The sequence below is a fragment of the Pempheris klunzingeri genome, chromosome 15 (assembly GCF_042242105.1).
Source record: "Pempheris klunzingeri isolate RE-2024b chromosome 15, fPemKlu1.hap1, whole genome shotgun sequence".
Taxonomy (NCBI): domain Eukaryota; kingdom Metazoa; phylum Chordata; class Actinopteri; order Acropomatiformes; family Pempheridae; genus Pempheris; species Pempheris klunzingeri.
Window position 1 is genome coordinate 10,225,852 of NC_092026.1, and position 143,513 is coordinate 10,369,364.

The following is a 143,513-nucleotide window of genomic DNA, read 5'->3' on the forward strand; positions in this document are numbered from 1 at the left end:
GGTGTAAAGAAAACGACAGGCAGGTGTCTTCTATGAGAGCCTGCAGGAAGCTGCATCTTGCCAGAATCTCTCTCTCTCGCTCTGCTTTCTTTTCATCTCTCTCTCGCTCTCCCTCTGCCACACTTGGAAGTGTGGGAAAGGCTCCTGGCTGTGATGTGCTTTCCACACGCCAGCTAAATAACGCTTTTTTTTTTTCAAACGCCTCCCAAGCTGAAGAAAGCTGCATGATGATGTGCTTATGGGTCATATTTATAGTAAGTGTGGCGGCACATTGGGCAGAGAGGGGTAAAGATACCACTGCAATCTGAAAGCATTGCCAAGGACCAATTACGCTGGAGGAGAGAGCTTCGCCTGATTTATTGTTAATCTTCAATGCTGGTTTTACTGAATTTAAAGCAACATGCAACGAATAAAACAATGCTGGCTGTATTCAGTCTGTTCCCTGAAGGATGGGTGGGTGAGATCCCTAATAGCTATAGTGACAACAAAATGTATATTCTCAGCAAGATCATGTCAGGCAGGTTTGGGACAAATGATGGGCATCCATTAAGCGGATATGATGAATGGCGTTTGTTGCTGGCGTCACCGGCGCAGCTCCCATAGTGCACCACCTCTTAGGGACATTTCTGCTGAGTAAGAGAGTTTACAGAGTCAGAATCCCTTCAATGCTGCTGCAAACCTGGGACTCAATTCAATCAACGCTGCATTGCACCACTCAGCAGTTCTTCAAAATTGTATTCTACTTCTATTGAGGATGCATTTTGGCTCCTACATTCAAAATCTGTCTTTTTATTATTTAAATTAGTTGAAAGAAACCCTTAACGTTGACAGCTGATGTGTATCATTCTGTCATATTTGACTCACTAAACCGCTAAGTGTTCGTTAATGCTCAGGCCAGGAGCGATTCTCACGTTTCGTCACAATATAAACCACAAATTGATAAACATATGCTATTCCATTTTGGAAAAGCCTTGCTATTTGGCATTTTATAATATGGAGTATGTAAAGTATTAGTTATCCTGTTGTCATATCATGTCTCACTTTCAGTTTTACTTCTGTGAAATGAAGTGATTGAACCAAAGGGACAGTTTGCTCCCATCCTTTCTCTAGCAAATCTTGCAGCTCCCATGTAGAATTGATTTCGTAATCACATCACATAATAGCTGCAGTGATCGAATTTTGACCTTCTTCAATACTATTTTGAAATTGTAAAGAAAGAAACCGGAATGAAACTAAACAGCATTCACTATATTACCAGGATCTATCTAACGGTGCAATTAACTGAATAAAGTACTTATTAGTGTCACTTTATAAACATTTAGTGCAAATGTCCATTCCTAGATCTGTATCTGTTTTAAAATCTTGAAATCCCAGCAGGCACCAAGGTAACAGTAACAGCAAGATGCATTGTAGTTATTTGCTACTTTGCGACTTTGCTAGTCGATAAAATATTATGATCTGAACTTTTAAAATTAAATTAAAGGCCCTATGTATAGATTTGGAAAAATTCAGAAGAATTCTACTGGTAGTATCAAAAACACACTTGACAGACATGCAATGCAGTGATGCAGGTAAATAAAATATAATCAAATGTAATGTTATCAGAATCATTTCAATTTGTAAATGCAATAGCTGTATAAATATTCCACACATATGCTTTTTAAAACTAGCTAAGCACAAAAATCGAATGGCCAAAGCTTGTTTTTCATATTTTTGTATCTATATGAGGAACGACATGCTGACTCAAGTCTCTGACTCGATGCAAAATTTCACTCTTAGCACCTCAAACCACAAGGATGCACTAAAACAGATAAAGAAGTATGAGCAAAAAAATGTTCACCTTACCTTAACCAGACAGTTTTTTATCATAGAGAGTTAACTACTTTTTTAAAAGCATGATACTGGAATTTCTTTCGTCATTTGGTCAGTCATTTGTTCTTGATTCTGGTCATATACACATAAAACAGCATTTCTCGATCAGCAGCAGAAGGCGTTACAAATTTAAAATGGCTTATACTATATAGATCGTTGTATTCGTGGTCTAAAGGGAGTTAGTCTGTAGTACACCTGCGATTATGACACCAGTCATGGCTCTTCAGGAATGAGGAAAACTCTTTCATGTGACATGTTATATAATGCTGAGCTGCCTGTGCCTGAGACCAGGAGATATTAGTCTTAGCCACAAGAGGCCAGAAGGGACCTACGCGCTTTAGTTGATAGTCCACTCCATACTGCGGTTTTCATCAAGATGGAGCAGGACAGATGGAGGTTTCAGTAAGAGAAAAATCCTAGTGTCTCTGCAGACAGAGACAACCAGAACATCCCAGAGGAGTGGCACAGTCTACCCACTAAAGATTGCTTTTATATGGAGATTTTCTTTCCTCAGTTTTCACTTGCTTGCCGTCAAGTAGTGTGATTTTGCAAGCATGTAACCGAACCTTATGACCTTAAAACACAGTGTCCACAGTCCTTTCTAAAGACTGCATGTGCAGCGAGATAGGAAAGGATGCAGTGTTCCCTTTTCCCTCACTGCACCTTTGATCAAACAGGACCAACTCAAACGTCCTTGTATCCCTCCTGTGCTGTTATTAGAATCATTTGTTTCGCCCCCAAAAAAGCAGCTGTCTGTCACCCTCAATCACCTTGCCTGCAACACTGTTTCTTAATTAGCAGAGAGAGGGGAAAAAGAGATTAAGTGGAAAATTCCAAACTGAAGGTTTCTCTGTGCTCTGCAGAGACACGTCTCAGTAAAGAAAATAGGTCTCTGATGTTTGAGACAACAGATCTAATGAAAGATTTTAGCATTAGCTGCATTTTCATCCCCTCAAACTTAAAGAAGATTAAAGTCATACATAACAATGCCCAATGCAAAATGTTCTGTAGTCGGAAAGTCATTTTCATTTTGACCGCTGGACATGTTTTCATAGAAACATCTTGTATGTTGCCATTTCATGGGATGTGGTCTGTGAAATTAAAAATTAATGAAATCATAGATATTATACATCAAATACAGCTAGACTGATGAAACTGAGGCAGTCCCTGGAACACCACTGCTCTCTGGTGGCGCAATGCATTTTCTGCAGCAGAAGGGTACTGCACAAGGTTAAATGTGCTAACTAATCAATAACGTGTTCAGTAATTGATTAACCACTTAATTCATTTAGCAAGTAGAAATTATATTTATATTTCTATAAATTAATAACACAAGCAGAGTCATGGTTTTCATGTTGCCATCTGTAAAGGCTTGAAAGCAGGACTTTCAATTCTAATGGAATACATTGTGGTTTGCTAAAGTAAAGATATATATAGAGCCTATTTCAAAAAACTGTTTGCAACACTTGAAAAATCTTTTTCTGGCTGTCTGTTACTCTGTTACGGTTACTAGCAATGTATGATTAATGCCATTATCAAATATATTTTCACAGTTATTCAGTTGATAGTTTGGCATATAAACATCAGAAAATAGTGATAAATGTCTGTCTATTGTCTAGACCAAGGTGACATTTTTGGTTTGCTCGTTTTGCCCGGCAACAGTCCGAACCTTAAGATATACAATCTATGATTTAAAAAAAGAGAGCAGCAAATCCTCACATCCAAGATGCTTGTCCCACACAACACAGCATTTCTTCCCAAAAAGTGACTCAAATTGATCATGAAAAGCACTCATTGAGTGTCTTCTGGGTTTATTGAGGCACGTCACAACAGATGTTATGCAGCAGTGAGCATGTTTTACCAGTTGTTCTAACACTCATCACACATATTGTGAATCTGCACTGCTTCTTCTACCATACAGCCGTAAGCTTCTTATAACCCTCAGAGAAACCTCGTGGACATCAGCACAAAATGTTGTAGTTTATTTACAGCCCTGTAGCTTGTAAGTCATCATAGTTGATGACAGCACTTATGGTACATACGTGCACTGCATCATGTACTAGTACAACGTAGTGTGGCGTGTGACTCTGTATGAGGCTGCGTGAAGTTACACACACGCCTTTTCTCTGTGTTCCCTAAGGCGAGATTTTCTCGTAAATGTTTTGCCACACCTGGGACACGTGAATGGCCGCTCCCCCGTGTGCACCATCATGTGTTTTTTCAGCTCACTGTTTAATCTAAAGGCTTTGCTGCAAACCTCGCACACGAATGGCCGCAACCTGATGTGTTTGGCTCTGCAGTGAGCCATCAAATGGGATCCCCTCTTGTAACACGCGCCGCAGTCTTCGCACTTGAATGGCCTGTCCTCTGTATGTTGAACCATGTGAAGCTTGAGCTGAGCTGCACTCGGCCAGCCCTTCCCACAGGTGTCACAGAGGTACGGGTCTTGCCCCGTGTGCTTGTACAGATGCCATTTGAGGTATGTCTTTTGATAGAATTTTTTTCCGCATACAGGACACGGGTAACCGCCTGTGTGCCTCACCATGTGTGCTCTCAGGCAGTCTTTGGTACTGAACTGTTTCCCACAGTAGGAGCAAACGCTAGGCTGCCGCTCCCTGTGCTTGCTCTGGTGCAGAACCAGATAAGCGAGAGATTTGAAGCTTTTCCCGCATGTTTCACAAATGCGTGGCGTGACGCTTGCAGTGTGTACTTTTTCGTGATCGTTTAGCAGTCCTGGCTTTGTGTAGCATTTCTTGCAAGCGGCACATTGGTACAGCTTTTTGTTTTGCTGATGTCGAACCAATTCGCACAACCTCACAAAAGTTCTCTTGCACAAAGGACACGGGTATGAGCCTCTAACTTTATGTGCCTTGGAATAATGTCTTTTCATGAGGACAATTTCTGAAAAGTTCTTCTCACACATGGTGCACTTGATAGTGCGAGATTTAGCTTGGGGGCCATCTGCTTGGTTCTCAGCGTGGCTCCTGTTGTCAGCTGACCGGAAGTTACACGCACTGATGACAAAGTGGGTCATATTTGTCCGCTTCTTCTTTCGAGGAGCCCTTTTGGAACATTTGCTCTGATGCTTCTCAAAACTCTTGTAGTAAGTAAAACCCTGGCCACATTCCTGACACATCAGAGGTGATTTACACGCCTGCGAGTTGGCAGGTGCATCTGTGTTTGTTGGGATCTGAGCTACAGCACTTGAAGCAACCGCTTCCTCCTGATTCCTTTTGTCTGCGTTGCTCAATGAGTTGTCCTGCGAATGCTGATTTGAGACCCCACATTTACCCTCCTGGTGTGTCTCGCAGTCCTCATAGCTGTCAAAGTGTTTCCCGCAAAGAGAACAAAGGTAAGGACTCTGTTCAGTGTGGCATCTCATGTGCCTCGTCAAGTCAGTAGAACAGGTGAATATTTTGCCACATACGGAGCATTGTTTGACACGATTGCTTCTTTTACAAGTTTGCTCTTGTGGTGAGTCAGAAGATATTGATTCCTCGGGTACAACACGTGAAGGCCCAGTTTCATTTTCACTGGAGAAAGGCTCTTTGGTCTTATCAGCGGGGTTTGGTTTGGAGTGATGAGCTAAGGTCGTGGGACACTGCGGGTGTGTCTCTGCTTGTCGTTTACCGCTGACCACACAAATCCTCTGGTGTTTGTCAAAGTTCTTTGGGTAAGTGAAAACCTTGCCACAAAGCTGACAAACAAGACTATAGTCATCGTTAGACTGCTCAAAGTTTGGAGGATTATTCAGATTTGATGGGTCATTTGTCGTGACATTTGCCAGTGATGACAGCTCATTCTCACTTCTAGAAGCATTATTTTCCAAACAAGTCTTCGGTTTCAGATTTAAATTCATCATCTCAAAAAAGCTACTTTGGCTTGGAGAATCTGACTGACTCGCTCTGTTTATAAAGCAACCACTTTGGGCAATCTTGTGTTTCTTTAGTGTCCTATGGGAACCAAAATCTTGGCCACAAACATGACATTTGAAGGACTTTGCGGATGTCCTACTGCTTTTCAAGTGGTGAAACAATTTTTTGCGCACGTCGTCATCATCATTAGACTCACTTTCATCAAAAGGTTGAAGTATTACTTCAACAGAGGCTCCTTGGTCCTCCCTCAGACCATCAACATACTGCTGTCTATTTCTTTCTATATTCCTCATTAATTCTGAACTTCTCTCCTTAGAGTTTTCTTCTTCTTTCTTCTTGACAAGTGCGTCTCCTTCATCAGTGCCCACATTTGGTAGGTGATAGGACAGGCTGGACAGGATGCGATCATCACCAGAGGAAGACATATCTAGAAAAGCAAAAACACAAATTAATTTAATTAGCTAAAACTTAACAAAATCAAATAACACAAAGGACAATCTGGAATTATGTGAAAATGAAAAAGTACTACCTTGTGGAACTTTGCGCCCGTGATGTTTGTGATGCTGAATAAGTGTTTCCAGGGGCTCAGGTTGATTCATGAAGTCTACACACTCTTTCAAGATAGAAGGGGAGAGGCTGAGCCAAAGGGAGGTCTTGGGAGGGGACAGAACAGTTAAAATCAATTTAAAGTATTATTATATTCTAACTCCATCCTTACATTTAAACTGATTTGTTGTCATGTATTTTATTAATTCACATGATATTGTAATGGCATCCCTAAAATTGTGTTGTGTACTTTTACAACAGGTAACACTACATTTCCCAGAACGTTTCTCAACATCTCACAGAGAAGGAAAAACTAGTGATACTGGTGATTGTGATGAAATTGTTCTTCCTCTTCCAATAACCACATATGCAGTATATACACATATCAATGTACATACTTGTTCAAGGTTTGGAACAGGCAGCAGCTTCTGCAGATTGAAGAGGAATTTTCTCATTAGAGCCTGAATGGCTGAGTCATATTTAGGGCCAAACACTGTTGGGAAGATTTTCTAAAGAATAAAGAGAAAAGTATTATATATAACGTTTCATGAAATACTGCAAGGCCCCTTTCATGCCACTACAGGTCTTGAGAGTTACACTGACTCTATCGTCCTGTCAAGAACAAAACATTTAACCAACCTGAATACAATCAAACAGCAAATGACGATATAATAATAATGATAAGGAATCAAAAAATATGACCAACTCACCTGGTAAAAGATGTCCCTCTGGCACTGATCATCCACAAGAGTGTGAACAAGCTTCAGGAAGTTCATCAGTGATGCTTTTACCTCAGAGCAGGAAGTCTGAAAAAAAAAAAAGCACATGCAGAGTAAATAAAGACGGCACATAACGCGATGGAGATTTAACAAAAGCACCTACCTCTTTATCCTGGTTTTTAACGTAGGTGTTTATTCTGGCCAGATGAGGCTGGATGGCCTGTGGGCTGGTAAAATCATCATTGCGGCACAACTCTAGCACCACCTGTAGGCATATCAGGAGACAAACCATTTGGAGGAGGCTTTATTTTTCAACCGAGACAATATAAGCTGTAGTAACAGATTCTCTACCAAATCAAAAGATGCTAGTTTGTAATCTTTACTAGTAGGCCAGGACTGCCAGGACCACCAGCACTATTATCAACTAAATATAAGAGGTAAAGAAACCTCTTATGCAGAATGGCAACTATCTCTGTTATAGCATTATATACAGAATTGTATTTCTTTATTATTGTGACGGTTGTGCAGCATTTCATTGTTATAGCCTGTGGAGGTGGAGCTATTGTAGCTATTATTAACTACTTTAATACTGTTTTGTAGTTTCATCAAATATAATTCACCATTTCATGATTTATATTATAGATTTATATTCCCATATTATGCTCATGTTTAGGCCCGACATGGCCGCTGCAGCGGTTTTCAGCTTCTGTCTGGAACGGAAACAATCTGCACACTTCACTCTCGTCTAAACATCTTCTTTGTTACTGGGAGCCAGTCTTAGTGAGGAAGAACAACAAGTGGAGTCAGCAGGTTTTCAGTGGATGGAGACAGTCGGCCTGCTGAGGGGCTGGAGGGGGTCACATGTTCACCAGATAATCTTATGACATCATAAAGTGAGGCAAATCTAAACGGTGTGTTTTCACAAACATTGACTGAAAGACGAAGCAGGAGAAGAAGAGAGAGGATGGTCTTTCCTCATAGTTAGGCAGTCTGTACACACAATAGGGACACGTATTTATGCTGAAAAGACATTAAAAAGTGGATTTTGCATACTATGGGGCCTTTAAACTTATCTTCTTTTCTGCAGAGTAACTAGTAACTGTGATTAAACACAATTACTGGAGTATAAAAGCACAATATTTCCCTTGAACTTGTAGTGGCATAGAAGTGAAAGGAAAATACTCAGACAAAGTACATCAAGTACTGCAGACAAAGTGCCAAAGCTCTACAGCTTGCTGGACCCTTTTTTTGGCAGCATTATAAAATATTAAGACATCTAGTATCTTACTCTCACCTTTGCACGAAGGCCCATGACTAGTTGAACTCCCTCTGTGTAGGTGAGCAGCTCAGGGACTTTTTCCAGCACTGTGGTAACGAAGTCCTCCAGCAGACCATAGTACATGACAGCTCCCTGCCTCACTATCTCCCACAGGGCTGCAGACACAAGCTGCACGGGGGGGACGATGAGCCGGAGAGAGGAAAGGGGGAGGAAACCTGGAGAGACAAGCGTTTTAAAAACTCTGAGGTTACTGTTTTGAAGCGACATGTTTCTTGCAGTGCTCCAATATTCCGCACAGTTCCCGTTAACATTAGCCGATAAGTTACCCTAAAACATCACTTCCTAGTGCTGTCTTTTTAACTTCCGCAAAAGCGGACTGAATGGAGGTTAAATGTGTTTAACTCTCACCAGGGTCCGTTAATATCTTGCTCATTTTGGCGTTGTGGGCATAATTATTTTAGCCCTGAAGGTGGCTGTTAGCTGACATCGTAGCCAAACCGTCCACTGTGGAATATGGAAGCGGAGTCCGACGCATCCGACTTCTCTTTGGGGAGTTTACGCATTACGTCGTTACGCACACGCGTACAGGGCAGAGGCGCGTTTCATTATTATTAGAGGTTGTTTTTCCAGTAACGTACAGTTCTTATAATAATAGTTATGGTAATACTTCCGAAGCACATTCAGTTTTATGACAAAACATAAGCAGTGCATAAACAAGTTTTTAGAATTGAGTCTGTGTTTATGATTTATTTTGTGCGGTATGAGGGGATTTGTTACCAAATTAGTCCACTAGATGGCGCCAGTATAACATGGAATAATAAGTTTGGCAGCTCTGAAGTGGAGTGGCCTCCTCCAGCTGGCACCATAACAATCACAGTGTTTTGTGTGCTTTTGTGAGACTTTTGTGGCACCTAGCTGCACATAATCTAATTAAAGTTTTATTTCTAATGTATAGTGTTGCCTTTAAAAAAAAACCGAAATGTTATTACATGCTGGAGATTATTTTAGTTTTATTGGCACTTCATAATTACATTTTTCCTAATAAAACCAAATTAATACATGCACACTTTGGTCAATTGTGTTCACACATTGTAAACTTCTAACCTCCCCATCTTACGTATAGGCAAAACTTATATCCACTGACCATACGGAAAGACTTAAACAGCTTTTTAAGTTTCATTGTGACCTTTTTCAGACACAATCCCCGTTCTTTATGAGGTACAAATCACACAACATGTGATGCCTGATATGATTTTAGCGTCTCTTAATCTGACATTCAGTACTTGTCAATTTATCCGACTGAGTAGAAAACATATTGAGACAGGGAAAGACAGACAGTGGCAGAGGAGGGGAAAAAAACAGGCAGGAGTGAATTATAACACAGATGAAAAGCAAGCAGTCATCTGTTTACAGTTTTTTGGAACTGTAGTCGCGAGCATCCTACCGCAATCCCTGACAGTCTGTGACAGTACAATATGAGCATTACTGTTGGCTTCAGAGGCTTCAGAGAATTATATTCACAGTGACTATTAATGGCAAGAGGGAATGTTGTCGATGTGCATGACCGTTTTGTAAAAACAAGGAGTTGCATTTCTATCTCAGTTTGACATTTGTCTGTCTCTTGCTCTGTGTTTGGTTTCTTTTCCAAATTATTACATCAGACTTTCACCACTGAAGTGGTGCAGTCTGTGGACTTTACATAATCATGTCACATCACTCTGCTGCCTGTCAGGAGAAGGAAGATGGAGCTTAATGCTGAAGGTGGAGCCAAGAACTATATAAAAAAAGGAAAGTGTGAGGTATCGTTCTCCTCACAGATTATAATTGCATAACTATCATTCACATTTCCCAAAATTAAATAAGAAAAGTGGAAAAGGCAATGAACCACACTTCCACTGTCTAATTAATTCTCATGCAGATTGTGTCAAAGAAATGTGGTGCTGTCTGTCTATGTGTGTGTGTGAGTGTGTGTGTGTGTGTGTGACTATGAGGGAGTAAGACATAATAATGCAGAGAGAGAATGACAGATGGGAACAGACAGAGAGATACAGGGAGAACGGGAACAGCAGATTTGTAGTGACAGGCTGCTCAGTCGGAAGTTGTACGATTGTTTAGCCTTAAAACCTGTATCACATCCATGAAAACCAGCTCAAACCAGAATCCAAAATAGTAAAAAAACATCATTGTTGACTCTCTTTCAAGCAAAGCGTCCCCTTATTTTACATTTTAGTTTACATTTATTCGAGTGCGGCAGAAACAATGCTTTCCCTGCTTTTCAGTGGTACGTAACATTTACTGAGGCTTCATAGCAACAACACTATGAGCCAACGTGTCCATCAGATGTGAGTCAGAGAGGATTGGCAAATACTTCTTAGCAGCTTTGGGTGAGCTTACTGTGTCACTTTAAGTTTATTGTGACAGTTTATGACAAGTCTCAGGTATGTTGTCAACCACAGGAAAGTTTACTAGTTTTTGAAGACCAGGACTGATCCCAGGATTTTATGCTGAATTAGTTTCACACAAAAAAAAAATCTGTGGAAATAAACTTAAAGCCACAACACAACACACAAACTCTCCTATAATTCCTTTAAGGCATAAAGAGTGAGGCAGGTAATGATTTCAGTGGTCAGGACATGGCTGAAAACTATTTGCAAATTGTATCTGACCAGATCTGATTACATTCTTATTCTTAAAATGTGTGTTAAGTTAAGTTTTTGCTTTATTTGATAGTGGACAGTAGAGACAGGATGACGTGCAGCAAATGGCCGGGGTCCGATTCAGACCCAGGCCGCAGTAGTAAGAACTCAGCCTTGAAATGTGGTATACGCTTTATCAGGTGAACTATCAGGGCTGTGCTTGTGTCAAGTTAATCAAAGCTTGAAATTTCAGTGAGAATACAAATAGGTCAACAATTTCATGATGTATTTCTGAAGATGAGAGTTGACGCTAAGAAAAAACACATGCCCAAGTAAAAGAAAGAGAATATATCTTTTGATTATCATATTATTATTATATTGAAGAAGAAGCCTGCTCCTGCGCATAGGACATCAACTGTAGTGAGCTGATTAAACCCTAGTTTTAGTTTTTTTTAAAAAATGATGTTATGCACGTTCATCCCTTCCTCTCTTATGAATTACCCCATGTGATGTGCTGGAGCGCTGATTAGCACTGCCTGACACAGCAGTTGCATAACCACATTGTCCAGCACAGCTATTCTTCCTTACAGTTGACGAATTACCAGTCTTGTAGCTTTAATTATCTGATTCCTTTACGAATGATCTAATAGGAAAGTGATGCCGAAGTGGCCTCGAGCTTAACAAGATGTAGGAATGGATAAGTCAACATACTTTTGAGGCTGATACCAGCATTGAGCCTTGCTACAGCACGCTTTTGGAGTAAATTTTCAGATAATGTAATCTAAGATCATTTTAAGATAATTAAGGTAGGCAGAATAATGTGCAGGGAAGAGAGAAACAGAGAAAGAAAGGTTATCACGCTCTTGTATATGCAGTGAGACAGGAACATATGCTTCTTGAGTGTTTAAAGCCTCCTGCTCTCTTCCTCTTTCTCTCACAAACACACATGCACACTTTGCTGCAGTATTAGCTACCCCATGCCTGGCAAAGACTCCCGCCCCTTTATCCACTAACCTCTGACTCTTTGTTGCAAAATGTTTTTCCTGTATAAAAATAGCTCTTTCTTGCCAGTTCTCTAAACTTTAGGAATGCAAGAGAGTGAAACTTTGCACCAAAAAGAGGCAACTGAGGGCAGTTGCTGCATTGCACCGTGGTGGGAGTAAATCAAGTGCCTCTGTCCCTCATTTCAGAGAGGGCTTTGATGTCACTGAAATAAGCTGCAGCTCATTGAAGGAACATCAAAGATACTCACCCCCAGCCCACGACCGTTCACTGCTCTGCAGGAAACGTGATTTGAAATGCCGTGGGGTCCGTTATCTTTACCGTGATTAACGCCTCATTAACTGCCTATTTATGTTATCAATTACTCCAAAATGTGCTCAGTAACTTCAGGGATCAATCGAGTGGCTTTTTGGAATTGGTGATGTAAAAAAAGAGTAGTTAATGTTTTGCTGTTACTTTAGGCCGAGCTCTCTCATTTCAAGTTTTGAGCTTCCTCATCACTGATTAAGGTCCCTTTGCTATGTTTCTTTTCTTTGATTTTCATTCTCTGAGCTCTTGTCTGTCATTATGCCCAAATTGGAAAGACGTTGGGTTAGGGTTTGTGTTCCCTCAGTTGTCCCTTGCACTTAAAACTGACTTTCTAAATCTAACCTAATCTTTTAGCCTTTGTAATTAGTGTTGCATCAGTGAGAAGTGTTGAATGTCAAATTAGCTGACATACATGTGTATGTGACCTATAATTTTTTTTATAACCTGCGACTGGTTCATACGCTCGCAAGAGCGTTTTGACAAAAAACCTCTTAAAACAGCCAATACAAAATGACACTAATAAACAATAGTAGACACCAGAGTGGCTTTTGTCACAGTGTACCATCTCTTTTGAGTCAAGTGTCTTAAGCATCTGACTGGTATCACTAACATGGTGACATACATGGAAAAATCTCCACAAATGTAAGTCCACATTAAGCGTTGAGGTACCACAGGGCTCCATTTTAGGTCCAGTCCCCTTCCTTGATTACTACTTGCATACAGATCTGCAGTCAATGCTCACAATGACCTGCATAAGGAAATCAGTTTAACCAAACCAGTAACAGTATCTTAAGTACTTTCAGCCTCTTTTAGAGGTGGACATTTTCTAATTTTTGGCTCTTTTCCCTTTTTAGATTTTTTGACTTGATGACTGTTGAACCAAGACTAATTTACAATAATAAAATAATAAATCTGTTGATTAGACCAAAAACACACCATAAAACCCTCTTTTTACAGATATTATGCTTGTGAAACGTATTAGTAGCGGCTTTAGCAAATGTTTTCAACTACAGAACGAGTATGTCATATAATATAAATTGTTTATATAAAAAAAAAAAAACAGTTATTGGAATCCTATTATCAGACGTGCAACTTTTCCTCCGTCCACACTGGCCTATTAGAGGAGCGCATCGTGCAGCCAATCACAAGCCCTCACTGCTCAGCTCCACTAATCGTGGATTAGCCACAATCGACTGCAGTCTACAGCTCTGGGAGGGAGAGGTAGTCACTGCCATTCACTACTCACCCTCAATTTTATTATTAGCTCGCTTGGATCTGGCAGCGGTGCTTTTTCTCAGCAGCAGTCACTTTTGTATTACGCAACCGAGTAGCTGGACGTACTGGGATCTCAGGTAAAGGTGTGGGCGTACAGCAGAGACAAGCGGCTGGTTTTGGGGGGTTTTTTTTGGGTCGATGGAAGCTGCTGCTGTAGGTCAGGTACGACTCAATTGATGTCCCTTTAAATTAAGCCCCACACCGTCGTAACACCGCGCACTGAGGCTCCGTTTCCGCGTCCCCGATGTTCAAGGCGGCCAATTACCCGACGGTGGATCCTGCGCCCACCATCATGCACGGCACTTGGCTTACCACGGGGTGCCGAGAATACACGCCCGTGGCGGTGGAGAAACCTAAGAAAAAGGCGTTCAGCCTGGTCAAAATAATGTCTCTCAGCAACAAGAAAGGGCACGGCCAGCATCCGCACCACAACAACAACATGCCCTTTACGATCCACTGTCACATCGGGAAAGAGATCAAGCACATTTGCAGCAACTGCAGTCGCGGGAACGACACGCAGGACGGTGAGTAGGCTCGTGAGCCTTGTGCGGTTTCGGCCATAGTAGCCCTGCGGTACCGCCATCCAGGATACACTCCTCTTTAGATGGGAGATGGTTGCCATGCCTCTGGGCTCCTATGCGCGTTTGGCGCTCCAGCATTGAATGTGCTTTGCGTCTCCTTCGTGTGTCTGTTTGTGTGATGATGAGATTCTCTTGTTAGGGTCCTAAAGTAGGTCAGTGTATACCTCTAACACCAAACGACAGTGATTCACTGTTGCTGTTGTGGAAACTGCCTCCAACTGGATCAGAACTTCTTTCACAGGGTTGGGCTCCGGCTTGAGTAGCTACTTGTTGGTTTGCTCCACAGAAATCTGTAGAGGAAGTGCTCTTATTATGCTGGGAGCTCAAGCGTTTGCTTCAGTTTACCTATTTAGCCTATGGATGTCAATAAAAAACGGCAGGGAACTGTGCAGGCTGTTTGCACAAAGCCATTTCCAGTTCAGTGTCATTACATCATCACTCAGCCATCTTGGTATGCAAACAAGTGTTTTTAATTAAAAAGCAGCCACACCAGTGTGCTGTGTTGGGTTACAGTAGTGGAGGACGTGGATTCCACAAAACATCATGATGAGATGGAATAGAAAATGTGTCTGATGTTATGAAATGATCACCATTGCCTTAAACGCCACATGTTAATCACTCTTTGGATACTTGGAAGAGGATTTTCTCCTTTCCCCTTTTTCCTTTGCAGATTTAGGTCGTTCCTCCCCCTGCCAGGATTTGGTCAAGATTGTAATTAATTACATCATCGTGCGCTCGAATGGTAGACATCCTGGTTCTGTGTTTACTTTGCATTGAAACTGTTCTGTTAAAAAAAAAAAAGGGATTATCAAATGCAGCAGTACAGACAAACAGAGAAATATTCAGGGGGTTCATCACAGGATGCACCAAAATCACTTTGACTGAATTATTTTCCAGCTTCTTTTGTCAGTGTATTTCAGTCGTGTGTACAACAGAGGATTTGTAGCCTACAGCGCAGTGTTTTTCTTTTATTTAAGTTACTAAAAGTGTCATGAATCTCTCTATCGTACAGTCTGGTTGTTACTTAGCTCTTGGATGTTACTCAGTTTGGATTTGGATCCTTGTCTCCCTCTCTTTATCTAGCTTTTGGACCTCTAATGAAGTCATTTGAATCTCTGCTGGATTCGATTAGCATTGACTGTAGGGCTATTTATAGAGTGGTGTGGTGGCAGGATTGCTAAGATGGTTGGCTCTGAGGCACCAGAGCATTCAAGTGATGGTCCGTGGGACTGATTTCCATTACATTACTGTCACATTATTTATCATGCTGTCGTCCAATAGCCCCAGGGAGGTGACTGGCCTGCAAAGTGATATGTCTGTGTTGGCAAACATCATGAATGTGATGTATTTATTCAAAAATGAGCCACCAGCACATTCCCTGACAGCATGTCATGGGTGATGATCTGATGTAATGTGGTGACACGGACAACTGACACGATACGCCGCGCTAGAGGTCACCTCACACATCCTGACTCTAGTCTGTTACCCAGACCCAGTCGTGAAAGCCCGGCCTTCTCTGTGTCTCTGCTGCTCTGTTCATACTTAAGGGACCACAAGACCGTTTGGTAATTTCTGAATATCTCTCCTACTTTTATAGTCGGGCTTTGGTGTCCGTTCATTCTTCAGAGACTTGAAGCTGCCAAGGTGAGGTCGTCATTGCTCCTGCAAGGCCAGAAATCTTGACATGTGGCAATGTGAGACCAGTGTTGCTGGTGCACGCATAAATGCTGATGCAAGTTTAACAAAAATAAAAGCAGACATGATTTTTATACTGCATGGAAATGAAGGGAAAGGTATAGACGGTAAATTATATTCAAAAATCCCAACCATTTGTATGGTCTCGTGAGCGCTGTTATGATTTTAGATGAGAAAGTTGTTTCCTGTTCTTGCAAGATGGCTGCATTTAGGTGTTTGAGTCGGAGCATGTTATTTCATTTACACTGCTTTTGAAAGACCCCTTAAATGTCACTTAAATGTCTGTGCTAGTTTTCTGGGTAGACAAACAGCTCCGTATCCAAAAGGTGCATCATAGTTGATTATTCTAGCTGTGCTCACAGTTTTCAGATGTGGTCACAAGCTGGTGAGTCTGTTTGAGTCAGAGATTTGTGTTTGAAAAGCACTGACACTAGAACTTCATTGTGTTTTCTGGTCACACGGGCAACTTTTGCCTCAGGTAGTGAGCGCCCTGGTGTCTAGTGGGGCTATTTGTATCCCAGGATTGCAGCATTTTTCTAACATGACATGTATTCACTTTTTCATCTAGTAGTTTGTGTTAGAATAAAATGCAGAACACTCTTTGCTTTTGATGTCCAACGGTACATAGAAGTCTACAGGGTTGGGCCTTGTGAATATTTGATGAGGAGTAGAAAGATTTCCCCTTAATGAGGTGCTTATCAGTCTGTTTAGTGTGTTTTGGCAAGCTAATACCAACCGCTCAGTGTGATGCAGCCTCAAACTGTTTAGACTCGGAGCGTATCCTGCGTAATGCTATCTGATATGCAGGTTTGTTTATCCTCTCTCAACCTCATCCAGTTACTAGGGAATTCAGGAGGCCACTTGGCACCGATTCTTGCTGCTCGGATCAATGTAAGCAAAAGTGTCTGTTGTATTCACTGCTACCTCTCCTGTAAGGTTACCAGAATATCACCTCCTCTGCATCCTCACCTAAACCTTGTTGGTTTTTTTTTTTCTTTTTTGCTCCCTTACAGCTGAGGAAGTAGAGAGGCTGGCCGCCATGCGTTCTGAGTCCTTGGTCTCTGGCACCCACACACCACCTATCCGTCGTCGGAGCAAGTTTGCCACTCTGGGACGCCTCCTCAAGCCCTGGAAATGGAGGAAGAAGAAGAGCGAGAAGTTCAAGCAGACCTCTGCTGGTACATGACTTTTTTTTTTTTCTTCTTAATTATACAGTATGTTGATTTAATAATAACAAACACATGTGCCATGCAGGTGCCACCTACCTCATAAACAACCATGATGCCTGTTATTTTATACCCTGTCTGGTTATGGAAAGTTATTCAGGGTATATCCTTTGGCCAAAAGAAAAATGTATTAAATTTCAGTCTCCAGGGTGATTGAAAATGCGGCAAATTGATTCAGCAAAAGTGCAGCGTCGGAGTTTCATGTTTTGAGGTCTCTTTAGAGTTCCTTTGATCTTGCAGCCCAGTGTTGTCAGGGGCGAGTGAAGGACATGCTCTCTTCAGATGTAGCTTTATTTATTTTCCTTGGCTGACACATCCTGAATTTGCTGTCAGCCTGGTGGACGGGAGGAAGCACTTTGCCAGACTGAGTCTTGCGGGTAGGAAGCAGGATTCTTACTTTAGTAGAAGGTGAGCAATTGCACTGGAGAGAGACCTGGATCCAGCCTGAGCAGGACAGGATGTTCTGATTTAGTAATATTATCAAAATTAGCATTTTCCAGGTGTGAATCTGATGAATGAATCAGTCTCTGTCTGGTCTGATCATGTTTGCTGTGACCGCCTCATTGCTCTCTTACTGCCCATCTTGTCAGTCTCTAATATGATCACAGGGATTATTGTGATGGTTTGTCCTCTCCATCACGTCCCACAAGCACAAACTATGTATTTGACTTTTTGGTTGATATTTCAGCTGGACTATTACTGCAGTTTGTATATCTCCCCCAACATGGTCCCCCCGGCTCTTCAGTAGTCTCTCTGGACTAAATGGTATTTTTAGTAAGACACAAAAGGGCTAATGAAATCTGTTTTTTAGCGCTAGATGCTTGATTTTCTTTTTTTTTATATCATTTACTGTCTTTTGAGTGTGACAGTAATGGATGAAACAATCATGGAGATGTTTTCTGTTCATTGGTACATTCATGTATGTTCTATGATAACAGCACCTGTTGTGCTGAAAGACGATAATCAAGAGCTGAGCAAAGAAGGCTTTTTTTCCGTTATAATGGTGTTAATGCACACTGCAGTTGAGTGAAAAGGCTCTCTTCATCTCTTCATCAACCGCTTGCTTTGTATGCATGATGCTGCTGTCTCCAAATAATTCTGTAGCTGCTATTGTTCTATTCAATTCTTTTTGATAGCAGCATGACGGTGGATTATGACCTACCAGCAAATCTCACTGGAGCGGCCTCTAAGTGGAATTTCTGTGTTGTTTCAAGCTGTAGGTGGTGTGCTATCCAGCTCCAACGCTTAGGCAGGTTCTTTAGCCGCAGTGACGCCACTACAACTGCACACACACTGTCGCATCAATTTCAGCAAGAAGCTTGAAACCCACTTTCAAAGCCCAAAATAAAAATGTGGCCTGCACTAGTGCAGCAGGCAGCAGAAGGGTAGAAGTCACACAAGCATGTGCCAGAGCATTGAATTTAAATGACAGGAAGTAGTTCAAGGACAACACATGCATCATTGCGCTTTAAAGCTGCACTAATAAATACTTTTATGTACACAATGGCTCAAATCACCAACTCCACTGTTCTTTAGAGCATTTCAGCATTTTTAAGCCTATTGTTTGAGGGTTTTTTTTGGCCCACACAAACCTGTTTTGCTTCACTTTTTGTTTTGTTTCTCTCATCGATCTCTATTCCAGCCGTAGCAGGTATCTGTTTTCAGTGAAAAAGCTCGGCAGGAAACGGCTGATAGACAGAGCCTGTGAACATAATGGAGCATTTAGCAGGTGAAGAGGCAGACATTTCCCTCAAACGTTGGTGAAGACCAAAACAGAGCTAGATCAGGGGCTTTCTTCAGGTCAGAGACATGACTGCAGGTGAATGCCAACGTCCCGTGTCTGCTCGATGTGTAAATGGGAACAATTGGCACGGTTAGTCTTTTCAGCTTTATGTCATACATGTATGATGATCATGTTTTTGTAGTTCTGCCACAAAGAGGCCAAAAGATTGAATGCTACTTTAAAGACGCTGTAGAACATCTTTGGATTGTCGAATTTGTTGATTTTGTCTATCTATAGTAAAATAGAGGGTAATGTGTTTACATAATTGAAATTCATCTGCTCAAATCTCCAGTGACCCTGTTGTTAGTCGGCCAAGTATCACATAATATATACGTTTCATTCAGTGGTTTGAAGCATTAGGCCTAAATCTGTTGGTTTGTATAATAAAGTAACAACTGAGTGGAGTGGATTTCGAGCAGGCATGCTCAATGATGCTTTCTAACATAGAGATTAGAGCGAAACTGTGATTTGATAACTAACTACTTGAAGAAAGACGTTCCGTAATAGTTTGCTCATGATCGGACCTTTTCCAAGAAAGTGTAATCATTTACATACTTGTGGTCGTTGTGTTTTGTTGTGATGAGAGCGGTATTTAGAGGAGCAGAATTCAGCTTACCTAATCTATGAAAAACCGTATCGACGTATTGTTGACCTGTAGCCCCACTATTGATTTGTGTTTTTAAAAGGGAACATTGCACACATAGGCCGTTGTGCATTTGCCCTCATTTAATTTGCCAGCGCTAAAGGTAGCAGCCTGTTTGGTACTATCCTTAAAGCCTGGGAAGGGATGACCTCATTTTAACAGAAAACTGCTGCCACATAATTATATTATAGTAATGACCAATACCTGATTTAATTTATTGTACTCGAACTTTATCAGCTGGAAGCTTGGACTTCTTTTTTTTTTTTTAAATCTCCAGAGGGCATTGTTGGTCATTTGTCAACCTGTTACTTAAACAAACAGGGAAAATGTTCTGTACAATAACACTTTACATTCGTCTCATTAGAGACATAGTTCTTAATAAGTATAGAGTCACGAATCCCGCTGCACTGCTATGATCTTGGACTTCCCTGCCCCTACATACTGCCTTCTTCCCTCTGCAGTTGACTGTGATGCCTCACTGTTGATTATGCTTCCTGTGTCAGCAGGGAGCAGACCTGCCACTGGGTATGCAGATGTTGTCGTAGATAATTGGACACTGAGCACAGTAGAGGATTATGAATGTGTTGTGATATTAAGCAGATGAAGGCCAGCTCTGGGGAACTGTACTCTTCACCTCAGGAAGGAAGGAGGGAGGGCGTGACAGTTGGGTGTCTTATCACGCTGTCTTATCGTGCTCGGTACAGTCTCACAGCAAGCTGCTATCACAAAGAGATCTCAGTAGGCAGAGATTCATCAAAAGAACATGAATGTGGCAGTCTGATGTTATCTTAATTTTTATTTTTAATCCAATTAATTAGCAGATATTGTAATGAACAGAAGGCATTTAATGCACTGATGGTGTTAATTTGCATATTTTTAAAAAGAAAATTGTTCTCTCTATGAAAAGGAAAAAAAAACAAATGTTACATTACAAACCTGCTGTATCCTGTCTGTGTGTCAAGGTCTCGTTTAGCCATATCCAAGCTTTTGGCGTGTGAGCCTTAACGCTTGAGCTCCTCATTGATAAAAGACTCCATGGAAGTTTTAATACAGTTTTTGTGAGGCTCAGACTGAGAGAGCTGCCTCGGTAAAAGCTGGCTAGCACTTTGAGCTACTGAGCCTCAGGGTTGGTAGGATGTGTTCTGACTATCTGGGTCACTTCGCAGTGGAATATATTTTCTCTAAAAAAACTAAGTGTAGTGTTCTCAGATCAATATGGGCTGTACTCAGATATGCCAGTTTCATTTAATATGCTCTCAGCTGAGTCTCCCCAATGAGTGTCGAATCTTCTCATCTTGGTATAGATTGAGTGGCGGTGTTGGGCCACTCACCACTCGGGCCATGGTGGACTGTCCGAAATAGAACTGAGTTGATATTCAAGGTGACTTAGAGGACAGCTTCTGCGTTTGATACTCATGCATTGCACTTGCATTGTGTTTTTACGCCTATAGTACCTACAAACTTTCAGCTGACGAATTGTCATTCTGGCATAATCAGGATCAAAGTTAAAGATTTTTTGTGAGAGGCAGTTTTTTGCATGCACTGAATGTCTTTTTTTTTTTTCTTTTTCTTTATTGCCCTCACAGGACCTTCCTGATGAAACGAACATGAAATTCCACTTCTTGCGTGCTATTAACGTAGTCATTAAATATTAAACAAAATGTTGTTGTTGCCAGACCAGAAAGCGTTTTAACTCCTGACTCAATGTTCGCCGATTGCAGCAACTGCCGTGCTCACTTCTGCTCTATCAATTTCTTCTTCTTTTGTTTAATGAGAGCACAAATATCTGTCAAATCTGAGGACATATCCTCGCAATTGCTTTTGAATTAATGGTATTGCGTAACTGTGCACATCCCATGGCATAGCAGTTATGTCATAAAGCTTTGAGTAATTACTTTTCATTTTGGATGAAACTGCAGTATAATCCCTGAACATATTACAGCACTGCCAGTCTAGCGTCAACCTTTAGCCCTGGGTTTTCCCACTCTGGCAAAGAGCTTGTTTTTAAAGAAATTTTGCTGAACATTTTGTCTGTCAACTAAAACGCTGACAAATAATATTTTTCCAAATAATTAAAATGAAGTGTCATTGGCAGATTTGTATGTAATGAAAAGAGATGGTATAGAGACTGAAAATATGAACCTTATTGTAACACGTATTTTCATGTTTGATCAGTGTGCACCCCAAAAAAGGAAAAATCCTCGCATGATAATATTATTAGTCAAAAGCGCAGTTGTCAATTAAAGAGGGTTGTAGGAAGTTTATGAAAATTGACTGCTGAGGTGCACGGAGTCCTAGTTTTGCCCAAATTTACAGTCTCACAGGGTTTTTTGGTTTTTTTTCCGTTGTCCAGGTACTGCTCAACTGCCAGATGTTATTAATAGAAACCTCAAGTTTCTGCACTGTTGTAAATTTTAATGAAGGCTGAGAATGCACAGGTACAGAGAAGTAAAATGTGTGATTTGAGTGGCTCCTGATGCCTGTGGTGCTTTACGGTCACAATCTGATGAACTGGCTGAATTCACTCTGATTCTGTTGATTCAGGATCAAAGCTTTGATAAGTCTGTTTGCTATCTCCTTGATGTATTTGACCTAATGTTAAATTTACTGCCTCTGGGGGCGTTTTTTTGATGGAGCTGCCGGCATTAGCGTTCCAAGTAGCATCTACCAATGGCACAATTTCCTTTCATTTCACACTCTTCAGTTGACTTCATAGGGCTCCAGTGGAGATGATTCTTTGTGTGACACAGTGGTGATATTTTGGTCACGAAGGCTACCCCCCCCCCCCCCCCCTCTCACCCTCCCCACACCACCAAAAAAATGCTTAACTAATTCCTGGCTTGGAGCTAATGTTAAACAGGCATCTCCTCAAAAAACCTTTAAAGTATGGAGTGATATTGAACATCTGGTACCCTGGAGGAACGCATAATGGAGCGTACTGTTTGCTGATAACTTGCTCTGCCGGGGTATTTTCGAACACTGAGGCACAGAGTATCCAAATTTCCGCCCCGGAGGCCTGCCCGTCTGACATTTGTGTGACTCTCATTTGTGTTTTTAATTTTGTACTCCCAGCAGTTGGGTTTTAAATCCACTGTGTTGTGACCATGAGCAGGGAAAAGATGGGTCAAGCTGTCAGTATTTTCATGAATCCACACTGAAGATGTACTGGCATTGGACACACCGCCCTCTGATAGAGCTGGGACAGGACTCCTGGGTCATATGTAAAGCACACATGGCACAGTCTGTGATCTCCCTGTTAAGCAGGAGCTACTGTTCTGACCTGCAGGGAGATTTCTGCACAAATTCCTAATTGGTTTCTATGCAGGGGTGGATTTGAAAATTGCTAACATGATTTTTAACTGCTTTTGTTCAGCCTACTGATAGAAGATGTTAAGTGCCTCAACTTTTAAAGCTAAAAATAGAAGCAAGCAGTAGCTGCAGGACATGCTTTCTTGTGCATAATGCATTACTATGGGAAGTGTTGTGGAATTTCTCCTCTATCCTTTTATCTCTTTTGTTAATCAAGGCCCAGCTCTTAAGCTTAAGAGAAGTCACATTTTCACAGGTTATCTTTGCAATGAAATCCAGGGTTTTAATACGATACGATAATACGATATTCAGCTAAAATTGCTTGGAATGCTTTTATCAGAGAAAAGATCAAAACGTACCATTACACATAAAGACCAATGACATACTTTAGATGCAATGATGTTCAGGTTAAACAAAAAGAAATGCATTTACTTAAAGGATATAAGTTTAGTGATGGGCTATATTTTTCTTGTCAATTTCGATAAAAAGACAAAAAAGCAACAATGAACTGATCCTGGTAATGATTATAGCCTGTCTAGCCAAAGCATGATATATTTTGATATTGCCATATACCTCCATATGTCCAAAAAGAATAGAAAATACATCAGTGAGTAACATGGTTGTACTATGTGACATTTTTCTTCATTACAATGAACAAGGGCACTGTAGTTTATTTTGAGTCAATTGCACACATATCACCCTCCTGTTATGAATAACCCACCTAACATGTATTAATCCGCAGCTAAAAATAGTAATAGCAATTTCAGCAATTTCCCTAGCAATTTCACTATTTACTCACGTTTGAACAACGTTTGCTAAAAGTTACAGGGCCCAGCTTTTTAAGGAAGTAATTTCAAACAATAGTATAGATTTGGGACTTGTTTTTAAAAAGCTCAGGCTCAAACTCATTTGTTCCAACTAAAGCTATGACTGCTACAGACAGATTAGGAAAGCCATTGTTTGGTCTTTTATTTGTTGACAGTAAGAAAATGTAGAATAAAGCTTGCCCTGTTTTTTTTTATTTTGATCAAAAAGTTTTAAGATGGTTCTAACAATCCAAAAAAAAAAAGCCCTGTTATTAAAGTTACCAGACCAACTGGGATGATATGAAATGAAAATGACTATAACATTATTCTCCTTTACCCCCTCAGCTTTGGAGAGGAAGATGTCAATGCGACAGAGCAGAGATGAGTTGATCAAGAGAGGAGTGCTGAAAGAGATCTTTGAAAAAGGTGAGCTGATGTGATACAGTTACAGTCTGATTTGACAGAAATGGAAATGGTTTCGGTTCTAAGTAGAAACTGTAAGAAGGGTGGAAGTGGTGCCTTAAACTGTAAGGTCTGCAGTTATTCATCTCCTCATTAATCAGTAGTCTCTGAAGTGCACTCTTTAAGATTTGGCACGGGGCATCTAGAGATATAATCTTTCATTATAGAAATTTTGTAGGCTTTTATAAACTCTTTGATCTTGATTTGATGTGGCTTAGATACAGCATATGTGAAGCTAGAGAATATATTTGAGCCTGACAGCAGGGTACTCTATGCCTCAGGACATCAAAAACAAAGTTGGTGAAGCTGTGAGAAAGTCCAAGACTCTTGCCAAGATGTGAACAGTGCAAATGAGGAAATGCGCAGCTTTTTTCATATTTTATTTAGGACGTTTTTGAACGGTGTTCAATAAATAAGAATACTTTTTGATGTCAAAGCTAGATAAAAATCTTGCAAACTAAATCGAGCACCGGTGATGAGATATTGGAATCCCATAATGTAAGCCACTTCTCCCTGACTTGGAGCATTATGCGCATGTAACGGCCCCAAGAAAAAAATCATTTGGCTCACCCACAATGACCTGCAACACATAAGGAGAACGATACCCGAAGTCAAATCAACAAACAAAAAGAATTTATTAGCACAAATCACCAAGTTTAACCAAAGCTAAGGGAGTCTGGAGGTCTGGCCAAACCGAACAAACAAATTGGCCAACCACACAATGGGCCTGAGGACAGTGACAAATAAACAATACCATGAAAACTGAACTTCCAGACCTCCATCCTTAAAAGAAACAATCATAAAACTAGAGTCAATAAGAACCAAAAACCCAAGGATCAAGTAGACTGCTTTGTTTGGGCAGAGGCCTCCTCTGGCCTCCAGTAAGTAGTGGAAACCTGAAAGGGACGGAGGAGAAGAGACAGTGGGCGGGGGCGCATAATGGTGCACCTTAAGCATACATACTGTCCAGCTCAGTAACTCCTCTATTTTTGTCCAATAACTGTGCCACTCCTTAGAATGCATATTAATGAGGCCGAGTGTGTTCAATTCTCCTGCCCAGTGACAACCTAGTTTCCACAATCAAAAAAGCTTCTGTGCACAGCTTGATAGATCAGCAGTGGTTATTTTTACATTTACGTCTATGAAAGCGGTATTAATTCATCAGCGCTGACATCCCCTTGATGTATAAGATGCATAACAAAATTGCATGCTCAAAATAGACGTAGATTTGTAGAGGCAAAAATAGAAATGTATTAAAGAGAAAAGAAATCCCATATTTGGCAAAAACTTGTGAACCTTTTATCTGATTGGCTCCTGTATTATAAATGGCCAACATGTTTGACCAGCACTCTGTTAGCTTGGATTTACCCTGAACCCTCACACTAGTCTAGTTTAGAATTAAAGGGTAAATCTGCCATATTAGAGGCTAAATTTAAAGATACTATCAGATCCTATCTACATGGAGATGCTTGAAAATGAGGGCCTTTGAAAGTGTATCTGTAAGATAGTTAGTTTCAAGGACGACTTCAATATCCTGAGATAATAGCAGAAAAAACAGTAAAAAAAAAATCCCCTTGAAAACTTTCTGAATGTTAAACAGTCTAGAGACTAACCTCACACCCTAAATCATACAGGGGTACTTGAGTTTTTTTGTTTAAAAGACTGGTCTGTCAAGATGAAATTTGGGAATAAGGGAGAGCTCCCAATATGAACGCATTGTTTGTCGGAATATGTGAGCAGCACTGTGAATTGCTCTGTCAGCCTTAAAATGTGATCATGCAAAAACCATCAAATGGCTTTGCGCTGTGAAAGAATTAAAAAAGCAAAAGTTCTGTCAAGTCTTGGTCTGGTTTGTGTTGATAAAAGGCTCTTGGGTTGTTAAACAGTCTTAGCATCCTGAATCGTCCCCCATTGTCTTTCATTCTCAAAAATTCACTGAATTCACTTTAAACTTTGTTTGAACAGTCTTCTTGGGAAAGTGTCTTTCTTCAGCAGTCAAACACATTTTGGATGCTTGTCAGAGTGTTATTTTCTTGTGTTTAGCAACCGTTGAGTTTCGATCCTCGATGGATGGCGGCATCTGCACTCAGGAGCCCTCTCTTAAGTCATCTATGGTCCTGTCCAGCAAGAAATCTGTCACTTACCCAGGTGACCTGCAGGATAACCCCGTCAAGCCGCCGCTCTACCACAAGCAGCCTCCTGCTCTCCCTCCAAAGCCTTTCTCTAGGATCCCAAACCATAGCACAGGTCAGTAGTAGTTTATATTACTCTACTCACTTGATTTTCCTCTTTTCCAAACAAATATACAATATTGTTTGTAACCTTATTCTCACTATGCACATTATTGGTATTTATTTCGCTATGGTGTCGCTGTGTATTCTCACAATAAATACAGAGTACTTGTTTTGACAAGTGCGCCATGACTGCTGTTGCTTTAAACCCTACCTGCGTTGCCAAACATGTGCACGGGATTATAGTAGTCTCATTAAATTCTCCTGTGGTTTGGTCAGCTGGGCTCTCTCTGTCATTGTCAATCTGTCAGTCCGAGGGAAGTGGCATTACCCTGGCTTAATTCCCACCACTCTGTACTGACGTCTGTGCTATGTCTGATTGTCCATGAGCTCTGTTTATCTGTCTGCTCCAGCAGAGTGTAGTGGATGCAATATATAAACTCAGTTATAACTAAAGTTATGCACGAGAAATGTTCAGTAATCATTCTCTCTGTCCTGTTATACTTGTTTTGTTTCTCTTCAGATTCTTGCCAGCCAATGAAGTTGCCCTGTATGCCCGGGGGAAAGCACTCCCCACCTCTGCCTCCCAAGAAAGTGATGATTTGTGTGCCTCCAGGGGGGCTGGACTCCTCCAACTCCCCTTCTCCATCGCCCAATCCCCTCAGCGTTCTCTCCCAAAAGTGCGGCCCTTCCCAGGGCATGACCCTCCACCACGGCACCTTGCTGCCCTCTCAGCTTGCCGCTCTGTCCAGTCTGCACCAGAGCCACGGTCACCCGCTCCAGCTTCAGTACGGCAGCTTACATGCGCCCAGCCGCATCATCGAGGAGCTCAATAAAACCCTAGCGCTGTCCATGCAGAGGTTTGAAAGGTCAGTAAGCATCAGTGTTCAGGGCTTTAAATCTGATTGTCCTCCAGTGAAGGAAGGAATGGATTATGGATCTGCCTCTATTTACCTGTCTGTCTGTACATCACACATAATATCTTGGTTTTGACAAAACTTTCGGGAATTAAATGTGTCTTTTTCATGTTATAAAATCTCGCATGAAAGTTATAGCTTAATATTGATATGCCCAAATGGTTGCCAGTGACAACATGTTTGCTTTTATAAAGAATTACTTTCTCCTATTTGAGGTTTTTTGCAATAAAATTCTACTGTTGGTCATATTTGTTGCCAAAACACTGCTAATCTGTGTAATTACAGAAAAAAAGGCATTATAATGAGCACAGAGCGTCCTGTTTATTAGGTCTTGTTTTTGTGGCGACTTGTCCGCTACTCAAATAAAACCGTGGTGTTATTGAGGTCACGTCCTGCCATGTAGTGCTGGTGCACAGGTCTAAATCGGCACACTGCCTCATAGGGCAGCATGGCCTAATTTTAAAGTAAATGTGTGTATGTGTGGGCACAGGCTCATGGAGTAGGCGTCCCTCCAGCAGTTGGCCTGACATAACATGACCAGCTGCTCTTTGCAAGAGATGCGTTTCTTCATGTTTTGAGAAAAGGGACAGGATTGCGGATTGGACATTATATAACCTCTTACATTAGGATCTCTTTTTCACCAAAGCCATTTGGGAGGGATAAGAAAGTAATGGTCCCGACATTGCTCACAATTAGTCTGAAAGCTTGAAAATGGTTACGCAACACTGGCTCATCATAAGAAGCTCCAACTAGACCGTGATTAATCAATCTATCAGATATGTCACCAGTTAGCACTTGCCTTGAAATGATGACTTCTCAAAGTTTATTTCTCTCACGTTGTTTTGAATTATACAAGTTGTATAATCAGTTACTCTTTTCCTCTGCGTCGTTCAGAGGATTGCATGGCATTGCGTAGGACTGCACAGGATTGTAGTTGTGTATTCAGTATCGTTGTACTCCAGTTTCATTCAGCTGGAGTTCTACATCTCTCCTCCCTCTATGCTTTGATTAAAATTCCACTAAGCCACCGTTAGACTATGTGCCAGAAGCCCCTTGTTTGAAATTGCCTCCTTTTTCTGGTTTGAGAAGGTTTATGAGGGTTATTGTTTCAGTAATACTATGCCATAAACAATATTTGCCGACTTTAAAAAGATAATACAGAGTTAGGCTTGAAACATGAGGCTTCCCATATAAACCGGATTTTTGCCTTCACTGTTGGATGGGGTGGGCAGGCTCATCCTCTTAGCAAGGCCAAATGGCATGGCCAAATGGTAAAGCCATAACAATGACCGATTATATTAATGCCAAGATTTGGTCCCTTTCACTCCACTAGCTCTGCATTGCACGGTGGTGGTCAGTGTGTTCCCCTGGACAGGAGAGAAGTGCCGTCTGTGATCATTGACTATGAGGACGACAAGGAGAACATGCCTAACGAGTCTGACTATGAAGATCTGCCCAGCATGTACAAGGACGAGGACGATGATGTGGATGATGACGAGGACGACGACGAAGACGACGACTCCATATTTACAAGTGAGTGGCAGCCGTTGACCGTCTTAAATGTTTAAACTGCACAAATAAACAGAAAATTGCAGATCTGTTTTCAAAGATAAAGACAGGTTATGCAGAATGGGGGGGAAAAAAAACATTGTCTTTGCAGGAAAACTATCTTTGTCTATTTTGTTGGTAAGAGCAGCATGTTTACAGATATGATGACACATTTGCTTGACTAATCCTGATCGACAGTACTGCTGGCTTCACCCCAAGGCTCCTGGAACTCAGATGTAGTTTGACCTTCAGAACGGAGCCAAAATTAGGTTCACAGAGTCATGCACCCATGGAAACGCTTCCTCTCGCAGCCTCTTTGCTTAACTGCTGAACTGGGCAAAGTGGCATGTGTCTTTGACACCGGGTCCTCGTTTTCACATGGGAGCATGTTGGGAGTTTTTAAAGGTTGTGATTGGCCATGTGTGATGGAATTGTTGAGTATGTCTCATCATGATTTTAAGGGGCATTGAAGGTGTGAGTCATAATTAAATGTACAGGAGACTTGATTTAGAAACTTGTTTTTCCAAATCTATGTCTTAGGGTAACTAGTCAAATCACCATAGTTCAGACCAGTATAGCAATAATATTCATGTATTTGGACCTGCTTCAAACATGTTGCAACTATTTAAATCTCAGCATCAAAACCATTAAATAAAAACAACAAAGATTTTACACCTATTTACATTCTTATTTATATTTGAATGTCATATATATTTAACTATTATCTTTGTTTGTGTCGTGCAAATCCCAGCAATAATCTTCATTCTACTGTATCTCTCAGATCATTTTCATTATTGAGGCCCCGGATATATGCTTCATGCCTGCAGCTCCTCTCATGTTTGACCATGGTGTTTGGCTTTAGGTACCCTGGCTCAGAAGGTGCTGAGGAAAGACTCTCTGGCCATCAAGCTGAGTAACCGTCCATCGAAAAGAGAGCTGGAGGAGAAAAACATCCTGCCCATGCAGACAGATGAGGAGAGACTGGAGTCAAGGCAGCTGATAGGCACCAAACTCACAAGGTGCGACATGTTCTACACATGCATTTTTAAACTGGAATACATTTACACACATGCACAATTTATGGGCCAAATATTTTCAGCAAACCTGGTTGCTGTTGCTGTAACTAACTCAACAACAGCTGCTAGGAAACGGCACTGACTCGTCTCAGCCAAGCCGAGCATTTTGTCTTACTTTGGATTGACGATGGCCAAAATCCTGGCTGATAAAACTGTGACTCAGTCCAGAGCCGTTGCAAATGCGAGACTTTTTTCTATTGAAACACTCTTATATCCTTTCATTTCTTCCTTTTCAACATCCGATAAGGATAAACGCTTTATCTCGTTAAAATGAAGCTCTGAAAATGGAGCTGACCTAATTTCAGTGATGCATCACCCCCCCAACTCTTTTTTTTTTTTTTTTTTCTTCTCTTGTCTTCTCTCTAGCGCTCTCTCATTCGCTCTCTCCTCTTTCTTCCTCCTGCCTGACTTCCTCCCTCGCTGACTGAATCACCACGGTGATGCATGTGCCAAACTATCTCCACCCGACTCCTCCACACAGCAGCACCACGCAAGCCATTTCATACCAGCAGTTTACACACACATGCACTGTACGCTAGTGCACTAGTGTACAAATGACAGACATTTGTATACATATGTTGAGATCATAAATGTGAGTTCTAGTAATTGAACAGATCAAACGACATAATGTTTTTTCCCTACTGGATCACAAGCCTCATTTGATTTCACTCTTCTCTTTGAACATGACTTGCCTGTCTGAATGAAGGGGGTATAATGATGTGTTGAGAGGAGAATGCTGCCAAGTGTAAGGGTACAAGTGAAAGCCCGGAAAGACTAATAATATACGAGATGTGGGAAATATGCTTGCAAGGAAGGGATAGAGTGTTATCTAGAGACATTGGCACACAAGTCACTATTCCCTACTGTGATTGGAACACAGCGCCTGTTCCCAGAAGGCCTGCCTGCTTAGTTGTCATGTTCCCAAAAAGCTCTGTCACAGTGTCCTTTGCACAGTGTCATCTGATACACAATTCCTAATTTCATGCCTTTTTATCCCCGAGTATTGTGTCCCGTACTGTTGTTGCTTGTGTCAGGCCAATTTGAATTGATTATGATGATGCTATTCTAGGGCAAGCTGACCTCAACATACTTCTATTGACCTGATTCACTGGGAAAACTCTGGAGACCCTCTATCGCCAGAGTGAAAACCGAAAGGAAGGGAACAGCTTTTACCCTTGAGGAAGTTGATAAAACACAGCTGCATCTTTGACTTATTGTTTGTGATTCTTGCTTGCTTTTAATATGTTTTTATGAATCGCATAGTTTATGTCTTTTAAAGGAATAGTTTGAGATTTGGGGAAATGTGTTTATTTGCTTTGTTGCTGAGACTTAGATGAGAAGATTGATGCCACTCTCGTGTCTCTCAGTTAAATATGAAGCTGTATGTGAGAGACTATTTCTTGGCTGGAATCTTGTCTTCATTGTGAGGTTTCCAAGACACCAGCAGACTCCAAAAAAGCAAACAAATGTATTTCAGAAATGTTTAACTATTCCTTAGAAGTTATTCAATAACCGTCTGACTACTTTAAGCTTTGTTTTGGTCTCCACCAACCACTGGCTCTTCAACTGCAAAATGTTCCACTATATGACCTTTTGCTAGTTGCTAACATTGTCTGTAAGCCACTTGGTGGTGGGCAGTCAGTTTATCAGAGCTTTTTCACTGGAAACGGTGAGGCTGAGGAGAGTAGTGAGAATGACCCAAAACAAGTTGTTGGCTTGAAAATCAAAACAGTGAGCGGAAAGCTGCTCTGTAGCTGCTGAGTTTTATGATTTGTTTGTCATTATGGGTGACGCCTGTCCCATTCTACATAGCAATTAGATCCATTGTTAATATAAAAATATAATATTAGAGCAGCGTTGAACAAATTATTGTTCATACTAGCCACTTCATAAAACCTTGTTTAGCTCCTCATATAATCTCATTATGCTCGTGTCTTTAGTCTTCATATTGCACAGAACAGGCAGACAAGCACTTAATTGATCTTGACGGTGCCCTGAAATAAACCTGGTTGTGATAGAAATTATTTGGGAAGGAACATCCATATGGATGTTTGTTGAGTAGCCTGAGCATATTTATTTACAGTCGCTGCGTTTTAATGCTGTCATGATAGTCTAAGATTCAGTGTCTTCCCTTTTCCCTCTAGTGGGAGAAGAAATGACACAAGATGAGATGAGACAAGCCAGTCTGGGCACAGACCTTCGCATACAATAGCGAACAGGGCGAGCAGTTCCAGATGGCTGTCAGATCCAACGAGATGGGGACAATCATTGATCCAGTGCCTATAGTTAGGTCTACTGCCGCAGGGTCCTGACACAGTGCTATAATAAGAGTCCCCAGTTGAAAGCACTTAGAGTGACCTCTCGGAGATTGCCTTTGGGTTTCTTAGTCATTTCAGCCACTTACAAATTGAGGAAATTGGAAATAATCTGTGCAAAATGTACCTCTTCAGATGCTACAGAGAAGATACTGTGATAGGGACAGCACCTGACTGTCATGTTCCACGTAGCTTTGTGTGTGTGTAGTATGGTCTTTTTTTTTTTCTTTTTTTAAAACAGTTTTAGCTGTCTTGAGTTTTGAAACGTTTCAAGTGGCTGACTGTCATAGGCCCCTTCGCCTTATTCAGCATGAAGGGAGAGCTGAGTCTTCAGTAATAGCTGGCTTTTACAGACCTTCTTCCCTGCATTGCACCAATGTATTATCATGCAGCCATGCAATTGAAAGAGAGGGGTTGGTGATCATGGCTGCCGGAATATTTGGGAAGTGCACCTGTCAAGGTTTCATGGGCCAAAAACTAAAATAAAATGCGAATCTTTTAATTGTGCAAAAACAACATTGAAATCATAAATTAGTTGTACTGGAAGTAAAGAAGCATTGAGTGTATGTATATTCAACTCAGTATGGAGTATTACTCTAAAGCTCAGGGCTGTCGGTTGTAAAAGTACTCGTGCTCTGAGTCAAAATGTCAATAAGACAACCTTGCTGGGAGTTGTTGTCAAAGCAGTGAAAGGAATGCTGGACAAAATGTAGGGAAGAAAAGTCTAAAGTGAGCAGCTTTCTATAATCTGTACACTGTGTATTACCAAAGTGTGGGTGAAATGTTTGCGTAGATTTCACTTTGGAAAATGGCAATTGATGACAAAGTAGGTTTATTTGCATTAGGAACTTTTGCCCTTATTAATTCGGTGTTGCCTTGCTGTCCTTTTGCCTGTGATGATGTGTTGACCATTGGTGCATGTTTCTAAACAGACGCTTGAGCCAGAGACCCACAGCGGAGGAGCTGGAGCAGAGGAACATCCTCAAACGTGAGTGTCTTAAACTCATTTATTTACCATAATCTGTGTGCGAAGAGTTGAACAAAAATGTGACAAAACGTCCTGAGTCCGTATCTGCAGCAGCCTTTTGTGCATGCAGGCTTCATATAGAGCAGCGTGGTGATTTGAGGGACCTAGTTATGTGAAAGCTAGTGGCATACATCTCTCCCTTTATTCCTCCTTGGTATGCTTTTTCATGTGAGGCAGGCAGGCAGCAGGGCTCCCTGAGGAGTCATGTCCAGGGAGACTGCTTTCTTAGCTCAAACACATGCAGTATCAGAGAGAAGCAGTTCTGTTGCCTGGGACTCTGCGGCTCTCACATCAAAGACTGATTTACCCAGCAGTTCCTGCTCTCCTAGAGGCTCCTGCATGATTGGCAGAATGCAGAAGGAAAATACAAAGTCTAAGAATTCACGAGTGACAAGTCATGTCCTCCCCATCACTGAGACGCATACAGTACCAAGGTTAAACAAACCGGGCTTTGTTGTCAGGAGAGATGCAGTCTGGAATCCAAAACTGTAAAGAGACTATAGATACAGTATGTGTTCACAAATGCAGTTTGACTGCTTAAGCTTTGGCAAACAAGAGCAGTGTCCCAGTATGCTTCCTATTTACTTTTGTCTTTTCTTCTAACTTGCTCCTCTGAGCTGAGGGGTTTTTGTCTCTCTGATTGACTTTGAAGATATTGTACAACACGTGGATGGATTTTTGGAAACTGCAAGAACTTAACGTGATCAGCAAATTTCTTAAATAGTTTGATCATTTGATCATAAACATGGACCAAAAACCCTTGGGACAACTTGAAAGGAACAAAGCAATCATTCTCCCCAGATACCCATTCCTAATAGTATTAAACAGCCAATGAACTATTTCCAGCTTTAAGAAACTTGAATCTAATGAGCCAGATTATGCAAATGGGATGTTTGTTCCCCTGTCAGTCATTTCTAAACATTTTGTATACAGTCCAATGTTGGCATGTGCCTGCACTCGCAGTATAACTCTCATCCTCTTACTCTCTACAGCTCGCAATGAGCAAGAGGAAATGGAGGAGAAGAGGGAGATAAAACGAAGGCTAACACGAAAGGTGAGTTCAAAATAGCTCCAAAGGTGCAAACTGGTTCACTAAGCATTATGAGGGGGGTAAATTGTTGGTCAGGATAAACAAACGCTGTCACAGCAGCTCGTCGGCAGTGAGAAATAAGAATCTAGTTTGTTATGGGTCTGTTATTGTACTGTAGTTCTCAGGGCGCCCCCAGGAGACACTGATGCCCTTGTTGCCCTTGGCCCTTCAGCATGTTGGCTGCCAAATGCTTCGACCCCATAGGGAGGTGTTGAGCATGTTCCCATCACTTTCAATTAAATTATAGCACTTTCTGCTCACCTGCAGACATACTGCTCAAAACAAAAATCTCACAGCTGTTGGGGGGGAGTATTGTGTGCATCACATGGCTTTTTGTATACAATATAGAAACCTCACAGCTGCAGCTTTGTGTTTAAAACAACATGCTAATCCTAGGACTATCTCCACATGCTTTTCTTCAGCTGTACACTGTGACACTAACCAGTGGTTCAAAGTAACTAGTCTGTTCCTTGTAACTTCAATAAGGAATTTGTATTCTAAAGAAGATCTGCAGGAACTGAAAAGGAATTTGCTAAATATCCTGAATGCCTGAACAGTGTGATATTGAACTCCTCTCTGATGCACCTGCTTCAGAAATACTTTCTTTCCAAATCTTACTGTAAGGGTTTAAATATACAAGCACCTTTTGAGAGGCTGTTACCTGTGACGACGAGTAATACTTTGCCTAGTTTTCTGTCCTCCAACTCTTTTTTTTGTTTTCTGCTCTTGTTCCAGCTGAGCCAGAGGCCCACTGTAGAGGAACTGAGACAGGCCAAAATTCTCATCCGATTCAGTGACTACGTGGAGGTGTCTGATGCACAGGACTATGACAGACGGGCAGATAAGCCCTGGACCCGGCTCACAGCAGCTGACAAGGCCAGTATCACTTCCACTAATCTTTTAATAATCTCAAGATTCCTCTCTGGTTGCTTTCAAAATTCTTCAAATACCGTCGTGCTCCCCTCTACCCCTCTGTGCCTCGTATGACGCAACCATAGCGCAGGAGAGTAACGGTTCGAGAATGCGTTCGTTTCTTGTTACGACAAGTTCCACCTCAGCTGTTTGGCTCCCCTTTGTGAGTAAACACCCTGGAGCACTCCTGCTGCTCACTGCCCAACGGTCCACGCTTCTGACTTTTAATGAGTTCTTGATTTCGCGGAGCAGCGATGCCGCCTCCCCTACTTTGACGATGTGCGGTTCTGAACACGCCAGGTCACACCTGAGGACCACTCATGTGAAAATCACGGGGATTCGGCGTTTTGATTATGCAACAACTCCCCTTACATAAGAGCATAATGGACAAGCAGTGCCTCGGGACACCTTAGTCACAGCACTGCTCCGCTGACTTTTTTTTTTTTTCCCCGTTTCTACCATCTAGCACGGATTTGAATATTGTTTGTTCTCCTGTCGCAGGCGCATCCTCCCTTAGGCTGTAGACGTCGCCTTTAGTCAAGTTGAATAGCAAAAGCAATGACATCACCTGGCTGTGTTGCTGTCACAGATGACATTTTAAAGAAGGTGTAGGGTTATTAAAAAAAAAAAAAAAAAAGGCACAGCACTCCATTTTATCTCCAGGAACTTAAACTCGTTCCCACTTCTGGAATCTCTTTGCAATCATCCATGCCCTTGGGCAAGACACTCAGTCCTCCACTGCTCCAGTGGCGCTACTTAAAATCCATGATTCACTGGGCTTTGTCCCAAATGTGAATGTGCATAACTAAATGAATCAGAAACGGCTTTGGTTTGCCTTTAAAAACCTTCCAGGAAAGTCTATATGTGTTTCTTATCCATAAAAATTCATGGTATCGCCACTTCATTATAATTAAAACACAAGCCGGCTACCCGAGTAGACTAGCAACACATTGTATATTATTGTTCATGCTCTTAGATGTCTCACGAAGAGGAAATTGAGGGCTCTTGTGATGTGAGAGGAGAATCAGCAGAATCATTCATTGCCTCAAGTTAAGCCTAAATGATGCATGAAGCATGCTAAAAAGGAGGTAGAGGGCTCAGAGGCTGCAATATGTGTACTAAGTCTTTGCATCTTTTCTCAAATTTCCTTCTTGTTTGTCCTCTGCAGGCAGCTATACGGAAGGAACTCAACGATTTCAAGAGCAATGAGATGGAGGTGCACGAGTCAAGTCGCCATTTAACCAGGTAATGTGCAGAATCCAGTCATTCGCATGTGACCGTGCATTCGTCTTTAATATCAGTTTGCGTTCAGCTGGAGCTATTCACATGCTAGAGGCAGTGCAGTGAGCTCTGGCTGCGGTGATGAAATGTGATGAAATGTTTGAAACAATCCTTTTTCTGTTCGTCTTTTAGGTTTCACAGACCATAGTAGACCGCCACTGTCTCGAGCAGTGCCGCACCGGCGCTCTCCTCCACTGAGAACCTTAAGTGCTGGACAGTAAAATGGTGCCCGTTTCTACAATAAGGCCATGTCTTCTGAAATGCCTTCTCAAGACCCACACAACTGAGTCGGTACTACGCTCCAAGATGCAGACACCCACTACTCCATCCACTGTAGTAGCACATAATGACTCCAGTTGATTCACATCGCCCCTCTTTGGAATTTGCTCGACTGTCTCTTTAAACCTCTCTGCTGAGCTCTCAGGCAGGCGCTCAGTTCTGAGGCAATTGGACAGCAGGAGAGTTTTTTTTTGTTTGCAATTGATTGACACTTTCAACATCTACCGAGGGCAACTGTACCTTGGTTTGTCAATAACACCCATGGACTTGTCTCAGTGGACATGTTTTTATCCCTCTTCTTTATTATGCTGCCGCTCCGGACTCCTCTAGCCCTTATGGACAGCTCTGTGCGCGGAGGCAGGGTTGGCTGTTCTGAGCTCACTATATCAGCAGGAGCTCCATCTTTACTGCACCTGCTGGGACTTTGGAAACGGCTCAGACGGGCACACAGGAGCGAGGGAGGGGTCCAACCAACATTAGAATCATGTGCAATTTTTTTTTTTTTTTTTGCCCTTCTGCTTTTCCGAGGCTATAGCACCCCCTAGAGTCCCCTTTGTGTCATTTCTATGTAGTCCAGACTTTTCTTGTTCCCTCATTTGTGCAATTCTCATTGTACCGACAATGTTGACATCTAATTGCTAACTGTGAATTTGAGAGTTTGGACGATACCTCCGCTCTCTCCAAATGTACATTTTGTTTATACTGAGAAAGGAAAGTTACATTTAAAGAAGAATAATGCTTGACCAAGTTTCATTCATGTCACAATCTTATGAATTTAACGTAAAAATTGCAGCTGGCAGATATATTCTGGTTCCAGCATGAGCAACAATTATCCGTTTTGTTATTACTTTATTTTTTTTGTCAGTTTTTGATTGTTTTTGATAGCGGCACTTGGATCATAAATTATTAATTTACATGTTTTTCAGCTCTTTTGAGTGAGTGAGTACCAAGAGCTGGCTCACCCCGTTGTTAGCAGCTTACATTTTTGTGTTTGCACCAGTGTGTTTAATGATGTTTGCTCATAATATGCATTGTATTATACACTTTACTTTTATACTCATGACATTCTAAGCTTTTGACCAAGCAATATCTGTTGTTTGTAGAGAAATGGTTAAACTACAGGTGAATTCCCCACCATTTTTTTTACTGTGCTTATACACTACACCTCACTTCAGGGTTTTAATTTCTTTTATACTTTACTTTAGAAAAGGCTTTAATCAGGAGGACTTTTTCCGCATTTTTCTCGACTGAGCCGACAAAAACATCTGCCTCTCTAACAGCTTACCAACACATTCGGACAAGATTTGACTCAGTCTCAGATCTGTAATTGAACATGATGATGCAACCTCAATTTTGAAACACGAGTACAGGTTTTAGTAAATTCATTGAGTCAGGATTTTTAAATTTTTATTGTCAAAATCCTTTGCACTGTTAAGAGTTTGGCTTTACAGTGGTCACTGTTTTTAAGATCAGGGCCCAAGTGTGTTTAAATATTGTTGAATTTCTGATCTGTGACCATTTTGTTTCTTCACTTCAACGGTCTTGTTACCAGATCACTGATCCTACACCAGTATTCCAATGCTTATAAGCTTTATGTACACAGAATCTTTTTATTATTTTTTACTGTATTACTTTTAAAGTTGCAATATGAAATTCTTGTTTATCAGATGAAGAAAAGTAGTAGAGGTGAAAGGCTGTCGGCCCGCCTACTATAATGCATCTGTCTGCAAAAGAAAATGTGTTCTCCCTTATTTTCAAGGTCTCGATCAGTGATGGATAGATGACCCAATAAAACCTGAGAACCGAGAACATAGAAAATTGTTTTGCACTTTATGGTTTTTATGTGAAATGATAGGGGTTTTGTTAAAATTAAGAGTGTTTTCTCCTCAGAATCAGTACAATCACAAGTCACATTGCTCCTTTTTTTTTTTTTTAAATCTAAATTTCATTGGGTCATCTAATCTCAGAGACCTTGAAACATGAGGTATTTTTGTGTTAGGACCAGTTTCTGAAGGATTCCAGCATCATGCCATTATTAGAATTTTTCCATCCATAGGTCCAGTACAATAGAACATAATAGGAATGAATTTATACAAATGTGCTCCAGTTCTCATTTCAGCTCTAAGAAACAAACCTGAGCCACTGGGCTGAGCATGAGGTTTTTCTACTTTGCTGGAATCAAGGAACATGAATTCAGCAATAATCCGTTTCCTTTTACATGTTGGTGGAGCAACTGGATGAATTTGAAAGTGTTCCTTTTTTTTCATTTTTAAAATCCAGAATATCATGTAAAGGATACATCATGCCAATTAAACTCCATTTCTGAATGCATTTGCATTGTTTGAATTGTCATTTTTGGGATACAGAAAAATCACCACAGTTGATGTAGCCGATAGCAACACATTCGCACGATTTAGACTGTTACTGCAGACTATTACCACTATAGTAGAATCTTTTGCCAATGCCTGTTTTTTCATAGAGGCACTTATGCAGTATTTGCACCCCTTTGTCAGCTGAATCCGAGCTTATCGCCAAAAAGGTATATGCAATCAGCCTTGCTTCACACATTTTGTTGCCCTGTAGATTAAGTACTGCATTCCATATTTTGCGTATTGTCCTGGAAGGCCTGTATTCTTGTAGATAATGGTGTGTTCAGGTGAAACGCATCCAAGCTCATACCGTGAGAGAATTCCTCATGAATGCAATAGTATTGTGAACGCATGCACAAGAGGTGGGGCCTACAGCATTTTCAGCTGAGGGAGAATCAACACCAACTGCAAATAAGCAGCCATTTAAATAATAAAACTCACACTACTGTGTGTATGTGACACTAAAAACTTGTTACTGCTAGTTCCACAGGAGATTGTCTATACCTGCTCCAACAGGAAAAGGAATTTGTTGTCTGAGATACTGCACATATTCTCATCTTTACGAATAAATTCACTGGTTTAAAGTCTGTGTTAAGACAGTAGTCAGGTGTCCATGTGCTCATTGAAACAAGTTTTGCTGAGGAAGAGATATTTTAATGACCAGCATGAACAGGAGGAATGACGACAGTGAGCAAAAACTTGCTTCATGTAGATATTGACCTGTGTATTGTTTTAAGAGGAACCCACCCTTTAATTATAGTCTCAATTCATGCACTTTATTATCAACTCCCGTGTATATGTCGAAAGAGCACTTTCCACAATAAAACGACACTGATAAACTTCTCCTGAACTCATACGCAAAGGCTGAGACTGACCTTGGTCTGAAACTGTAGCATAAAATTTATTTAAGTTTGGCAACAGGTGCAGACTGACAGGGCGATACTCAGCACTACACAGTGTCCTCAGACTGTTTTATTCACCGTATAAATGTGATTAACTGTGATATTAAAAAAAGTTTGGACGTACAATCTGCATTTCTTGTTTTTCTAACCTACCAGAGATGGAATTATAGATGTGTTTTACTGCTGTGTTAACAGATAACAGACTTTTTTTTGTTTCTAGCTTACGGTGAGCCAATAAATCAGTTTGAAGGAAAAATATCTCATGTGGTGGGCCTTACCTTTGCGTTGACATTTAGACCACAAGTTACGACCTTGTTCAACACAATGAAACTTTTAATGTCAGCTATCTTCCAAAAGTTGCATTACCTTGCACTACATCAGCAGCCATAAAAGTCAGTGTGCAAATGCTCTGGAATTCAACTTAGAAATAATAATAATAATAATAGGAACCAAAACGTGCAATGTGACATAGTGTCTTGTAACCTCTTTGGCTTCAGCAAATTTAGAAAGAGGGTGACCTAGAAGAAAAAAAAAAAAGCAAAACCAGCGGCCTTCCTCTGGCTCAGGGTCGCTGTGTCCTCAAAGGGAGAAGGTTTAGGTCAAGCCTTGCGGTTTGCTCCACTAGATGGCGAGAAATACAACAGAATGATATCATGCCGACTGAAGCCGGGCTGTGCGGCCTTGTGAAATGGCGTCCTGATGAGATGGTGCTGAAGTTATTTGCCCAGTCACCACTAGTCCAAAATAAATAGACCTGCAACGAAGCTTTATTTTGGCATGCAGAGGAATGTTATTGAGGGGGGGGGGGGGTAGCCGCACTGTGGGAAACTTCCAGCGAGTGGAGCCCCGATAAATGAACATTTTCTATAGTATTCAACAGTTGCTAACTTTATGCTGTGTGCGCACGAGCTGCACTACACTGAGTGTTATGGTGGTAGCTCACACACAGCCGGTGGTGATAACACCACAGCACATAAGAGGACGTACTTCTGTAGCCGTACACCAAACATTTTATACGAGCTATGTTTACGCCTCTCATCTGTTCACCGCCTCACTTGACTGAAACCGGAGAAAAGCATCATGGGAAATGTATTGGCGGCTTCGTTCCCTCCCCTGCGGGACGCTTTGCCGGCACAATACACTTCCCACCATGCACTGCGTTGTTGTTAGCGGCCCCATCTTGTGTCCTCCTCATGAATATATATCAGGCAGCATTTGCGTAGGAGGTCGGCCGACGTTCATTTCATATTCCAGCACTGTATTTTGGTCTAAATGGGACGCACAGTCACGTCTCCGCCCTGATCTGTCCCCGCGCGCCCAGCCTCTTCCCAGCGAACTGAATCGGTGAAATGTTTTTTTTGGAGCAGCGGAGGAGACTCCGACGGGGAAAGGAAGGCGAGAAGTGAATGACTACTAGCGGAATAAGTCAGAAACACCGCCCAGCTGGCGGACATTTACCACGGTGGGCACGTTTTCAGGCTTTTAAATGTAGAGGCTGTAGGTGTAACCAAGCGCGCACCGTTATTTATTTAGAGTGGGGGACTTTTCATTGGCAGAGATGGAAAGTGTGCAGGCTGTCGCTGAGGATGGCGCGTCGGATGGAGGCGCGACCAAGTTAATGAAGAAGCCCAGCGGACTGTCTGTCGCCCGGGGGACTCCAGCGGATGATGGCGGTGGACATTTGGCACCCTCCCGCGTAGAGGCGAAGAACGGGAATAGCCTTTCTCATTCCGCCTCTACAGTGGGATCTAGTGCGTCAAACCGAACTGCGGCGGCTAATGGCCGGGGCTCATCTAGCAACTCCAGCTCCCTCCTGTTGAGACGGAGGCGCTTGAAGAGGAACCTCTCCGCCGCAGCTGCAGCCACCGCCACCTCAGCTGTCAACGCCGCCTGCGGCGCCAAGATGAACTCGGCCCTGTCCTCTGCGTCTTTGCATACTCGGAGTCTGGATAGGAAGACTCTGCTCAAGCACCGACAGAACATGCAGCTGCAGCCCGCCGATCGCGAGTGGGTGAGAGCAGATCTCCACCGGGGCTCCATACATGTCCACGACAGACTGACGCCCTCATATCCCAGACCGGTCCTTTGCACTATGGACACCACAGCCGGCGAGGTGGCGCTCCGCCTGAGTAAACTCTGCAGTAAGTCTAGCTCCGTTATGCGCATTTTTTGTAAAGACAACCCCAAGACTGACCAAAATGGCAACTGCAATGTGAAGTATGAATATAATGATAACCCGTGCAAGGTGAACGACGACTCGAGTATAAAATGCAACCACCTGACTCCCCTGGAGCCCCCAGAATTAAGGGGCCATCCGAGTGACAGGTTGAGACTGTTGCTCATGGAGAATGCAGACGAGAGGCAAAAGCAACAGGACGTTGATGGCAAACTTTTCACCCCAGAGTCAGAGTCGCAAGACAACATAACCTGTTCGCTGTCAGATTTAAATTCGAACTCCAACATGGATACCCCCAATGATGATGACTCAGAGCACAGGAACGGTGTGGACAGCTACGGATTAAATTCTGGCTCAGATGTGGAGAGCAGTGCGTTTGATGACCTGAGCTCGGGGGCCCGGCTCAGCGAGCACAGGGACTCCCTCAGCGATGACATGGTCCTGGGCACGGAGGCGTCCATCCTCAGCCCCTCGTTTGACAGTGCCACGGAGGGCCACGACATGTACGGCAGCTCCTCTGACGAACTGGAGCTCGACTGTCCTGCGTCGAGCGCCAGCATGGACCCCATCGGCCAACATCACACCAATGGGATCAGCGCTGTCACTGCCAACTACAAGCAGTGCGACATAGAGCATTTAAACAACATGACAAACAATATGGGGCCAGATAGCAGACTCAACCCACACAGTCTGGGCAGCCTGCCACCCAGCAGTAGTGCCGGCTCATTGTCAAGGGCCTGTTCTACAGGTAATACACCTGACATCCAAGATCCAGACTGTGGCCAAGTTGCTGTAAAATCAGGGCTGACAGCAGATCACAATGGAGATTCCTACGATTCCAGCCCCACGCTGTATGTTCAGCTGCACGGTGAAGCTGTCAGGAGGCTTAGCCCAGATGAGAGGCCTCTGCAGATACAGAATGACTTTCTTTTTAAGCTTGGATTTAAGGACCCGTGGAGAGTTCAAGAGGAAGGGCTTAACACAGAAATTGGCTCCTTGTTACGTTTCTATGCAGGTAAGTTAAACGATGCATTCGGATTTAATCACATTCTCCCGTGATCAGCTTTTTCTTCATTCTGGGGCCCTGGAGACCTTCTCTTTTGCACACCATGTAGCGTGGACTGCACATCCTTAGTGTTATAGTGTTGTAACAGGTTGTCAGCCTGTATCACAAAATGAGGCAGGTGCATTCATGCAGGTTTATGTTATGACATTGTGCTAATAGAGCAAAGCCTTTTTTTGCTGAGGCAAAGTCTATTTTTCAGAGGAGGGTACTGCATATTTCTTTATTTAGGTGCTTGCAGTTAGTAGCACAAGCTCAGTCTAAATTTTTAAATTCTGGGAGGACTGAAAAGAGCGGGCCCATGTGTTCTTGATATTCTTGTCATTCGTTGTTTGTGATTGCTGGCAGACAAGATGAGTGCAGCCCAAGTCCTTTGCTGATAACTGCAGCCATAATTTGGAGGGTTATTATTGAAAGTTAGCCAAAACGTGTTTCCCAGTGATGGTTTACCTTGTTCAGGTTTAACTGTGTGCTGGTATGAATAAGTCAGAGTGAGGACACGGCCCGAAGGCTACTGGTTTGTCAGAATTACCTTGCCTCAGGGACTTCCTTTAAATTTTCAGGTCTGTTTTTTTTTCTTTTTTGTTTCTTCCATCCTAGACTGTCTTTGTTGGACCGTAGCGGCACACTGTGCTCCCATGGACATGCATGACATCGCCACAAAGCCATCACCACAACTTATGGTGCTCAGACATGGGGCCCTTTCCGGCTTTTGCCCCATTATCATCCTAATGAAAAGCTTGAATGCCTTTGTGGTTGGATGGAGAGTAGGGGTGGGAGCGGTATGGCTGAGAGGACCATAAACCCTCTCTGTGGACCCAGTGAATTCTGGTCATTGAGATGCTGCACAGTGCCTGTCCTATTGGCATCCAGCGCGGCTGCTGTCACACTAACTAACTGCCTGCCAAGCTGGGTTAACGTGCTCCTCCAAAGCTCAGGAAGCCCTTTTCTTCATGCCACTGCCTCCACCACTGCTCCTATTGCAGTAGCTGCTGAGGGAAGTGAAATAGGGGGTGGCGGTGTTACTGAGTGTCTGGTGAGGACAGCTGAGAGGAAAATGTTTGTTGGGTCTGAAGTATGGACAAGAGAAGCCCTAATACTCTCTTGCTTCCTGTCCCGAGAGGCTGTTGAACCAGAGGCCGCTCAATACAAAGCTGAAAATGAACACATGTGCTCCTGTTCACGTTCACAGTCACATGCTCTTTATGCCCTTTTGTGCTCTTGAATCCTGGTTTGCTGGAGGTAGAATGATTTCATTTAGATAGCATCATATGGCATGCACACTGGGGCTCATGTGGATGGATGTGCATTTAGGGAAAACACATTAATCCTACACGCGCCTGTGCAGTCAGCTGAGCTCAACCAGCAGCAGTAGCAGCAGCCGCTAAAGGCGGGCAGGAGTATCCCTGATGGCCCTCTGAGGGCGACGCCTCCACATCCCATGTGAGACAGCTTAACTGTGGTCACCTGAGCTCTCCCTCCACCCCCACCCTCCCTACACACACACACACACACGCACAGCCAGTAACACCACTGAGCACCCAGGCTGCGGTCTACACAAAAAGCCCAATTCTCATTCAGCCACATAGAGAAGGACACTGAAGAGCACTTTCATACACGCACACAGATGCGTGCACTGTAGAGAGAAAACGGCACTGTTGCTCTTTTGACATGTCTGGCCTGCTCTTCCGCTGTTTCTTTAAGCGATGGAAGCATGTGAGGAATGTACGCTGGCTCGCCTAGAATGTTGGGCACGTCGGCTGAGGAAGTGGACCGAAGGGGTTGTGTGGGAGGGGGGGACAGGGCGTACAAGGGGATGCCGTGCTGACACATGTTGAGCTGACTTTGAATGGTTGTCCTTCCCAGATAGTGGAGATAGTGGGCCAGTCTCAGCTGACTTGCTGGCTGACTCTCAGGCGCAGCTGCCACAACTGTAGACTTCAGCCACACTGAGGGCCTTTTTGTCTGCATGCCTGTGCACGCAGAGCACCCTTTGATACAGGAAGTCCAGTATCTAAACACTGTGTTATTATTCAGCTCCTCAATAAATGTACTGTGCAATTTTAATGCTAAATATAACTTGGATATTAAGAATATGAGCCAGTAAACTGAACTGTATCTTCAACAACAGCGACAGATGAGGCACTCAGCGTGATTAGGGGAGTAGGAGAATGATGGGAAGGCGCTGTTTAAGTGGAGGAGTTGCCATGGTGCATCTCTCCAGGTCCTTTGGACAATGCTGCGCCCAGTTTGACTTTGAAGGGTTCAGGTCATGCTATGTGTGCACAGACTCCGCCGTGGCCAGATGAGAGAACTCACTTTGCCCTGCTAGACACACAAACACACACACACATACACATGTACAGAGGGCTGCCTAGATCAAAGGGCCGCTGTCCTCTTTGGCAGGCTGACGAGTGATCCTTTCAGAGCTGCCCACACAGGAGCCTCTTGTAATGCCGAGCCAGCTTTATTAGAGTTTGAGCACAAGGGAAAAGAGTAAAAAAACATACACAGACTCATATAATCAATACGTGCACATTCTGTTGCTGAGAGGCCTAAAATGCCACAGCTCTAAATAAAAGTACACTTCCTCAAGAGAGTTAGGCTGAACAATTCTTTTTTTAACCGTACACTTGAGTCATAGCCATGTTTCAGGTAAAAGTGTAGGGTTCAGGTCAGTGTCGCTTAGTAATAGTGCTTCTGCTCTGAGGACAGGAGATCCTCAGCCCAATAAGTAATGAAACTCCCCCTGCATGGATGGCTGTGGTCCCTTACACAGAGTCTGTGTGTGTGTGTGTGTGTGTGTGTGTGTGTGTGTGGAAGAGAAAAGGAAATGGCATACTGAACCCTAACACACACTGGCACAGGGTTTCCCTAGAGGCGGAGGACCCAGAGTTCTTAACCAAACCAAAGCAGCACATTGAATTATTTAGATTCATTAGCCTACTCAGCTTTGCAAACACTCTCATCTCTGCATTTCAGCGTACCCACTGCGTTTTGTGAGCTTTCTACTTACCCTATTAAAGTTGAAATGTTTGCTTTTTAAAAGCAGTTTCTTGTAAATCTAAAGTGGTGTTAAGATTTGGCCTGCTTTATGAGCAAAATTAATGACCACTGGCATATAGTGGCCCAGAAACTATCGAGGTATTAAGTCTTTCCAGCTCCATGCAGGTTTATGGCTCTAGCTTCTGTGAAACATAGTCATGGTCCAAAACAGTTTCACCATGCTGCACCCAATTTTCAGGTAATTCCCATGTTGTGTTCAGCGTCTGCCAGCAAGGTGAACTTGACAGAAAGAACTGTTCATGCAGAACTGATAAAAGCAGATATATCTAATGAAATGTTGCCGATAATGGCTCTGCTTTACAAAATAAAAGTGTCAAATGCACCTGCTTATAGGCTTTTATAGCACATTACACATTCAAAGTAAAAATTTGATAGAACACAAATGTTGCGATCAGGATTAGTATTGGTTAGTATTTTGCAGTTTCTCAAGATAACTTTGTGTAATGTGCCTTTGTTATTGCATGTTTTTAATATGAAGTTTTCTCTACAATAATTCTCAAAACAAATTGCAATTTCATGCTCATTGCCTCACTGTTATTGAGGTGCTTATTTACAAAATTCAAATAATATCCTACTATATTTACTATTTTTATTGCTTTGGGGGCCTAGCTGCAACTCTAATGGAACAGCATGTTTGTCATCACCTCGTTTAACTCTACAGCATCTTCATATGATAGATCACCTTTTTAAGAGCAGTGTGTTAATATTGGAAGAAAGAAAAAAAAAACATCCTTTAAATTTGTTCGAGTTGTATTTGTTTTGCCTCTTGCTAATGTTTTTGTGCTTTTCTTTAGATTTGCTCGTTTCTCACAAGAGCTGCCTGCTTCTCCAACTTGCTCAATAGATGACCTCAGGGCTATCAGTGGAGTTAAAAATAAAATAACTCTCAGCAGTCAGTAAGGACACAAATAGAAACCCACTGTATACATTTGTGGTTGATAGATTTGTGGCTTTAAATTGCTACCATTCAAATACAAGTTTTAATCAATGTTATAAGCAATAAGATAAAAGCACTTGACTTATAACCAGAAATAAATTTCAACAGAGGCAAGTGTAATGGAAGCAGCTTGACTCCTGCTGATATGTCTATATTCCATGTAGACACAAGATGTTAACATTTTAAGACGACAGTGATGGTTCAATTACTATAAAAGCTTCGAGGAATCTCAAATCAGGACTGTATCTTTCCACTCTAACCTCTCTGAGGAGGCGGCGGCTGGTGACGTGATGACTTAAAGGACTCTGCGGGGTTTAAAGGCTTAATGAAGCTCCCAGCTTTCTCCAGCAGGCTGTGGCAGCTATTAAGCGGAGAACCACTCACTCTCTTGCGTCTTCTCTATGCCACGTCGCTCTCTCCGTACAGTCAGCGCGCCAGATTGCTCCCACACTCGCGCTCGCAACCTCTATGAAAGTATTTTCAAAGGCAGGAGACCAGTTTGCGCAGATTTGGTCATTGTTTTTACGATTGGTCACTGGTTATCCTCATAACGATATGAGAATCCCTCGCAGTGCTTTAGTTTGAATGAATTTTACTATTCAAATGATTCTTTACTGGTCACCAGGGATTTGAGAATTGCAATTTCAAGTATCAGTTTCGCTTAACATCTATAAAACATGACATAGTTTACCAAAACTACAGCGTGCAAACACTCCTGGGAGGACTTAGCAGAAGTGAGGCACTAGGCTGCCTCATCCTTTCCCACATCCATGTCCTGGCCTGACAGCTAATGGTCTTTCTAAATGGCCTATTGCTGAGTCATTATGTAATTGTGTAATCAGATTTCACACGTTCCAGAGCTCAAATCCAATACGCATGTGTCGGTGTGCACTGAGGTTCTTGCGTTCTCTGGTGTTCACTCGGGTGCGTGTGCCCAAGATACAAGCGAGCAACCAAAGAATAGATTTATGTATTTCATGCCTCTTCACGTGTGAGCCTCACGTGTAGAAGTGGTCTTAAATGAAATGTGGCCGCACAGCCTGAGTGTGGAGCTGGATGTGCGTATCTTGTAGGATTCACAAGCGTGCGTGTCTACTGAGGCAGACATGGAGAGGATGGTGGTGTCAGCTTGTAACAGTTAAAGCCAGGGGAACTGTTTTCTGTCTAATATAGATTGCCTTCTTGGCTGACATCCTCCCACCCTCCTCTCACGCCGAATCTTCCTCCCTCTCTCAATTTCTCTCATGATCGATCTCCCTCCCTTTCCTCCCGCTATCTTTCCTCGCATCTCCTCCTCCCTCACACCATCTGACAGTTTCCATTTATCATCCCATATCTCTTTATTTCACTCTAGCTTATTGCTTTTCACTCCAAGAATTACTGGTCACCCTCATAATTGTCTTTAAAAAGTATTAATTCAAACTAAGAGCTCAGGTAAGTATTTCGACAGTTAAAAGGGCTCTTCCTCACTATCACCTCTGTATGTGTGTGTGTGTGTATGCATGCTTTGACGTACAGTTGTGTTTAGTTCCAGCCCCCCGTGGAAATAATTAAAAAAAAAACATTCAAATTCACATTGTTTTGTGGTATGCAGCCAAATCTAGGCTGAACAATGTCATGCTGATGTGTCACTGTTGTCTGCCTGACGGCACATTCTGAGATAGGGAATTGGGAACGGGGGCAGGGAAGGGCAGCAGCTTTTCCTTCCTTATGGGAGCATCCTGGCCTCTCAGCTGTCTGTCAAACTGCCCATGCTGAATGCCCCCCCAGAAACCTCGGAGGGTTGGAGTAGGTGGTGTTCATGAGGAAAGGCAGTGAAAAGGTTCTCCCTTCAGCGGGGTCATGGAGTAGGCTGACTGTCCCAGAGTGGAGCACTAGTCCCTGCCCTGACCACATGCTTGGGGAGGGAGGGGGGGATTAGAGGCAGGCCAGCAGGGGCTCGCTCTCTGCAGCTTTGATCAGCAGCAGTACAGCCTAATACCAGGCAACATCTGCAACTCTCAGCATTAAAGAGGCCCAAAAATTCCGATTAGGGAACACATGGCCTGCTTGCCTGCTAGTGTACAGGACAGAACTGTGTCAATTCCTGGATGGGAGGGTTTTAAATGCCACGGCTCCAGTGGTGCTCACACTCATTTGTTTTACAAAGCGTGAGTCTCTAGAGAGAGGATCTTGCATTGTGTTTAGAATTCCAATTTCGTAGTGTTTCATTTTCTTTGATGCACATTTAGTGATTACAAAAGGATAGAATCAGTTTTATTAGATTTCTTGTTTAACAGAGACACCTTCCTGCACTGCAGAAACAAAGGTCTAAGTAGATTGAGTGTTCGGCCAATAGCATTGTGCAAATGGATTTCAGAGCGTTACCAAACAGTCCAAATCTTTGCTTGTGTCATCTGGACACAGCTAGATAAGGTGTGTTTTGGTGGAGCTGTGCTCGTTTCTGTGGCCTGTGCTCTAATAGAAAGGGGCAGAGTTGTTGATATGGAGTGACCTAGTTTAAAGTTCAGAAATGCTGAAGCACAAGAATGATACTTCCTCATTGGCAAGTATGTCTTTTAAGGGAGAGGCTTTGAAAAAGAACAGAGGGAGACAGCCACAACTCCACATGCCCTGCTCTTGTACATAGATGTACAAGAGCAACCTTGCACAGTTCACGATACTGTGGTTAATGTACTACCAGTATACGTAGATCCTGGAGGTATATCCAGAGCCCATCATTCTTGTAGGTGGTGTAATTCCAAAAAAATCAAACACTAAGTCAACACACACATGTAAACATGCAACACATTTTTGAGTCTGTGGCTGTTGATCCTGCTTTGGCAGTGCAGGAAGAAGTATTCAGATCATTTGCTTATCTGAAGGAAGCAATGTCACAATGTCAGCTCACTGGTTACTGGTTTGGTTTTCCAGTCCCCAACTTTAATCTTTTGATTCACTCTCATTGCTCTTGTAGCAATGCTTTTTGGTCGCAGGGGGCGTTTGGCAAAATGCTCGAAAAACCCTCTGTACGCTACCTTCACATCATCAACAGGAGAGGAGCAGCTGGTAGTAACAGAGATGAGCATTTAGCACCTCAAGAGAAATTTCCCTCATGAGTTGGTGAAGAGCAAAACAGAACTTAAGTGACAGTGAACATTGGACCTACTTTCATCAGGTGTCCAGAAATGAATGCTAATGTTCCTCCATATCTGGTGGATGTGCGAATAGTAATGCTTTTAAAGTTTGCCATGTCAACCATAAAGGTTAATATGTCATCGTTATGTTCACAGCTTGTTCGCACTGACCGCAAGTCACCAAACAATCAGTCATTGAAGGTTTAAAGTATCAAATGTAAAATTACAGATAGTCCCTTGCAGCAAGTTATGGATTACAAATGGATTATTATTAGAGATGCGTTCATGTGTTGGCAACTTTTATTGTCGCTAAGTTTTGAGTTAAAGTACTTTCTATCACTGTGTATTGGAATCCATTTTATTGAGGTATTTACTCTCCAAAACTGAACATATTTCTCAAAAGGCAAACCAATACCCCCCAAAAAACATTATAAGCGTCATAAAAGTCCAGTTTTCGGTCCAGAGAGACCTGTGGAGACATCACTGCATGTCTCCATGTCACTGCCATTCTCAAGCAATAACATGGCAATTTGCTCGTCTCTCGCTGAAAGCTGCTGTCACCTGCTGCACCAGGAAGTTACTTCTCACTCTCTCTCCTTGTTTCCTCCTCCTTTGCTATTTTATTTTATTTTCCTTGCAAATGCTTATTCTTTGCTGGTCAGTCTTATTCTGTCACAACTTCCTGTTTCGTTTGCGGTGTCTCGCAGAAGTACAGTTGTTTCGCCTTCCACTCATTTCTTTTCTATCTCTCACTGCCTCCCAGTCCTTCTGGTGAAAGACTTCCCCTCTTTATTTCTTTTTTTTTTCTCTCACTACCCCCCCACCCCCCACCCACTCTCTCTCTCACTGCCCTCCAGCCCCCCCAGCGCCCCCTCCCCACCCCCCTCTCACTCAGTGCCACTGTGTTCACATGGCCCCTGCATGTGACATGAAGCTGAGCCAAAACACCCCGGATGCCCGCTTCAGCCCTCCACTGTTCCAGACCTTGTTAAATTTTAAACAAAACAAAAGAAAAGGGAAAGGAGGGAGGGCAGAGAAGGAGAAGAAAGAGAAAAGTGAGCACGTGGGGCCGGGGGAATGTGCAACAACATCACAATCTCATTCATTCACTCGTCCTGTCCCTGTGCATCATCAGGAGAGAGCAGCCCTTTAATTCGTCGTTCGCTCTTCTTGTGTGAAAGCCTTCCTCTCTGTCTCTCCTTCCCCTCTCTGCTCTGAACTAGACTGATTGTAGCTTTAACCACAGATCTGGGGTCTGATTACTTTGTGGTCTGTCCTTTCTGTGGGATTAAAGAACAACTGACTCTGTAGTCTGCTGTCTTCATGGACAACTTCCTTCTCAATTACCCCAAGGCAACTGCTGCCCATCAGAAGCATTTTTAATACTTTACAGAATAAGAGAATAGGTGGACTAGAAATAATAACAGTCGCTGTTTACCTTTATTATTGCTTGTGCTCTTCCCTTGTATGAATCTCCCTTATTACTCTCCTGTTTTTTTTACTATCAAAGGAATGCCACAGCATGGCAGGCTTTAATATAAAGTCTCTCAGACCAGCTTGGATGCCTGAACATCCCAGTGGCTCGCTGCCATATTTAGCTAAGCTATGAGAGTCCTTCATAGCCTCTGATAATGAATGGCATTAGAGGTTAAGTACAAACAATAATAACAATGTGCTTATCTGCGTGTCAGTGGTCTCCCCTCAGGGAAAACTTGGAAACTGAAAGTGGTTTGACTGCCATTCATTGTGGATTAGTGGCTAATAATTCCAATCAGCGATACAAATTGTGTCATTGTCACCACACGCTGCTCACATAAAGACAGTTTGCTGGCATCATGCATAATGCATTATGATGGATGAGACACTGGAATCAGCTGGGCCATATTTGTTTGCAAACTGTAACCAACAGCACGCACTGCTAAAGAGTTGTTGTTTTGTTTACAGAGAATAAGTCACGTTCAATTGCGCTAACTGATGAAACTGACTGCATTTTTTTTTTTTTTTTAGCAGTTAACGGTTAAAAAATATGTCAGCTTTGGTGTGTTTGTGATATCAACTGGCATAAATCCTTCACTTTCATATCCTCGTTTATGAGCAAAACAAGTTCAGACAGGAGCCTCAAGCAGGCTGCAGCTTTTCCATCCTCCCAGCAGAATACTCATCCCGCCAATCACACACACTCCTCATGATATTACAGTACAGTATACTGCTCTAGTATTCACCCTGTCTCTTGCTCACTCCACTGCAATTCTCTGCATCTATGAAAATGTTGCTGCCACCTACTTAAATCTGCTTTTCTCCTCTCAGGAATCTGTCTACTCGTTGATTGGTAGCACATGCTGCTCAGTGCATATACAGTACATAAAAATCACATCTGTTCACTGGGGAAAAACATGACTTTTATCTTTTACAATACCTGTATGTATATTTGCATGGCAGGCTATGTGCCACAATGTTAATAATGTCTGTGTTGCACCACTTTTTGGTTTCACACACACACTTGGAGATAAAGACAGTATGAAAAGATTTGTCTTTGTCACAGACACATTCTGTCACATTGTTTTCACCTTTGACCTTTAGACATGTGACCCGGCTCTTTCTACTCACTTATTATGTCCACAGTCTTTGAAAAGACATCATTACTTAGTGACTGACTGGCCGACATGTACACACACAAAACCTTCATTGTAAATAAAGAATGAGGAGACAGGAATTTTGTGGCCTTTGATGCTGCTTTAACTGGAATTTTTTTACTTATTATGAGAATTGATGCTTGAATTTTTTTTCAGTGTTGCAAAATAAATGCATGGACTCTAGAGCTGTGCAATGTGCACTTCACAGTTCATAAATTAGGAAGTAGAAATAGTTTATTTATGCAATGCAAAAAAAATGCAGATGCTGTGACACAAACAATCCATGGACATCCATGCTGTCCAGTATTGTGGACAGTGAGGTTGTTGCAAACTGACCATTAATACCTCAATTTTAAGTGGCAAAAATGATATTAAACTATGATTAAATTTACTGAATATGCTGAAATTAAGCACGATTAGTATTGTTGGAGGGCCTTGAAATACAGAAGTACATTCAGATAATGATTTTTTCCTTCTAGTCAGGAATGAATTTTAATGGCATTGCTGATTCTGGTGACATTAAAATAAAGTTTTAAGTAATTCAGATGTTTACCACTATGTGTTATGTGTGGATGTAGGGATATTGTAAAGATGAAGTTCATTGACCTCAGTATATTACACATACTACTTTTATCTGAGCGTTCCTTCCTATGTATAGAAACTGATTTTTGACGTTGTTACTGTAGCTTCAGTGGTCTGTCAGATTTATGATGCTGGTATTGAGAAAAAGACACTCTATCAAGCACTTTTGGTTAAAGGCAATATTGACCATGAATATATTGTTAAGGGGACTATAAGAGTGAGAGATTGAGAGTGGCGAGTTCTGAATGTAAAATGTCCTCGCTTCGTTTCTGTCAGCGACAGGCATTATTAATGCAGTGGTACAAATGAACAGGGAAACCCAGGGCGACAAACAGCCGGGAGTCCCTGCAAGCTAATTTATCACTGACATACACATAAACAGAGACTCACTCACACACATACACACACACACACACACACACACACAAACTCACGTACATGCCTGCCTATGAATGCGCACTCCACCACATTCATCTCTAACCTTTTGCACGACATCAAACCTTAACTGGCTTACCAATTAGCGTTCTCATCTCGCCTCTTTAGCTTCGGTATCAGAGGGAGGTGTTGTCAGCCTGCTCCTTTATCGCTACTCCCCCTTCATCCCTGGCTCTCACATTTCACCCTCCCATGATGCACTTCCCAGGGGGGTTGAATGCTAGGTGGGTAAACCTAAACCTCTGTGTCTGGGAGGGGGTTATTGTACTGGTGCTTAAGACGACAATGCCTCACTCCCCTCTCTTTCTTGCTCTCTCGTTAAGCCCCCCATCCAGTATAAGGCGCTGCACTTTATCAAGGCTGTATAGAGTGCTGCAGAGACATGCCGCTGCCGTATACAGGCCATTAGCAACTGCTGAGTGACAGAATGCGGAGGCTGAAGTGACAGTGACGCTGCTGATGAGCAACCAAATTATGAGATAATATGTGTGGTTGAGAAACTTGTCATATAATTTGAGTAAATCTTTAAAAAAAAATTTACAACATTATAATCATCTTTGCCAGTCTGATGGCTTTATCTATCTCATCTGGCCTATTCTTACTATGCGAATATTTTCAAACTGGAGAAGGGCAGATTTTTATCAGAGATTAACCTCTATTCTTTAGGTTAATCCACTAATCATTTGATCCATAAAGCGACAGAAAGTAGTGAAAAATGCTTATCACAGTTTCCCTGACTGTAGATGATGACTTTAAGTTGTTTGATTTGTCTGATCAGTTCAAAGCCAAACGGAATGAAATGTACAAATGGGAAAAGAAGCAAATTGTCCCATTTTAGAGGCTGGAACCAGCAAATGTTTCTGTTTAAAGGGGCAGTCCAAACTTTCTATAAATCAAGGTTCCTTTTTAGCACACCCTGCATTTTACTGCACATGCGACATACGGTACAAAACCCATAAATCTTCAGAAACTTTGGCTGTGGAGGTTGATAAATATGGGAATTCACCAGACAGGGGAAGTCTAACGCTATCAAGTTGCATTATGAGTAGTGTAGGATGCAGCAATTTGTGACATGATCCATAGAAGGAACTAAAAGCAGCTTATCTTTTTCCCTGTAAGGCTCCAACTTTATGAAAATACACCTAAAATTCAAGAGTACCACTTTAATAAATACTTTTCCGTCGATCCAAAAATCAGTCGACAAATTGTTTCAGTGCTAAACTCACAGTGATCCATGACAACTAAGTTCATGGTGATGATGTATTTCTCAGTTCATACCTTGTTTTAAAGCTCCTCCAGGCAGAGAATCTATCGCAATGTTCTCATAAATTGTTTGTTGGCTTCTGGGATTTGCTTTAATTGCATCTTCACTACACACTGCGGCCAGCCTTTGTGTCATTGTGCATGCATTGCCCGTGATCAAGCCTGATTATGTGTCCTCATGTGTTAGCGAGAGAGCTGTAGGACTGACGGCGAGTGCTGCATCATTCATGAGTGTGTGCCACCCTGTGCCTGGACTGCAGTGACCCGTAGCTGTCAACAGCGTATCCTTGAGCGTGATGGCACAGGCTGCGCTGAGGACACACTGCAGGGACTGCTGGCATGTGGAGGGCTGTGGGTGGGGTCAGGGGATGGGTGTGTCAGTCTGGGATCCAGAGAGGAAGCTCTGATATTAATTTACTACATTATCTGTCTCTTTTTGGAAGTTCTCTTTTTCGCTTCTCTTCCTCTTTAGGGAGGTCAGAGCGAATTACCAAGCTATAGAGCTGCAACCCCAAGCCTCTGTGTGCCACCTAAGGATACTTAAGCAGGATGGACCTCATACCGACATATTTCAAAAGAAGGCTAGGGCTTTGTAAGCGTGTAGAGAGGTCAGGTCATGAGTAAGCTCGGCTAGAAATAGTGATTCCCTGCAAGGGCCAACACATGAAACCACTCGTACTTAAAATCTGAACAGAAGAAAGTAGGAGGAGAAGAGTTAGAGGATGTGGATGATTGCTGGAGATATTGAAGCCTAACATTATATACTTAAGGGAATGGATAATGGAGGAATTTAAGAAGGAAAAACGAGAAATTTCAGTTCAGCTGAGACTTTCCATGCCTTCAGAGACATTAAAATATGCACACACACACAGTTGAAACCTTTCCGGTCATAACCTGTGTGTGTGTGTGTGTGAGAGAGAGAGAGCAAGACAGAGACGTATTACATAACTACATAACCCTGGCTCTCCTGCCAGTTCACTATCACACAACAGTAACTCGGTTCACACGTGTGCAGGCTTGTTTTATTTTGTGTGTGAAAGCGCAGCCTTCCATTTGTTTCTCACGCGTTCATGACCTGCCGGTAATTCATTATTTCCCAACGTGGAATAGCCATCATCTTCCACACCGATGAACAAGTTTGTCATGCATTTTAACTCACTCTACATGGAACAGCATTACATAAACACTTGGAGGGTTTGACAGAGAATACATCTGACCTTTTGTTGGCAAGATATTAGGTGTTCACTGTGAGCGAGACGTCAAAGTCCTGTCTGAGCTGTCAACCTTAAAAAAAAAAAAAAGGGAAAAATGATAATCACTGTGTTAAAAAGGCCTGGCAGTACATGATGCAAGGCATTGTCAAAGAGCTTACTTGTTTCTTTGTCCTTGGTAAATAGACTTTACAGATTCTTTTGCAGCAGCTCTGCTGATGGAAAAAATGTTTTTAGTTTTGTCTAAAGGAATCTGCCACTATAGGACTGTATGTCTGGCTTTGCTCTTTAAAGGATAATTCCAGCATATTATAATTGAGTCTTATTTTGGCAGTTTGGGCCAGTTATTCAGTTATTTTATTATTATTATTATTTGGGAATGAGGCAACATTAAAGTGTATTTTGACAAGGCAACAAAACACAAGCAGTTTGAGCATACAAGTTTTCAACACCTGTGGTTACTGGCGGTAACGCTAAGAAATCTTAACAATACAACGCTAGCTATATGTGTATTAAATCACTGTAGTTGTACTTCTACCACAGCAAGTATGTTTCACTTCAGTATGCCTGGGAACAGCTGTTTCGCTCCTCCATATTACATTATTATGTGACATACCAGTGTGTGCACAAATTATATGCAATGTGAGCATGTGCCCCCTTCTTGTCTTTTGAATTTTGTCCAGTACCTGTATGTCCATGAGTCATTTCCTGTGAATCCTTCGGGCATTTGCATGCCATTTAGATGCAGTGCAGGAATGGCGTACTCCGCCACTGACAATGCAATCTACTAGATATAGGGGTAACTAATGGCTGTGACTACAATCCAAATTTGAAAGAGAAACGAAGCAGTAAACAGTAAAATTAATGAAACTGTCTGTTGTAATCATCGATCATAACATTTTTAGTTGATATTTCACCCATTTTACTTGCACATATTACATTCGTTATAATGACTGATAGAAATTATGGCTTAAAATGCATGACCCAGTTTGCAATAAATTGTAATTATCCTTAATTATCTATAAATTAATATTAATTCATGCGTGTTACATCCAATATAAATGTGTTTGTTTTGTAAGCACAATAGGACATAATGCCTGGGTTAGAGTATTTTATATGTTTTGTGACAGCCTTAAAACCTCAATTTACAGCTGACAGAGATTAGCACTTTGCCTTACAGCTCTGTCCTCTTGCGAGTCTTGCTGCCTGAGGTGACAGGATATGCCTGTAGCCTTTTCTGTCTGTTTATCCATGTATTCATCCATACAGTTTTTTTTTTTTTTACATTCTCCATCTTGGCCATCTCTGCTGGGCCTCGTCTTGTTTTCTCTTTCTTTCTTTCTTTCTTTCTCCATCCTATACACGTCTCTTTATGTCCACCCCCCTCTCTCTTGCCGTAGGTCTTACTGCACCACCATACCTCCTAGTATTCACGCTTATACCGCAACACGCAACTATGAACCCTCATTATTTTTTTCTGTACGTTTATTTATGTGATTTATTCGCTCACCCGCAAACATACTAAATAATTCACTTGGGAGCTCTGCATGCTTTCACAGCCTCAGAATCATGCTCCAATTTAAACCCATGTATTCTATTAGTTTGTATGTATGAACACACAAACATGCGCACATGCACACACACACACACACACGCATATTCGGTACGCATGAGCAAACACGCAGACACTTTTGTCCACTACGGTGACAACATTTGCATTCGCTCACACTCAAATGAGGGGGTGAAAACAATTCTCAGAGCTCTTGTGCATTGTGCTGTGAGTGTGTGTGCTCTGAGGTAGCTGATCAGTGGGCTTGTGTTTTCCAATGTAAGGTTTCGTAACACATGCTCATTACATAACAGCAGCAAGAGTGGAGCTCAGAAGAGGGGGAGAGGAGAGAGGGAGCACACATCCATGTACGTCAGCATCCGACCCTTCCACTGACGGAGGGAATCACTGGGGAAAATCTTCTTTTTTCATGCACTGATGCCAGCACCTGCGATTCAAAGCATCCACAACTCAATTCTCCTCTCTGTCCGCAGCATCTGGGGCTATTTTTAGTGGATATTGATTGAATTACATGATGAAGCGTGTTCACAGTGCAGTGGGTGGTATGAAGGATGGCATAGCTGATTGAAAATGCTGTTATTTCTATCACTTAATGTCTCATAAGTAAAATTCTAAGCTGCACAACGTAATGTATTAACCTCTTGAGAGAGGGGCCCTCTCTCATTGTAGTTCCTCATTCCAGCTGTCAGGCGCATTGGTTGTGGTTGCATATTTACACATTGTTTGCATCTGTTTCTGGATCTGCCCATAAACACAGATTTGCATCGGGTTAACAGGACCTGATATGCGAAGATAAGTGGAATGAGTGTCTTTTACTGCGGATGAGGACGAATGCAGAAGAGCAACTGAGTGTGCAAGTGGGTCAAATTCTAGTAAAAAAAAAAAGATAATTCAGCATTACAGAACACTACAAATCCAGCTTCAGGTCATCCCCCTGCTGAAATGCATCCCCATACTGCCCCTACAGGTGGTAGAGGGTAATGGATTGACCTGATAACTAGAGTTGTACAATGCCTTTAATAGCAAAGGGCTGTTTAGTTCCCTTCTCCCCAGGGGCAAAGGGTAATAATGGTTTGATGGGGAAGATATTGCAGGCTGTGACCTCATTTGGATTCAGGATGTGTTTCACTGGACTGAGAGAGGAGGTTTTGTTAAGTGTCTGTATGTGTCCGTGTAGGTGTGTGTGTTTCTGTCTGGTTGTGTCCTTCCTGGCGACATGCTTAACAGAAATGAGCTATCAGAATTCGAGGGCATCCATCAAACTAATGATTATCCACTTCACCCTCTCTCCCGGGATGGAGGGATGTGTCATGGTCACCTGGGGCATGGCAACATATTTTCCCTGAGCCACTAGTCTCTCTGGCCCTGCTCCCTTAAAGCTCCATCACCAGCTGAGAAAAGTGCGGACGAGGGGGGGAAGAGAGGAAAAAGAAACGTCACCTCGACTGAGTTGTTTAAGTTGAAGGATGTTCAGTGTCTGACAATAGACAGGAGCACAAAGCAATGCCACTCAGCTTTTCCTAGAGGGAGTGTAAGCACTCCTCAGCACTGTCTTGAGAACAAAAAAAGAAATGCATGCACACTCAGGGAGCCTGCCACCTTATCCTGAATTGTTGGTAGATATTCTTTTAGTACATTCCAGATAATTACAATTCTGTACTGTAACCCTTTTTTTTTTTTAAATCCCCACACATTCACAAGTCGGCTTAACTCATCTAAAATTCATAACAGTTTAATAATGCTTAATTGTTTTATTAATTAAAGAGATAATGGAAGCAAGCTGCAACATGGATGATTAAATAATTACCCATCTATCTAATGAGTAGTGTTAGGACTGCTTCTGGAGTTGAACTCAGTTTGCATTAATGTACTGTAAATTGAATTGACTCAGCAACAGTTTGTCAGGGTTGTTTTATCTGAATAAAACACAATAGTTGAATAAAATCTAGAAACATGACCAAAGTTTGAACCAGAACAATAACCACGTCTACAGGCTTGCTAGCAGCTCTGTGAAGCACAGCTATGCTCTTGAGCTAAATACTAACATCAGCATGCCAACATGCTCACTGTGACAATGCTGTTTATCCGGTTTACTGTCATAGTTTAGCAGGTAACCATGCTAACATTTCCCGGTGAGGCTGATTGGAATGTCTTTCATTTTGCAGGTGGTTTGGTCAGGGTAACAAAGCTACCCAAGTACTCTCTGAGTCATCCTTATTTGATGTTTTGACTACTGAACATTTTGTTTAACTCTTAGCCTCGCTGACAGTCAAAATATTCAAATCGCTTAATAAATTGCTCCACCTGGGCTTTTTAACAAGTGAGGACAACATGGCAAACCCAGCATATTTATGCTGAACATGATTCAAAGTAAGAACACACTAGACACATGTATAGGTATGTGCAAAAGCAGTGTCGCATGGGGATAATACATGGACATCTCACTTATTTCCCATGCAAACACGTTCCTCATCTTCTTATCACTTTTAAACAAAGGACGGCTTGACACATTTCACACGTCAACACCTCCTTAGTCCCACACGGGGAGGCAGCTCCCTCTTTCTCTACGGACACATTTGCGTGAGAACATCTGAGAACTTTTAAAGAGGATGTTTGCAGGATTAAGAAGCTACTAATTAAAGATCACTCATCTCAGAAACTGTGAAACTAGGGAGGTTTAAGCGGCCTTCCTGAAAATCTCCACTGTGCTCGTGTGTTGCGCCGCCGCACATTCACAGTTTAACATGTGCATCCCTGCCAAAGGCAGGGCAGACAGGTGAAGTGTAATGCGAGGATGTGGAGTGCTTAGGTGAGTCCAGTGAGCAGCCTATCACCCACGGTGGCCTTTGTCACCTTTCAGCAAGGCTCGTCGACTCCTGCCTGAGCAGACAGTTGGCTTAACACGGCCTGTCACTTTAGATCTGAGTAACCACCTCAAGTCATCCTCAGAGAATGAGAGTGATTTAAGATGTGAGAAGCTCACCCTTTCCTGCTAATACGCACCTTTAAGTAGATGCCTTTTAACATTGTACGTGTGTGCTCGTGTGTATTTGTAACACAGGGACAGTAAAGCTATTTGTGTTGCAGAGTAACAGCTGGCATCTCTGTCTTGCACTTATTTCTATTTCCCTTCCACACCAACTTTCCTCAACTAGTTTGCTGTTTGTAAGTTAATATCTCCAGCTCTGCACATATTTTTTTCTATTATGTGTTAAGTTTTTTTTAAAAGATTTTAGCTTCTTAATAGTTAGATCTTTAATTAGATGCTTCAGTTGAAACACATTAAAATATGTAGAAAAAACTGGTACAAGAGCCCAGTATAGGCTCAGAAGTATTCCTGCCATCCGGTGCATCACATCTGTCACTGCCTATAGAAAAAGCAAGTATGTGTCTATGCATGCTTGTGCTCCGATGTGACTTATGTGGGTCACTGATGCCCTATGGTACGGCATGCCCAGTCCTGTAGTGGAGGTGTGCGGATGTCAGGTTGCATTTAGCTGGCCAGGATGATTAACCAGCGATGTGTCCTTGTTATTACTGAGAAGAGCCAGAGGAAAGAAGCGTTGATCTGTTTAATGGGAGATAGATGGAGAGAGATTGGCCTTGGGTACTGATCACTAACAATGATGGATAACGGGGGCAGCAGGGCATCTGGGAGGCAGTTTCGCAGCCTGGCAGTGGAAACATTAGTTCAGAATACTACGTTAAGCAGCCAGGAGGTGTTTCCTCCTTGTCAATGTGGTCGACTTTGCAAAAAAAAAACTCCACATATATTATATTGCATATATGCATACTGCATACTTGAACTGAAAACGCATAGTTCCAGTTCCCCATTAGTATGGGAACGTGCTACCATGTAAGACATATTATCATAGCACTAAAATAGTTTTGAGGATGTATCATTTTATCATTGTGAAAGTTTTTGCTCAATGCAAATTAACATAGTTTATCAGTAGGAAGCAAGACTAATGGTAGCATGAATTTATATGATTAACACTTGCACTGAGCAACTAGGTTGTTCTGTATGTTTAAAAGCCACTCAAGGCTGAGAGAACTTTTGATAACTTTAGATTTAGTTGTTGGTTCTCTCTGAGAGTGACAGAAGTTTTTGATTTTGAGTTAAAGAATTTTTTTTTTAATATCGTATATGTATGTCGTTTTCACTCTTGCTTATTGGTCTTGTACAAGCTTGTGTTTATTTGTGTGTGTGTGTGTGTGTGTGTGTGTGTGTGTGTGTGTGTGTGTGTGTGTGTGTGTGTGTGTGTGTGTGTACATGAGCAGCAGGGGTGTTGAGCACATGGGTACTCTGAAGTATTGAGTATGGAGGGGAAACGCTCTTTTCCTGAGCTTTGGGAAAAAGGAAGGAAGCCATCACCAGTAACCAACACAGACACACACACACACTGTAGTACTCCTGCTCCTACGTACAGTAGGTCTAGGAATAGACTATGACTTACTGCACATGAACCCACCCACCTTGAAGGGCCTGTCTATTATTTTTAAATTCACATCTTATGCATTACTCATAGATTATGGGATGACCACCATGACTAACATCATTGCTGCTCAAAATATTTCCAGTGTAGGTGGCCTGTTGTTCATACGTTTGGAATATAGCAACTGTCTCTGGCAATTTCCTTCCCTTATTGGATGGTTACCGAGAGATCCTGCTTTGCTCTGGCCCACCCCTGTAAACAGGATGCTCACGTGGGAGTCCCACCCATCTCCCTGCTTCCTCCACTGAGCATTCCCATGGCCAGACTGAGACGTTTGCCTCCATCCAGTCATCACACGTCCATATGAGATGGTCGCAAATGGCACCATCCATACAGGAGGAGCTTTCAGACTTCTCTTATCACAAAAGTAGTCCACTCAGGCTGTCTGTATTGTTCTTCCTCTGTAAAGTCTCTTGCTGTTTTTGGTCCATCAAACTTTCAGTGGGGTGGGGGTGGGGGGCAATTATATGGATGCACATATGGAGATGGTTAATCACTGTCACTGTGTCAGTGTATGTATGTGTGTGTGTGTGTGTGGATGTCAGCAAGGGGAAGATTAGGGTGCGTGTGTTTGTGCATATGCTTGTGTGGGAGAGAGCGCATTCCAACAAAAGGCCTAAAAATAGTAGGAATATGCCCATGTGACATATTGAGGCTAAAAGCTTGTGAATAATTTGTCTAATGCAACACATACCCTCTTTCTCAGCTCAATCATGAAAATATGTGCCTGCTGGTTACCTCTGCCAGCCAGCGAAGTTGGAAGGGGGTAACCAGTCTGTTCAGTCACCAGTCGCTTTGTCTCTCTGTTAGCAAGATATCACATTTGGATTTGGATGAATTTTGGTGGACGATAACATTTGGCCTAAGATATTGTTGATTTTGGTGGTAATGTGGAATTTAAGATTTAGTTGTACCTGTTATGCTGCGTTATTTTTTTCCTTTTTATTTGATTTTAGAGCAGATAAATAATATTAGTCACAGTTCATGTACTTAATACAAGTAAATATTACGTATAGCGTATCTAAATAGCAACGTGATTGACATATTAAACAATGTTTTAATATTAAAGCTATGTGTTAAGGTTTTTTTAGGTACTTGCTGGTAAATGGCATTTATCAATTCAGTTCGCTTCCTTATCTCATCTCCTTATCTTTCCTTCCCCACGTTAGAGGAAACCTCAGTCCTAATTTTTACCTCGCTTATCTACACCACTTATTTGGAAGTGAAAATGAAAGTGGACACCTGTTCTATTAATCCGTCGCCTAGTAAAGCTATTTGTGTGTACAATGTGCACTGGTTCAAATTTGTACCAGGAAGTGGCCAAGCAAAATTTAATGGATAGTTTAATTTCCTAATAATAATAATTTAGAAATCAATTTATATTTGATCAAACTGTATGAACTTTGCCTTGATTATGATTGTGGTTGTTCTCTTTTTTTCTTGTAGCTGTTTCTTCCACTCTCCACTTCACTCTCTCTCATTTCCCCAAACAATAAATAAACATTTTGCATTTTACTACCAGCCAGCACCTACACACATCACACATGAGCGTACACATACTCAAAATGATACAAATGCCCAGTAATTTAATAGCTTTTCATTTAGAGTGGATGGTAATGATGACCCTTAAATGAGAGCTGAAATCTGAGGCTTTGTTCGCTCCATGCGCACTCCATTTGTTTCCCTAAAAGCAATGAAATGAGTATGGAGATCGACAGTGGAGGGGAGGGGGACCAGGACAGAGAAGGGACAGTTTTTAGATGCAGCGTTGGTAAGAAAAAAAAGACATGGACATGAACAAAAACTCTGTTTATGGCCCTTCAAAGAATGTAGCCATCAAAGCCATTAAAGTCGTAACAGTGTAAGTCACAATTATCGTTCTGTTAGGATTTGGTACAAATCTAACAGAACTTTTTTTTGTGTAGCTTGCAGATATTTCTCTGTCCCATTTTAAAGAAGGATAAGGAGCAGTACAAATGTGTAATTCATGGAATTTAATGAATATGTCTGTGAGGACTTTAATGAGGTCAGATCAGTAAAAAGTACAAACATAACATGTCTTTTATTCAAATATTCGAAGGAAGTTTCTAATAATGTAATGCCAAATGGAATTTCGGCAGAATTTTTAACTCGCAGAACAACGAATTTGGAATAGCACAGGTCTCATATATTGCACTAGCTAAAACGCATTTATCTTTAACTTACGACTGCCAGCTTTTGATTACTGCAGTGAAGTCAAAGCAGACTGCCACAGCACAGAGAGAAATTATGAACAAGAAGTGTGCTTTCATGCTACTTAGATGATCATATACAGTATATTATAGAGAGCTTCACAGCTTTGTGCACAGTGTTAGCTACATAAAACATTTTATGGCTATTATGTTACCATATTTAAGTGGGCATTGCCTTTAGGTGGGTTTATAAATAGTCCTTCACTTAAAGGAGTAAGAGACACAACTTTTTCCCCAGAACCACCCACTCGTGTCAAGAGTTTGATATTCCATATGGAATAAGCATTGATGCTAGATTTCGGTATTATGTTACACGTGCTGTTTATCAGATCTGACATGTGTAACTTTATAATCAACAATTTTGCTGCATCTTTGCATGTTGTACAGTTGTTCAGAGGCTATTCTGCATGCCCTCTCAGTTTGTATGATAGTTTGTGCTGTTTAAGCATACCAACACAGCCCTCCCTTGTAGTCAAACATGACTCATGATCAACATTTAACAATAGTGTGTCATGTTACACACTCAGCATTTTGTCAAAGCAAATATCCTTTTGCAAACTAGGCTATTGATTCTGCTGTGAACACAAGATTACCTTGTAGCACAGAGGAAAGGTCAGGGCTCAGTGGCTGTGCTTGTTTAAAAAAAAAAAAAATTATAGGCAGATTGTGTAAAACTGACTCTTGAACAAGGTGAATTCCGCTGCGTATATGTTAGTGACAATCATTAGAATAAAATATGTATGCCTGGTCGAGACCTCGGGTTTAGCCACATCAGCTCAAATAAGTAGGCCTCCGGTCAGAATGTTAAAATCTGCTGAGCATGTTGGATGAGAGCAGTGTGCAGTACAGTACTCCACTGCATTAGTTTTACAGTTGGCATGTGAAAGATCTGAATTATTTAAAGCAATTGAGTGTGTATGCGAGTTCGCACTTGCTTACCCTACTGACTCTTTCTTCCTCACTTTAACTCACCCCCTCCTCTTCGGTCTGTGTGTTTGGAGTCAAGTGAAATATGTGTGAAAGAGACAGTGCAAGATGGATGCATTTACAGTAGGCCACAGGATGTGAGACACTTTCTAAGGCCATCTGTCGCTTGGAAAGGAAAAACTTCGTAAACCACAGCATGAATCTCTTGGCCGAATGGGAAAACACGGAGGTTAAACATGCTGTGAGCAAAAAATATAAAACCATAGATAGAATGGAGAAACCTAACGCCAGGCAGCCGGACAGATAGAAGAGAAACGACAGGGGGAGGACAGAGCATGCCAGCCCGGGGAGATTTTTGCGGAGGTGGAGGTAGACAGAAAGCAGGTGGATGTTTAGACAGAACGATAAGACAGGCTGGCTGACAGAACGCCTGATAAGCAGCCTGACTGTCAGGTTTTGCAGGCTGGCGGTGAAGCGAGAGAACAGGGCACGGAGAGGAGGCAGACAGCTGGGTAAAACTGAATAAGGGAAGCTCAGAAACTGTAAGAGCACAATTTAGAAGAGGTGCACCTGGTATTGAATTTGATGCTCTATTAATGTAGAGCTGCTCTGAATGCAAATCCACACCATTCAATTTCATGTGCAAAGTAGGACATTCAAGGCTGGCAGTCATGCTGAATGTATTAAGATCTTATGCTAACCCAGCATTGTGATGGTATTGTGATTGAGCTCTCCTGCTAATCATTGCGGGTATATTTTTCATTTTGTGACATTATATAGCACAGATTAGTTTTTCACCTGTTTAGTGAAACATCCATTGTTGATTGTCTTAGAATTTTTTACAGACATTCACGGTCCCCTGATGATGCATCCTAATGACTGGTGATTCCTTGACTTTTTGTATAGCACCTTCATGAAGCTGGCTTTTGTGTTTTGTAGTGAAATGTCGTAACACTGTTTGATGGATTGCCATGAAATTTAACATAAGAACATTGATCCCTTTACGTTTCGTCATCATCATTTGCTCAATTTGCTCAAATGTTAGCATGCTAATCTTTGAACATGATAAACATTATACCCACTAAGCATTAGCATGTTAGCATGCTGACATTGGCATTTAATTCAAAGCACCACTGAGACTAAGTACAGTCTCACAGGGCTGCTAGCATGGCTGAACACTCTTAATCTTGTTTGGTTTGATTTTACATATTCTTAAGTGGCATTGCATCTGTTTCTTTGTTCCAGGGAAGCCCCAAAGCATCGAGAGCTCAGAGCGAGTCCAGCTGTCAGGGACATACAACGTTCGGAAAGGGAAGCTCCAGCTACCGGTCAACCGCTGGACCAGACGGCAAGTCATCCTGTGCGGCACCTGCCTCATCGTCTCCTCTGTCAAGGAGAGCCAGACGGGGAAGATGCACATCCTGCCGCTCATTGGTGGAAAAGTATGTCTAAGTCACACCACAACAGGGCACAACTGCCTTCTCGTTATCTGTTTTTTGTCTTTCTCTTTTATGATAATTGTATGTAAATTATGCTCTGGATCATAAACTCACAATGTCACATCAGGAGATAGTGACCTGATAAAAATCACTCTTATTACCCTCTGCAAATGTCTCCCTGACTGTGAGGTTTGTCCTTGATGACATTTCACCTTCAACAACTGTTTGTCCTTTAATGTGACATCCATTAATAATTCGTGCTTTGTTCATTTTAGCCCAAGGTAAAACAGAAATAGTGTGAGTCATGTTTTAATAGTCCAAATGTTTTCAGTATTCTGCACTTCTAATCTGGAGTCAAGACATACTGTAATGTTTTGTGTAATGGATCACTACAGCTTTCAAGTCACCGTATTTTTCTCTACTTGTTTGAAGTATCACCTAAAAGTGACCTTTATCCGTTTATGGCTTTATGGATCTGAGTATCTGCAAGGCCACTAAATAAGCTTGCCTGGAAAGCGCCTTCAATCCATCTGCCTGACACAAAGGACACTCCATACCCAACCACACCCCGTTTATAAACATTTCACGCACAACACATGACCTCTAGTCAACCATTTATCCTTACACTGCCTTTGCATGTGCCTGAGTGTGGTGACATGGTGTGTATGCGTGCTAGTATTCTATTCAGACACTGTAACTAGTCAGCCATTCATTCACGGAGACCATGTGCTTAAATGTGTGTGACTCTGCGTGTCTAAAGAGCAATTTCATATACAGTAACATTTGCTCATGCCACGCACATGAGTTCATTATACGATCATGCGTGCCTTGTATTTTTTCACGAGTGTGCTTCTGGTTGACTGAATTTAGCTACACTGCAGCCATTCAGGATCTTATTCCCTTGAACGGAAGCAGTTTCAAATAAGAAATAATCTATTGAGACGTCCATATGTCAGCTTTTCCTCTCTGTTTCCTATACTTCATGACTAACTCATGACACAGGGTTATTATTTATATTCTGAGGGGGACCAGAAATTTCAGTTTTTCAGACTGTGATGCCACTCCTGTGTTTGTCGAACTGCAGGTGGAGGAGGTGAAGAAGCACAATCACTGCTTGGCCTTCAGCTCTGCAGGGCCTCAGAGTCAAACCTACTACGTCAGCTTTGACAGCTTCACGGAGCACCTGCGTTGGCACAGACATGCTGCCAAGGTACTGTGTGTGCATGTGCATGAGAGTTAGCAAAAGAAAGCATATGCTCCGAGGCGCTACTTACGGGTCAGCTGCAATGTATGTCAGAACATGTGTGATTGCAAGTATGGAAATATGGCACTGCACCCACTGTGGCCCCACTGCCCGTATGAGCTGAGTGGATTGAAAAACTACACATATTTCTCTGCTGTCCACTCTGTAGTAGTAGTTTCTCTGGGTGCGCTCGCACACATAAATACCACTCATGGCTCTCTTTCCTTTCTCTCATTTGAACTCAAGTAGGCCATAGCCAGAAAACCTCTTTTCTAAATATTAACAGGGACATGCATGTCACCAGCACCCAGAGGGCCACTCAGAATAGAAGCCTGGATAGAAGCAGCACGTGCCACGGTGACGACTGCTGAGCCTCTAGCTAACTCCACTCTGAAAAGCTCGAGTAGAACAAACTGTAGATTTTCTCCTTTATGATGAGGTGGAAATTTATGCTGTCAATTCGTTTTAGATGGCAGCTTATGCAGTTTGACTAACAAATGATTGCAAGTTAACTGCTCTACGCACCTGCAGTTTATTAGATTACACAATGATGTAATGTGTCATGTTACATCACTAACCAGTTGGACTTTTCCCTCGACTTCTCCTGACTCTCTAATCCTAAGAAGATTGGCCATTGAATGACATTTGACCCCGTTGCAGCAAGCCACACACACAGTAAACCAGTAAGGTCTTGTGTGGAAGAGATAATCCTGTTTAACTCCATGTTTTTCTTTGTCTCTGATACCTCGCCACTCTTCTTTGTTTTCCTCCCCACACACCCCCTCGCCTCCGTCTAGATGGTGTCCCAGAGAATCAACTCAGTGGATCTGTCCTGCTGCAGCCTGGAGCAACTTCCTCCCAACCTCTTCTACAGCCAGGACCTCACCCACCTCAACCTCAAACACAACTTCCTGCCTGCAGACCAGCGGCTGCAGCAGCTGCAGAGGTACAATGCCATTGTAAATCTATAGTAAACACACCTGAGGCTAAACTGTAAGGAGGGGAAGGGCCAGGAAGAAGTGAAAGACAACGAGGGGGTGGATGGACTTCAGGAGGTGGAAGAAACAGTTTAAGGATTTGTTGGATGGTTTGGGCAAGATGAGACTTGAGGAGGTTTAGCAAAGCTTAGCATAATTTGGCCACAACAGGTGCTGGGCTGTGCTATTGTATAGGAGAAGACAGACGAGACACTTAGACAGCGAGGCTTCCCTAGACTCAGCAGGTCATGGCTGGCTGGTTTGGACAGCTTTGGCCTCCGCCTGCAATTTGCAAGCCATCGACCTGAGCAGTCTAGGACCGAGGCCATTGGCATGCAGGGACCAAAAAGGCTAGCCAGGGCTGTGCTATACCAGGCTAGGCCAAACGAGCCCAGAGCCCAGAAGGGTAGATGTGTCTGCAGGGAAGCTTTTAATGTGCCTGGCCTCCGTCACTCTCTCTCTCTGTGGGCACCATCTGCTGCATGCTTATCATGGTCCCAGATTAAAGCCCACAGCCAAGACGTATGTGTGCGTGCGTGTGTGTGTATGTGTGTGTGTGTGCGTGTGCGCGCCCACATTTATTTGCATTCATATACACAGTATTGCATGTGCATGCCTGTCACAATCTCATAAGAATTTTGCCAAATTTACCATTTAAGTGAGTAAATTTGTAAATCTGATGCATGAGTATGTGTCAGCAGTGTTTCAGAATGGAGTGTGTCTGTATATGTGAAAGGGAGAGAGAGAGCCGCTTGCCATTATGCAACAGAAGAGGTGTCTCCAGGCTACAGATTTAGGGGTTAGTGCTTCCAAAGTCTTGACACAGTATGGCATACATTTTTTAGATGACTGCACTGACAGGAATATGTATTTGGGTATGTGTGACTGTGCATGTGCAATCTTGCATGCCTGTGTGTCGTCCTGAGAGAAAATTATGAATGAGAAGGATGTCAGGATTTTGTGTTGCTCCACCACGGCCTTTTTATTCAATCATCTTTTTATTTCTGAATAATGACTGGTGGCTAAAAAGACGATGTCCAGGGGGAAAGAACTAGTTTTTAAATCTGAGTGAGTAATGCACAGCTCCCCTGCTGGTCAAGCAAGATAGCATTCATTTAGCCTTGCCAAATCTAAGTAGGCTCATCCGCATTTGACCCAGCATGACGGGAAAAGAGGTCAGTAATGAGAAAGAGATGAATAGTTAGCTGAAAATAGAGCCGTTTTGACAGAAACATGTAGCGAAGTTACTTGAGTACTCGCTTTGCCCCTGAGAGACTGAAGTCAAAAAAGCCGGAGTCAAGAACAATAATACTCTGTGTGCATACCAGTAGTACTCTGTGTGCAGCCTCCATGAATGTGGGTGCGTGTGTTTTGGTGTGGACGGTTGTGTGAGAGTCTGTTTTTGTTTCAGTATAAACACCGGCTTTCTCTGACATCTTACACGGGGTCAGAGTGCTTTGTATTTTTCCAAGAGGAATGGAATGTGTGAACCTGCCACATGCCTTTCCCCTCCTCTCTCTTCTCTCTCTGGCCAAATACTAACTGGTGGGTGATTTGCCAATCAGATATGCATAATCAGTTGTCCGGGATACTAGCTCTTTCCTCTGGCATGGGGCTTCCTTCCCACCATGCATCTCTCTGTGAGACAGAGGTCACCACACACTGTGGGGAATATCTGATGTTCCATGCATATGATTGAACCTTTGGCCTGTTTATTTACATATGTATGATAGAGTAGCAAGTTACGAAGGACATAAAAGTAATGGAAATGAAGGGAGATGGAAAAGGAGAGGGAGCAAAGTTGGACAGAATACTGGTGGAATGGTTTAATATGAGATAAAAGGGGGTAAATAAGGCCAAGTGAAAGGGTAAAAGTTGCATTAATTGATTGTTGAAGCTGAAAAAAAAACCCAATATTGACATATTATCATTTCATAAAAGTCTATATGGTGAGAAAGTGCATTTGCTCATTTACACATTCAGCCGCCACAAAGCAACATTAGCGTTCATTTAGAGTTTCTGTTCATCTAATGAATCAAAGGCCAATATTCACTGTCCCTTTAGCTTTCGGTTGCTCCTCACCAACTCCTGAAAAAATATCCAGCTTTTTAGGTCACTAAATGCTCCACTATGTTGACCAGTTGTTGCCAACAGTGGCTTTATCAGAGCCGAGCAACTAAACGATAAAGGCCAGATTTGAGGTTGACGATAGTGGGGTTATGAGCCAGAACACAATGAGCTAAAATAAGCTAAAAGGCTCTTTTAGCTTGAATTTTTTAATGCTAAAAACCTACATTAAACCCGCATTAGCAGGCTATTTTGATCATTTGGGTTTTGTGCAACGAACTGTAAATCAAACGATATATTATCACTTTATGAAATTGTTATGGTGAATGTGTTGGCAAACAGTTGCCAATTTACTCGTCCAGCAGACCCAGAGCAGCATTAGTCTTAATTTGCTGTCTTGTTCACTTGAATAATGTAAGACCAATATATTTAATCTTTATTTCACTCATTCACTTTGCTTTTGGCTCTGTTTTTGATTCTGAAAATTGTCTGTGTTTAGCTCGCTAGAAGCTCCATTATGTTCATCAGCTGGTGCTGAGCATGGCTGGAAATGAGGTTGATGAGAGTAGAGTTGTGATGTGGAAAACAGAGACGATGAGCTAAAAGATCTGAGGGAGAATTGCATATTTGTGTTGTAATTCTCTGTGGGCTTGTCAGTTTGAGCAAAATCTTTTCATTTAATCCATTGTTAATTAAAATGATTAGTGCAACTTCAGATACACAAGGGCAGAAGTACACAGCAAGGCATGGGATGATGGGACAGCATGACACAGACACAGGAGAGACTTTTGGGGGGGGCGTATGAGCATTACTCAGCAGATTACAGAGGTTGATTTAATGGCAGAATGACATTTTCCCACACACCCCCCACCCACTGCCTGCAGGAGTCACCCTCAGCTGGAATTACTTGGCCACCCTAATCAATAGCTCTGACATCTCAGTTGCCTTTTTCTCGGTCACCATGATATACTGTGAGCGTGTGTGTGTGTGTGTGTGTGTGTGTGTGTGTGTACATAGGGAGGAACATCAAGTAGTGCCAGTTTAAGCAGCTGCTCCAGCCTGTGGTGCTAATATAGCGCATTGCTCATCTCAGGCTTGCCATAGCTGCTCTCTCTGTGCACATGATAGGTGAAAGTGTGTTGCATGTGTGTCTGTATGTGTGTAAATGGATAAATAAAGACACAGAGTGCTTTTCCCTGTTTCACCTTGGTCCCTTGGCTCCCTCCCCGAGGGGCTAACCCCTCTGAAGGTCACCGCTCTGCCATAGGACACCATGCCAAATGCCACTGGTCACTGTTGTTTGAATGAACAACACAGACGTCAATGCTGCACTTGTTTGCTCAACAATCAAATGTGATGGTTTAGTCCTACAGTGAAGGAAGGCTTTGTTTATGGGTGTGTTGAATCCAACCATGTGTTTTTCAATTAAACAAATTCTGTATAAGCTATATGTAGCTTTGTAGCTTGGCTCCATTTCCCATGAATATATTCATTAATATATTTATGAATATCTTCTTCTCTCTTGTAATATTCATGTTGACAAGATACAACTACATACACACTCACATCACTCTTTCTCCTCTCTTCTCTTTTCCTAATTCGTCAGTAATACTCAGCCCTCTATTTCCAGATTTTCTCGTCTGCGGAGCCTCAACCTGTCCAACAACCACCTTGGTCAGTTCCCTCTGGCCATCTGTGACATCCCCACACTGACGGAGGTCAACCTCAGCTGTAACTACTTGGCCTCTGTCCCCAGCTCCGTGGGAGCCATGACCAAGTAAGTAACAGAATGGCTATTGGGGATACCGGCCTGATGTAGGCCGAACATACCTGAATCTGAAGTTCAGGCATATTGTAGCCCTGTTCTAAATCCACTTGAGTTGCTCTTCCTTTCTTGGTTATTCTACTATTCATTCTGATTTTGGCGTTTAATTTAGTGATCCCTACTTTTGGCTTGTTATGTTGGTAATTATCCAACTCTTTCACGTATTATATTGGTCTTCTCTGCTGAACTGGAGCCAATGCTTGCTTGCGTTGATGCCATCTCAGGTCTGGGAAGTCGGTAAACCTTTTCACACAGCATCCGTATTTTTGCCAGTTTGTGAGTCAAAAGTTTACGTAGCCAAATGTTGGAGTTACCTAGCAACAAGCACATGGCATAACAACCACCATGGCGTACCTCTCTAGTTTCAGCATGTGAGCAAACAACAACACAGCTTGCACAGGTCATGTGTGGTGCTTGCCTGTGTCATTTTGCTTTAGTCATGGCCTGTCCCCCAGTCTGTTTAATAGCTGATCCAGTCCCCTCTTCTTACTTGGCTGTTTGAAAAATAATTAATGTAAACTGACATTTGAAAGGTTTGTTGAGCTTTTTATTGAGGAGTTGTGTACAATCTGGTTTTGATCATCTCCTTTTGTACGTTGAAACTTGAGCTTTTCCTTGGAAAGTTGATAAAGTATCTTGCATTTCTTTTGAGGACCATTGAATGCCACTTTTTAAAAGTACTTAGTGTACATTTTTACTCTGTCAGCTCCAGGTTTTATTTCTAGGCCTACAGTTTCAAGAAGATGGGAAGAATTTTAAAAAGTTGAATAAAACTTGATAATGTGTGCATTATTTGGTCCAATTTACCCCACCATGGCAATAGTGAATACATAGATTAAGGGAGTTATTTATTAGCAGGGTCAGTACTGACATATGGACAGCATGTTAGTGCTTAGTGCTTTAAACCTCATTTGAAACTTGACATACAGGTGTGTGGGTTGAGACAAGGCTATATGAGAAGTTAATCTGCAGGAATGATCTGGTATGCCTGTAAATTCCTCAAGTGGCCAGCAGGGTATTAATGCTGCTACTGCCATCTGCTGGACACTAAGGGCACTGATTATGAATGCTGAAATTGTTTAACAAGTTCTAGGTGGTACAACATCACTGATCCTGAGCAAATAAGCAAAACTCTTTGTTAAAATCACCTCTTTCATGAATGGGTCATTTGTTTAATCTCGTGTTCCTCTGTCAGTTTGCAGACATTCCTGTTGGACGGCAACAGTCTAGATGAGCTTCCCAGTGAGCTGGGTTCCCTCCAGAGGCTGAGTTATTTAGGCCTGTCCTTCAACCAGTTCAACCACGTGCCCCAGGTGCTGGAGCAGTTGGCCTCCATGGAGAAGCTGTGCATGGCTGGAAACAACCTCGAAACACTCACCCTGCAGAATTTCAGACTCCTCCGTGTCAAACACATTGATCTGAGGTACAGCGATGCAGGCAGACCATTAAACAATATTTAAGAAAGTCACAATCAGGAGATTATGATAGGGGGGTTTGCGATAGCATTTTGTCAAGAGCATGCACCACTTGAAGTCCTCAGTCATGCTTGTCGGAGGCGATGTACTCACTGACACTTGTAATCCCACTAATGATGCAAACAAAAACACTAAGACGGAGCCAAAACACGAGCAGACTGTCAGACAGCACGGAATCAGGAAATCATTTGCTTGTAGTGTCTCCATCAGGTGTCTTCCCACTGTTTGCAAAGAGTGACTTGCACTATTTTACCAGTTAATACTTCACTCCCTCTGGCTTTGCTTAGACAAGGTCAGTAAATACGTCTCCCAGCATTCTCACCTGTTTGGGCAAAGATCACGTGGCATCTCTGATGAGGATGTGTTCTTATTCTTTTGTCAGTGCTGCAGCTCTTTTTTAATTAATCAAGAAGTTTAGGACTCTAACTCACTTATATTTCTGTTGAATATTATTCTTTGAAATAATCGTTTGGTTTATAAAATGTTGTAAAATAGTGAAAAATGCTTGAAACAAGTTCTCAGGGGCAAAGATGACTTCTTAAAATGCATGAAAAAAAAAACAATTCTAAACACGAAGATGCTCCGTTTATTCTCATATAAGAGCACAGCACATTTTTAGAATTTTCCCATGGAAATGTACCGAAAATTAGTCATTTATTATCAAAATTGTTGCTGATTAGTTATTGGTCAATTGACTAAGTGCTTAATCAACTATTTAAACTTTAGATGAGTCAACAGAAGTTAATCAACAACAATTTGTATTAAACATACATTGTTTTAGTCACTTTTCAACCAAAAATGCTAAACTTTTCTTGTTTTGAGCTTCTCAAACGTGAGAATTTGCTATTTGAGTTTGAACTGTTCATTAGATCCCCAAGTCATCTTCAGGTTTGGGAAATAATGAGTCATTAATAATGATCATGAATTAATGAAGTTAACTGAAAGAAATACTGACAGATTAATGGAAATTGAAAATAATACTTTGCTGCCCTGATCAATTTAATGAGCATTTTTTCAATTTTTAAAAGTCGATATTATGAAATTCTGCTTCTTTTTACAGTAACAGAGTTTCACTTTTATTTAATTCCAGTGCTTTTTAATTCAAAATACCTCTTTTCGAAAAAAGACCATTTTTATTTCAGTGACAGCATTTCTTTAATTACAATACTTTAAACCGCCTCATTTAGTCCTAAAGTCTATGCCTGTCAATCATGACAAAAAGGGTTTTGGGATTGGCTGTTAGTTTGAATATAGTAAACCAAATTCTGGTGTTTGTTCATGAATAGAATAATGAACAGAATAATATATTAATTTTTGTTTTATGTGTCTGATAATTAAATGCTTTGTCATCATGAGGTGACAGAATGGTCATTGACAGCGTAGCAAATTCACCACTCACTCTGTAAATCAAAAACCACTTCATCAGTGTTGTGCACAGTACAATTGAGTACTCAAGAAGCTGCACAATATATCAGCCATCACCTAAGGCATGTTCCCTGCCGTACAAGAAAGGCCACAGCCTGTGCAGTTCAACCTGATCCAATTGGAGCTGAACCTCTGCCTCCTCCCTGCTCGCTCTGTCAGGTTGAATAAAATCTCCAGCATGGTGCCAGATGAGCCTGACCTGCTGAGGCACGTGACTCAGCTGGATGTGAGGGATAACAGGCTGACGGACCTGGACGCCTCAGTGTTCCCCAGACTTGAGGTGCTTCACTGCGAGAGGAACTGCATCACCAGCCTCAAGGCCAAGGGTTGCTTACTCAAAGGCATCTACGCATCCAACAACGGTGGGTTTGGCACGCACGACTTCATGTTCTCTGCTAGGGCAGTCATGCAGTTTTGAAAAGACAGGTTCCCGTCCCTCTCACCTCACCACCACCTCACTGGTTTCTAAAAGGAAATTGCTGACATGAATCTGTGTCGCTGAACCTGTAACATACAGTTTATATCTCACAGATGTCACTCATTTCTTTTCCCATATAATTTTATTCCCCCCCCCCCCGTGCTCCCCTCTCTCTCACGATAATTTTTCTCATCAGTGCCGCAGTCTCATTGTCCCTCTCCATCATCCCTCTCTAGCTTGTCATCACAAACCCCCCCTCCCAAACGTACCCCTCCATTTTCCATCTACCTGCTTTTGTAACAGACCGTGTCTGTCCTTGCTGTAGGTTAATGTGTTTGGATTTCTCCCTACAGAGCTACGACAACTGGATGTCAGTCCTGTGCCCTCCAATCTTAGTTACATGGACATCTCGAGGTGAGAAAAATCCCAAAAGTACACACACACACACACACACACACACACACACACACACACACACACACACACACACAAAGGAATGCAGCTCTAATTGGAAAAAGTATTTTGAAAATGTAGCTCATTTACAGCACACCCGCTCTGCCCTAGAAAGAAAGAAAGAAAAATTGTTTTAAAGGACTTGTAAATGCACAGTCAAATTCCTGGTAAACAGGTCTTCGATGTTAAACAGCTGTCACTCTTTAACCGTGCCAGTCCTGACCTTTCACCTTTGATTGGTATGTGAAAGAAAGGCTACTGTACTTCTTTGTGGTCAATAAAAGAGGCGTGGAGTGCAGCTACTAAAGTGCTGAATTTATTTGAAAATGTTTTGATTTTTGCATAATTTTTCCACTTTTTGGTCTTGAGTGGCTGAAACACAAATTATCGGAGACTTAAACCACCTGTTAAAGATAAAGTCTGAAACATTACAAAACATGTAAAAGCCAGTTTTCAAACCAGGACTGAAGTTGCTGCCTTGTGATTACTAGAGCAGGACTGTTGGGAATTCAAATACATGCAGCATCCCAATACATTATATTCCATGTTTGGTATCCCGCTTAACAAACTGCACATAATTAATCATCATCACCATCACCGCCTCTCCTCCTGTAGGAACCATATGGAGTCCTTGCCGGACTGGCTGTGTGAAGCTAAGAAACTGGAAGTTCTGGACGTGAGCCACAACCTCATCACTGAGCTCCCGGCACGGTGAGTCTCTCCCTCAGCGAATGTGTCTGTAAGCCTGTAAATGAAGTACAGTGCTGTATTATTCTCCCTGCCCTTTGCTGGCCAGTCATCTATTCCCCATAGAGCCTCGTAAATCACACAGATAGCCTGTAACCTCCACAGGCTTCGTCCATTCTCTTCCTCTTTATATAGCCTTTTAGAAGGTCAGTTCAGATGCTGCTCACTTCCTCCTCTTAGCTGTACCTCGCATCGGTTCTGCCGGCATTCCTCCTTCTGCTTTTCTCTTTTCTCTTCTCTCTTCTCATTGTCTACAGATTTATTTTTTACCCAGTAAGTGTCAGGATGATGAATTTCAGCTGTGGGCTCCACTAGAGGCGCTGCTATTTTCTGTTTTCACATCCCCATCCTCCTCCTGTACTATTTCTATTTTAATTACAGTCCACATGTTGCTGTCCGTCTATCTACATAAACATACTAACATACATACATGCATACATACTGTACTGTGCTGTATGTTCTAGCACCCAACCATTTGTATATTCTTCGTGTCGCAGGTTGTTGTGCAGCAACAGTCTGAGGAAGCTGAGTGCAGGACATAACCAGTTGCAGAACCTGCCTGAAAGAGTGGAGCGTCCTCTGCTGGAGGTTTTAGACGTTCAGCACAATCAACTGATGGAGCTACCCTGCAACCTGTTCCTCAAGTCTGACAGGTAGCATTAATCATCAGCTGGAAGTGATTTGTCTTTCATTAGATAATGCACCCGACATCTGACAAGAAGATTAAGTGTAGGAAAAGTGCAGCTGTATGAAGATGAAGGACAGAAATTATGAGTAGGATTTTAATCGAGGACGAGATATCCAAGGGCAAGGATGACAAATGGCAAATAAAAAAACAACCAACCAGTACAAGGATAAGAGCGGGAGAGGTTTTAATGGGGGTCACAGAAGCAGGAATTCATGTAGAACTTTTGTAATCAAAGTAACTCATCAATATGTTTCATGTCTCTCTGTGGAGGGGGCACAAAAATGAGTCTGTGCTTTCTTTTTTTTACTTTAAGTTTACGATGCGTAAATGCATCAGCCAATAAGCTGGAGCACCTGCCACCATCTAGCCTATCAGAGGAGAGCCACAGCATCCTGCAGGAACTCTACCTGACCAATAACCGCCTGACGGATAAGTGTGTACCCATGCTAACAGGCCACACACACCTTCGTGTCCTACACATGGCCTACAACCATCTCCAGACTTTCCCGGCCAGGTAAAGAACTTACATTCACTCTGACTGTCATTTTCTCCTCTATCTTCTCACTCACCTTTATTTTACATGAGGGCTTTTCAGTATTGATTCCTCTGTTCATTATTTATCAGTGTTTCATACATTTAGACTAGAGCACAACTGATAATGGAGATCTTAGGCTCAAACTGATAGTGATAATTGAGAGGTAAAACAATCTGGTAACAAAATATTGGCTTTTTTGCATTCTTGTACTTAACTGGCTAACATATACAACAATGCCGATATGTCATGGATATATAGCTCTAATTTATTCAGACTATAAAGTATCAGAAAATGGTACTAAATGATTTCCAAGACAATTTTCAAGAGACCAATTCTTCAAAATGTCAAATCTGCATAACTGGGATGCTAGGACCACAGAATGTGGCCAGATTTCCGTGTTTAATGAACGCATTTTTGTTGATTCATTTTCTGCTGTTTGATTAATCAATACGTCATCATTTTACACACTCAACTCATCCATTCCTTTCCCTTAATTCTTCAGTAAAATGGCCAAGTTGGAGGAGCTGGAGGAGGTGGACCTGAGCGGAAACATGCTTAAGACTGTGCCCACCACTATCATGAATTGCCGGCGAATGCACACACTCATCGCCCACTCCAACTCCATCGAGGTCTTTCCTGAGGTCATGCAGCTGATGGAGATGAAAGTAAGACAGTAGTAATTGCGCTGCTCCCTGCGTCTTAATGCACAGTATGAATGAGGCCCCGAGCCTCTACCGTATGTGCACGTCTGTGAGTTTTCACATCTTTTCTCCCCGTTGTCAGTGTGTGGATCTGAGCTGTAATGAGCTGAGTGAGATCACTCTGCCAGAGAATCTGCCTCCCAAGCTTCAGGAGCTGGACCTCACTGGAAACCCCCGTCTCAACCTGGACCACAAGACCCTCGAGCAGCTCAAGTATGTCATTATTTCTCTGTAGGTCTTTTTGCTTTAGCTGCGGCGCAATTCTTCACGTAGATGTGACAAATGTAACTTTAACCAATCTTTTGCAGGAGTTTTTTTTTTTCATGCTTAACATTTTCTCTGCCAGTGTGTTTCAAATTTCATTTTTGTTTATTTACTGTTTTTCTGTTTTTCAATTTCTCCTTAAAGCATTTTTAGTTGAAGTAAATTAGCCATTTTTGAGAGATCACCTTTTAGTAGATACCCTGAATAGGACACTGCCAGTAGCTTATGTGTCCTCTACATGATACAATGAATTTAATCTATTTCATGTTTTGTTGTTTTTCAGTAATATTCGCTGCTTCCGTATTGATCCGCCTCCAACCTTTTCGTCGAATGAGACATCTGGTGGGCCTGCTGTGTGGAGTCATGGTTACACAGAGGCCTCAGGCGTCAAAAACAAGTGAGTTTAATTCAGCCAATGATGAAAAAACAACCACCATCACAGTCGTCCAGTGAAGCCTGACTAATCCAAACCTCTTGTGAATGCGCATTGTTGAAGCCAGATGACTCAAATGAAGGAAATATTGAAGCAGTGCTTATTGAAAACATGAATCATGCATACTCATATGCCAAAATATCTCAGTATGGGCTAAATTGCCAACTCAGTTGCTTGCTAAAGAAGAAATGAAAGCAAGTCCACTTCTCGTTTCCACATTTCCATATGTACAATCTGTGGTTATTGATGTGTGGAGCAGTGGAGCATCAATATGTGAGTTATTGTGTCCTGTTTCCTCACTGAGCACACGCATCAACGGCATTATGGCCCGCTTTTGTTTTCTTTTCAGACTCTGTGTGGCGGCTCTTTCAGTAAACAGTTTCTGCGGAAGTCGCGAGGCTCTGTACGGTGTGTTTGATGGGGACAGGAATGTTGAAGTGCCCTACCTTCTGCAGTGCACAATGAATGACGTGTTGGCGGAAGAACTACACAAGACCAAGAGCGAAGAGGATTACATGACCAACACCTTCCTCGTCATGCAAAGGTACACGACAGGCGTTTTTTTACAGCCGTCTTTTGTTACAAATCGTCAGTAATATGTTGCAAATCTTTAATCTCCAGCATTGAATATAATGTGAACAATTAAATGATAGTTTTAAATTTCTCCTTCCCTCCTTTTCTTTTGCCACTACAGAAAACTGGGAACTGCAGGGCAGAAACTGGGTGGCTCAGCAGCTTTGTGTCACATTCGCCATGATCCCACCGACCCCGGTGGCTGTTTCACACTCACAGCTGCTAACGTGGGCAAGTGCCAGGCCATCCTGTGCCGCGACGGAAAGCCGTTGTCACTGTCTCTGCTTCACAATGTAGGGCTTGAGGAGGAATACCGCAGGATCAGGCAGCACAGGGCTATCATCACTGAGGTAGAGATCCTTGAAAGCAACCAAAGCACATTGAAATCTATTTGGAGTGCATTAATGTAAATGGGATTTTAGATGTGATCACTGCATTGATGTTTATCCTCTTTTCCACAGGACAACAAAGTGAATGGTGTGACCGATTCTACACGAATCATGGGCTACTCCTTCCTTTATCCATCTGTCATCCCTTGCCCCTATGTGCAGACTGTCACTCTCACCCCCCAGGATGAGTTCTTCATTCTGGGTAGCCGGGGCCTATGGGACGCTGTGTCTCCTACCGAGGCTGTAGAGGCAGTTCGGAACGTCCCTGATGGCCTGGCAGCTGCTAAGAAGCTGTGCACGCTGGCGCAGGGCTACGGCTGCACAGACAGCCTCAGCGCCGTTGTGGTCCAGCTCAGTGTGAGTGAAGACTGCTGCTCATGTTGCTGTTCTGAGCCTCCCCAGCCTCCCCCCAGCCCCGGCTTGGGCCCCTATCCCCCATCGTCCTCTGCCATCAAAGAGCGGCCCTCAGATGGCTCCCTCCCAGTGCCACCTTCCTCCTGCAGTGAAATCAGCAGTGAGATCAGTACCAGCGAGATGAGCAGTGAGGTGGGCTCCACAGCCTCATCCGACGAGCCACCACAGAGCTCCTTGGTGCTGCTGCACGAGCAGCCCCACCATCCTCACCTCCACCTGCACCATCAGACTCACTCGCTGTCCCTACAGCACCAGCAGGCCCACACAACCACCCAGCCCTGCCAGTATTTGTTCCCAGGTTCAGAGCTGCCCTCTGCCCGTAGCTGCTGTGCCCTTCATCCTGCCTGCTTAGCTGGCTCCTTCCAGAGGCAGCTGTCTAGTGCCACCTTCTCCAGTGCCCTGTCTGACAATGGTCTGGACAGTGAGGACGAAGAGCCCATCGCTGGAGTTTTCTCTAATGGAAGCCGTGTGGAAGTAGAGGCGGATGTCCACTGCCTCAAAGCAGAGCCCTCTTCCACCTCCTCATCACCCCAAGCATCATTACCCTCATCCTCAAGCCAGGAGCGAACCCTGCTGACACTTCCCCCACCTCCTCCACCGCCATGCACCCCAGAGCCTCTGGAGGAAACGGTCGACATGGGCCTTGGTGAGGCTGAGAATGGGCTGGAGAGAGAAGATTCGTGGCAGGGAGTCGGAGCAGAAGGTGGGGACGGGGGAAAGTTGGCAAGCAAGAGGAGGGTTAATGGCTCAGTGGCACGCCAGGAAAAGAGTCATAACCTTATTGAGGTGGCTGCTGACGCTCCCTCTAAGAAGTCTGGGGGTTACTTCACGGCTCCAGCCCAGCCTGACCCAGATGACCAGTTCATCATCCCGCCTGAGCTGGAGGAGGAAGTGAAGGAAATCATGAAGCAGCATCAGCAGAAACAGCAGAAGCCTCCTGGGACCGATCACCCTTCGGACTACTACGACACCCCACTCTGAACAGCAACACCTACAACAACAGCCTCATTTCCCGCCTCAGCTGCAGCATGCACAGAAGCCTACCATTGACCTAACCACTTTGATTTTCCATATATTTCCTCAAGAGGCTGTAAAATGCACATGGAAAAAGTTTGATCATGCTTTTTCTAAACAGCCTTCTGCGCTCTCCACAGCCACATCATTGAAGAACCATGCACTGTAACCCGCTCCACCCATTTTCACCCAAGCAACTCATAGAATGAAACAAGCAAATGAGCCCTTTAATGATACTCAACCTCGTTGAATAGCCTGTGGACACAGCTACTGGTGTCCACGGTTGTGCCCTTCTCACAGACTGGAACGTTGTTTTTACATTAGACAACCAGCCGAGTATGTAATCAGCACTAGTCTCTTTGCAATAGCATTAGCTCGCCACAACACTTGTTAATATGGATAACAATTCCATGGTTTGTTTGTTTGTTTTGTAAGAACTTACCATATCTTTTAATGTGAAATCAGTGAAGTTGCTGAAAGAACTTTTTAAAAACAGAGACACATAATCTTTTTATTATCAGTGAACTATGTCGAATGGTACACCAGTAATACCACACCTAACTGTTGTAGATAGGGCACTTAAAATACTGTATTTCTTCAGTAAATCATGACTCTTGGCCTATAAAATGGCATAGAAATTTTTTGTAGAAATTTTAAATACTAACTCCTAGGAGTTGCATACTCTTTATGGTGACTCAGTCACTTTTACTAATCTTCTCTGAGAGAAATGGTGATTTTTTTTTTTTTTCCAATGATTGTAAATAAGATAAATGTTGTATACTGATGCTTTTAAAGGAACTGCGTACCTGTATGTCGGTGAAGGTTTTAGTGGTGGGGAGGATGTGTGGTTCACACAGAGTTTGCTGTTATGGAGGTGTCACCCCGCCCCCCCCTTTATCTTACAAAGTAGACACAAAAATACGACACGCACACACACACACACACACACACATATTCATAAAAATGTATATGTGCAATTGCAGGCCAGAACTCCCTACATTCCATGCAATGTAACTACACAAAGTTGCTATGGTTTGCTCCACTTTGTTTGATTGTGATGTCCTGTAGTCATCACTGTATCTAATAAACACTAATAGACAGATCTTTGCATGCACTCTTGCATGCATGCGCACAAATACACAAACACACTTACATGGACATTCAGACTTACTATTAGTCCCACCTCCCTCCTACAGTAACTGTTATCACCGGCATGACTGTGTCAAGTTCAGTAAAACAAATATATCCACATGGAAAAGAGACAACACAGATGTTCCTGTCTTTGGTATAATAAATTTTAAATTTGTGAATATAAGTCATGCTGTCTGGGATTTGTCTTTAATCATTAATGTGCAGTTGATATGAAAATGTTCACATAAAACCTCTGAATTTCAAAACAATTTATTTACAATATCATTCTTAGTTTGCCCTAGTTTTTACATTGAATGACCAAAAGGGGGCAATCTCATATAATGTTGTGATCCACAGTATGTCATGGCTTCAGCTTCACCTTTGAACATTAGACTTACAAGCCATAAATCTATAAATCCATAGCCTGCTCTACAAGATATTTAGCAAAAATATTCAACTGGAAAATATTGATTTTTACTTTCATTTAATAATAATAATAATTTAATAATTCAAATTTTTAGTCCGCCTTTGTTCTTGTTGTCATTGGAAAGTTCACAGTCTGCCATTACAGTTGATTGCTATTATTCACGTTTGCCATGACAACATTGTCATCTCTGTGTGTGCGTTTCTTCTTGCACTTCTTCACAGAGATGACACTGATTGCTGTAATCACCAGCATTGCTGCCAGCACAGACAGAGAAGAAGCAAGTGCAAGTGTGGTTTTATCCTTGATGGAGCCTTTAAACTGGCAGCTGTCCCCATAGTACCACCAGTCATCACCCACTGCACACCTGCAGGGCAGACAAAAAAAGGAAGAGGATGAGCGTGAGAGTGAAAAATCAGGCTTAATAGTATTCCCATTTAAAGGATGATGGAAAATTAATGGAGGGTAAAGATGTGAGATATTATTATATAGCTTTACTATACTAACTTATACTTATTTCATCCCAGAGGGCTCTTAAAGGAATAGTCTGATATTTTGGGAATTATACTTAATTGCTTTCTTGTCAAGAGTTAAGTGAAAATATTGATACCACTCACAGACATGAGTGGTATTGATCTTCTCATCTAACTCTGAGCAAATGTCCTGTCCTTAGCTCTGATTTAAAAAAAAAAAAAAAAAAAAAAAAGACCCTTTAAGGCTTGCAGATTGTTATGTCAAAGAGCGCGGTCAAAGAGCACACACCTGCAAACAGGTTTCCCTTCGTCCACCACGCACACTCCATCATTCTGACATTTCACATTGTGGCAGACAGAGGGCGCAGTGGTGGGGGGTTGAGATGATGGGGTTGGGGAAGGCAGAGGCTGGCTCACTGTCAGATGAAACACATCTGAAGAGGGACAGCAAATGAGAAAGCAATTAATTGAAGCCAAGTGGAGGACCATCGATGAGCATGAAGTGAAAAGGCAATGATTGGAGTTCATGATTGATGGTAGCGGTTTTCTGACAACTGGGTATATGAATCATAGATGTAATCATACATGTTTCCAGGGGTGACGGAGATGAGTGTGCATACTACTCTAATGACTAATTGATATAATATATGACAGGATGAATGTGTTTTCACAGAAACCAATAACGTAAATGTTGTTTTTTTTGTCTTTCCTTATATCTTTGGTGTTTTGGTTTATTTACTGACTATTTTTGTGTTTATACTCTGGTGCTTTTACCCTCCATGGTGAGGAGAAAGATGGCGTCTCCTCCTTTTATGAAATCCCTGCTCTTGGCTCTGAGGTGGGTGAGATATACAGCAGTGCCGGCGCCTGGACCTCGGAAATACTTGGACCCATCTGTATGCGTCACTTCAATGCCCACTTTGCGAGGGTCGTCCCAGAAAAAATTGTCAGAGTCTGTATAAAAGGATGTTGAAAGGGTAAATATGAATATATATTACAGCAAAACAGTGTTTTCATGATTAGTTGCTTATGTAAAGAACAAATAATTTGAATCTTTTTGACACATTAAAAGTAGCCGCACTTTGTGCCTTCATGTTGGGGTCAGTGGTGACGCTGCGCTGGTTGGACATGCGCTTTTGGATGTGCGGGTGCTGGTCCATCAGCATCATGGTTATCTGTTTCCAGGGGCATGGCCATTTCTGTCCAATGTCCACTTCACGAGCCACCAGATGAGCATAGGCCGACAACTCTCCAGGGAAGTCTGCCTTACCACTGGGGTACAGCTCCATTTGGAAGGTGTAACCCTCCTTAGAGGTGAAGGGTGGACTGAAGATAGATGTGTTTGTTGGTGTGTTTTCCATGAGGTTTTTGAAGTCTTTCACACGCCATATAAACTCTGGGCAGGTGGTCTCAGAGAGGTTGATGTCATCCAGTGACAGTCCTCCCATTAGGGACCCAGAAGCCTCCTTGGTCCCTTGAAAGACAACGCGGAACTTTGTTTTGACGTCCAGACTCACGTGGTGCAGTTGCCACTGCTCCTGAGGGGGTCCTGTTATAGCACATGAGGTAAAAGCATGGAATGTACTGAACAGCATGTTCACAATGGCCAGATTTCACAAGTAAACTTGTTACAGATTTTTAACAGTAGTAGAATTTAGAATAGTCACCATCTATGGTCTTTATAAGGCGCAGTTTTCCATTGGGGTTAGCTTTGTCATACTCTCTCACATGGATCTTCAGCGTGTCGCTGGGGGTGGCACTGTTGTAGTAGAAGAACTGCAGACACTGGTACCCTCTTTTGGGGTAAAGGATCCTGCTTTCCAGCAGAGCTGTATCCCCAGTGTTGGCTGTGCTGGTGTTGAAATGCATGAAGTACCCTGAGCCTAAAGATCAGAATTTCTCTTGAGCAATAATGTACTTGAGCATCGTTTCAATGTATTTTGCACAGTGGATGAGTAGAGAGAACATTAAACAGGCCATCTATCAGATAGTGATCATTAAGAAATGAGGTTCACATATTTTCAAGTCAGTCTTAAAACAACCCTCACATACCAATGAACATTTAAAAAGGCTTTTGTCAGAGCCAGTGTGCAGAGATATACATCTGCACTATGTGTTGTGTATATTCCTGCAAGATCATTCTCACCAGTGCATTTGCCCATGTTGGAGTAGTCCGTGTCGGGCCCTCCAGCAGCTTTTTCAACCCTTTCCCAGTCTGCCTTGTCCCCTTGTCCCTGGATCATTCCACAGATGTTTTCACGTTCAAAGTCACACGAGTCCAGGAACGTGGAGCCCTGGGCTAGAAGACATTTCATGAAGACACATATACAGCAGTAGGACCTTGAACTGCTATAAATGGACCAGTTACGCAGTAAGGACTAATGTTTTGCTCATTCATGTCCCTCCATGTGGCAAGAATTCAGGAGATAAACCATCTAATTTACAGCTGATACCAACAATGTACAGATAATAAAACACAACTTGGATGGTGGTTGTTGAATCTTACTGCAGTTGTAGAGGCGGTGCAGCTTCAGCAGGTCACTGTCACTGAACTCCATACGCTGGCCAATGACGTCACTGAAAGCAGGGATTTTGGTGACGATGGTGGGCTCAGTGCCGTTGCGGAAGGCGTTTTTACTGTAGTGCATCATGGAGCCATAATCGTAGGGTACGCCCAAAGAGCTGGAGGTGGTGTCATTATATGTGTTAAAGTTGTGTTCTTTGCCTGCAGATCAGAAATAAATGAAAGTGGGATCACTCAGAATTGCTTATTAACAGCCACTAGGTAATGAAAGATTGCTGATATATATGCTCTTTAGTTTATTGACTTAGGTCAATGCAGCTGCGATACAAAGTCTGATATTCCTTGATGGCCTGATACCGTCTTTTGCTTATCTATCTAAGAGCCAGCCAGGAAAACAACACATGCACATGCTTATCACACAGGCAATAAATCACCTGCTGCATGAAGTACTTTCCTTCAAGCCCTACATAAAAAAAGCTTGTTTAGTTTTAATGTATAAAAGGTACTTCACAGTCCTTCTCATTCTGACATAATTAAATTCATACACATGCAAATTGAAGTCATGAAGTAAACATGGCATAAAAGGGACAAATAATATGTCTGAGCATGAATGCCTGAATTACTTATAGCTTAGTGGGCAGAGTAGCAGTAAGAGGTTCTGTACCCGCGGAGATGCGGTCCCACATGATATTGACATAATCATCTCGGTCTGCCCTGGACTGCTCATGCCAGAAGCCCAGAGCATGAAGGAATTCATGTTCAATGGTGGCAATGCGGTCACAGTTTCTCCCTATTGACAGTCTCTGCTTCCCAACTCGCCGGTTTCCAACAGAGGAGAAACAGCTTTTGGAGAAAAAAAAAACATGGCTTTTACGAATATCACACAGAAGACTTTTATTGTAATTATAAAATACAATATATGTATGAAATGCACAAATTCTTCAGTGTGTACAGCTTGTTTTGCCTTTCCTTTAAACAGACTGTGTTTTTGCCTCACCCGCTCCCTTTAAAGATGGAAATGTAGTTTGCTTCTCCGTTCCAAGGTTTGAAGTCAATGCAGGTCTTCAGCCGGTACTGTTCAAAGGCCTTCAGAATCACACCTTTTGCATTGATCTCTGCAGAAAGAGATGACAATCAATTCTGTTACAGATGGAAAATAACATGTTTTCCAGATTCCCTTTTAAGATTAACCTTAATGCAGTGTAAATTCATTAGATTATTTATATTAATTATAGATTATTTAAGCCTGTTAAGGATCAAGACTATTGAGGTTCATGTCTGCCTCACTGCATCAGTGGTAAATGGTTGAAAATCAAAGATACAGGATTCACCCAGTAGTGTACTTCTACCGTTATACCTCCATTATTGGTTATTCAATATCAGAATAACCAATTTACTAGAATAATAGAAATAAGAATAGACTAATTAGGGTGGGGTAGAGCTGTGGAAAATATTCTGTCAACACCAATCATTTCACTGATAAAAATTGAGAATTGAATTATTAAAACAGTCTGACAAGTAAAACAACGGAACCCCTTGCTGCTAAAGATAGATAGATAGATAGATAGATAGATAGATAGATAGATAGATAGATAGATAGATAGATAGATAGATAGATAGATAGATAGATAGATAGATAGATAGATAGATAGATAGATAGATAGATAGTACCTACAACATGAAAATACTTACGGCAAGTTGAAGTACCTCAAGAAGTCCAGGTGAATCTGAATAACCTTTGGGAGCCTACATGTACTTTTCCAAGTGCTCTAACAGGCACTCTTACCTAAGTCGTCTTCCATGTAGTATGGGATCGTCTTTGGCCACCTATACTCATCCCCTATTATGGAATTTCGAGTTTGCCTCTGTGGTGGTCAATAAAAGCAATCACAAAGGTGGGAACGCTGTAATTAGTCAAGGTTAAGCTTAATTCCACAAAATGTAATTGTGCAGCTGAAAATGACAAGCAGTTAAATTTACATACCTCATCAAGCACAATGTCCCCCTCTACAAGATTCAGCCCTGCCTCTATGGAAACCAAGCACAAAGATCACTGGATCACAGTGATTACTGAACAGTAATCTGCAGATGAGGAAGAAAAATGTCTGCATACCTTCATTGATGTCAAAAATGTCAAGGTTCCGTCCGCCGTCCACATCGTAGTCTGTGAAAGTGGATGTGAAAGCAGATGTTAAGAAACTTAAAAGTGACAGAAAAGTGACAATAACGAGGAAATCACTTACCTGATACTTTTGCTGTGGGCTAAACAAAAGAGATTTAAAATGTTATTCATTTGCAAATGTTCTTAATTAAAATCAAGTTTCTCGTATTCATAGGACAGTGTCTTAACAAAAATAAAGCCATTTCTTACCAAGCAAAGGGTAGTGCCACATAAAAACCATATAATGTGAAGAACAAGCACACCTGTAGCTTTTCTTCCTGCCATGGCCTAAAATGCCCCTCTGAATGGGACGGTACAGGTGACAGGCAGTAGAAATTAGAGAGGTGTGTGCAGGGAATAAAATAAAATACATGTGACCGCAAGTTGATAATTGACAAAGCTGCAAAGGGCATGAGTTACACAACAACACTCACCTCTGCTATCTGCTAACGAATCTTTACACGTCTGCAGGTTAGCCGCAGCAAAAAAATAAACCAAGGGGCAATGAAACAGTTATGTACCATAAATACCTGGCAGAATAAAGAAGAGGTGTCGGCACATCTGAAGGTATATCGACAGGATTGGATCTGTGTGGAAACACAGTGCTCTGAAATTACAATCCTTTTTTTATTAACCGTACAGGTTGTACATATTACTTTCACAGCGGTTAACAGTTGCTGTTAATGACTTACAGTTGCCATCTTTGTTATATACTGATGCACCAGAAAAGCTTTGTACTTTTTTTACTGCTTAAATTGATCCAGACTAAATCAATAAATTTTATTATGGATGTTTTTTTCACTGTAATTTTACATTGAAGGGGGGGTCATAGAAATACTTCATGACCATGTTGGTAATGGCAGCTAACATGTTAACATATAGAATTTGAGCACTGCAATCTCACTGTGCCATCTTAGTAGTCAATCTTCTTTTTTCACTTTCTTCCTTACAGAACAGCATATGCCACACAGAGGCCATGCTTTGTGTTACATCTATTGTTAATTGTTGAACAGAATTGGATGTTGCTTTTCTTGCAAACACAAAAGGATCACCTCAAAACAGAAGTCTCCCACATCACTGTACTGACTCCAGAATTCAATAATTGAACAAAGAAGAATATTGACAATTGTCCACGTAGACAAAGAATCCTGGTGTTTCAACCTTGAAAACTGCTTTTGGTGTTGTTGACATATATGCTGTGATGTACAGCCGTGTGTCCCCTGAAGGTGGGCCTTTGGGTTTTTCTAGACGCACAAGAAATTCCTACCTCTTGCAACCTTTTCCACAAAATTTTTGTAGATTGTGTTTATATCTGAAAAGTTAAATGTACCATTGCAGTTGAGACTTAAACAAAAATAGTTTCAATTTCACTTTAAATTGGACGCTTCACCCATAAAACTTTGTTCACATTTGCAGTTGAGCGTAATGTAACCTGCTCTGACAAACCCACTCATCCACATTCAGCAGGCTGCAGGTTCTCCATGATCACCATGTCCACACATGACAATCTGCTGTCTTACTTTGGTGTGTGTGTTTGTGTTTTCATGATGTTGCATATTTGAAACCTGCACCACCTGTTCAAAAAAATGCAATTTCCAGTAAAAACGGAGCATCGTTGAATCATGCTAACATCCATTTGATGCTCATACTTTGGCAGTCAAATCAGACAATTTAGCACAAGTTCTAATTGTGTGGCAAATTATTACTTGCCAACTATAATTTGACTTAAAAAGAAGTTCATATGTCCACATTTAGAAGTACTTCATACTGCTGGCATCTTGCCAATAGGTAGCACAACAACAACCAGGGGCAGCTCTGTGGCAAAATTATGTTTATTGCACTGGTTTTGGATGCTTCCATCAGCAACACCGTCCTCATTTTTTGCACAGCTTTGAATCCGCATTACATTTGTACTGTCCTGCAGATGGTAGTAGAGATAGAAGTACATGTCTTGTGATCATTGGGGATCCTTGTTTGGTGATCCATCATTTGAGTCTTATAAATACATTTTTTTTCTTTGTAGTTAATCAGTGGAAGGTTGTCTCTTACTATAAATCCTTAGTCAATAGAGCTGGAGTTCATCATGCCCCTGATTATAGCGGAACTAGGACAAAGCAGGACAAAACAATCAAACACAGCCGTCACATTCATGCAAAACTGGCGGTGGTTAGGTGGTGTCATATTTTAGGCTTTGGTGATTGCTTATTGATATTTCCTGGCCTCTGTGCCTTATATTACTTTAAAGTAATAGATGGAACTAATGGAGCTGAACTGATGCAGTTCAGGCTCTGGCTGTATTTTTCCTCTGACTTTACCACAAGAAGATTTGATAGAAGTATGTGGAGCACTTGCAAAATTTTGCAAGTATATAAAGAGTAAAAACCTGATACACAGGATGGAATCCTCATGTTACCCCCCCCCAAAAGGTTTGATAGGTTTAATTGTCAGGCAATGCAATACCTCATTTATTCCATTTGGGTAACTGGTGGCTACTATGTAGAAAAGGCTCCTGTGTACTCATTCATATGGATAGTGCCTGTACTGCACTTTAAGCCTTAATGTACACATGTTGCAAATAAAAATGTTGATGGATATTTGGATATTACAGCAGTTTACTTGTCTAAGCGCAGAGTCATAGATAATGCAGAAATCTGATTTACCCATACTTTGTCTACCAAACTTTGGCCTCAATAGAGCAATAGCTCTTTCTAAAAGAAAAAGAGGTAGAACATTTTAGTAGTATACATTTTACGTGAGTTATACTTTCTGGTTGTATACATAGTATCTGTAAAACATAGCTAGGATATATAAATGGAGGGTTTAACAGAAGGTGACTCGCTGCTTTGCTATAAGTCCCTCTCCTACATCATTTGCTGTTCACATTTACATAGATTCATTCCATTTTTAATGAATGCTATAGAATGTGGAGCATGCTGTATGCCATTTGATAGACACATGGATGTTCCAGGTGCCTCCCAGTTCCAATCAATGGGATTTTACACCACAGTGATTGCAATCATTTAATGCAAACACACTTTGGACTCTAATTTCTTAAGCTACATTACAGTAATATCCACGCTTTTAAGATGTGATGCACAAAATCACACATGCATTGCAAATGAGAACATACAGAGTTGTTTACTTCAACACTTTTAGCTTGTTTACTGTGTAATTCGATCAAAATATTTAATATATGAATCTTTTCAAATTGAATATTCAGTTCGATGCTGAAATCATCACGTCCAGACAGTCTTGTGCATACCTGGAGTAGTTTGTATGTGAGTGTGTGTGCATGTGTTTCGCCCATGTATGTCTTACCTGTCTGTTGTTGCTGTTCCACCCTCCTCCTCCTCCTCATCGCCAGCAGCTTCCAGGCAATGTCCATGGTCCAGAAAGATCTCCAGCAGTTTGTTAAGGCCACCCCATGAGTGAGTGGATCTAGGTTGGTCCATATGCTTTTAGCCACCCTAAATGGGATGTGAATCCACGTTCATTCATAATGAATCATCATTGGGTATTTGGCCATAAATACCTCACAGCTGGACAGATAAAATACCATCTGCCAAACACATCTAGCTTCAGGTGCAGATAGTTTTCATTCTATTATGACTGCTTATTATCTCTTTTTTCAGAGGGGCCAGGGCACTTAAAAACAACCTGAACAAGACAAAAACATTTAAAGTCAGAGACCAACAATCAAAAAGAAAACAGAATTACAGTAGTAGGGGTTACAATAGTTAAAAAATATTGCATAATCAAGCTCTAGAATCTAAACGGAGAATGAAAGAATCTAGTTAAAAGGTGGAGGCAATCAATCCTGTTATAAAGGAGCAAACTACCTGAATCCACTTCCGCCAAAGATAGTGTGTATATCTCATATATACACACTATCTTTGGCGGAAGATAGTGTGTATATATGAGATATCTTCGGTTAAGTCAAGTAAATAATGGATGGTGTTATAACTACATGATTTAAAATACAGACAGGAGGTGATTATCACCTCAGGGTCAATAAAGAAGTCTGCCCAGCATTGTCTTACAGACAACAATTAGAAGTATGATATTCTATAAGAGATATAGAGTTTGCTAGTGATGATACCGCAAGTTAGTCAAGTTGATTAACAGATACTCTAATCGACTGGTCTTTACTGTTATTAGTGCAGTTATTTAATGCATGCAGTGTCTCCACCCAAACCACCAATAACAAGCCTCTCTTTATTGTGCTTTTGTCAGCTTACACGCGCAGTTACCTCCAAATTATATGGCTGATACAGAAATGGGAATTCCCTGTATGAACATAGTGTGCTTATTGGTAATCTAAAGTGATTCTACCTGCCTGCCAATGGTCAGCAATGTCCTGCAACTTAACAGTCAGAGGCTCAACAGCTCTATGAACCTGAAAAGTAGAGCTTCATTGCTGATAGTGTGTTGGGTTCCGTTATTGTGATGTTTTCACATGGTTTAAAGCAAGTGTTGAGTTGCTTCGTGGAGGGCCCGGGGCATTATGTGACATAAAACCTTTAAGGGCAAACAGCATTTTCAGGTTTTTGTAATAGGGAACTCTTGCTTGCATTTAGATCTATAAAGCTCAGAGCAAATGTCTCACCTTGTGGTGCTGACTGCGACTGAAAATCAATTAAGCTGAGCGGACAAGTGAAAGTGGGTTCGAAGGAGCATTAAAGAAACTCATTGATTTTCTTTTAGTACAAATTACTTACTCTCAAACAATTAAATATACGGCTCAAACACATTTTTCTGTGTTCTTTAAGCCGTACTGTCACATACTGACAATGTCAAAACTAAAATACTGCTCTCTAAAGACTACAGTGTTTTTACAATAACAGTACAAGGGGATAATGCAAACAAATCACACAAATATCCATGGCAAACCACAGCATGTCAGTGAGAGTGGAAAGTAATATGCCATAAAAATATATTTGCAGTGGCTTTGAGCAGGTGTAAATTCAACAATTTCTTAGTTGTAATTGAAGCTGGACATCTGAGGATGGTCTGATGTAAAGACACAACGACTCTGGAGCAGATACAAATAGAGGATGAAATACGGACAGGACAAATTCAAGTCTCTGGTGATTCTCTGGTTAAAAATATGAAATATAGTAACACACACAGCATTTGTTAATAACTGTTATATGAAATAAAGATGCATGCAAGATATCTTTGTCAAAATGTCCCTTACATTATTAAATAAATGGGAGGTTATATGAATTTATTCAATGACTTTTTACTCTGACGTCTCAAGTGACGTGCAAAGATGTCCTAGGGAGATATGCAGTGCTACAAATACCTATCACTGTAATACCATAATGAGTTGCTTTAATTCCTAAGTGAAATGTGCAATTCAACCATAAAGTTTCACAAATAAAACCCTGCACTGGAGTCACTGTGTGTTCATTACCAGGCCTTGTTACCAATAAAAAGAGCTATGGTTTAGAAAAGCATGATTAATATTCTGCTCAAACCTCTGTAGTCATGCAGCTGTGTTTTCTCTTCGTGAGGTAAAGTATGGGTTAAATACTTATTCTGTACTGCCATCACACCACTTTGATGTTCATGTTGTGTTTTATCTCATCGTGGACATTCATTTCTTTCTATCCTCTGCGGCCATCACAATTAATTCTTTGACAACACCATTACACCTTGAATACAGCTTTCATCTCAAGCTTTGGCTCAATCTGTTCCAGCCTCTATCTACATGTTCGTTTGTGTGTGTGTGTGTGTGTGTGTGTGTGTGTGTGTGTGGATCTGTGAATTCACACATGTGAAAAGGTGACCAATTGGCATGCAAAGCAATATTTTTGCTGTGTGTAATTCTTTTGAAGATAATTCACCGGTGCTTTCAAAGTGTGACAAAAATGGATTGTTTCATTTTTGCATTTTCTGAGACAAACTCAAAATTCATTTTCAAGTGCCACCATATGTACCTGGACTCACTGTGAATGATTTCATTAATGATTGTGTGGCGGTTGTGTGTGCTAGTCATGGACTTGTAATAACAGTAGGGTGTTTCATTTTCAGTTTTCAAGTGTACGTGGTACCAGAGCACCTTTGGCCCAAGATCTATGATTGATTTTGTAGCCGTGTCATCGGATCTGCAGCCGTATGTCTTGAACATTCGGAGTTGCCAACTGATGCCTGCTGGTGAATTGGCCTGAGGGTCTCTTGAAGTAGCAAAATGGTACCGGGGGCCAGGTCGTTTACAGCTTCAGTGGTCGCTGAAGCGAAAGCCCGAGTGTGGGAGAAGTTCGGGGAGGCTGTGGAGAGGGATTTTCAGTTGGCCTAAAAGGAAGTTCTGGCAGACCATTTGGTAGCTTAGGAAGGGAGAGCAGAGATTGGCTGTGTTCAGCAGGGGAGGAGGACCGCTCAATATTGTCGGGCAGTGGAACTCTTAACCCCACGATACATCCCCTGTGGAGGGGGCAGAGTCTGAAGACTCAGGAGAAGCCTCAACCATATCCCTGGTAGAGGTCTCCAAGGTAGCTCCTTGATGGCAAGGCGCCAAGGGTCGATAAGAATTGCCATGAGTTGCTGAAGGCTCTGGACATTGTTGTTAACATGCCTTTCCAGTGTCACGTGGAGGTCGGGAACAGTACCTGTGGAGAGGCAAACCTGGGTGATGCCCCCTTTTTCAAAATAGAGGACTGGAGGGTGTGCTCCAGTTATTGGGGTATCACACTGCTTAGCCTCTGTGAGAAATTTGCCAGTCAATCTATGTTCCAACCCTCACCTATGGTAATGACCGAAAGAGCATGACCGCAGATGCAAGTGGCCTTGAGTTTCCTCTGCAGGATGTCCGAGCCAGGTCAGACCTGGAACTGGCTGGAGTTGGAGAGACCTGGGAACACCTCGAGATCCCACAGGAGAAGCTGGAAAGCATTGCTCAGGAGAAGGATGTCTGCAGTGCCCTGCTTAAGCAGAAGCAAAGGAAAATGAATGGATGGATGGATGGATGGAAAGGGATGATTACAGGAGTGAGATTGTCACTCATCCCAATAAGCACCACCCTGGTGAAACAGTATAGATTCAGAATGAATCATCTCAAACACTGGGATCCTATGGCAAGTCCATTATCACAAACTCTTGTATATGGAACAGGATTGTGCAAACTAAAATAATTTCAATTTAAATACCAGTAAAACTCACAAGGTCTCCAAAGATCAAATATTACAGTATTTCTTGCTGAATTATAAAGAAATGTGCAGAAACTGAGAAATGGGTCTTGGATTTGAATATTTCACTTGTGTACATTGTAACATATGTGTATTTGCCATTCATTCGCACATTTGTGTTTTCTGCTACAGGGCATTGCATTTGAAATGAGCTGAATAACTAAAAGGTTGTGGTGCCGAGTTTCATCAAAGATAATTTGCTGTATCTTAGAAGGAAGGTAATAGGGGGGCTATGCATAAAAAAGGGACAATAGGGATGTGACCACTCTCAAACACCCTTGAAGCCGACAGCCAGCACGATTAATGTTTCACTTCAAATCCAGTGTAGCTATAGATAGAGCCAAAACAATAGAAAATATGTAATTGTCCACTGTAATGTGAACTATGTACTGAAATGGTCAGGTTACGTACTGTATGTAATGTTGTCAAACTAGCTGCAGTCATAGTGGAAACTTAGAGCGGAATTTTCAATTACACCATGCAGTGATTCCTCTCAAAACATCATTAACTTTTTCACTTAACTCCTATTTGTCTTTATTTCAAACACCACCCCTGTTTCTCCTCTTATGTGTCCAGCAGCCAGCAAACTGTCAACCATAGTTCCACATAGATGAATTTAATTAATTCATCCAGCATTATGGGAACTGTTATGTATATTTGATTTTTCTTTTGATTTTTTTTTGGTATTTACATTTTTCAGAAATACATTCTCATACTCCAACACAAATGATCGGAGGCTGTATATAGGCATTAGGCATTAAGCTTTTTCAAATTTAGACTTCATATGAAATGGTAAAAATCATTACTAGGTAAGACAGTTGGGAATGGGAATGATTACATTTTTAAGACCTGGTTTTTGCATCACTATATGTTCAAAGCAAGACCTCCAAAATAAAGCCACGTGAGTGCATGTGTGTGTGCCTTCATCGTTTATGAACTGGGTTGTAATTGACGTCATTAATTGATTAGAGCAGCTTGGGGGATCTGGCGCTCATCATGGTGAAGCCTCCCGCTTCTCTGTCTGCACAGACGCACGGTGGTATCCAGCCTGGTGCCTCGTAGACGCTGCTGAGAGGAGGGAATATCTCTTAGATTTCCTTTGGCACAAGCACTGGCCAGCGGGGGACAGGTGAAAAAGTAATTTTGGAAACTCATTGGAACCTTAATTGGAACAAGCATTGGAAGTGGAGGACGCGGATTTTGGCATTTCAGCAGGCAATCGCCGAGGTGAGGCAATTTTTATTTTGGCCTTGTGTGCAATTGAACTCTTACCTGACGAAATTAAACCTGCAGTGAAACTACCAAACGCATGTGTAGTTCAACCAACTAATACACAGAACTTTATAGCTCATTAGTAGTCTAGTCTTTCCTGGGCAGTTTTTTTTTAAATGTCATAAGAGGCCAGTCTGGATAGTAATTAACTGAGTACCCAAAAGTGTAACTCGATCACAGGTTGCCTTGGAGCCAAAAAAGCGTTCGTAAAAAGCGTTTTTCCCTTATGGGCATGGATAGGGATTAGATTTATGTTTTCATAATGATTTGTTTATTATTATAATGGCGGTGAATTACTATATTTAATTTTATTCTCTTAATTATTTGTCTAGTATGATGAGGATGATGATGATGAGGACTTGGAGCCCCACAGCCAAAACACCTATACCTCAGATTTTCCATTGGTTTGACCTTTTAATATTGGCAGAAATCTTGTTATGCCCTTCAGCTCATGTCTTTTTGATAAGTTGATATACATTATTTTCTCCTTTCTCTCCAGTTGAGACAAAGTGTATGATTGTGTTGGTGGTTATTTAGACATTTGGTTGAAAAGGGATAGAAAACTGCTTTTTTATGAGCAAATTAATACAATCTACTAAAGCAATATATATATATATATATATATATATATATATATATATATATATATATATATATATATATCACAATAAGAGGCTCCAATGAAAGGCAAACGTTGGCCAAATATGACTTATATTAGTCACTTGACTTATATAAGCTTATATTGCTTTAGTAGATTGTATTAATTTGCTCATAAAAAAGCAGTTTTCTATCCCTTTTCAACCGAATGTCTAAATAACCACGAAGACAATATATTTTTTTTTTACAACAGGCCACATAGCAGAAATAATATAGAAAATAATAAAATATACTGCTTGTTCTACACTGCTAAAGTAACACTTGTGCTTCTCATGCAGCCATGAAAGGTTTTCTCTCTGACAAGATCATGCTTATGCATCCAGCATGTGTGGTTCTGCAGCCTGTAGAGCCTATAGAGCCTGTAGAACAGTGAGAGATTAAGACAGATGATGTAGAGTCAACAGAGCAGTGTTCACATTCTCAGACTGTTTCACTTAATGATTTCATTTTGATATGGTTTGATATGGTGGCACTATTACAGAAAGATCCCAAGACATAGCTGTGCAAGTGAGAGTTTACCTATCAAGTTAACAGTCAGCAGCAACAGGTGAGCACGATCAGTGAGGAATGATACAGGCCTGTGTTTTGATAATAATGTGTTAATAGAGTCTTAATCTTGAGTCAAACACTTTGGGAAATACGGATGTGTATTCGTGTTTGAACACAGTTGCCATTTGTTGTATACTAGTAGTCGTACAGCTGTTTGTTATTTAAATTGGAGATTACACGTAAAATCTGTTGCTGAAATACTGCTAGAATTCAGATTTCTGTAAATTGGGTAATGTGGCTGACAACTATAGTACATTCGGATGTGTTTATTGACCCTCATGCCATCCACTGATCAATGACTGTCAGTCACCATCTGACTTAGGCTGCTGAAGCAGAATGAAAACATGGATAAGGAGAGTGTCGATGATGTGATCCCATGGGTAGCTTAAAGAACTGTTAATGTATCCATCCTCTCTCTAACCGCATATTTCTCTTATGAATTGTTGTTTGATTCAAAGCCTGGAATTTTAAAATCCCAATAGTAACAGCTTTCAATACAATACTATGATTAGTTTTCAGATGGCGCTGTTAGATGAAGACATTGCATTCCACTCCAATATACCTGTGCCATTGGATATAACAGTGGCTGTGGTCTACTCTATTTTTGGTGAGTAAAGTCGACAAAAAAATGTATTTCTTCAGATGCGATAGAGAGTAAGTAACATTTTGAAATGAACAACAGTATGAAGCAAGACAGCAGTGCGAAGCTTCGGAAGCTTCTTTGACTGTATTACTAAGTGATATGTATTCCTTTTCCATCCATATGTAAGACTTGCTGCGTATATGTAGGCCTATCACTTTCATGAATATTTACTTTAAATTCTATACCTTACCTGCACAAGTCTGTCCTCCTCAGACATATACATAATAATGCAAAGAACCAGCCATTGTTCTTTACTGCTGTGTTTTGCTTTGAGGGACTGATTCATACTGCTCATGTGGATTTAAATGACTCTTCAGCCTGGCAGAATTATATACCAATGTAAGTGTGTTTTGGCTGCTGTTGGAATTCTGTTCAAGTCTGTAGTGATCAGGAAAGAAATGCACCTCGCGAAGCTGCCAAAGTGTTAAACTTTACATCTGACCTCAATTTAAAGATTACCTGGGATTGCACTGCTTTGTTCACCATGAGCTGGCTAAATATGTATACACATGGCTGTTTAATGTCAACCACTGTTACGCCGCCTTAGCACGTTCACAGACATCTACTGTGTTCAGATATTACAGGTATTTTCTCATCTTCTTCCCTGTAAGAGAGCAAATAAGTGAAGATCCCTAAATGTTGAAGTACTGCTTTAGATATGCAGTCATTCTGATAGCTTGAGACAGTCACAGAAAAGCCAAAACCAATTCCCTCATATTAGCCCCTAAGCCTTGAAGCACATGATGAGCGCTTGCACACATTAAAGAATTTGTTGTTTTTCCTGCAGGAGTGTGCTCACTGTTTGGAAACTGCACACTGCTGTACGTCTCCTACAAGAAAAAGCACCTCCTGAAGCCGGCCGAGTACTTCATCATCAACCTCGCTATCAGTGACTTGGGCCTGACTCTGTCCCTCTACCCCATGGCGATAACTTCAAGCCTCTACCACAGGTACCACCTGGCAGCTACTGTAGCATCAACAGGTATCAAAGTGAAGAAAACAAAGACAAAGTGACTGTTCTGACAACGAGAAAATAGAATCCTTCAACTTTCATGTGAAACACGTGCTACAGGGAGGATTGTTTATAGGTGTTGCTTTTGAATCAGACTCCCTGTCACATTTCATGGTTCATTTAACTATATGGTTGGCTTGCTGTATGATTACCTGTGAGTTCACAGAAATGGAGTGTCATGCTCATGCTATTCTGCTTCATGCGTTTCTCTCTCTCACCTTCTCCTTCATTGATCGTCCTTCGTTGTCTTTGCTTTGCGCTGTCCTCTTTCTCTTTCTCACACCCCCTCGCCTTCCCACGCAGGTGGCTGTATGGAAAAACCGTGTGCTCCGTATATGCTTTTTGTGGGATACTGTTTGGCATCTGCAGCCTGACCACTCTAACCCTGCTAAGCATGGTGTGCTTTGTGAAAGTATGTCATCCGCTCTATGGTAAGTCTTCAAAGAAGCTATTTTTGCCCAATGAAATGACAATCACACCCCTAAGTGGCTGATTGTTGATTTATCTGTGGAAAGAAACGGGATGATAATCCCTCCATGAAGCACTGCACATTAGCCTTCCTTTGATGACTGACAAGTCCAGGCGCTGCACTCAATATGTGTTACTTGTGATGTTGGTTAGTGCAGTGCAATGGTGCCTTCTATTTTTAACTTCAAGAAATTGTGTTTTCCCAGACAGTGGCGTTAAAGGGTTTCTATGTAGAACACTCAATTAGCATCACTTAGTAACATAAAACCTATACGAATTTTTGAGCCACTTGATCAATAGTTGTAGATTTAGCATTAAAATGTTGACCTGCAAAAATATCTGTGCTCTTTAATTGTGCTTTAATGTGTCACTGTGGTATCTCTGTGGCTTGAAGTGCTTAAACTAAGTAAATGCTTAAGTTCCCATTTTCTAATTTATTACCGTATTTTTGACATATTAATGAATAACAATCGTGTCAAAATCTTTCAAGTGCATGAATAATAAAATTAATCTGTCCTCTCAGGGAACAGGTTTAACTCTGTTCACGGCCGTCTGCTCGTTGCCTGTGCTTGGGTCTATGCCCTGCTGTTCGCCTGCTCTCCATTGGCCCACTGGGGGAAATATGGACCAGAGCCTTATGGCACCGCCTGTTGCATTGACTGGCGCCTGTCCAATCAGCACACCACAGCACGCTCCTACACAGTGGCACTGTTCATCTTCTGCTACATCCTCCCGTGCTGTGTTATTGTAGCTTCCTACACAGGCATTCTGGCCACAGTGCATGCATCGCGTAAGAATATGGAGCAGCATGCATCGAGGCAGAGACACATGAGCAGCATCCAGATAATCATCGTTAAGGTGAGAGGTCATGGCTTCTACACTAATAAGTGCTTTTACATTTTCTGCTAGAGCCCAAATGTCAAGTATTGACTTAGAAATAACATTTTCTAATAACCACCTGCTGTTAAGAAAGACATTTGTGAGCTTTGCTGGACTGCTTCTGTAGTCTCATTCGCTCCCTCAGTTTTTTCCCCACCTTTGCATGCTTGCCCTCGTCTACACTCTGCCTCAGTATAATCACACCCCAGAAGAGTATTATAATCCACTTCTATACACACCATCATGCAAAAATAGAGCTAAGCCTGAAACTCTGAGCTGAGAGTCATATTGGTTATACCTGTGATTGGTGGTACAAATTACACTTACTTTCACCCATCCAATCTTTGACTTATTGTGACTTTAATTAAATCAAATGAGACAGTCTGATCAGTTAAAACTAAACTGACACCGCGTGCAGATACAGTAATGTGGTGCTGGGATAAAATATCAGAGGACCTCCTTAGGAACAGGAGTACTCAGGGGAGCTCCTCACTCCCATTTGTTGAAGCGATCAGCAGTGACCTCAATAGATCCTCCAGTGATGCAGCTTCTCATTAGCAGGAATTGGCTTTGGCTATACTGTGATAGATGAGAAGCTACTTTGGCTGTTGTCTTTGCTGATAAATGGTCATCATATACCCTTCTCTATAAGAATAACTCTGATTCATACAAAAAAAAGGCTGCACACATAGCATCTGACTGATGTTAGTCAATAAACCATTCAGGTTGTGAAGGTAGATGCTCAAATTCAATCAGACATACCGGCCAGTCACTGCTTAGATTTTATCCAAGTCTGGTGATATTCTGTGTTTTTCTTATTGTCACCAAATGGCATGAAAAGAAAAATTTGAATTTGCTCACTGTTAGAAAAATATAGAACACCAGACAAGACATATTTTCTAAATGCACTATTTTGTGAAAAACACCAAAAGCTGATCAGTAACAAACACTTTTTCCCCCTGTGTGCTTTTCTTCCCACAAGCTAAGTGTTGCTGTCTGCATCAGTTTCTTTGCGGCATGGAGTCCATATGCCGTGGTGTCCATGTGGGCTGCCTTTGGACACATTGACAACATCCCTCCTATGGCCTTTGCCATGCCAGCCATGTTTGCCAAATCCTCCACCATCTACAACCCAATCATCTACCTAATGCTGAGGCCCAACTTCCGCAGGGTGATGCGCAGGGACCTTGGTACTCTTTGCCACGCCTGTCTGAAGGGCTGCCTTTGCTCCGAGGGGCCAGTTAAGAAAGAGATCAGGGTGAGACTTTGCACAATCCACAGACAGACCAACCAGTTCCCTTCATCAAACTCCTCTGCTCAACCTCCTCTGGTAGCATTAAAGAGCCAAAGCTGTGAGAAGTGCAAGGATGCGTTCGAATGTTTCAGACACTACCCTCAAATGTGCGGCGTCACTAAATCTGCTGCCAATGTAGACTCCTCTAAGGATCAGGACACTCCAGTTCCCCAAAAACATAAGCAGAAGACTCAAAACATGTATGACAAGAAGTCTCTGCTGGCCAACAGATGTGCCAAAAGGAATTCAGAGTTAGACAACTTCCATATTAATTTAGAGATGGTTCCAGGGCATGCAAAAGTGGCTTGGCCTTGATATTTCTCTCACTTTATAATGTTTACAGAATATCTCTGGACATATTGCAGGTTATGTTATTTCAGATGTGAAATTACTTAATCTATATTTTCAGGAAATCTTGTTCAGGAATGTACCACATGCTCCCTAAGTGTTTGGGCAGCAGCCATGTAATTTGCTCATTTTACGTCACCCATTGTGCTTTATTTGAGCTAATATGAAGGATTGAGGTTATTCGCGGACAGCTACAATCTCAGGGGTGTTTGGTTTACAACCCATGAATAATCTAATTATGTTGCAAAAATCAAAGTTTAAAAAAAAAGATTTATCATGAGTTTAATGCTCAAAAACCCACTTAACTGCTTCATCAGGACCACGTGGCTGATTAGGTGCAGGCTTTACGAACTTTGCAGGAGTGGAGTACTCAAAAAATCCCACAGCAGTCGAAATGATACATACATGTGTTTGTTTGTTTGAACCTCAGACTAAAGCTGACATGATGCACTTTTAACATATTGTTTTGGACAAATGCTGTACAAACACTTGATATTATTTTTTACAATATTTACATTTACATTTTGCTGATAGCGTTATATTAATAAAACCTGAGATCAACCTCAGGGAATCACACTGGCTGGGAACAAGGCACAAGAGTTTACCACGACTGATGATTACTATTCTGCTATATCTGGAGTTTCATCATTTTAAGTCGGTTTATCGTGGCCTGGATCATGGCTTTTTTTGTGAAAAGTGTACAACATGCACTTGGTGATTTCCATAATCAGACCTCAATCGTAAGAACGGAGAGTCGTCTCATTTCAAAAGCTGTCCTTTACTATGCCAGACCAAGTATTGTTTACTCTGACCACTGCGGGTACTGTTTTTAGTTTATGGTGCTTGATCAATTACTACTGTGTAGAACACAACGCTGCCGCGTAATACCATTATGATGGCGCTTAACAATATTGTCTACCTACCTGTATTATGAGAACTAATTTATTAGTAGAATGATGATGATTATTATTGTGTTCATTGAAAATTGTATATTTCTGCACTTGACTATCAATATTGCAGTTTATGTTAATTTTTTAATACAGAAACAGAAACGTAACAAACCAATATGACCCAAAAAATGCAGCTATCGATAAATTCATTAGTGGAGAAAGACAATTAAGTTCATGGTGTCTGTAATTGCTGTGCATAAATCCATTGGGTAAAGTCAACATGACTGGAATGGGATCACTTAGGACCAAATCCATCTTTAACAACTGAAACTACTGTTTCAGCCACTCATAGAATTATTACCCTCTTAATGGCTTATCCCATAGGAGCACTGTTATTTCATTTTATCCAATTAAGATACTGTTGGGAGCAGCACGGTGGTGCTGTTGCCTCACAGCGAGAAGGTTCCACGTTTGAGCCTGCAGGGTTCTTTCTGTGTGGAGTTTGCATGTTCTCCTTGTGCTTGTGTTGGTTCTCTCCGGGTACTCTGGCTTCCTCCCACAGTCCAAAGGCATGCAGCTTAGTTTAATTGGTGACTCTAAATTGCCTGTAGGTGTGAATGTGAGCGTGAATGAATGAATGTGTTGGCCCTGTCACTGACTGGTGACCACCTCAGGGTGTACCCTGGGCCAGCTGGGATTGGCTCCAGCCACCCTGCATCCCTTAAGGATAAGCGGTATAGACAATGGATGAATAAAATATTGTTGTTCCACCTGTTTTTTTTTTTTTAAATTGCATGTCATGTTCTTGGTTTTATGTTGCGAAACGTACTGCTTTTGATCAACAAATGTACTTAATTAGATTTTATCTATCGAACGACAGGGTGCCATTTAACAGCATCCCTGTATCTGATAGAAAACAGGTGTTGTAACTGTTAAGAAACTGGAAAGCCGGTCCAGATTTGTATCCCAGGACTTTATCATTAATCGTCCATGGCATGGAGGGATTAATTATCTTGTGTTTAGTGAAGAGATTACTAAACTCACCAGGCAAAAAATAACAGCAGTGCTTTTTTGATTTGCAAAACCATATTATCAGCACATCTGTAATCCATTAAAAAGTCAATTAAAATGTGATTTCAAAACAGTATTTTCAATAATCACAGCAGAAGGGAAAATTTTACTTAATTTCAGGAGTATTCTGAAAAGTTAACAAACAAGCTGCTGTTTAAACTCAAACACTTAAAAAGTCAAATCAAAAATTATTCATATTCTTCAATGTACTGTCTGTGTAAAGATGTTTGTGTATGAAGACAATATGAGTTTTTTGAGTCCAGTTTCATATTTTACTGTTATTGTCTGTGTTCGGTCAGATTTGGTGTTTTTACTGGGTCGTAAGTGGTGGATAGAGACTTGTTGACCCAGTTCTGTGGCTTGTTCCAGTCGCTTTGAAGTGTAATGTGCTTTTCAGTGACGTGATATTCAGTGTGGCTCAATTACACAACTGTACACAGTATATACTACATACTAATTGTATTAGTATGTTGTCTTTGCAGTTAGTATACGAAAAACAGCATGACATAATGACCGTTTCACGCTGCCAAGAAATGAAACCATAGAAAGAATAAAGAATGTCTCGCCAACTAAACTTCACAAATGCATCAAGACATGAAAATAATTTTTCAAGTTCAATTGCTATTTTTTGTTTTCTGTTGTGTTCACAAATCTTTTTTTTTTTTTTAACCAACATCTAGTTTTTAATTTTTTCCCCCAACAGTGAGTACTGCTCCATTTCGCTTTTTTAGTGTGCATACTAACTTTTGAATATATTACATTGCATTATATTTTATATTTTTTTATATTATGTTCTAACACCAGCTTAGATGTGTGTAGTATGGAATTGGCATACAGCTACAGTCTGGATCTGGTCAATGTCTAATCTCAGATGTTTAGAGGTGACAATTGTTATTAATTCATTCATATCCATTAACTTGTTGCAGGGAAGAACCAGTTATAGTGTATATATGTACATACAGTTTTTTCAGGATGTCAAAATTGCTTTCCAGTAGATCCAGGATTAGGGTAATTGAAGAGGGAGAACAGGGGATGGAGTTTTTTTGTGATGCTGCACATTAGTCTACTATTGTGTTGTGAGATCTACGTCATGACAGAAAGACAGGTACACGAAGTTACAATGAATATTGTAATGAAACGGAGCAAAACACAAACACATCTCCAAGACGAGATAATCTTTGGATGGTGAGAGAAGTAGTTTGTAGTCCAACATGTTTGATACAGTACATCGCAGCAGCTCATCGGTTTAAAAGTAACAAGATTCTACAGTAAACCCACAAACTGAACTCTCAAACAAGTAGCTATATCATTACTCCCGCACCTCTACCGTAATTAGGAGAAATGGAGCCTCATAATCTACAGCAGCTCTCAGATAAGGAGACAGAGTTCGACTTACTCATGAATATATTATCTACTGACCCCTGCTGGACACATGGATGACAACAATAATAAACAAGCATCGAGGAATACTGCAGCTTTTTTGGGTTTCTGTACAAATATTTCTCCTCTGCAACTACTTTTGTTCCCAGCTTCTTACAGACTCATCGACCTTACCTGTTTGGTCATTATGTTTGTGTTGGGCTGGAATAAAAATGTTTACCAGACCCCATGTGACTGTCACTGAGTTTGAGTTCATTATTCTGTTAAAAGCCACAGTATCCGTGCACAATATCTAATATGCAGCCAGCCAAAACCAAAGGGAATACATTTTTTTGGTTTTTGTTGCAAGCTCAGAAAACGTAGAAAGTCATTCAGAAGGCGTAAGGCAAATCTGCCCAAGTTTATCAGATCGAGGGGAAAGAACCGCAGCTGTCCAGTATTTTCTGTATGACATCTACCTTTACGTTGCCTTCAAGGGCTCGACAGAGCTTCCCGATTGTGCAACCAATACTTCCCTTCTTCATTTTCCAAAGCTCCAGCATCTGGTGCACCATCTCTGGGAGGCCATCACGGCAATAGTCGTGCTCAATGGTCTCTATTTCCACGCTGGTCAGACCCAGTTTCCGCGCAAAACGCTTCCATTTGGTCCCAATGTTTTCCCTCAGCAGATCCAGGTGCTCCTCAGTCACAGCATGGTCCTCTAAATGACACAAAAGATAAATCTATTAGGGCAACAATGTGTTCAGCTCCGATGAGAAATTGTTCTAAGTTTAACCGAACTGCATCCCAAACAGTGTACTGCATTATTTAACGTACTTAGTGCTATTGCTTATAAATAACTACTACAAATGAAACGATAAGTCGATTAATATGATCAGCAGCTATTTAAAAACTCATGTTTATGTTTGGATAATTTTTCTTTTCTGATTTCACGCTCTTAAAAGTGAGGATTGACGCTTTACTTTTCTTATATAACAGCAAATTGGATTCTTTTTTGACTGTTTGTCAGATACAACAGTATATTTGGAAATTGCACCTTTGGATCTGTAAACCAAAGGGCAGTTTTCACCATTTTCTGACATTTTACAGCAAAAACCATTAATAAAAATAATTGTTACTTGCAGTCCCAATAACTACTAATCAAGTATTCAGACACAACCATCATATCTGTTCCATGAACGAAATGTTATGGTTTACCGTATGTCAGAATGCCTTCTTTGATGGTGGAGTTCGATGTAGATAATAAACTATGGGAAGCCTCGTGACCTCCGATGCTCATTGTGTTGTTGCTTCCAATCTGGATTCCGCTGGCATTCTGAATGTACAAAGATCCTGGTGCAAGCACAAAGAAAACATGCCTAAACACAGTCTCTCCCATACAGTACATGCCAGCCAGAGGAGCTGTGAACATGTAGAATTTACTCAAGAGATGCTTCTCCAAGAAGATATGTTGATATGTACCTGGATCTTGTAGTAAGCTGCTCTTGCAAGGACTCAGGAGACGCCCAGGACCGATGTCAGGTGCATATGTATCGGACACTGGGTAAGTTGGCCAGGACTGCTGGCGGTCAAAGTGGGAATGTGGATGTTGCTGGTTAAACTGTGGTAGAGAAGGGGTGCTGGCAGACATTGGCAAGTGGGATGAAGTAGGTGTGGAAGAGTTCATGGACTCATAGAGACCAGCGGTAGGGCGACAGCAAGCCTCTTCCTGGCTGGTGGGCTGCACCGGCTCAGCTTTTGTCCAGGATTGAACAGAGGATGCACAGGAGGGTCGGTCTTGTTCTCGTTGCCTGAGAGCGTGATCTGAAGTGCTGAAGTGGGTTTGCAGGGAAGGATTGGAGTGTTTTTGAGGGTAGCAATTAGCAGCGTCAGGCTGGTTCTCATGGTTCTCAGAGTTATAGCTACCAAATTTGTGGTACTGAAACTCTCGATCCAGTTTCTCCTCCAAAGGAAAAAGGCTGCTCACTGCCTTTGCATCTGTCTGAATAGACCCCATAGATGGCTGATACTGGATATCATGCAGGTCCTCAATACTGGCTTCAACGGGCACAGATACACTTCTGTCTGAACTCACCAAAGGAGCAGGGCAATCTGTTAGGTAAGGGGAGATGTTAAAGCAATAAAGAAAATGTTCTCTAGTCTGAAGATTTAGAACATTAAATGCTAAAAGTTGTCCATTAGAGTGTGTACAGTGTATCCAGGCTGTCAAGATGCCCAGCAGTGCTCACCTGTTGAACAATAATCATGAGTCATTGACAAAGATTTCATCTTCTCAACAAGTTCTTCCGGGCCTTCATACAATCTCTGCATTACAAAAACAAAAAACAAGCACACAGAAAATCGTGATTATAAAATACATAGAATTTGCATCTATCTAGCTTTATTTTAATCTTAGTATATTTACTGTGCACACAAGACAACAGTGCTACATCAAATCTTAAGGAAAATATATTTACCCTCAGTTCAACTAAGTCTTCCTCTACATGCGGTTCAAGCTTTTCTTTGTAGAACGGAAAGAAGACATTGTACCCCTCTGCAAGAGAAGAAGAGGATTCAGATAATAAACTGAAGGGGTCAAATAAGAAAGTTTAGATTCAGTGTAACTCTATAACACAGTGACAAAAACTCAAAAACAGCCAAGAGCAAAAGCAAAATTCTACTGTCAAGCTAAATTGCTGTAATGCGTCATTACATTACAAGTCTTTTGGGAAATTCAGCAACTACATATCTAAGAAAATGTTAGGAACTGCCTGCATATCTAAAACATACTTCTATACACACACACACATATAGAGAGAGATATCTGTGAAAAGCAACAATTTTAAATATTTAAAGTTTTCAGCCGCCAGCAGCAACATTATAAATATCATGACATTTATCTTCAAGATGCACAAGTAACTAGCACAGACATTAAATACAATATTGTAATAAACTCAAGCCTTGAATTCGAGAAAAAAAACAAAACAGTGAAAGACTTGATTGTTACAGTGTTATTCTGTTGCTGTCTGATTACATTAGACTGTGTCATATTCCACTGATCCAGATTGGACGGTATGCTTTTGTGTTTAAAATACACACACATACGCATACATAAAAGTGCACCTTCAAATGTTGGCCGTTGCTGCAGATTGTGGTCCCAGCACCTCTTCATAAGCTGAATTATCTCTCTGGGTGTGTCGTCTGGAATAAGGTCCTCTGCCGGTCGGTCACCGTTTCGGACACATTGGCTCATCTGGTCTTCACTCCTTGCATCTGGACATAGAGAAGATTCTTACTTTAGTTGTCTGCATGAGGTTTACTTAATGTAGTTAGAAGTTATGAATGAGGCCTGTTCAACTGGTAAACCAGTAAATGATCAGTGCCTGACTGTCTTGTTCGTAGCACTTGAGCATGCTTTGGCATCCTAACTCACTTGCATATGGCTCTTCCCCTGTGAGGATGACCCAAACCACAATTGCAAAGCTGTAGACGTCAGACTTCTCGGTGGAGGCTGTGTGTATACTCTCCAGGTGTTCAGGAGCCATGTAGCTCAGTGTGCCGGCACCTCTCGCCCCAGATGATTGCCCTATACGACTCTTCCTGCGAGACTCCTCCTTTGTGAGTTTGCTCCATGTCTGGCAGGTAGCCAGGCCAAGATCTGCAATCTAGAAAACCGAGAGGAAAAAATACTTAGACAACAGTGATTGCACACAACTTGCTGCCAGAATCATAATGCCATAGTGTCTGACATACCTTGATGTGAAATTCCTTGTCCACTAAAATGTTTTCTGGCTTGATGTCCTTGTGTACGACTTGTCTTTTTGTGAGGTACACCATCGCTTCCAAAATCTCTAAGATGATCCTGCCCTTGATGGATATTGGCACAGGGACCTAGGGACAGTGAGAATTTTATATATACTAGTATTAATACTTCAAGTTATATAAAAATACCTCGATATGAGTAACTATGGATAAAAACTAATGGAACCACTGAAGTCACAGATGTTCCCAATGAGGCTAAAGATATTAAACCTGCTGACCGTCTGTAGCATGACCAACAGGTTGCCTCTGGGGATGAGCTCCATAACTAGCGAGCAGTCTCTATCCTCCATGATCACACCCAACAATTTGACCACCCGCTCATGGTTCAGGCTTGCCATGATGTTCCCCTCCTCCAGCAGTGACCTTTTACTCTCCCTGGAAAGTATAGCAAAAATAGTGAGAACCCGATGTCTGCCATTTAAGTGGCATAATCTGCATAGTGTTGAGTCTTAAAGGCAGGACGCAGGGATGCAATGATCTGATTTACTAGTACTTTTTTTTGGAGCAGATCAGATATCAGCAGTGCTGTGACTGATTCACATTAAATACACCGTCTTGGTCGATGTCAGTGTTTCTGCTAACAGTTACACTAATTTAGACAAAACACAAATCCATGGCTTAATGTTATATTATATAAAAATCATGTAAATGAATTCCACACTGGGCAGCACACATTTTAAACTTCCACTTATTGGATCAGTACTCTCTACCGCAATGCCTGAGATATTATGAGTGCAGGTATGAGGGGAGAAAATGTCATATCGGTGCATTTCTTGCAGGACACACAGGAAATCAGAAGCTGAAGTCACATATCTGAAATTCCATGTTAAAGCTGCAAAATAAAATAAAACTGACATTAAAATGTAAAATAAATAAATAAAATAAAATAGGGAGAGTAGTGCAGAAAACAGAAACGTTGTTGCATTTGATCCTAAAAACATGTTGGACCTACATCCGCATTTGAGATGAGCTCAGGTCTTTTTCTGGTCTCTGTTAAGAAGGAAGTACTTGGAAAGCAGTGCATGCTTTTTCATAGCCTGGGGACGGACAGTGCTAACCAAACCAGGCTTTAAAAAAAAAATTATTTTACACAGGCAACACTGATCCAAACATGTGTCTCTCTCCATCTCATTGTGTAGAAAAGGTCGATCAGTCTCAGTGAGTTGTGCAGAGAAGTGTCCTGCCAGCCGGGCACATGACTCGAGTTAGCATTTAGACGAAGGGGAATACCCAGCTTACTCCCCAGAGTAACAAATACACACTGAACTCACTCGTTGCGAAGAGGGCCCGTGTACATAGTCTTCAACACCACCTGGCCCAGGGTCACATGGTAGCACAGGTAAACTTCTCCAAACCCTCCGTAGTCCAGGGGCTCTTTCCTGATGAGGTCCCTTGAGCTCATGTGGAAAGAAGACTGCGGCGCGCTGGCCATCCCTGTTTTAGGAGCAAACAGCACAGCTAAGAGAGATACACGGCAGCTCAGAGGAGCTCATAACAGCAATGTGGTTAAAGCCTGGACGCTGTCAAATACGGCAAACGCAGATGTGCCGAGGAGAGAAACACGGAGAGTCAACCAAAAGTTCAAAACACTTTGACAGACAGACAGACAGACAGACGGTGTCGGCTAGCTTAACATCTGTGGTGAGGCTCGACAACAAGACCAACTAAGTGCTTGTAAAGTTAATCGAGCTTTTCGCCAAAGAAAAAAAACTTTACACACCTAATTCGCTTTCACTGTAAACAAAAACTGGAGTGAGACAGATACCGAAAAAGTGCCGCACGGTCCAAGTATCGTTTTATAGTTCCGGGATTTCCTCGACGTCCGCGTTTAAAAGTGAAACCTGACAGGCGACGTGAAAACTACAAACAGCCTCACGAGTCGATAACAGATCAGGGTGGCTGCCAACTTCAGGTTTTTGTGTCTGGAAAAATGATTCAAACGCACTCTTTGACAAAACACAAACGCAGGATAAGATATTCAGTTGTTCTCCTCCTAATTTAGTTCATTTTAAATGATAAATTGGTGTATTTGAGGTCCTCTGAAACAGGAGCGTTGTAAATCTTGCCGTGTGGCATTGTCGCCACCTACTGGTGAAATGAACCACATTAGAATAAACAGCCCTGCATGTTCCTGTAGACCTGGTGCCAGTTTGAGATTTGGTTCCTCCACATTTATCAATCTCTGTCTACAAAGCCTCTGTCATCTTGGAGACCACTGAACCTAAAACAGTGACTGTAATGACTTTGGTGTGTTGGAGGTGCAAACAGGCTAAAATGATGACCTCGGCTAATTAAAAAGAAAGAAAGCCAATTAAAAAGTTCATTGATAAAACAAGTGTTTATGTGAAACTAGGGCGGGAAACCACCTGAAATGTAGCCTCTGGCAGCGTGGGCGTTGCATGACACCGAGGCCTACATTTTGGGCAGCCTATCTGCAAAAGCCTACACTTTAAATTCCTCCCTTTGCACACTAAAGCCACAACAAAGCAGTATCATATTTGCCTGTCTTGAATTGTCTCTGTTTTTTTTACTTACATTTGTCCATCTTTATTCTTTAATCAAGTTTAATACCGGTCACTCTCAGGGTGTTTGGAAAACTCTTGTGTAAAACTCCAGCTGCGACAGTTTGCGATAGTGTAGTGAGTAAAATTGCCTCATTTCAGTCTACAATTAAAATTGTTTGATGAATGATCTGACTTAGATCATGTGGTTAAACCCATTTTCATTAATGGTGCATTATCAGGCTGCTTTGGCAATAATTGTGGCGATGGCTGTTTGAAACTAAATGAGGCAATAATAACAGGAGTACTGTCATGGAGGACTGATAACCAGCTCACTCCATGATTTCCAGCTCCAGCCATTGTACGAGATGCCATTTTGCCATTTGAAACACTCCGTGTAGACTTTGGTCATCTCACATATCAGCTGCGTACACCTCCTCCCATTCAGCTGTAGTCTGGTGGTCACACACTTCCCCGTGTAAAACAACAACAGATCACCAGGAAGTCAAACCAAACGGTGGCTGCGGTGTGAATGTGCTGTCAATGTGGGCCAGTGGGTAGCAGCACTTCCTGTTGATGCTGCTAGTGTGATGAGTATCAGTGCAGATCAGTTCTCTGTAATGAAGTGAGAGTGTCTCCTGGTTTGACAAGCGTCTCTGTGGACGTTGTGGCCCTGTAGTCCCTCTTCTTGTAGTGGGTCCGAAAACCGGATCTCCCTGTGGTGTTTGGAAGATCCCTTGGGCGAGGGTGTTGTCTGGACAACTCTTTCCAGTTGTGTCAAGTCATAAATGATGTGCTGATGGACGAAAGGACGGCCACTCAGGGTGCAGGAGAGGTAGAGTGTGTGACCCATCCCCTCACTGACCCTGGACTTGTTTGCTGTCGCTTCTGAGAACATCACGGAGTTGAATGTTCTTTGTGTTTTCACATCCTTCAGCCTCATTCAGCCTCAGCAATTTGTAGCAAAGAAGCAAAGTTACTCTCAAAGATGGTTGGGGGCTTAAATAACTCACTCACAGATTAGGACATCTGATTTTGAGTTTGTCTTCTGAATGAGAAATTGCATATCTGCAGCAAAAAAAACTAAATATTGTCTGATCCTCGCGAAGTAATGGCTGGAAAGCATGTATTCACCAACTATATTACTGACAGTGTGCATTTAAGTTATTTGCTATTCAACAGTGAGGCATTGGCCATCTCTGAAAGCTGCTTAGGTTGCATAAGGTAGGGGTCTCCAGGATCTTAAAATATGCTATTGGTAGATTCATATGTAAAACCATGCCAGATTTTACCACGACATTTCACATAATTGTTATCTAATGACATCTAATCTAACTTTTCGTGCGTTTTCTTTTCTTTAAAAAACCAAATTTGTTATTTGACCAAAGGGGTCAAACAACTTGTCTTGAAATTCAAACAAGAAAACTGTGTGTCCAGCTAACTTCCCGGGATGCGTCATCACATATATTACAAACCTTGTTGGAAGTTCAGCAACTACATATTTGTCAATAAGTTCAGAAAACACCAGGAGCTTCATGCACATCTAAAATATACTTTTTTGTGCATTTATTTCCTCAAACAAAAAAAAAAACAAAACATACAAATGTGTTAGTTGTGCAAAAGGTTAAATCTTCTATCCCTCAATCTTTGTAGTTTGTAGTCCAGCAATGGTGGCCCATTGTATTCCTGTATTTTCACGTGGGGTTGGCTAATTTTGCTCTGGCATGTAGACAATCTGTTGTATTTTTAAAGTTTATTTTAGGGTTAAGTATTTGCTGTCAACATGCCGGGGTTGGGTGAGTGGGGGGGGGGCAGCCTATTTATATTCTCATCATATCCAAGCAAAGAGCCGGGGTTGGATTCAGACCACACGCTCTGATTCTCCCTGAACTCCTTATTATCAGCAAACTACACCTCCCAGCATTCACCGCGGGGAGCTTGGGTAGCAGTGCTCGGCTCGCTTGGACGCGGAGCTGCCGCATTTGCGCCCCTACAGCGGGTTTGGGAAGGCGTCAGGTCGCTGGATAAGCATTTTTAAACAACGAGGAAACACAGCGCGGCATTTCCTTTCACCATTATTTTTTTCAGACGGGGTCTGTCAGCATGGGGAATGGCATCAATAAGGTATGATTTTCCCCATCTGTTGCACGCCACTAGTGTTGAGTTAACACGCGAGTGCTCCTCGATGTTTTGAGTGTGATTAAGGAGGCGATAAGAGCTGCTTATCTTCAGTAGGAAAAAAAAAAAAAGTTGTCTGTTCATTGGTTTGACGTGATCCAGTGAATACAGACGTGTCTTCTGTAGTAATAATTAAACATAAACCTTACTCACTTAAGTGATCTGTGAATATTTAACATAATTGTCATGTTTTACCCGATTATTTGTTATTTTTTACACGATCTGAACTTTGTTTTTTTTTCCTAATAATGTAATACCTTCTTATGTTCAGGCTGTCATTTGAATCAGCTGTATAATATATAAGTGATGCTCTATTTCTCTGTCCTCACAGGTCCTCCCTGACTTATACTTGGGAAATTTCAAAGGTGTGTCTAAGTGTTTTTTTTTTTTTTTAATTGTCTTGATTAGCTTCTTGTGTATGACATCTTATAACTATGGGTGTTTTTTTTTTTTGTTTGTTGGTGGTGTTATTTCTTTATGTCAGATGCAAGAGACCGAGAACAGTTAGCCACTAACAACATCACACACATCCTGTCCATTCATGACAGCGCGACTCCCATCCTCCAGGTGAGAAGCCGTCCGTCTCCCAATCATACATAACATCTTTGCCCTGGCATGCATCTTAAATTCCCCATTAATCTTTAAGCAGAGTAAACCAGCAACTGTGGCTGAGCAGCTCTGATTGGTCGAGGCCCCCTTGGTGTATTAGTACAGTGCACTGGAGCTGAGCTGTGACACAGTCCATAAACTAGTCTGTCAGGTTGGTCAAGAGGAGGTACAATGTTGCTTCTTCAGCAAACTATTGTCTGTCCCGTGTGAGCAGACAATAAGCAGGGGAGTTTCTTCCTCATGTGATAGTTGGAGTATCGGGAAAAAAAAAACACCAGTCAACAACAGTTGGATTGGTCAGCGAGCTGAATTGTGTGCTTGTGTGGGCTTTAGAGTAGGCGGTTGTTCTTTCTTCAGCCAATGTGGACTGTTCAGTCTCGCTTCATTATTGTTTTCTCTAGGTTATTGATTTAGATGTAAAGTTTCTCTTGTAGCTGCAAGTCCAAAAGCAGCTTGTGCTCGCAGTTCTGCTACTTTTCTAAAAAGAGGACCAAAAAAAAATGATTAGAAGTCATCTTAAAATTGGATCAACTCTTCCACATACAGCAGCACAGCCCCTGTTCATTATCAGCAACTCACACCTTAAATCTTAAGAGCATGTTTGTGCAGTGGCATTTAACACCTGCTGTTTATTGATTTGCGGTTCTTGCACAAGGGGAAGTGACTGCTGGCAGGTAACTGGTATACTTTGTCCCCCAGGAGATGACCTATCTCTGCATTTCAGCAGCTGACCTGCCCACACAAAACCTGTAAGTACCAAAATGTGCAGCACAGCAACACAGCTTAGAACAATGAAAGGCTGAGGCAGAGTGAGAGAGCACCACATCCATTTGAGGCTGCACTATGTGGGCGTCTGAGGTTCATTTTCTTCAACCTAATGTGTAAATGATATGCTTTCAGCAAGCTCAACATTTAACTGCGAACTTATTGTCTGACTAGATCGTAGCAGCCCGGCTGGATTCAGCTCTCGGTGCGCTGTTGTTCTCTTGACGTGAACACATGACACGCACAAACGCATGCAATTGAATTTATGTAACTTGAGAATCTGGGAAGGAAAAATCAAGGGTGGTGCATGTATCGGTAAGGGACACCCTGGTTTAGACACAAACGCGCACACACAAATGCACACACACAAATGCACACACACAAATCCTCTATGGCCAAATTCACATTTCAGGTGGTGTTTTAACAGTTCAGTTCTGCAGTTTGAGCACGATGGCTGGTGCTGTGCCTCTATTTATACACACACACACACTCACGCTAATGCCCCTGTCACTCTCACTGCTCCGGCTGCCTCATACCTCTTCGGCGAGCGAGGTGTTTGAAACCTGTTTTGTGAAATGTGACACCAACTGTGTAAACCTGAGATAAACACAACCTCATCCTGATACGTCCAGGATAAGAAATGAAAGGGTTTGACAAGTCAGGTGCAAAAACATACATGTGGCTTGTACAAAGAAAAAACTCACATGTGCACCTCAGGTCCGCCATTAGATACATGCAGGAGCTCTAAGTGTGAGTGAGCACACAGTGCTGTATTCTCATTATGGTTTAATGTGGTCATGGCCTATTATAACAAGCACTTTTCTTCTCCACAGGACTCAGCACTTTAAACAAAGTATAACGTTCATACACGAGTCCCGCCTGAAAGGAGAAGGCTGCCTCGTTCACTGGTGAGAGGAGGACTGCTGGTTGTATCTTCATCCTAGACATGTTAAATATAAATGTACAGTTAATCTAGAGCTGCCATAAAAGATCACCCAAGCACACAAGTGAACCCATGTGTAACTGCTGCACAGAGTAGATTAAATGATAAGCAAAAGCTTTTCTTGAACTTCCTAAAATGGAGTACAGTAACACAATACAGTCACATTGTGTTTTTTTTTGTAGTGAGGTAGCTGATCAAGTAGTCACAGGGGAAAGTTAAATTTGGTTAGAGAGAGGCTCCTCCCAGAAATACAGAGGAACAAGAGGTTATTTATATTATCTGAATCGCCACAGGTCTCTCTACTATACGTATTGACTAAAGAATTTAGATTTCACTCAAATGTGTAGCGTGTAAAGTGTGTATTTAATCAGTTTCTGCACTTCAGTCCTGTTATTTTACCACACAATTAGTGTATTTTCCACCTGTCGCTGTCAGTTTTCTGGTTGGGTTTTACCTAGAGTGTCATTTTACATAGTCTTCAGTATGATGGTTATGTATTTTAAACTTGTAGTTCTCATATAGTATGTTTACATGCTCCCTGGTTCTCAATCTGGTTTTACACATATTCAGGACATGACGTATACGTGGAACATGGAGAAACCTGTTCTTTATATCCCTGTTTACATGGCTCTAATATTTTCTAGTATGCTGGATTTAGCTTCTTTGTTTTGTCCATGATGCATTTAGTTTTACTGACTGCTATATAACTCCAGTATTGAACATGGCAGAAAGAGATCAGAAATCTGGATCAGATGTTCTTATGTCCTCATGTCTCTCATGTGGTCTAAAACTTAAATTTCACGCTTCATGCTCTTTCTCCATCCCGCTCTTCTCACAGTTTGGCAGGCGTGTCCCGCAGTGTCACCCTGGTGATAGCTTACATCATGACGGTGACAGGCCTGGGCTGGCAGGAGGCCCTGGCTGCAGTGAAGGTGGCCCGGCCCTGTGCTGGCCCCAACCTCGGCTTTCAGCGCCAGCTCCAGGAGTTCGAGGCTACTCAAGCTGATCAGGTCAGTCGTAGGAGTTTAGCGTTACTCTGTAAGAACGGAGAGTGCACTGTCAGTATTTAGCATTTTGCAACATTGTTTAAATTGTCATCAAAAGGCTAATGCTTTCCTTTTCCTGTAGTTCAGAAAATGGCTACAGATGAATTATAAGGACAACCCTTTCAATGATGAGGCTGATATACGTGACTTGCTTGCCAGGGTGCCTAAAGTCAACGGTAAGGACGCTGAAAAACAGGCATCTACCCCACCTGGAGGTATCTGATCAGTTCGTTTGAGATATTTTGCAGCTCAGCATGCAGGATTTCACCACCGTGTGATGCTACAGTACTGTGGACCTATCTGGATGAGCTTTGGAGTGGACTACTGACAGGATGTTTATCACTACTGGAGTGATCCTCTATCACAAACGTGGACCCTGGAAGAGACAATTAATATGTACAGCACATATTAATTTTTTTAACACTAATTGATGTTTCTGGTGCTGTTATTTTTCTAATTTATGAATGTTGTGAACCGTGTTTTTGTACTGTGTCGTGATGATTTCAAAGTGTTGAAATAAAAGGGGTAAAAGTCAAGCGCTTTGTGAGGTTGTCAGTCGGTGGGCTGCCACGCTGAAGGTGATAAGACACATGCTGTGCTGTGTTTACGTCTCTGTTTCCTGGTTGTCTTCCTGTTTGTCTGATGTGCAAGGGAGGTCATGCATGGTGACATGAAAAACACCAAGATCATGTTCCTTTATCACTCTTTCGTCTCGATTATCTCTAGAGTCTATAAGGCATTAAAAACTATTAATTTCACCATGGTGAGATATTACATTCAGTCATCTTTCTGTCAGTCTAGACATCTGCACATGTGCATGGTCAGCCGCTGGAGGGCAGTATAAAAAGAAGCACCCTAAAGTACATTTTTGTACTTTGAATTAAACCATGCGTCTTTTTTCTGACATGGTTTCCTCACTCTTTCCTCAATAACAAAATTAAGAGCTGTCATATCACTGGAAATTATTACACGCTTGTAGATATACAAAAAAAAAAATGTGTGGTGGAATATTCTTGTTTTGGTGAGCCTGATGAGCACAGGTAACTGTTCCATTCCGTCCCGGTGTCTGCTCAGGGTGTCACTAGAGGGATTCCCCACGGCAGCAGCGCTGCGTGGGCGCCCAGTTTCACAGAAACGAGCGCCTAATTGCTGCGCATCTCTTGAAGTTCTCGAAGCCCAAGAGGCTCCTCCCTGTCACAAATCAAGATGTGATATCATTTAAGAATAGGACACCGGTAGCCTGAAAACAGATTTCAGCGGGGAGCTCACATGGTCAAAGGTAAGAGGCAGCAGCAGCGCCTTTTAAATGAATGACGGCGTTTTCAACATGTTGATGAAACTTTAGAATGTGTCAGTGACGCAACAGCAGTTTGACAAGTACAATCAAAAAAAGAATAACTCATTCAAGCTATTTCTCAACTATTTCTTGTAATTTCATTACTTGTAAGAGTTTAAATCTTATTAAAGTTGAATTAATATCCTGCTGAACTGATAATATGTAAGTTTAAGAAACGTGTGTGCACACATGTCACACAATAGCATTATGTCTCACCGTGCATTGCAGTTTCATTATAGCTGCATGACTGGGCGTGTTTTTATTCATGCATGTATCAAATGAGTTGCATTTCTTGTCTCTGACTGAAATAAAAACAGTGATAAACATGATTAAGACAGTTACATACTTCAAGCTCTATACCCTCATGCCCTTCTTTTGTCACTGAGTGTGGCTAAAAATGCCAACACCATGGTCTGATAACCAGATGAAGTATGTTTAAAGGGAAGTGCTTTAAAATAAATGTAATATCAATATCTTATTTTAAAAAACCTTGTTAAACATATTTTCTCAGGCTCATTTAAATGTTTAAATGTTTAAATTTTACACGAGACAAAATCTACTTAAACTACAACGGCCTGACCGTGCTGTTCCTGCAGTTCTATTACGCCCTTTATTTTATTTTGTTTTGCAGAGATGAACCTGGATGAAGACAGTGGCCTGTCAGTCAGTTGCGGCAATGGCAAGCTGAGGCAGTGGCTGATTGACCAGATTGACAGTAAGAGATATCCCGGCCTGGTTTGGGAAAATGATGAAAAATCCATCTTTAGGATTCCGTGGAAACACGCAGGAAAACAAGATTATAACAGAGATGAGGATGCTGCACTCTTCAAGGTCAGACCATCCCACCTCTCTTCTCACACTGCACCTTAAACCTTTTTAAACACACCTTAAGCATTTTAGACGCCCTATTGCTTATGAATCACCAAACAAAATGTAGTCACTGTAATTCTTCAGAGCCCTAACTTTTTTAAACTCTAAAGTGTAAATGAACCCGTTGAATGATCGTTTCAGGCATGGGCATTGTTCAAAGGAAAATATAAGGAAGGAGTCGACAAGCCAGATCCCCCGACATGGAAAACCAGACTACGCTGTGCTCTTAATAAAAGCAATGACTTTGATGAGTTAGTGGAAAAAAGCCAACTGGACATCTCAGAGCCCTATAAAGTCTACAGAATCATTCCCGAGGAAGTCAAAAAAGGTAGGTTTATGTAAATATACCCATCAAAAATGTAATCTAGTTTGTCAGAAATGACATTCAGCTGTCTGCATATGTGGTGACAGACGTAACAAGGTGAGGTGTTTGGGAGTAATAGCTGACATTTGATAACAAATTGTAAAATCTAAAGCCATGCTATAGCAATGGCTCATTTGCACGTACAGAAGATTGGTGTATTTCACAGAGCATCTCACATTGTTTATAGACTATTGGCTTTTTTTTTTTTTCACACACATACGCACCACTGCAGTTGATTCTGATGAGGCAGGAAGCACAAAGGAAGCCAAAGCATGTACAAAAAGGCCGTAGTGCTTTTTTTAGAGGGCTTCGGTTACTAAGCGCAGGGTGCACATAACACAACCAGGCGACCTCCAGCCTTGCATAACTAAGTCTCTTCCATCGCACAACAGTTTTTGTCACACTAGTGCAGTTTTTTACTATATGAGCAAACTCTTAAGTCTGGAAATGATCAGGACTTTGATTGGTGCTTGACTCAACTGTTGCACTCACTTTGCAAAAACACCCTGTCCCTGAAATGAAAATAGCATGACCTTACAAGTGCACAAAACATATTCACACTCTGAACCTGCCAAACTGAATTAGGTTAGTTAGGCTCATAGAGTATTGCTCCTCACATATTCTAAGTTTATTCTTAATCGGTGCAATAAAACTGCTTGGAGGGCTGTTGTTGTGATGTTGCATGGCTAATATTGTGGACAAAGTGTCTCATAAATGTTTTTCTGGTCATTTTCAGGAATGAAGATGAACAGTATGGAGGAAACACCATCACATGTAAATGCCCATGGCTACATTCCTCCATATACACCTCTGCACAACCAGGTCAGCATATTGATTTTATGGCATGTTATAGTATAGTATAGTATAATATAGTATGGTATGGTATGGTATGGTATGGTATGGTATGGTATGGTATGGTATGGTATAGTATAGTATAGTATAGTATAGTATTTATAGTATAAATGTCTTGTGGGCTCTGAGTGACCACCCCAAGGTCCTTTCTTAGGTACCTGGCTACATGTTGTCTCAGGAGAGGAGAGACTGGAGGGATTACTCACCATCAGAACAACAAACTCTTCCTCCTCCACATCTCCATGGGCCACACGCAGAGGTGCAGTACGGTCAGTGCCACTACCCGTCACCGTTCGGCAGGGCCTGGCCAGGGTCACACGCAGAAAATGGTAAGATGCAGCCATACACACATCACGGTTACAACATTTAGAGCTCATCGTTCTGACTGAGTATGTAAGTGCGACTGCAATGCTAAGCGGAAGTACAGTATGATACATGTCTATCTTAAATGTTATCTGATGTATTACTTAGATTTTCATCTTGCCTTATAACGTGGAAATATGTGTTTGGATTTCACAAATATTATCCAAATAATGGCACCAGTTTTCAACCACACCCACGTTGCTGTGACATCCTGTCAAGCCTTTTATCAAATGAGAAGCCAGGTCTGAGATGGAATAAATGTAATGCTTATTTGTTTCGTCGTATAATGCGCTGATCCATCTATCAGCTGAGGCTTCACCGGATCATAAGCTACTATCAATAATCTGTGACTTGTAGGTCATTAGGGCATTTAAAATGTCACAGTTACCAATAAACAGTTATTATCACATGTAGTTTACAGTGCAATTCAAACGGAGTCTTTCAGGTGGAAAAACCCACCACAAATATAAGTTCAAAGACTGTTACCACACATAGACTTGTAATTATAATAGACTTGCTTTTGTTCTACTTTAGACTTTTAAAGAAAACGATCCCATCGCTGCAAAGTAACATAGTGCGCTTTTACTTTCAATACTCTAATTATGACCAGTATTTCTTCATTTATTTCGCACAGGGTTTCAGCTCTCCTTCCACACCTACTTTTCGGAGTCCCAACCATCCGTGTACACGATGGATCACAACAATGCTGTAACAGGTAAAAAATCACCAAAGGCCAACTGAAAGGCAGATGCATACAGACATTCACCCACATGATTGTTTTTTTAAAGATATATTTGCATTTACAGATAAGACACTACAGACACTTACTTACTTCCCTATTCTGAACTCAGAGCAACAGGCCATGATAGCAAAAAGTGTCATGATGATAGATTAATAAAGAAGGTTAAAGATATGCTTGGAATGATTGGTGAGAAGTGTGTGATATGTTGTGTTCCAAGATTACCAAGATTGCTGAGAATTAAGTTTTATTTAGGACTGACATTTCAGGGTTTCAATCTGATCTGTCTTTGAGGCTCAAATTGTGATGCTGACAAAGTTTTTCTACAGGAACATATTTGCTGAATACTCATCTCTGTCCTCTAGATTTCAGCCTGCACGTGTCCCTGTACTACAGACAGTCATTGGTGAAGCAGGTTACCACCACCAGCCCAGATGGTTGTTGGATCACCTCTTCTTCCCCCTCCTCTCCGTCCTCTTCCTCCTCTTCTTCCCCATGCCCAGAGGACAAGTTTCACAGCGGGGCAGAAACCATCCTTTTTCCATTCCCGTACCCTGAGTCTCACAGGCAGGGTGCTGAGATGCTTCCCAATGTACTGGAGAGGGGGGTGCTTCTGTGGATGACACCGGATGGGTTGTACGCTAAGCGTCTCTGCCAGGGACGAGTGTACTGGGAAGGACCCCTGGCTCCATATATGGATAAACCCAACAAGCTGGAGAAGGAGCAGCCATGCAAATTGTTTGATACCCAGCAATTCCTCATCGGTAAGCACAAATATGTTTCTGTATTGTTCTCTTTTACACCTGCAGAGTCAAATTTTTACAGAAGGTATTTGATATTCTGAATATTTTGTAGAAAATGCTACAATATTTCAGGCGCTTGTTTTTCATAAAGTCTCAGACTTTATGAATCAATGCATAAAGCAAAAAAGATAAACCAATTTTTTTAAAAAAGGAAATGCTTTCAATCAGTCAAGTTCAGTCAAGTTGTAATTCAAATTACACAACTGTAGCTGACTGCACACTTTGTCCATATAAGTTAGGATATCTCAGTATTTTTTTATCCCCTTTGTTATATTAACAAATTTGGCTTTTACTCCTGGTTAAATTCTTTAAATGCTTAGAATAGTTAGAGTGCACTAATAACCACACTGCTTCAGCAATTTACAGCACGGCGATGGCTGTGGTCATGCTGATAATAGCTGTGATGATGTTGACGATAATAATGAAGGAGACGCTGCAGGTACTTTAGCTGGGCAAGTCCCTCTCAGTGTTGAGGTAGCACTGTGAAGCTAATCACACCCTCAGCAGGGGGCCAAAGTGTGTGGAATCCCCACCCACCTCCTGTGGTCCACCACACAGCATGACAAAATGATGTTTTCTGTGCCATTTCACACTGAAAGTTCCACTATCTTCATCAGTGCTTTCCAGAAAAGTCATCATAATTTGGGAAAATGTCATGTGAGCAATTTGAGGTTTTAAGGCCTCCTGTCAGTATAGTTTAAATGTTACATGCCAGTGTGTGATAAGTAGAACATGGTTGGTTTGTTGTGGGTAATGCACCTCATTCCCCTCTCCCCCTTCTTGCCGTTCTCATAGAGCTTCAAGATTTTGCCCATAATGGCCGACATGTACCGAGACACCAGGTGGTGTTGTGTTTTGGAGACGAGTACCCTGATCCACAGAACCCGAGGAAGATGATCACAGCACAGGTACCCCTACACTGTATAGTTTTACCTAAATTAATGTTTTTTTAAAAAGCATATGAGGTATAACATTTCAGGTGGTGACAATATGTTATAATTACTTATCACTCTCACAATCATGCATATTGGCAAACTGACTGACATGCTAATGTGTAATTCCTGTGAAAACACCCATTTAAATTTGCACTTATCATAAAACAGACTAAAATAAATCTAAACCACAGTAACTTAGCCCAAGCTAAAACCAAATCTTAAATTACCCATTGATTTTCCCTTTATGTGATGTTAGCTGTTCTGTTTCCCCATGTTTTCAAATGTGGCAGAGGCTATGTACAGTCATTAATAAGGAAAATACGGTAATCGTTATTAATCGTAACTAGTTAACTAGCTACCATTAAAGGAATAAAATGCAAATTAATTTATTGAGAAGTTGAGTCAGAGAGATGTCTAGCAAAACAGAGATACATTGTATTCATATTTATGGAATTAAGTTGATATCCTTAAAGAAACTAGTTAAAATGGATAGACATATTTCAAATATCACACACAGTAATACATTTTTTGGTGAAAAAAAAATAAACAATTTTGTCATGCATTTTGCTAGCCAATTTAAAGACTTAACGCACCCATTTTTTTAAGTTTACTTTTTCAAGGCACTGCTTTGCTTTGTTGGCCTAAGTAGGATAACATGATTCGGCAGTCACAGACATATTTCATACCTAATTTCATTTTAGGTGGAGCCGGTGTTTGCCAGAAAACTGGTATACTTTTACCAGCAGAACAATGGCCACTACCTTCGGGCCTATGATCACATCCAGGAACAGAACACATCTCCAACAATCAACTATCCCTCCCAGAGACCTCTACAGCATATTCAGGAGTGACACACACACACACACACACACACACACACATGCACACACAAGCAGGAGGGCATGATTGTGAATGTAAACCGCTGCCGTTTATCTCGCCTTGTGACTGCATAGCTGTGTACTGTAAATGGTAGAAGCTGTCATGGTACGGAGGGGTAGAGATGGGGAAGACCCTGTTGTTTTCACTTGCACACCTATGCTGCATAGTCCTTGTGTCTGTGACTGTGGAGTAATGTTTTTTTTTTTCTACAAGTATTATTGTGTCAGTGTGAAGGATGCGGTTTGAGGGTTGGGGGATGAGGGTAGCGGAGGGCAACTGAGACAGGAAGTACTAGCACAGGTGCACAGGAAGAATGGCCCCCAAGACAAACACTGATATGTTAAAAGGATAAAACAGAATATGAATGAACACTTACTGCATTTTCACAGGTAACAGTTGACAGTGTGATTGTTGCTCACATACTCAAGTGGCCTTTTTAAGTCTTCTATGATTCTAAACTTCTAACAACTACAGTACTTGATGTGCAAAATAAAAAAACATTCCCTTAGATGAGTAAGGGAAGGTCAAGAGTATTATTGCTTCATAAGTTGTAGAAGTCTGGGTCTCATTGCAAAAAAAAAAAACATCTGGAATGTGAAAGAAATTGATGTTATCAGTGGTGTGGTGGTGTAGGAGAGGAAGCCCTTATCACAGCTTGTTTACCTCTGGGCTGCTGCATGTACTGCTGGATGCACTTATGAAAATCTATTTCTATTGAATTTGGTCAGCTTTAGAGAAAAATGATCTGATCCCTGTTGCATACTGAGGCAACACAATTAGCAAGAAATTTTAGGAAATACAGTAATCAGGATAAATTAACTCATTTGGTTGGTGGAGGAGGACTAAAGCCCATATGTCCACTTTATATACATGCCATGTACTGTGCTGTATTATATTTCTAAGCTGACAGTTTTGAATTTTGATTGTAGTTTTAAGCCAATCAGCGTTTATTTACATATGTATCTAATGGTTGTAAATATTAGAGATTAAACCTGTGTATCAAGTTTTAAATGCATGAGTTTTCAGACATTCAGTTTTTTATATACAGAGGAAGGCAAAGCAATTATTTGCTTTGTAAAATCATGTTTATTCATATTCTCAAATCATTGACTTTTTCTTGCGTTATTCTACATTCTATAATGTATAGTTTAGCTTTTTTAGGTCTCTGAAAATTATACAAATGAACCATTCTGATTTGAAGAACCATTCTTGATTGAACTGCTTATAGACATGGAACTTGTGTACTGTGTAACCAGAATAAACTGATGGGCGGCCTTGACCTGACTGGAAAAATCAACTCATCCCGTAACTTGCAAGTAAACTGTACCTGTTCCTCTTGATCTGAAACTAGCAGCCTCACAGATGGGAAGAAAAACTACCTTTGTGGTCTAAGTGCAACCTCGGCCAGAGGGAAGCTCTCTGGTTTCCATGCTTGGGATACTGTAAGGTTCACACACTGGATGTAACATCTGTAAAAAATCTATTCTAAGATCCTAACAACCAACTTGGAAATGTATATCATAAGAGATAAAAATCCAGTAGTGAGAATAATGTAGTGAGAATAATGGAATTCCTCATGCTGTTGATGTCCTAACGGCTTGGATAAAGGTTTTGGTATGTTTTCTTCTGTGGTCCAGAGTTTCGATCTCTGTATTTACTTCCCTCTCACTTAAACCGCATACTTTCACAATGGGTTCAAAAGTCTGACCAAAATCACAGGCAGGAATGTTTTTTTTTTTTTTCTGTGTGTATGTGTGTGTGTGTGTATGAACTATAAATCCTTTCCCCGCTTAAACACCTAGTTACTCTCCCTGATTGTAAGCTGGGTCAAATTTATTTCACATTACTTCACAGTCAGACATTTGACTCATTTAAAAGCAAATACTAATAGTGAAAACGTTACCAGCTCCATATACAGTGCGCTTTGTGGTAAAGACTGTATATGTGTGTGTGTGCGTAGTAAAAGGCCACGTGTGTGCGTGAGGGGGTGGGTACATGTGTGTCACACTGTTGCACTATTACTGTTATCAGAAATTGAAATTTATCTACTCGGGATAAAACATTTGACTCCCCCACCTACATCATCAGTGAGTCAGACACAGACATGCACTGCCATTTCACATCACGCTGGCCAGTAAAACATTCAGGGCTACAGACAAAATCTCAAAAGGAACATGATTGTTCTAGCATGGTGTACAAACTATCTGAATAATAACAAGGACTTGAGATCATAAGAAGATTGATTCATATGAAATTGCCGTATAGATAAGTGATTTATTTTCAAATAAACAGTTTTCTACTACTCATGTATGCTGTGCTGTTTTGTCTTTGAGCTCTTTTTGATTTGCAAACAAACGCAGAGAGAGTCATATTTGGTTAGAAAAGACAAAAAAAGAAAAAAGAAAAGCACATTCACACCATGGTGTTTCCCCCTCTGCAGGAAGCCACATCATTTGTAGTCAGGCTTCAGTTTTTCCGCCCCATATGAGCCGTTACTCCAGTGTGTGGAGTGACATCGCCTCAGCCCGTCGAGCTTTGGAGCGGACAGTTTAGTCAACTAATGAGACATCATCGAAAAAGAAAAAAGGTTTTGGAGAGAAATGAAACTAACACAAGCAAATCAAAGGCATAGTTTTCTCCCAAAGACATGGTGTTGTTGGTTCCATCTTGACTCAGTGACTATGATTAACCTGACTGGACTCATTATACAAGACTGTGTCAGTCTTTCTATCCTTTACATAACAAGCAACAAAATGTTTCACAAAAATCAGCAAACATGATATTTCTAAATTTCTGCACTTTCCCCTCCCTTCATACATGAACCATCTCTTGGGGGATTTCACCGCAATTACAGTGGCATTACCACACTTGCTGTAAAACTTGTTTATACTTTTGTGCTGAGATTCACGGATGTTCATTTTACAGTAATTACGTGCCTCAAATTTTGCACTACATATTTTGAATACAGTTTCTATCAAAAGCAATGTTGATTTGCTCATCTATTCATTAATGCATCATGATACATCAAGGTGTCTGAGGCGAGAAAAAACAAGGGTGTATCACTAGAAAACCTTGGCAATGTTTTGCTGACATCTGCTGGTTAGTGGAGCGGCAGCTAAACAACACATATCTGCTGCTGTGGCATGGAGCATTGGCCATGGTGGCTGAGATATGATGTGTCTGTCTAATAAAACAGTAAAGGACATGGGTCCAGTTTTATTGATTTTTACAAATCTAGCAAGGTACGACAGACTTCTTGTAAAGTGGCTGCAGTGGCTCGTCTTAGCAAGGGCAGTTTTGTTTATTACTTTAAAAGCAGATGAGCAAGTTTAGAAAAAATTTGTTGGGATTTTTGTCGATGTACATCCCAGTTGTTTCTGCTCTTTCTTCTACCAGCCATGTTTGTAGTTCTGTACAGTCTCTCGCGATGCCCCCAGGTGCCCATACCTCGTACACATATCAAAACACTTTCAACAAGACTTCTGTAAACGGTCTCTAAAATGTTCTTGCTTATATCGTAATCCATAATCGAATCCAATTTCCTGATTAGATACCAGCACTGCATTGATCCACAAGTTAGGAAAGAGGAATAAAAACATTTTCCTGCTTATTTTTAAAGATCCTGATAGTTTTATGTCTTCAGGCCTCAGGCTTTGAGGTCCCAGAAATGTGTAGCCTTTGATTAGAAGTCAGGTTTTGACTTTGGATTGTTTTAAAGGATCACAACTCAACCCATCTGTAGCTGACATCATCTGTAAAACTAACATGAAGGTTTTATTATACAGAAAAATAACTCTGCATTCACAAGTCAATGTGCAAATTCTGCCCTAAACCTTATCCCTTAGAACATACCTGTTGTAATGCTACACTATCCAAGCCTCGTATGTTCAGGGCCACATCCCAGGTTAGGATTTAATGCCAGTCTTGTTTAACGTTAGCTGGCTGATCTTACTTGTTAACCCCATGTTTAGGTAGGTACTTTTTTTTTCTTCTTCAAATTTTGACCCTTCGAAATGACACTGCAAGTCCAATACTGGGATAGATAGCTGACAGATGATCATATCAAGACTTGTAATTGCACAACAGAGGACATTAAAACTGACCTGTGTCATACCATTCTCTGTAAACCTTGTATTATGTTGTAAGTCATTATCGTTATATTATTACTATAACCCAGTATTATAAAGTCTCTGGAGATTATCTACACAAGGCATGAGAATTGCTTATCATCACCATTAGATAATTTTTTTTAATCTGCACTATTAATCAGCTTGAATTGTTTTCAGATGCCTGTGTTTATCTGGGACTCTTCAGATAACAATGAACTTGACCCAATAGATTATGATGGCAGGAAAGCAATAACAGTTGTCGGATAAGGAGCAACAAAGTAATGGAAAACAATCAGATGACATGGGACATGAGTGTAAACAGATAAAGGCAGATAAGCAGAACAATATGGTGGTCTACCTGGCACTGATGCAAGGGGGTAGGCTGTCTGTTTAGCTTGGCTAGAAACTTGAAGAGCTTTTGGAGATAAAGAATGTTATACTAAAACATCATTAGACAAAGTAGGAAATGCTACGTTTTCATCATAATCTACATTTCCTCCGGGGATGACCCACAAACAGAGATGATTCTCAAGCTACAAAGTAGATAGTTCCACACCAACTGTGAAAAAGTGGCTGTGCACGGGTACATGTGCAGTGAAATAAATGACCAGCAGGGAGTGATGTGTCATTGGTTGGTTTCTGTACTTTAGGAGCTGGAGAGAGTGGAAATGTGAATTCCTCTCATGCACAAAAAAAAAACCCATGATGCTCACACATTTATGGTGCTGGACTGCAGTAAACAGTGCATTCACAAACCCTTTGATCACTCTTAATAGCCCACGGAAATTACTCCCTGTACACACATGCACACACACAATTTTAGAATTTATTTCCTCAATTAATTTGGAGTCAATAACATTATCAAATGTCTCTGGCTTTCCTGAAAATCACTATCAAACAAAAAGTTTTAGGAATCCACCTCTTTCATTTTTCCATCTTTCTAAACACACATATTTTGGCTTTTGTGTGCCAAGTGACACGTAGAACCGGTGCTGACAGAGGGACGGAGGCGGTCAGAGTGACAGCTCGCGGGCTGTGTTGCGTGAGAGTGACTCGGGGTTGTTCTCAGACTCTGTGTGGTCTGGGTGTGTGGTCTCCAGCTGACGGGCAGGGAGGAGGACGGGAGAGCCCTGTGAGTGCATATGTGTGTGTGCGTGTGTGTGTGTGTGTGTGTGAATGCATGTGTGCACTCTTGTGTTTACTTTATCCAGAGTCAGGTCCAGGCTCTCTGTAGCCATGGATTGACTAGAAAGCTCTGCCTTCCGCCACTCAGCAGCCCCGGCCTGAAAGATAAACACACACTGCCACCACTCTGACATGGCTCATCTAAGGATCATTTTTATCCATGTATACTTACGGGACCTGTGAGACCTTTAGGTTAGAGGGTCTCAGGCCTGTGTGTCATTTCTGAAACTGTAGCCTTCATAGAATAATTGTTCAACTGCTTTTCCTAACAGTGTTGGATTAGAAACTGACACAATCACTTTAATCTTACCTGCCGAATGTATTCATGGCCATTTTGCATTGAATGCAGTTTGATCATTTTGACTGCACATTTGCAATTATGACATATGTATATTTTTACTAATAACTTGATTCTGTCTTTCATTTATGGTCTTCCTTTACAAGTAAGGCATGCACGAATGTTGGTTCCCCTGCATAGCATATTTAATAGTGTAATTGAATATGCATCGTTCTTATGATAAGATAACGGGACAGCTCAGTTTGACAGTGAGTTTATTTTTTTCATTGCATTTGACATATTTGTCCCATGTTGGATGAATCTGTGTTTTAAGTTTTGTTTTTTTGTCTTGCTTTTGTTCTTTGTGCATATTTTGACAAGTGCGATATGTGTACAGTGTTTATGATCAAATCATATCAAATTTACCACTCTAGTTTCATTTTATTACATTTGTTTTATTGTCCTATTCCTTTTGATTTAGACTGCAGACAGACTAGATTAAAACAATAAAGGCAACACAGATAATTCAAAGGTCTTACTTTAAGATTATTAAGTGCAGATTCATCGTGAAGGAAATTATACCTTATACAACCTTCATCTCTCCTCTCTCCTGCACACACACACACGCACAAACACGCAGACACACACATTCAACCATTGGGCTGCTCTACACTCCTCTCTCTCTCTCTCCCACAGCGATCTCAGGGGAAGGCTATGTAATGCAGCACTGCTGAGAACGCGCCATGAAAATATAAATACAACCTCGCCGCATTTCAACCATGTAAATAAACAGGGCCACCCAAATTTCCAATTAGAGCTGGTGTGGAAGGCAGGAAATGGGGTAGACTAGAAGAGACCACACCCCCTTCTGTATCCTCCACTCCTGCAGGGAGTCCAGGTCCGGGTCCAGGTCCGGGTCAGGGACATGGGACGATGGCAGTAGATAGGGGAATACAGCATTCAGCACCCTGCTTAAGGCTATGTTCGCACATCCCCCTCCAGCTCCACCGTGCCCCTGCTCTCATTACCTCTCAAGGACGGGACTCACACAAGCTCCACAAAACTCACATATGGGCATGGAATGAACGTGTGGGATTTGATACTTTGACACTGTAATCTCGGTAATACATAGATTTTTTTTTTCTTTTCTCGGTTCACATGTCTCCACCTCACAAACATTTCATTTGCTTAATTTTGAGAAACCAAGTCTTACAACAGCTTGCCTTATCAGTCCCATCAAGGTTATCAGGCGAGTCCTATCTGGCTGAAATGAGGCATTTTCACTGTATTCTACGTCTTCTCGGAACAGCTAGGCACCTTTATCATACAGCTAAGCCCTGAGACCACCCAGGAGCTGGGGTCCAGTTGTGCGAGGCAGAGGTCCGTGTTGTGATAAGAAAGACAAGCCTTCACTAAGGAGAGATGGTGCTTTGATAAGTGTAGTGAGGTCTGCCTGATAGCTGCTGGATCAAAGTCTGAAAGACTCGCCTGGCACTCACTAGGTCAAGCTCATGTGCCCGTTGGTCAATCACTGCTTCAGCTGTGGTCAGTCAGCAAACATCATGGGGCCTATTAGTTAGCATAAACATACAACTTAGTGTAATTACCCTAGAGAGTCAAAGAGCTGTGTCATGAAAGTCACTTTCACTCCAGATATGGCTGTAAGGCATATCGCCGCAATTCTTAATGACTATAATTCACCCGGAAAGGGCAGAGCTCATTTAGATAAAGTCTGAGGGAAGATTATGAGGTAATGACTTCTCCTCACTCTGAACAGTTCGACAGATTTTCACTTCGTGTCCCGTTGAGTTGTCCTCGGATGGCACCAACACCGATACCCCCAAAAACTGTGTCTTTGGAGCAAATCCTCCTTCATCCATCATCCATTGTTCTGTGTTTATATTTGATTGGGCTCTGACTGCAGTGTCTCTTCCCTCACAGGCTCCCAAACTGCCACACAGGAAACAGACAGTATAAACACAGGGCTCGGGAGATCCTCTGTTGCCTTGGCTCTGGGCTGCGGAACCTCAGTGTAAACACACAGAGACACTGGCTACTCATTTTGAGAGTTTGTAAAAGTCGGAGCCGTCACTCAAGTAGAATTTTGACCAACTTCTCGTGGGAGTAACAAACTCAGGAATATGTGCTGGATACTCAAGTATGATGTATTCCACTGACAGATCATGCCAAGGGTTTGACAGATGTGTCTCATATTATGTAACCTGAGTCACCACAAGGCTTCTAGTCTGCAGTCACGCTAGTGGCACTGAGAGGCCGTACTTATCCTGTACTTTTAACCTCACACAAAGCTTGCTAAAAGTACACAAGGCTGATTTAGACGTCTTTATTTTGTAATAATCAAAGTATAGGAGAAATTGAAATTTTGACGCTACACTTACTTTAGTTTGTTTTTTACATATATATATATATATATATATATATATATATATATATATATATATATATATATATATATATATTAAATCTGTAATTATGGTATTCTTTTATTCAATCTCAGTTATTACAGTGACACAGTATAAACAAATGTCACATGAAAAGGTCATGATAAATGAGAGTGGAACATCAGAAAGGTGATAAGGTTGCAGCTGCAGCAGCAGAGAATAAGCTGCTGGTGTGTCTGCAGCCGCATGAGGGCAGAGCCCCCCCCCCCCCAAAAAAAAAAACCCCAAAAAAAACCAGGTTGAATCTACCATATTTTATCACCGGTTAAAAGCACCACCCGTAGGGGGACGCTAGGTGACCCAAATCAAACACACCCAGGATGTTGCATGAGGACAGGTGCATGATGGGCCTGGATTTGGCGCCAAATCCTAAAATGCCGGTGGTGGATCCATCAGCGGGGATTTCTGGGTTCACTTTTGGAGCTTTTGCCCTCAGACTGAAGAGCATCTGAAGATCGTTGAGGCCTCGCAGGATGACGTTCAGACAGGTGAGTGCGATAACAAACTAACTGTGATGGTCGTAACTCACTGCAACGCTGCAACTCTCTTTCTGCTTCCATATGCGTGTTTGTCTGTGGAGTTTATTTTGTCCTTACATCTGTGTGTTGTCTCTCTGGGGGATGTTTTATTCTGCTGCTCTTGCTCCTTGTTGCACCCGCCGTGGTGTCCGTCTGATCTTGTCTGTCATTTTTTGTTTAATTGGCTGAGCTCTTTTCTGGCTGAGGCTGTTCAGAGGAAGGTGGATGTATGTTGTGATTGTCAGTGGTGTTGCACAGGCTGCAAATGTTAAAGGGAATGCATCGTTGGTTTGCATGTGAAGGCGATATGGTGTAATGTGTGTATGTTAATCCACTTTATGTTGTTGCCTAAATGTGTTCTTAAATGTATTAAATCTTCATATATCATCATCATATACATTTTCCCCTCACCCTCCTCATACCCCCTCTTTTCCTTTTAAAAAATCCTAAGCAGCAACTCTGAGTACATTTTCAATTACTTACTTTTTTATGTCACTACATTTTTACTAAACTAATTTCAGTTGTTTAAAGTAACAGTTTTACTTGAGTATAATGTTCTAGTAGCTCTTTCCAACCCTGAGTAGCTGTTTTGTCTGTGGTCAAACTCCAGCAAAAGCTAGTCATTAGTGTTCATCCTCTGGGAACTATGAGTGTCTGTATAAAAATGAGTTCTAATCCATCTAGTAGAAAACATTGACCTCCATTGGTGCGCGAGATAAAGGTAGGGGGGGGGGTCAACAAAGCCAATCAGATTCATCCGCTGGAGACTCTGGATGTCTGTATAAAACGTCATCAAGCAGTATTGTAGTCTGCACTGACCAACGCTATCCCAAGAGCCACATGGTGAGCAGAGTTTAAAAAAAAAAAAGCTACAATGGTAAATGATGTTCACATTATACGTTCTTCATGGAGATGAATCAGAATCAGAAAACTGTGCATCACCTCTGAATGCACAAAGTCTCGCACCGATCAAGGGTTTCATGGGTCAAACCCTTGATATATGCAGTCCATCATGCCTCTCACTTGCTACGTTATGTCCCACAGTTCAGGATTCAGACTGCCAGACTGGATTGAGAATATGGGAAAACACAATAACGCTGCATTAACTCTTAAGTGCAGCGCTGCAATTACATTCTTCAAGGTGTAAAAATGAAAAGGACACACTGCTAACTTTACACTAATATTGACCTTCCATTAAATGAGACTTAAAGCTTTCTGTCCTGCTTAAACGTTAAGACCTCTGCAAGCCCTCTGGGGAATGTATTTTTAACAGCAGTGTGGTGGTTTTAACAACCTCGGTTATAATAACACGCTACAGACTGGTACAGCAGGGAAACACCCCGGTGCTGGATTAAATGGCCTGCTGAACATCAGTGGGAACAACATCAAGGTGTTTTTGCCCAGAGAATATTCATTTGCTGTGTGATAATAAAGATTAGCGACAAGCTGGTCTGTCAGAATATGAATGGAGCTCTTGTGTGCAAGGCTACAGTTTTTAATGTTGTTCGAGTCACTCTAGTCTCAACTGTGGCTTTGTCCCACAGCAGTGTGCTTTGCCACTGCATGTAGTAAGTTGTCTGGAGTGTAGTGACTGAGTGTGAGATCCATTGCTATGACTTTTTTTTTTTTTTTTTTTTTTTGTAAATATGTAAAACAAATTCCATTATTTTTACTACACCATCTTTAGGCATGAACTACTACTACTACTAATGATGATGATGACTAATAATCATAATTTTAGTTCAACTGTAAATGCTACTTAAATCATTTTCATTGAGATGTAACAAACATTACATATAATTCATACAATCACCTATTAATTGCTATGCTGTTCTGGTTGATGGATGTCAAATGGCAGGTAACTTGTGGTACTTTCCTTCATTCACCTTAAGAAAATAATTTGCAGAGCAAAACAAAAGAAGTTAAAGCAAATTGGTTTCAAACCTAATTAGTTATTTCTTATTTTTACTTTTTAATTTTGTGATACCATAAGTATGTTGTTTTTTTTGTCTAATTATTTTTAGTAACTAACTGCCTTCCCATGAATATGCATGCACCAAATGTAGCCCAGCTTGTAGCCCTGATAAACAGTCCACAGCAGCTTCTGCATACACTTCCATTAACTATTCTCAGAACTTTCCTAATATATTTATTTGTAAAACAGAATCCACGAGGGATAACATTACCATTCCCTCTCTGAATACATGGAGCATCTCTGTGCTGCTAGCAACATGAATTACATTTGTACACAACCTATGATATTTGGTATAGATGCATTATTTTTTTTATCTGTATTTGGGTAAAATGCTCCTTTAGATTTATTTTATTCTATTTTTAGCCTATTCCGAGTATGTTGATGCTTTAAAATATTTTCTCAATGACACTCTGTGTCATGCATTGTGTGTAAATCTCACAGCAACTGAACAACTTGATTTTTTTTGTATGTATATGAAACTGTAAATTACACATCTGTCTTACAATGTGCATATTTGTTTATTGTACAACGTCTAGAGAAGATCTTACCAACATAGCCGCTGAATTCAGTTTTGTGCTCTGATTTCTCAGCAGTATACAAGTTGTAAGTTAGCAGGAGACAAAAACACTGCTTAAGGATCATGAAAAATCATCCTTAACCAGGAAAATCCACTTTCAGTGGATTCTATGCTTATTGGTTTATTTTCACAAAAAACACTGAACTAATTCACAAATGAAAATAATTGTGTAAACCACATACTTTGCACTTTGCTGTAGATATACTACCTAGCTGTTATTTACATAAGAATTTCAATAGTATTTCCTTTTATACAGGCCTTCATATGCTTGTGTCACAATATTAAAACATGGAACACTATTATAACACATTGTCACTTGTTAATTGTAGAACTTGTATTAATTGACAGTTTTGAAGATAATCAATCGCTGAGCTCCTTTGCTTTATTTTAGAGTTGACACACAGAACCATCCAGTCTCTTCTGCCCAGCAGGGGGCAAGGTTGAACACACCTCTGTGACCATTTCAAAATGACATTTCACAAAAAAGGTGCAAGACTTTTCTTCTTCTTCATATTCATTTAGAGAATTACTTAAATATCAGGCCTACAAGGAAGGAGGTTCTGTAGAAGTTTTTTTTTTTTTTTTTTTTGTCGGAGTAGTATAGATTTTAGAGTAGCATGCTTGCTACACAATAAATAACACTGTTCAAAAAATACAGCATGTTTATCCTGACCGTACAAACTAATGCAACCAACAGAACAGTGAAGCAGTTGATTTAAATGAGCTGCCTTTGTACACTTTACCCATCTACTTAGTGTGTGTGTGTGTGTGTGTGTGTATATATGCATGCGTGCTATGGCATTTCAGTTTGGACAGCATCAGACCTTTTGATCCTCCCTCTGTGTCTGCTCTGACACAAACAAAGCTTATCTGCTCACCACCGGTGCCACATAACCACTCCTTCCTTTGGCACAGCTCATTTACATTGACTGGACACTCAGACATGACCTTGCAAACTCTTTTGCAAGGCCTCTCTACTATCCAAGTACTTCCTGCAATGCATTCCATATTCAAATGCTTTACAACCCACATTTGTTAAGTGGCTGTTAGTCACCCTGACCTATTGCATGTGAAATAATAAAGGGGCAAACAACATTTTTGTGACTAAGATACTGCACATATTTTATTATACAGTAGCTGCCCCAACACAGCCTGATTTAAAGATAACACAGACTGAATGTGTATTTTTTTCAACGAGCTAAACAAAATTCCATTTACTTCCAGTAGTTGTTTGATAAGTTAAAACTATCAGACTGCAAGTCAGATACTACTGCTAGTGAGTGAGAGAAGTTTTTTTTTTTCTTTCTCTTTCTAATGAGCCATTAATGCCAGGGGCAGACTCTGACTCTGACAATTAATTACACAAACTTGTTTTTAGAGAAATAAATACCTTGGAATAAGGCCAGATTCTACAGTTCAGGAGTGCAAGTTGGATCCAACCTGTTCTATGGTACTTGATGTAGTTATTGTGTCACAAGGAAGTATATTGTTAAAGCTATTGAGCTATTCCTGTAAGTGACACATTGGAAAGCTAAACAAATACACTGAATAATCTAATAGTATGAATTGCTGCTGTACATTTCCACCTAATGTTGAGCAATTATCTAACACTATATACAGAAAGAATTAATACTGCATTTAATTAATTATAACAGTTTTATAATGCATGTGAAAGCTGCACCCTTGTAGGTAAATACACCACTAATTGGCCATAAATGGTCTTCGCCAGCTAAGACAGTATTATCTATATTATGTTCTGTAAATGTGTAAATAATCCACACCCCTCTTCTACATAGGACCAATGGTGATCAAATGTCATTTCAGTCCAATCCAAAGTCTAATGTGTTAAAAGTAGTTACATCCTCTGAGGTTCCTCCTCCACCACTTCTTTTTCATTTGCTGATTTTAATGTATCAGGTTGAATTATGTGATTGATTGACCCCATCTATTGTTTTCTGTAGCCTTCTTGTAGAATGTCTTTCTGATGGATCTGGCAACATCACAGGCATATTTTCATCAATAGTCAAAGTGTCGATAATGTAACTCAGAGAGGCTGAAGCCAGGTCTCTTTCGGTGACTTCAGTGCATCTTCTGTTTTTTGAAACGATGCATTTTTAAGATTATATGAGGGCTGTTCTGTGCGGTTTCCTCCGCATAGAAATATTTCTCTCTTACAAGGGACATATTTCTGTGATATTTGTCTCCCTTTTAGAGCGTCATGATGACGTGCATGCATGTTACACTTTGAGCGGAAGTGGTCAAAAATCTATCAGCTTAACAAGTATGGTAATTTTACATTAGGTTTTTATAAGACTGTTTGCAGTATTCATGCAAATCTATCTTCTCACTCCCTCTGCCTTTTTCTCTCTCCATTCATTCTCTGACTGCTCTTTCTAGCTTGATAAAATAAACGACAGCTCACTTTACAGGATGATTAATTGCTGATTGTTGGTAATTAATCATGTAACTAATGCAGCCATGTAAGGAGGAAGGGGCAGCCTTGGGTCAAACCAGGAAATGGTAATCGTATTAATCACTTAAAACCAAATGCATTGTGTAAAAAGTAGGACCGTCACTTTAACCCTGAATGCCTTAATATGGTTGTAAGGGCGACATTTTAACCTTCTGCATATTGAGAAGCCATTCTAATGTGGACATTAATAAGTTGCCCCTAAAATAATTTTAAGCTCACATCAACATCAACACCAGCACGGTGTCACTTTTCCAGTGGCGAATTCCTCATTTGAGAGTGAGAATCTTTATTTCTAACTCCAACTCTAGAGGGCCCTGTAGTCAGAGCTGGAGACCACTGTTGTGCCTGTATAGCGTGACTGGGCAGAACACAGCTGTCAAGAGGTGTGGACAGGCCTCTCTGCTGCTCTCAGCTGTGAAAACAGTTACCAAGAAGCCCTTCACACACATTCACTGACACACACACTACAAACAGAGAAAGATTTCGTGCTATGTTACACCTTGATGCTTTTTATCTGTTGATGAATAAGTCCGAAATTACTGTATCAACATTCTCTAGATTCATTGGGATTGTGAGAGAGGAATTACTATAGATAAATGCATTTGAATTCATGTATTTTTCATCAGAAGCAGATTGTTTGGAGCGGTTGGCCAGAGCACAGCATTTACATAATTCTTCCTGGTAATCTAAATGTTAAAGGTTCACCAGTAGCTAATCTAATACAGCTTGATAAAGCTTCTGATAAGCTTGTAACTTGTTGCATTTGCTTATCTAAATAAGGTCAAGAATCACTCTCCTATCATGATACAACAGATCAGCTGTAAATTATACAAAAGCGGTGGCAGCACTGCAGCAGAAATTCAAATACAGTCTTCAGGTATCATATGATGCAATTCTAGATATACAGAAGGATTTTCTTGACAAACAAAATTAGGCGTTGCTCAAATACATATGAGCTTTCTAATCTTAAAGCACACGCTGTCTTTGCTGATACAGGGTCCTCCACGGTCTATTAGGGAGTAGGTGACACATTGTACATAATGACAAAAGTCTAAACCAGGACATTACGTCATATGGGCTATAAAGTGGATATTGTTTCACCATTCATTGTTCCAAAGAGTAAAATGACTCCTGCATTACTTGGTGGTATCAAATAAATGTGCTTAAAGTTTAACCAAGGCACTCCCCGTGAATGAAGTCATTTGAACAGATTAGTAAGGCTTCCTGACATTATCATAAAGAGAGAGGGGAAAATGTTCATATATCACGTATTAATAACTTGTCATCCTACCTATGGTGTTCTGAGAAAACTCAAAGAGAGAGAGTGATCCACTGGGCTATACAGGCTATTGTCTTGATATGCTCATCCAGTATCTCGACCCTCATTATTGAATGAATATAATATAATGTATTTATATGATTGTATTAATAGTCAGTATTAATTGATATTTGGCCACTTGGAGGAAGATAAAGGCAAATGTGTTGGCGAATAGTTGCCTATTTACATGTACAGTTTCTGGCGACTTGATGTCACTTCCAATATTCATTCTCCTTTTAGCTCTGGTTTGGTCCCAACCAATGTCTGCATGAAATATCTAGCTCTTTTGCAACTAAATTGTTATTGGATGGATTAGAGTTGCACTGTTAAGCTGTCCTCTCTGTCTTAATCCATCTCTCTCTTCATTATTTTCTTTCATACTTTTTAAAAGGTAATACAAACATGAAGTATCATCATCTGTCTGTCTTGCAGAATCCCTGTCAGGTGTATTTGGGTTGTGTTAGTGGATATGGTCAGTGTTTTGTGGTCTGAGATGGATCATGCATGGGATCACTCTCTATCTGGACCCGGGTTGACATACCTGCATCAGGAAAGTTGTGCATGTGAGCTTTGGGTAGAGTCAGACAATGGTTTGTTTATGTCCTTAAACCCACATCGCGTGCCAGACGGGAGTCAGCCATGTCAACACCGATCCCAAAGCATAGAATTCCCTTCCATAGAGACATTAGTCATTACTGTTTACTATAGGCACTGTCATTACTTGGGTCTTACTCATGATTTAGCGTATTAAATAAGCTTTAAAATCCCCAGAAGAATAACACTGAGGAATGTCAGGGCTGTTTGTAAATGTGTACCTCTCTGCTTCTCTGATTGTTTAGATATGGGCCTCACCCCAACTGACAGCTTTCATTCAACTAATGCTGCTTTTATTGTGAAACTATTTTGCTGTCACCGCTGAAAGCATGTCTGTGTTCAGGTGCTAGACAGATTTCATTTTCTTAACGGACATGCAAACTTTATGTGAGATATTTAAAATTCCTCCTAAATGTGCACATATTTCATAAGAGTTTTTTTTACTAGTAACAATGACACACCAAACATGGTATTGTATGCTACAAGGGTGCTTTTAATGCAGTCATGCCAAAATCATAATGCGAAAGTGTTCTTAACTGCAGTTTACATCTTTTGAGTTAGCTGCATAACTGTGTATATATTTAACACAGCAAAACAGCAATAAAACATTAATGCATAAGTAGTTGTTGAAAGGAGTTTTTAAAGGCTAATTCTGGTTTATATTAACTTGGATTGGACTGAAATCCAATGGGGCAATAAACTTGGTGTGTCAGACAATCTACACCTCTTTATTTGAAAGTAAAGCTGAAAGTGAGAGCACCCAAAATGTTAATGAAATCACTCGTAGCCCAAGAAAACTGTGTGCACCCACAATTACAATTAGTTGGTTAAAGGTGAACCAGGAAGTTGATTTGTGAACTCTGATTGAGAGACGATTTGAATAATAATAATTTTATTTTCCACTGGCTTACCTGGGTATTTCTGTATAGACTGACTTATCATGTGGTTGCTTATGTTTCCTGTTCATAACGACTTTGTTAGTGATGCGTTTCCTGGTGTGTTCGGACAGAAAGCGAAGTGAATTTGTTATCTAGTCTTTCATGCAGATTTGACCGCACGCCCATTTGTGCAAACTGTGCTGATTTGCCCCACACAACGAATATACAGGACCAACAGTAGAGATATTTTCTTTAACCAAACAGTATAAGTTTATGTTAACGCAGCTGCTGTGTTAAAGTAAGATGGCACTACCCTAGTTTGTTTGTTTGTTCAAAAAGATGATCTGTTAAACCATTTGATGCTTATTTTTCTGAGGATGCTGGCAGTGTGTTGTATCGTGTGAGGATACAGATAGTATTGTGTCTAGTTTTAGTTCAAAGTGGGGGTGCATGATTGGTGATATGCAAGGAGACTTATAGCAGGAAAATTTTTAGTTAATTAACGCCTGAAAATGCAATTTCCTACAATACAGAGCCTTCAACAATGACTAGTAAAGCTGCTCTCTAAGTGTATGTAATGCATATATATTTTCTGAGACAAATTCCAAAGGTACTTATCTTAACTGGACATACAGTGCTAGTCAAAAGTTTGGACACACCTTCTCATTCAAATAGTTTTTCTTTATTTTTATTATTACCTACATTGTAGATTAATATTGAAGATATCAAAACTATGAACGAACACATATGGAACTATATAGTTAACAGTGTTAAACAAAGCAGAATATGTTCTATATTTTAGATTCTTCAAATTTGCCACCTTTTGATTTGACGGATTTCGGTATTCTCGCCTAAACCAAACGGAGTATTTCACTTGGTTGTAACATGTCTGTTGTGTGCATATGACTGTGTGTTTGTTGTTCTACATGTGTGAAAGGGCAACTCCAGATCTGCGGACCTGATTCTCCGGAGTTTATATGAGAAACAGTTTAAGTAAGGACGGGAAATTGAATTCGCATATCACGAAAATCATATCCAAAATTGCTAAA

At 41.3% G+C, this 143,513-nt stretch overlaps 8 protein-coding genes across 9 annotated transcripts; 5 read left to right on the forward strand and 3 right to left on the reverse strand.

Moving 5' to 3' along the window:
- Positions 1-3,831: 3,831 nt before the first annotated feature.
- LOC139214331 (zinc finger protein 665-like) lies at positions 3,832-8,788 on the reverse strand. Of its 2 annotated transcripts, none has more exons than XM_070845158.1 (7): positions 8,700-8,788; positions 8,307-8,506; positions 7,176-7,277; positions 7,004-7,099; positions 6,692-6,802; positions 6,277-6,358; positions 3,832-6,174 (listed from the first exon to the last, which is right to left on the reverse strand). In XM_070845158.1, exons 1-7 carry the CDS (start codon positions 8,722-8,724, stop codon positions 3,980-3,982), a joined length of 2,811 nt encoding a protein of 936 aa, XP_070701259.1. In that variant the 5' UTR covers positions 8,725-8,788; the 3' UTR covers positions 3,832-3,979. The 2 variants fall into 2 exon arrangements, with proteins under 2 accessions (XP_070701259.1, XP_070701258.1); XM_070845157.1 differs by having other exon boundaries at positions 6,277-6,400.
- A 4,930-nt stretch (positions 8,789-13,718) lies between these two features.
- On the forward strand, positions 13,719-37,069 carry LOC139214341 (phosphatase and actin regulator 1-like). Its single transcript, XM_070845172.1, has 12 exons — positions 13,719-14,037; positions 16,803-16,967; positions 23,902-23,982; positions 26,062-26,265; positions 26,773-27,118; positions 28,500-28,699; positions 29,577-29,733; positions 33,038-33,093; positions 34,125-34,186; positions 34,958-35,102; positions 36,307-36,379; positions 36,548-37,069. The coding sequence occupies exons 1-12, from the start codon at positions 13,758-13,760 to the stop codon at positions 36,561-36,563; spliced, it is 1,785 nt and encodes a 594-aa protein (XP_070701273.1). The 5' UTR covers positions 13,719-13,757; the 3' UTR covers positions 36,564-37,069.
- A 4,182-nt stretch (positions 37,070-41,251) lies between these two features.
- On the forward strand, positions 41,252-84,066 carry phlpp1 (PH domain and leucine rich repeat protein phosphatase 1). Its single transcript, XM_070844463.1, has 17 exons — positions 41,252-43,156; positions 66,917-67,113; positions 68,195-68,320; positions 69,151-69,299; positions 73,028-73,174; positions 74,418-74,645; positions 76,282-76,484; positions 76,894-76,954; positions 77,609-77,704; positions 78,238-78,393; positions 78,742-78,942; positions 79,466-79,628; positions 79,747-79,877; positions 80,212-80,325; positions 80,711-80,905; positions 81,056-81,284; positions 81,396-84,066. The coding sequence occupies exons 1-17, from the start codon at positions 41,524-41,526 to the stop codon at positions 82,716-82,718; spliced, it is 5,352 nt and encodes a 1,783-aa protein (XP_070700564.1). The 5' UTR covers positions 41,252-41,523; the 3' UTR covers positions 82,719-84,066.
- Positions 84,067-84,136: 70 nt separating this feature from the next.
- On the reverse strand, positions 84,137-89,767 carry mep1bb (meprin A subunit beta b). The gene is made up of 14 exons (XM_070844465.1): positions 89,675-89,767; positions 89,547-89,565; positions 89,417-89,467; positions 89,288-89,331; positions 89,090-89,168; positions 88,301-88,418; positions 87,968-88,146; positions 87,286-87,504; positions 86,926-87,078; positions 86,447-86,662; positions 85,861-86,328; positions 85,554-85,733; positions 85,069-85,213; positions 84,137-84,673 (listed from the first exon to the last, which is right to left on the reverse strand). Exons 1-14 carry the CDS (start codon positions 89,747-89,749, stop codon positions 84,448-84,450), a joined length of 2,172 nt encoding a protein of 723 aa, XP_070700566.1. The 5' UTR covers positions 89,750-89,767; the 3' UTR covers positions 84,137-84,447.
- Positions 89,768-99,648: 9,881 nt separating this feature from the next.
- Positions 99,649-103,740, forward strand: opn7a (opsin 7, group member a). Its single transcript, XM_070845693.1, has 5 exons — positions 99,649-99,736; positions 100,560-100,722; positions 101,088-101,215; positions 101,776-102,110; positions 103,114-103,740. Exons 1-5 carry the CDS (start codon positions 99,649-99,651, stop codon positions 103,738-103,740), a joined length of 1,341 nt encoding a protein of 446 aa, XP_070701794.1.
- Positions 103,741-106,875: 3,135 nt separating this feature from the next.
- On the reverse strand, positions 106,876-112,731 carry ripk1l (receptor (TNFRSF)-interacting serine-threonine kinase 1, like). The gene is made up of 11 exons (XM_070844755.1): positions 112,636-112,731; positions 112,187-112,349; positions 111,134-111,290; positions 110,847-110,984; positions 110,527-110,758; positions 110,217-110,366; positions 109,571-109,647; positions 109,343-109,418; positions 108,576-109,205; positions 108,312-108,446; positions 106,876-107,814 (listed from the first exon to the last, which is right to left on the reverse strand). The coding sequence occupies exons 2-11, from the start codon at positions 112,345-112,347 to the stop codon at positions 107,519-107,521; spliced, it is 2,052 nt and encodes a 683-aa protein (XP_070700856.1). The 5' UTR covers positions 112,348-112,349; positions 112,636-112,731; the 3' UTR covers positions 106,876-107,518.
- A 2,671-nt stretch (positions 112,732-115,402) lies between these two features.
- Positions 115,403-119,474, forward strand: dusp22b (dual specificity phosphatase 22b). Its single transcript, XM_070845255.1, has 7 exons — positions 115,403-115,540; positions 115,926-115,959; positions 116,079-116,161; positions 116,903-116,952; positions 117,802-117,876; positions 118,750-118,921; positions 119,040-119,474. The coding sequence occupies exons 1-7, from the start codon at positions 115,520-115,522 to the stop codon at positions 119,178-119,180; spliced, it is 576 nt and encodes a 191-aa protein (XP_070701356.1). The 5' UTR covers positions 115,403-115,519; the 3' UTR covers positions 119,181-119,474.
- A 711-nt stretch (positions 119,475-120,185) lies between these two features.
- irf4a (interferon regulatory factor 4a) lies at positions 120,186-128,400 on the forward strand. The gene is made up of 9 exons (XM_070845030.1): positions 120,186-120,236; positions 120,925-121,124; positions 121,305-121,491; positions 122,264-122,349; positions 122,534-122,708; positions 123,377-123,457; positions 123,847-124,245; positions 125,080-125,192; positions 125,921-128,400. Exons 1-9 carry the CDS (start codon positions 120,227-120,229, stop codon positions 126,068-126,070), a joined length of 1,401 nt encoding a protein of 466 aa, XP_070701131.1. The 5' UTR covers positions 120,186-120,226; the 3' UTR covers positions 126,071-128,400.
- Positions 128,401-143,513: the final 15,113 nt, after the last annotated feature.

Coding starts and splice junctions, on each gene's coding strand:
- LOC139214331 (XM_070845157.1), bottom strand. CDS start 8,724: ATGAGCAAGATATTAACGGACCCTG. Junction 8,507..8,699: donor CAAGATATTAACGGACCCTG/GTGAGAGTTAAA, acceptor TTGTCTCTCCAG/GTTTCCTCCCCCTTTCCTCT. Junction 6,803..7,003: donor AGAGGGACATCTTTTACCAG/GTGAGTTGGTCA, acceptor TTTATTCTTTAG/AAAATCTTCCCAACAGTGTT.
- LOC139214341 (XM_070845172.1), top strand. CDS start 13,758: ATGTTCAAGGCGGCCAATTACCCGACGGTGGATCCTGCGCCCACCATC. Junction 33,094..34,124: donor GCAGAGGAACATCCTCAAAC/GTGAGTGTCTTA, acceptor TACTCTCTACAG/CTCGCAATGAGCAAGAGGAA. Junction 35,103..36,306: donor CACAGCAGCTGACAAGGCCA/GTATCACTTCCA, acceptor CTCTGCAGGCAG/CTATACGGAAGGAACTCAAC.
- phlpp1 (XM_070844463.1), top strand. CDS start 41,524: ATGGAAAGTGTGCAGGCTGTCGCTGAGGATGGCGCGTCGGATGGAGGC. Junction 76,955..77,608: donor AGTTACATGGACATCTCGAG/GTGAGAAAAATC, acceptor CTCCTCCTGTAG/GAACCATATGGAGTCCTTGC. Junction 80,326..80,710: donor GCCTCAGGCGTCAAAAACAA/GTGAGTTTAATT, acceptor TTTTCTTTTCAG/ACTCTGTGTGGCGGCTCTTT.
- mep1bb (XM_070844465.1), bottom strand. CDS start 89,749: ATGGCAGGAAGAAAAGCTACAGGTGTGCTTGTTCTTCACATTATATGG. Junction 87,079..87,285: donor GCACCGCCTCTACAACTGCA/GTAAGATTCAAC, acceptor AATGTCTTCTAG/CCCAGGGCTCCACGTTCCTG. Junction 86,329..86,446: donor CCTTATAAAGACCATAGATG/GTGACTATTCTA, acceptor GTGCTATAACAG/GACCCCCTCAGGAGCAGTGG.
- opn7a (XM_070845693.1), top strand. CDS start 99,649: ATGGCGCTGTTAGATGAAGACATTGCATTCCACTCCAATATACCTGTG. Junction 101,216..101,775: donor AGTATGTCATCCGCTCTATG/GTAAGTCTTCAA, acceptor CTGTCCTCTCAG/GGAACAGGTTTAACTCTGTT. Junction 102,111..103,113: donor TCCAGATAATCATCGTTAAG/GTGAGAGGTCAT, acceptor TCTTCCCACAAG/CTAAGTGTTGCTGTCTGCAT.
- ripk1l (XM_070844755.1), bottom strand. CDS start 112,347: ATGGCCAGCGCGCCGCAGTCTTCTTTCCACATGAGCTCAAGGGACCTC. Junction 109,419..109,570: donor AAGACTTAGTTGAACTGAGG/GTAAATATATTT, acceptor TTTGTAATGCAG/AGATTGTATGAAGGCCCGGA. Junction 108,447..108,575: donor CAGCTTACTACAAGATCCAG/GTACATATCAAC, acceptor TGCTTGCACCAG/GATCTTTGTACATTCAGAAT.
- dusp22b (XM_070845255.1), top strand. CDS start 115,520: ATGGGGAATGGCATCAATAAG. Junction 115,541..115,925: donor TGGGGAATGGCATCAATAAG/GTATGATTTTCC, acceptor CTGTCCTCACAG/GTCCTCCCTGACTTATACTT. Junction 116,953..117,801: donor GACCTGCCCACACAAAACCT/GTAAGTACCAAA, acceptor TCTTCTCCACAG/GACTCAGCACTTTAAACAAA.
- irf4a (XM_070845030.1), top strand. Junction 121,125..121,304: donor AGGATGCTGCACTCTTCAAG/GTCAGACCATCC, acceptor TGATCGTTTCAG/GCATGGGCATTGTTCAAAGG. Junction 121,492..122,263: donor TCCCGAGGAAGTCAAAAAAG/GTAGGTTTATGT, acceptor GGTCATTTTCAG/GAATGAAGATGAACAGTATG.